The following is a 144,179-nucleotide window of genomic DNA, read 5'->3' as shown; positions in this document are numbered from 1 at the left end:
ATTACCCATAAAATCATAAAAACTATTTTTACAGAAAATCACAGAAGGTTTTATTTTTCATAAAAATAAAACAAACTCGTACAAGCCTTGCACGTGGCTCGATACCACTGTTGGGTTTTTCGGACCAATCGCGTCATGGAAACCCCGAATCACCCAAAGCCGTAGATCCGTGCAAGGAAAAATTTCAAAAACACAAATACGAGTTTTATACTACGATCTACAGTAGATCTACAAAGGAAAAACCATTTTACCTTCGATGCGTGCCCTTGCAAAATCCCGCTCGTCCAAGGTACTTGTCGGATCTCCAAAGTATCAAGGTAGATACTTCTCTAGTGATATCCACACGAACAAGGAGTGTCTCTCACACTCAAAGGATGGAGAAGAGAGCCCCAAGTGTGCTAGCACTTTCTAGAGCTCTCGGATAGGATTTAAATGGAGGGAAAAAGAAAGAAGAAAGGAAACTCTTACACTCAAGAAGTAGTCTCCTCTTTTGTGACCTTCACCCTTTCTTTCTTCTCTTGGAATACAACTCAACCACCTTCTCTCCCTTCATGGAACCCACGACCAAAAAGAGGAGAAAGCAAGAGAGAGCTAAGGAGGAAGAAGATGGAATGAATGAGAATGAATTGCATTCACTCTCCTTCATGTGTGTGTAACCCCCTTCCCCTTTAATGTGGCCATTAAAGAGGGGATTTATAACCTCCATGAGGTGTCACACACATGTGCAACCATGATGATGTGGAGCATCATCAATGGTCCACCTTATGCCAACTCACAAATGAGGTGGCAAAAGGTCAATTCAAAATTGACCTTTGATCTTCCTTCTCAAATCAAGTCAAACTTGACCAAATCTCTCTCATGGTTGATCTAATCTAACCATTTGATTCAAGCCAACTTAATATAATGAATCTAATTCATTTAATTAAATTGATTCAATGAGTCATAATCCAAATTAGACTCATTGAACACATGAATCAACTTGAGTCTAACTCAATTAGCCCAATTTGGATTACTCTTAATCCAATTTGGTTCATCATATGAACATAATCCAATTGGTTCATCATATGAACCTAATCTCCATCCACTTGTTCTTTGTATGTGACCCAATAGGTTCTTGTAACGTTGGCAATGTTTCTAAACTCCTTTAGAAACATAAGCAATGAGCGGCATCTAGCAATACATCATTGCTACCCAAGTTACAAGAATGTTGAGATCCAACATCACCTTGTGACTACTAATTGTGACTCCTCACAATATGTGACAAGTGTCCTTCTATCCTAGACATCTAGATTGATTAATGTGAGGCATAGACCGTGTCATCCTCTAATCAATCTAAATCTTGAACTCCAAGTAGACTCACTCGATCAAATGAGCTCAACATCTAATGTTGACTCATTTGGGCATGGCCATGCACTTCGTGGTCTCACTCTATCAAGAATAGCGATGTCGCTCCTGTCATATGGGAGGGATAGATCCCATCTACATCACTCACATCCATCTGCATAATTAGTTACATACCCAGTAATCGCCTTTATAGTCCACCCAGTTACGGGTGACGTTTGACGAAACTAAAGTACATAACTCCTTATGTAGGGATCCATGGTGACTTCAGGTCTAAGGACTAATAGTCATACTAATAGCCACATGAGAAAGTATATGACACTCATATAACGATTCATGATACTTTCTCATGGCGGGTCATTCAGTATACATTCTCCAATGTATACCCATGTGTCAGCATGATATCTCTATATCCATGACTTGTGAGATCAAGTCATCGAGCTGACCTACATGCTAGTCTTATTGCATTAACATTGTCCCTGAATGTTAATACTCGACTAGGAATGATTTAGAGTAGTGTTCCCTATATCATCTCACTATCGATTCAACTAATCGATTGATATAGGTATGAACCTTCTACTCAAGGACGCTATTATACTTAGTCTATTTGGCACTAATACAAATAAGTATAATAACCAAACAAATGCCTTTATTAAGAATATGATATACATGAGTCCATACAATCATCAAATGATTGGCTCTAGGGCTCTAACTAACACCATCGACCTAGGGGCAACTTAGGAGCCCATCCCTTTTACTAGGCCCGTTTCATAGACCATCGACCTAGGGGCGCTTATGGAGCCCACCCTTGGTACAAGCCATACAAAGTAAAATAGCATGTCATATCATAACATATTATGTTCTTGTCATATCATAACATTTCATGTTCTTGTCATATCATAAAGAGAGCTCTTGATCCCAACTTAAGGGAAGCATCTCTTTGTCATATCATGAAGAGTGCTCTTGATCCCATCTCAAGGGAAACATCTCTTAGTCTTTTCATCTTACATAAGCCTTTCATAACATATCATAATAGCATGAGGTGTACATAACATAAAGCATATCATAAGGAATCATAACATAATGTCATAAGTGCACATACATAAAGCATATTATAAGGAATCATAACATGATGTCATAAGTGCACATACATAAAGCATATCATAAGGAATCATAACATGATGTCATAAGTGCACATAACCTAAAGCATATCATAAAGAGTCATTATCATGCATGATTGGGGTTTTGATCTTCCTACAAACCCTAAATCATCCTTGGCCGAACCTTAAGGTGAGGTTCCAATTTTTTTATTACAACATGTAGCATGAAACTAACAACATGTAAGAAATCATATATCATAAGGAATCATAAATAAGCATGGTTAGGTTTCAAAACTTTGCTCTAAGTCTCAATTTCAACCTTGGCTGAAACCTAAATGTGAGGTATTCAAACTTTTAAATACAACATGAAGCATGAAACTTAAACTAACCATATATTCATACATCATAAGGAAGCATATACAAGCATGACTAGATTTCAAAACCTTGCCCTAGACCTTGTATCCCAACATGGCCGAAACATCAAGGTAGGGTTTCTCAACCTTTAATATCACATGGAGCATAAAACTCTTAACTAACAACATATAAGAGATCATGTATCATGAAGGAGCATAAACAAGCATGTTTTCATTTCAAAACTTTGCCCTAGACCTTGTCTCTTAACTTAGCCGAAACTTCAAGGTGGTATTTCTAGGTTTTTCATGCAACATAAGCCATGGATATTTAACCTAACATAGCATAAGAAAGCATACATCATGAGGAAGCATAAAACAAGTATAGTTAGGTCAACAACTTTCTCTAAGCCTTTAATTCAACCTTGGCCGAAACTTCAAGGTGGTATTTCTAGGTTTTCATGCAACATAAGCCATGGATATTTAACCTAACATAGCATAAGAAAGCATACATCATGAGGAAGCATAAAACAAGTATAGTTAGGTCTCAAATCTTGCCCTAGACCTTGTGTTCAACTTTGGCCGAAACCTAAAGAAAGGTTCTAGGTTTTGTTTATACATCATGTAGCATGAAAACTTATCTAGAAACATATAATAGATCATGTATCATGAAGGAGCATAAATAAGCATGTTTAGATTTCAAAATCTTACTCTACACCTTATATTTTCTCTTGGCCGAAACCTAAGGTAGAGTCCTAGGTTTTATTTATACAACATGTAGCATGAACACTCAACTAACAACATGTAATAAATCATGTGTCATGAAGGAGCATAAACAATCATGTTTAGGTTTCAACATTTTGATCTAAACCTTATATTCCATCTTGGCCGAAACTTCAAGGTGGTATTTCTAGGTTTTCATGCAACATAAGCCATGGATCATTAACCTAACATAGCATAAGAAAGCATACATCATGAGGAAGCATAAAACAAGTATAGTTAGGTCTCAAAATCTTGCCCTAGACCTTGTGTTTATCTTTGGCTGAAACCTAAAGAAAGGTTCTAGGTTTTGTTTATACATCATGTAGCATGAAAACTTATCTAATAACGTATAATAGATCATGTATCATGAAGGAGCATAAATAAGCATGTTTAGATTCAAAATCTTACTCTACACCTTATATTTTCTCTTGGCCGAAACCTCAAGAGTGGGGTTCTAGATTTTTTGTTACAACATGAAGCATAATTTGTAACTTGACAACCATAAGTGACCACAACTTCTTATCTTGGCCGAAACTTACAAGGAGATCCCTAAGTCTTTTTTTTTTTTCAAACAAAACTTAAAGCGTACGATAACTATTGTACTGCAGGTGAGAGGATACTTACATCTCTTGCTTAATTCTCTAAGAGAAGAAATCCTTGGTTGTGAAGCTTTTCCTAGAGGACAAACCTTCTTGCTTGGTTCGGCAATGGTGAGGAAGAAGAGAGTGGTTTCGGTGGAGAGAAGGAGGAAGGAGAAAGAGAGAGCAAAAATGAAGATTTTCATTCTTTTTCTCCTTTTATTCCAATTAAGAGAAAGAAGGAAAAATGATCTTTTCCTTCCCTCTTCTTTTACTCATCCTAAATGAAGGGAGAAAGTAAAAACTCTCTTTTCATTGTAAGAAGAGAAGGAAGCTTGAATTTCTCCTCCTTAGTGAAGTGAGCCTTCACTTTCCTTACCTTTAACCATAATTTCCCTCTTTTTATATCAGCACACCCCTGCTGGGTCTACTAGTTATGACATGGAACCACTTACCAAGAGGTCCAAGGTTTAATCCTTGGTCATGCCTCTTTTTGGTTCTTTTTCTTTTATATTTTTGAAAATCCACATAAGGCCCATACTATATCATGTATAAATCTATTTGAATTATTAAGGCCCATTTTAATCATGCATAAATCTATATTAACCATGCATAAATCTACATGAATTATTAGAGATCCTATGGGTGTTACAATTCTCGCCTTCTCATATTAATGCAAACTCGGTCGGGAGGACATTCTCAACCGAAATGTGACAATATTCTCGCCTCCTCATATGAAGGCAAACTCGCTCGGGAGGACATTCCCGATAGATATGTGACAATATTCTGGCCTTCTCATATTAATGCACACTCGCTCGGGAGGATATTCCTGATCGAAATGTGGCAATATTCTGACCTTCTCATATTAATGCAAACTCGCTCGGGAGGACATTCCCGACCGAAATGTGATAATATTCTCGCCTTCTCATATGAATGCAAACTCGCTTGGGAGGACATTCCCGACCGAAATGTAGCAATATTATGGCCTTCTCATATTAATTCAGATTCGCTCAGGAGTATATGCCCGACCAAGATATATCAATACTCTGGCCTCCTCGTATTAATTCAGACTCGCTCGGGAGGGCATTCCCGACCGAAATGTGATAATATTATGATCTTCTCATATTAATTTATATTCACTTGGAAGTACATTCCCGACCAAATACAGAGATTTAAAGTATTATTTCATATTTGTTCGGGAATATTTTCTTGATCGAAATATATTAATTTCAGATCCGCTCGGGAGCATATCCCCGACCGAGATATCATGCCCCCTTTGATTTTTACATATGAAGCTTGGCCAAAGTACAAAAGTGGATGGAATCCTTTATACCAACATGGTTCACTCTAAAAAGGTACAAAGTTCTCAAGAAACAAGTACTGATTTATACCAATATATTTTCAGGTAAAGACGATAAGGAAAAATGCTCATGTTTAATCACTTGTCCCGTTACATATCCCCTTATGGGGTTATGTTGTTTCATGACCACTTCGTTAGAGCACCTATTCTTTACCTCTTGTCTATTATGAGTAAAACAGGAACAGACTTAAGGAGGGAAAAGTGCCACAAAGCAAGGGTGGCTCTAATGATTAACAACCTTAAAGACTGGTAGGCGACCAAGTAAGTATCACCTCTCGGATGTTCGCCTGTCATACATACGTGCAAATAACTACCTTTCATATTCATTTCTGATACTATAATCATTACATGTCTGCTTTAAAAGTCTGTGAATAGATCTAACATGCTATGATTAACACATACCCGCTTTAGAGATTTGCAAGTGAATTCAACATGATCTGAAATATACACATATATGTACCAAGTCACAAGTCAGTAATATTTTTTGTGGCATAAGGCTCACCGAATGATGGAGAGCAAGCATCCATAGTTTGTCTTAGAACCAGTTCACCCACACAAGGCTCACTTGAAACTACTGATAACGTGTTTGGGTAGCTCCTTGTTAAGTCGCCAATGGTCTATGAATCGGGGTGGAGGTTCCTGAGGCAAGAACCCTCCTTCTCGCAATTGTGTCAAAACCCTATCGACTGAATGGGTCAAGGCCCCCACAATGTGACTGGTGAACTCATCCTTGAATTCAGGAGAAGTCAGTGTTGGGTTCTTCGAGCCGCGAAAACCGCTTTTTCGCGTCGCGGAAACCCCGAAGGACCCAAAGCCGTAGATCCGTGCAAAGATTCGTATAACAATTCGAAAAACTATTTCTTGTACGAGTTCAAAAAATTGATCTACTACTTAGATCTATGAGGAAAAAGTGTTTACCCTTGATGCGATGCCCTTCGCGTTCCCGCTCGTCCAAATGATGCCGAATCTCAAGACCGTCAAGCGTCGGTCCTCTAGAAGTATCCACACGGACACACTAGATGGAGATGACCAAAAACCAAGGTGTGCTAGCACCTATGTGGTTCGGCCAAGGGAGGAGAGGGAGAGGGAGAGCTTGAGAGGGAGAAGGAGGAAGATGCACACACGTGAATGAAAAATGAATTTTTTTCACCCAAAAACCAAGTGGCCGGCCACATTTCAAAATTCAGATTAATTGCATTAATTGCAATTAATATGAAACCATAAAATCACATTAATTGCATTAATTACAATTAATATGAAACCATTAAGAGAGTGGCTTTGTTACTTCCATGAGGTGGCACCCATGATGATGTGGAACATCATTATTGGTCCACCTAATGCCAACTCACCAATGAGGTGGCAAAAAGGTCAAGTCAAAATTGACCTTTGGTCTTCCTTCTCAAGTCAAGTCAAACTTGACTCCATCTCTACCATGGTGGATCTAATCCAACCATTTGATTCGAGCCAACTTAATATAATGAATCTAATTCATTAAATTAAATTGATTCAATGAGTCAAAATCTAAATTAGACTCATTTAACACATGAATCAACTTGAGTCGAACTCAAGTTAGCCCAATTAGGATTACTCTTAATCCAATTTGATTCATCAAATGAATCTAATCCTCTTGGTTCATCATATGAACCTAATCTCCACCTAATTGTCCTAAGTGTGTGACCCTATAGGTTCTTGTAACGTTGGCAATGCCCTAAACCCATTTAGGAGCATAAGTAATGAGCGGTATCTAGCAACACATCATTACTACCCAAGTTACAAGAATGTCGAGATCCGACATCACCTTGTGACTACCAATTGTGACTACTCACAAAATAATGACAAGTGTCCTTCTATCCTAGACATCTAGATTGATCAATATGAGGCATAGACCGTGTCATCCTCTAATCAATCTAAATCTTGAACTCCAAGTAGACTCACTCGATCAAATGAGCTCAACATCTAATGTTGACTCATTTGGGCATAACCATGCACTTAGTGGTCTCACTCTATCAAGAATACCGATGTCGCTCCCGTCATATGGGAGGATAGATTCCATATACATCACTCACATCCCTCTACATAATTCGTTATATACCCAGTAATCGCCTTTATAGTCCACCCAGTTACGGGTGACGTTTGACGAAACTAAAGTACATAACTCCTTATGTAGGGATCCATGGTGACTTCAGGTCTAAGGACTAATAGTCATACTAATAGCCACATGAGAAAGTATATGACACTCATATAATGATCCATGATACTTTCTCATGGCGGGTCATTCAGTATACATTCTCTAATGCATACCCATGTGTCAGCTTGATATCTCTATATCCATGACTTGTGAGATCAAGTCATCGAGCTGACCTACATGCTAGTCTTATTGTATTAACATTGTCCCTGAATGCTAATACTCGACTAGGAATGATTTAGAGTAGTGTTCCCTATATCATCTCACTATCGATTCAACTAATCGATTGATATAGGTATGAACCTTCTACTCAAGGACGCTATTATACTTAGTCTATTTGACACTAATATAAATAAGTATAATAACCAAACAAATGCCTTTATTAATATACAAGAATATGATATACATGAGTCCGTACAATCATCAAATGATTGGCTCTAGGGCTCTAACTAACAGTTAGGTACTCTCGACGACAGCTTTCCCATCTTTCCTCTTCACCCGCCTTATATGTCTGTAATTCTGACTCAAGGCGTTTCGCTTTCTCTTGGAAACTAGCCTTTTCAGTTTTGAGATGCTGTAACTTTTTAGTGAGAAAATCTACTTCTGAGTCTTGAGCTTTTAACTTCTCCTGTAACTGTAATAGCTCAAAGTTTTGAGAAGCCAATTCTTGAGCTAAATCCGGAGATCTAGGGATTGAAGTCTGAAATTGTTCTAGGATAGAAGATCTGAGGGTAGCATCTGAGATAGCTTTGTCATTCTTAGCTACTTCAACGCTTAACTGAGAGGATAAGCTCTGTATTTGTAGCTCCAAAGTCTTCTTCTCTTCTCCTTTAACACCTAACATTTGGCGATGATGCTGCAAATCCTTCTCCAAAAGGGTCATCTGATTGGCTTGAGAACTTATCTTCTCTTGGAGTTGGGTGACCTCATTGCTCGGAGTAGGGGAGGCTATTTTCAGGGCCCTTAATTGATCCTTCAACTCCTTATTCTCCCTCTCTAAGTCAGCAGCCAAGTTAACCATGTAGAAGCTTGAGGTAAAAAACTGAATGAATACAATAACATAATTAGAATCTATGGACATGAACTAGAGAGATATATCTGGAATACTTACGGCGAAGGCTTGTCGATTGTAAGCATCAGCCTGATCAAAAACATTTTTGCCTCTCAGAGAGTTCTGGCTTTGTACCCAAGATTCAACCATCGAATCCTTTAGCTGAATGAACATTTATATTTTGAAATGAAAATCACTCTGGTCAAATGTTGCATGTTAATGCAATTGTCCATTTAATTTATATTGTAGATAACATGGTGTATGGTGCCACACAGAAGATCATGTTACCAATTTCTTATAAATTATAAATAGTAGCTCACGACCGAGATGGATAGAGACAAACCATTGGAACGGTTGTAGTGTAATTTGGATTAGTTTGTCTTGACTATATAATTACACTAGTACACTATGTGTGTATTGAGCAGGACCATTTGAGGTTGCTCTTTTTATACTGACTGCATAAAAGAACAAAACCTCTGTTATTATGGATGTGCATACTCTTAATCCCGATATAATAACAAACACATATACTTAGTATTTATTTCTTTAATTTATCAAAGGGTGAGATTTATTCAGTTAAATCAATAGGCCAGATAAGTTGGAAAATAATATTATTTATATGGTGTGTTGTTGATTATAAAAGGAAACTGTGTCCTAGTAATCTAGGTTGATGATGTCCTCTTGAGGAGCTCATAAGGATTATCATGTAAAACTTGCAGGTGGACTTAGTCCGACATGATAATAAGGTTGAGTGATACTACTCTTGGAGCTAGATGTTAATTAAGTGAGTTGTCAGTAACTCATTTAATTAATGGACATACGATATCTTAAACACAGGGAGACTAACACACTCATGATAAGTAGGAACCCATATTGTAATATGGGATTGGTGCGGTAGTTCAATAATAACTCTTTAGTGGTATGAGTTATTATTGATGAACTTGAGTTGGGTGTTCGGGTTGAACACAGGAAGCTCAAGTCCATCAGGAGGCTAAAACCAATTCCTCCTCTCAGTCTCTGTTGTAGCCTCTATAAAGCCTCGCATTCACCCATTTTGGTTTTGCTTCCTACCCAAGAAAGGGGTTGGCCATATCCTTGCTTGGTGCCCAAGCAAGGGGTCGGCCAAGCCTTGCTTCCTACCCAAGAAAGGGGCCGGCCAAGCCTTACTTGGTGCCCAAGCAAGGGGTCGACCAAACCAAAAGAAAAGAAAAAAAAAAGGAGAGATTTTTTCTCAACAGAATTAGAGATTTTTCTAAAAAGAATTACGTTGATTCTTTCTTAGAAATTTTCTAAAAAGAATTATATTAATTCTTTCCTAAGAAATTTTTCTAAAAAGAATTATGCTAATTCTTTCCTAGAGATTTTTCTAAAAAGAATTATGTTAATTCTTTCTTAGAAATTTTCTAAAAATAATTATACTAATTCTTTCTTAAGAAATTTTTCTAAAAAGAATTATGTTAATTCTTTTCTAGAGATTTTTTCTAAACAAAAATCTATTACTTTTTCTCTTTTTCTATCTGGGGCAAAGGGTTATAAAAGGAGAGAAGGTTGTGTGATGAGGTGAATTTGTCACATCCGCTAATCAAATTGATAATTGTATATTTCACTGAACCCCTTAATTAAACCATAATGTTGTAGTAACGAGCCCAGGATCGATCCCGAGGAACCAACAGTATGATGTAATTTAGGATTATATTTTTATTCCTATTTTTGGGGTTTTCGATATAAAAATGGAATGGGGGGATTTAAGCTTGAATTTAAATCTAACAAATGAAATGCAAGCAAATAAGAAACTACACTACTGCTGAAATTAAAGCTAATTAAACTACAGAAAACTAAATTACTCACTAATACTTAACCCTAAGCTAAAGAAAGATTAATAACAACTTTAAAATCAATTGAAACTAAATTACTCCAAACATTTGAATTAAAACAATTAAGCTAAAAGAAAACTATGATTACTGAATCCAAATAAATCTACCAACAATAAAAAGAATGCATAAAAGAAACCCTAAACCATCTCAACACCAAACCAATTCTCTCGGCAACTTCTCCTTGCCGTCACACAAGGAAACAACAGAGAAAACTCCAACTGTAATCGGAAAAGACAATCTCAGTAACTACACTCAGCTCAACCTTTACCAGCACCATCGGAGACCACTCCAAACGAAGCTGATGAAGATCGGAGCTGCCCAACTCTGGAAATCTGCAAATCTGCGACTGCAACCTCAGATCTGAAATGGAGAAGATGATGGATGGAAGGTCGTCGGGAATGGTCCAGTAGCAGTGGAGGAACATCGCCAAAGCTCACTGATGGAAGCGGAACCACCGATTGGAGGAACACCTCACAATCGGCAGCGGCAGAAGCAGAGCTTTGTGGACACAATTCTCGCCGTAGGACCACCTTTGAACAAGCTCAGATGGTCGGAAGCTGGTCGCAAGCAACTGAGAACGTCGTCGCCGATGAATTCGCCGGAAAATAGATCGGGAAGAGGAGATGGTGGTCGGAATCCGAAGAAGATGCGCCGCGGGATGCAAACAGTGTGTGGAGGACTCGATAAAGAAGCTGGGTACTGTAGCTTCTCATTTAAATCAGATCTGGATCTGGAATGGAAGATTGAGATGATTCTGGGCTAAATCAACGGTGAAAATTCATCCAAAATCTGATCCGAAGGTACTGATGTTGATCTAGGGTCTGGATCTACTCTCCCGTAGGTCGGATCGATCAGATCATCACTGGATGGCCCAGATCCGCCTAGTCTTCGATAAACGGTCCAGATTAAGTCAGGCTGGATCAATAGCTAGATGAACTCAGATCTGCATCAAAACTTCTGGATCTTCATCAATGGCTCAGATCTACTCCCTATTAAGTTAGATCGGCCAGATCTTCAACGGATGGTCCAGATCTGTCCTATTCTTGATGAACGACCCATAATGCTCAATGCTTGATCTTCTTGTTTGAACTCCGATTTGAGCCCAATTTTGGTCCAAATAGATCCAAATTCAAGATCCTTTGATGCCTACAAAATAAGAATCAAATATTAGCATCAAATAATACCAAAAATAAGATAATTTGTAATTACGTCCAAAAATACGCACAATGCACAAAATGTAATATAACCATGATTTAAACTAGGAAACCAACATCAAAACCATGCATAAATGAATCATAATAATGCAGTAAAATCATGGTTATCAAATCTCCCACACTTAGTCTTGAACGCCCCGTGAAAGTAAAGAAAACTAAAAATCATCTCCATAGAAAATTCCCTAGCAATACTTAGAAGATAGTAAAAAGAATTTAACTAAGATCATCTTAAAGATCACAAACAATCATGAATACAATCCAAACAATAATCAGTAGGTATGGTAGTTTCAATCCAAATAAAAAATTAAGCAAGTTGCAATCTCACAAGGTATTTACCTAATCTAACTCTCACACTCAAACATGTGTATAAGTGGAGCTCACTCAATGTCACTCACAACATTTCACTACCATAAGCTTGCTTATTTTCTAATTCTCCACCACTATAAAACATAGCATACATGAATCAAAAGGATATTATCATGAAGAATTGAAATGGAAGCAAAAAGAACAATGGAAGTGAATGAAATTGGCAAAAGAAAAGTATTTAATGAAAAATTAAGGAGATTAGAGTATTGGGGGAATATACTTGATGAGTTGACCATTTTGATGTGAAAAGAGATGAATACCATTTGTTTTTATCAATTCAAAAGACCAAGCTAACCTCCCCTTCAATTTGATGGCAAACAAAGAATCTTGATACTCTTTTGATACACTCTTGTGATGTGCCAATTTCCAAATTTTTTCTTCTGTTTTCACTGGATTTTTCACTTCCACTCCATCACTTGAAAGCTCAAAAACAAACTCACATTAGCTAATGGAAAATAGCTCCCTCCCCCACACTTAAAATATTGGCCATCTCGGACAATAGAACATAACATATAACCAAAAACTTGATGCCTTCCTTGTCACTGTCTCTTCTTCATTCATTCTGCAGATTTTTTTTTTTACAATTCTGCTAGGCTCAGTTGCAAGCACTCCAATATGCACTGAAAAATGAACTCCAGATCTGTCCAATCTATAGGTTGCTGAATATTCCTGGATTCTGAAATTTCTACAGGTTTCTCACAATTATAGCAGAAAAATATCAAGACTGCACTCACAGGGCATTAAGGTGTAAGATTGGTAGACCTTATTCAGATTTAGCAGCATTCCCTGGCCCATAAAAATGTATCACAGCAGCCACATCAGTTCCAACACAAAGCATTGGATCCAGTCAAACATTTCCAACATCATATTCATCAAGACTGAATTCTGATTTCCGGAAGTCAACTTCTTTCCAGATTCTGGTTCTGCTGATTGTATACTTCTGCATTTGAATCTTTGTGCTCTGGTTTCTTCATACAAATCTTTGCACGTGATAATGTAGCTGGCCAAATCAGAATTTTCAACAATCTGCAGTTACTGTAAGCTTAAGAAACTGATTTAAGTTTCAAATTTAAAGCAATGACAAACTCTTCACAAATGCACCAAATTAGTAACTACCAACAGTCACAAAATTCCAGCTCCTTAAACCTCCTTACAACTGCAATTTCCCTGACTCCAAGCTTCACCATCAAGTCCATTAACAAAAGAATAGTCAAATATAATCCTTACTCATTCTTCAAACCAATCTGCTGTGAACAAATCTTTCAGCACCCAATAGGTACAATTTTTTTTAATTCTGTAACAATTCTAGCTTAGCACAAGTTCCCTGGACACCAACAGCAGTCCTCAAATGGTATGAAGAAACCAAATGCAACAATTCTAGTTGATGACGTGTCAATTTGAATCATGAAAAGAAGAGATTTTTAGTTACTGCTATTCAAAGATAGCATAAACTTTAAATTCACATTAGTTCTGATATCTGGATACAAGCTGCTGCAATTCTAGATACCTGAGTTACAGTTTTAGTTCCAGATTATATAAAGTTCCAAGAATTCAACATTTTCTAGTTTTCAGTTGGAATTATATTTGTAGCAATCCGGATTAAGGAGTCACTTCAAAACTCACAGAGAACATCATAAACTAGCAACATCTTCACATTAATATCAGATTTCAACACTTGAAGAAGTTGACAGATTACATATGTACAGCAGCAAACTCCATTTCTGCATTTCGTCTCTCCAGAGTTTAAAGAAGTTTTGGAAGGCAAGATCTGCTGCAGGTTTCCTTTTCTTTTCTGTTCCTATTCTTCTGGACTCAAGTAACCAGACCATTTGATTCAAAACCTCAATTCCAGCAGGAGCACCTGCAACAAAACGTGCAGATTAAATTCAGAAAATTAGCACTCTTGCACTACCTGCTGAAGTACAGAGAAGTTCTAGAATTTTCAGAATCTACTTATTCAGATTCAATCTTCATGAATTACCCAGATTTTCAACTATTGACACTTGATTACCATTTGTCAATGAGGAATAAAGGTCTTCATTTGCATCATTTACTGATCCTAGGGTTACAAGAAAATCTTGGCACACAATTGATACTCTAAATTCAGATTCTTCTCTGCAGTTTCCAACTTTGTTTCCAGCTCTTCAAATTTCCAGCATCTCTGTATTTAACAGTCCTTTCTTTTAGCCTTTAAATATGTTTCTTCATTTGTATTTTACACTTGTTCCTTGAAAAATGGTCTCATTTTGTATCTGCATTTCAAATTCCAGCAGCTCAGAACAGGGAATTCTGAAATAGTTTGCTGGGATCCAGTTTACTGCTGTTCAAAACCTAATTGGATCAGTCTCCATTTAACCATTATTTGGTACCAAATAGTTCTCTCAAGTTTCAATCACATCTTTTATTCTTCCGAAATTTGATTAACTTGATACGAATCCCAACTGCTTAAGCATTTCAGCATTTGTAACTTCAAAAATCAGTGCCAGTAAGCATTTCAGAATATCAAGTCCTTGCCAAGATTTAAACTCTGCATCTTGTTTCCATTCACAATGACCAGCAATATATTAGAAATTTAGTTCTCTTATGGACCTTATAGGAGAAGGTTTCAAAAACCTGATCACTTGAGTAGGTATAGGGCCCTTGAAGTTCTCGAACTCCTTTCAATGAAACAATTCAGAAACATTTATTTGAAATTCAGATTGGAAGTTGTCTTTGTGCAGAAATTCCATAGAAGTTGGCACAAAATAGTCTACGTTGATACTTCAATTTCAGGAATAAACTTTACTGTTCTGATTCAGCATTCAGCTTCAAAACTTCATGATACACCAAACAATTTCTGTTCCATACTCCATGTTCTCAACTTCACTAAAAACAATTTAGAAACATTTACAATATCAAGAACTGCAGTTTGAGTTCCACTCTTACTTTTCTTATATCAGATTTTAGGACTCTATTTATAGAATTCAAAAACTATGATAACTCCAGCTGCATTATGAAAATTACAGGTTAGCTAAGATTCTCATTGCTTCCTTATAAATAGAATCAACAAAATCTGTTTACAGAGTATTATTTCTTGTTTTCAGCAACTTCTGAAACTTTTGGACAACATTCCAGCATTGGCACATTAACACAAATCAAGAATTGGAATTGTAATATTCTTCAACTAAAATTTTTACTGAACTTATACTCGCAATAGATACTTGGCACACAACTTAATTATAATTGACATATCAATTTCAGTTTTGCCATTCCATCTTTGCAGTGTTAAAATGAATCTTGTTAGAAGCTGTTGACGCCAACGTTCCATTTGTTTCTTCACATTATGAAACTTCATCTAAGCTTCTCCTTTCCTAGACATTATTTCTGAAATCTTGATACTCCATTCATTCCAAACTGCAACTTCTCACTCAGAACTTTCTCTCAAATTCTGAATTCAGAATTTGCATTAACCACTTAAAGGGCCAATTGCTTCAACACTAATCAGCAGGTTGCAAGGAAAACTTCAGCACTTAGAATTCAAAATCAGAATTTCAGATTTGAAGCTTTACGTTTCAGAATTGGGTTTCAAAATGATTCATCTTAAATCAATGAAGAATCTGATTTCGGAAAGCAAGTGATGTTTGAAAAGAAAAGCATGACCTCCCTTGAAAAATAACAATTTAATTTGATATCTAAGTAGAAGAAATCTCAACAACCTTTTGACTATTGAAAATCTCTCACCAGCAACTCTGTCCAACAAAGACTAACAACTTCACAAATCAATTTCAGCATCAGTTTGTTGCTTCTTCTGTCAGCAATCAGATTAAATGAAATTTAATATCCAAAAAACTGCACAAAGAAATGAGCAACATTCCAGAAATAAACTTCTCCATGAAATAAAATTGCATCTCTGCATTCTGTGCATTTCAGATTAAAATCACTGATTTCAGGGACCAAATTCAGCCCTTGTTCAATTTGTACATATATAAACACCATTTGATAGTGAGTAAGCATGAACTTTACTTAGTCTTTTCATTGATAGCAAAATTGTATAAGGATCTTGGCACGCAATTGATACTTTAAGCAGGAATTCTAACTTGCTGAATTCAACTCTGATTTTGCAATTCTATTTAGTGGCAGTTCTCACTGCTGCAACTCACTGCATACTACATTTCTGCATGTCAAAATTCAATATCAATCCATTTTAGAATAAAGTTGAGATTGAAACATTTGATACTCTTCCTCTGCAGTAAATTATAAATCTGATTTGATTCTCTGTTTCATCATCAGCAGCTTCTAAAGTCTGTATTCCCATATAGAGTTTGTAGAGGTTGGAAGCAAGAATACCATTTGTTGCAGCATCTTCTTAAATTTCAGTCAAGCTTCCACTCATTTTAATGTTGCATTCTGAATTTTGATACACCATATGATACACAACACCCTCAGCTTCCTTGTTTCTGCACTTCTATGTTCATTCCATTTTTGCATTTCTGCACAATACATTGTCTAGAATACAGCCATTCCAATCTACACAGCTCTTTATTTCCATGTTCCGGAAATACACCATCAACTTGACTTTCATTCAAATCAGCTCCTAATTCAATTCATTGAGACTTGAACCAAGTCACAAAATTCCAGCAATGACTAATTTGCATACCGATTTTGATATACTGCAGGACAAAATTCAGCATTTCAGCATTTAAAACTAGCACAGTTCAGCAGAAATTCAAAGCTGGTTCATTCCTGTAATTCCAATTCAGCATTCAACTACCAAATTCAATTTTAGAACTCTTGTTCTCGGAAAAATCCAAAGAGCAGTTTCAGAAATTCACACTCTCGGAAATTAGTTCCAGCTTCTAGGAACTCTTTTTGTTTGCAAATCAGATTAGCACACCATAGTCTTGCCAAACAAACATTCCTTCCCCCACACTTAAACCTTTATCTTCATGGTTTGGATAGCTCTTGGAGGGAGAAGAACACCATTGGTTTTTGAAAAATCTACAACCTTCACTTAGTTTCTCACTGATTTGAGAATCACATAGAAAAATTGGCACACCATTGGCACATTGATTCCAATTCAATTTCTGGTTCCAGTAAATGAGTTTCTGTAACGCCCACCCTTCTTACCCAACCAAAGGTGGCGCTACGTTCTTATACTACTTACGTACATGCTTTAGTTATAACAGCGGAAGAATAAAACTTTAAAGAATTTAATTTATTAAGCATAATATCACATATTCTGATTTGTTCAAATGTGCATATGTTGATTCTATAACTAATCATATTAATTTGTCCGGATCGTTCTTTGCCGAGCCACCACCACACACATCACTATCTGCTCCTCCTGTTGCTCCTCTAGCTCATCCAGCTTCTTTATCTGCGGTACAAGGAAAGTAAGCTATGAGCACTCATGGCTCAGTAAGTTCCTTTCCTACTCACTAAAACCGAATTCATATCATTGCATATCAATATCATGCGAGGTATCATAAGCATACGACATACAAGGGTATCATATTCATATCATATTATCACGTGACATTATATCTAATCATCAGATAATTCAAGTACATATGTAGGCAATGCATCATGAATTTGAAAACTTATACTAATAAGTACTTGAAATTAATATCATCATTAAGGGGATCCCGGTTTGTACCACATACATAATACGCGCTCTTCATAGGTAGGTCCAAGGTAGCAAGTCTTGAACCCTATCATGCATACATACTAGGCCCGAGTCTTACTCCATCGACCTAGGGCATTCAGAGGCCCATTACTGACGAGGCCCGAGTCTTACTCCATCGACCCCGGGACGTTTACGGAGCCCACCCATGGTACAAACCCATACAAAAATAACTTATCATGCATAACTATCATATCATGTCCTTAACAATCTTTCATGCATTTCTTTTCATTATGTATAGCATTTCCTATGCTATCACATATCATGGCATATTACATAACATAATTTCATTTCTTCATTTTGTATAGCATTTCCTTATGCTATCACATATCATGGCATATTACATAACATTATGTATAGCATTTCCTATGCTATCACATATCATGGCATATAACATAATTTCATTTTCTCCTCATTATGTTTAGCATTTCCTATGCTATCACATATCATGGCATATTACATAACATTATGTATAGCATTTCCTATGCTATCACATATCATGGCATATAACATAATTTCATTTTCTCCTCATTATGTTTAGCATTTCCTATGCTATCACATATCATGGCATATTACATAACATTATGTATAGCATTTCCTATGCTATCACATATCATGGCATATAACATAATTTCATTTTCTCCTCATTATGTTTAGCATTTCCTATGCTATCACATATCATGGCATATTACATAACATTATGTATAGCATTTCATAGAAGGAACCTTGCACTTAGTTCGGTTAGACAATAATCTTACTCACCTCTTTAAAATATTTTTGGTTGAAATCCTAAGGTTAGATACTCCTCTGATCATACATCATATCAATATAAAATCATGGAAAGGAATCCTTCTACATAGCATAGAAAATCTTATCATGAAATGAGGTCTTGTTTAAATCATCCTAGATTTGAAAACCTTTTCTTTAGCCGAATTTTCTTAAATTCTTTCCTAGGTTTTCTAATCCTTATAAATTTACGGAGCCCACCCTTGGTACAAACCATACAAAGTAATTTATCATGCATAACTATCATATCATATCCTTAACAATCTTTCATGCATTTCATTTTTCATTCTTCTCATTATGTATAGCATTTCATATGCTATTACATATCATGGCATTCACATAATTTCATTCTTCTCATTATGTATAGCATTTCATATGCTATCACATATCATGGCATTTACATATATTTCATTCTTCTCATTATGTATAGCATTTCATATGCTATCACATATCATGGCATTACATAAATTTCACATAAAAATATATAAAAAGCCTTGTACCACAGGTGAGGGGAAGCTTACCTTCTTCGCTTAAGTTTCCTAGAATTGAGAACTTGCTTGGACCTTTCTTCTTGCTTGCTAGGTTCGGCACCAATGGAGGGAAAGGAGTGGCTAGGTCTTTTGGTGGAGAGGGGAGGAAGAAGAAGCTTCTCCCTCTTGTGTTGCTCGGCAACAACAAGGAAGAAAGAAGAGGGAGGGAGTGAGGAGGAAGAGGAGCTTCCTTCCTCTTGTGTTGCATGGCAACAAGAAGAAGAAGAGAGGGGGGTCTCGGCACAAGAGGGAGGAGGAGAGGGAGAGGAGTGGAGGATGAATTTGAAGTCACCCTCCATGCCTATTTATACTAAAATGAGGGGAGGAAATTTGACTTGATTCATCCTCCCCATTTATTCCTCTTCTTTATGATAGGAATATTCTAGAGATATGCCTTGTGAGTTCTCTCTTAATCTCTCTCTTTTCTCTCCTTTAATAAAATTTTCTATCTCTCCTCTTACAATATCCTCTCTTATCCCAATTGGTTAACACATGCATGCATCCACAAGAGAACCAAGGTTCAAAACTTGGTTATGCATATTTTTACTTCTTTTTCTTTTTAAGTAGAAAGAATCCTTTCTTATTCTTAACTACTTAATCCTTCCTCTCTTTACTAATAATTCTCCTATCCCCTTTGGTATCCTATACATGTTCCCTACAAGAGATCCAAGGTTCAATCTCTCTTCTAACATTTTATTTTCTTTTACACATAATAATTCATATATATTATGCATTATGCATAAATATTTCATACATGTACATATTATCTCTTATTTCTTTCTTTTGTCCACATTAATTCCATACATTTTAAATCATGTATAGATGATTATATTCTCAACTTTATTTTTCTTTCATAAAGTTTTAATCATCTAAATCCATCTTAATATAGAATATTTACATCTTCTTTTCATTCGTACTCTCATTACCCTCATTTTCTTATCTAGGCTTTCTAGGGGTGTTACAGTTTCAATTCCAGATTTTGTCCTCATTGCAATTCCTACTTAATAATAATGGTTCCATTTCAGCTTTCCTTGAACCTTCCATTGACTAGCAAAGGAAACTTGGCACACACTTGCACTGAAACTCATTTTCCAAGCATATTGTTGCTATAAAGTCCTACTTCTGCAAACTTCAGCATCTCTTCCTTTCTTCTTTACTATTTTTATAACTTTGTAAGAGATATAACTGCTCAACTTGATGCCAATTCTTCAACTCGTTGTAGCTTATGTCCGAAGTGGCACATCAAATTGCAACTTCCAGAAATTTAGCACACACCTCAGTAGCACAGTTGAGAAGCATTTAAAATCATCCCAAGATGTTGAGTGTATCACCATAGTATCAAGTTCAAAAATTCCAAACTATTGAAACTTCCTCTTTCCAAGAATAGACTCAAAGAACAATTAAGTTTAGCATTCAATGCAAAGAACCATCCAAACCTTCAACATCTTCAAATGTATACTAATTCTCCCCCACACTTAAACCTTTACCCATCTTGCAAAATCAAACTCATCAAGAATTCAACCAAAACTCTAAATACAATAGAGCATGCAAAGGTAATAAAAGGACAAAATGCAAGAGGAAAATGTTTAAAGAAAATTGTGAGGAAAGGAATTGGAAAGTATGAAGTGATCAATAGTTAGAATGCTAGATAAAAATTTTCGAGAAAATTGTGGGAAAGAAATTGGGAAGTATGTAGGGGAACAAAATTGACAAAATCCTCAATTTCCATGCACACAAATGCTATTGTGACTTTGAAAAGAAACTAAGCAAGTTCTAGAGCTTAATTTGCTATGAGTGCATGTCACACAAAAATAAAATAGTGTTTGGGCTTAAAGTGGTCCTCTCTAGGTTTTTTTATAATGCAATCAAGCTTGATTAATCAAAAAGGAATCCACCACCATTTAAACCAATATCATGTAAGTAAAGCATCCACTCATGTCACATGACCTAAAATTGATGATCAAATTTAAGAGACTTTTACCATCTTAAAAGTATTACTAAAACAATTCCATGGAGAATTTATTCAAAATGAAAATGCTATGATACCAAACTAAATGTAAAGTATGGAAGCAAATGTGGAAATAAAATGCAAAATGTAAAAACAAAGTGCAAATGCAAAGTATAGAACCAAAGAAACGTATAACGAATTTATTAACCAAGCATGAATTAAAATGCAAAAGAAAATAAAATTAGAACCAACTCCCCTTTAATTCTCAGTGGTTGAAGAAGATCTAACAAAAGAAGCCACCCCAGAAGTGGAGTAATGATGGTTCTACTCAAATTCTTCTTATTCCTCATTTTTCCTTTCAAAATTCTTTCTGGAGATCTAAGTCGGTTCAGTTTAAGCACCCACTCCGGAAGTTTATGTTCTCCTACAACATCAATCAAAGAAAACACCTCCCACATGCATGTGGGGTAAAAAGAAAATAGGAGAATATTAGTGTGGGTAAAATATATATCAAGAATTGCATCACAACTAATAAAATCAACAATTGGTACCTCAATAAAATTCTCTGAAAAATTACACAAAATACTCACCTTGTCATCTTGAGAGGTACCTGGAGTGGTGTTTGTTACCTCTTTCTCCTCAAATAAATGCTCAGACTCCAGTTCTGGCGAATGTTCAACTTCATGTAGTGATTCTTGGGTGCTTGGCTCCATAGCACAAGTCCCTACACTTACATCCTCCATTCTTGGTGATTCTTGAGGTAATGCTTCCAGTAAGCATTCCCCTACACATAAATTATCTTCAACATCAAAACCTGCATCTTCAACAACATCTAAAGCAACATCATCAGTAGTATCAGAAATTTTAACAACTACATCATCATCACAAATAATATTAGAAAATTGTTGTGAAGAAATAGAAGTAGTGTTAGGCCTGACAAGATCTCCACAATCCACCTCTTCACTGGCGTTTTGTTTTTGTAACTGATTAATGGATGATGCAATCTGATCTAATTGACTCTGAATGTTCTGTATTCTTGCAAATTGTTGCTCTTGATGCTCTCTCATTTGTTGCATAACTTCATTGCATTTCCACATTGATTCTTCAATTTGTTCTTGTGCATCCTCATACCTATTCCGCTGCTCCATAGGTAGGTAGGACTGATAGAACTGAGTCTGAGGCTGATAAAAATAATTCTCCATCCCATCTCCAAAATACTGATGAAATGGATCCATGGTCACATGAATTTCCTGTTCTTACACTGAAACACTAGCAAATAAAATCAGAAGACTCAGGAACAAATAAAATCAACACATGAATATATAATCATGAAAGCAATCAAAATAACATTCCTAAAATTACTAAACATTGCATATTTTCCCCGGCAATGACGCTAAAATTTGATGAGGTGAATCTGTCACATCCGCTAATCAAATTGATAATTGTATATTTCACTGAACCCCTTAATTAAACAATAATGTTGTAGTAACGAGCCCAGGATCGATCCCGAGGAACCAACAGTATGATGTAATTTAGGATTGTATTTTTATTCCTATTTTTGGGGTTTTCGATATAAAAATGGAATGGGGGGATTTAAGCTTGAATTTAAATCTAACAAATGAAATGCAAGCAAATAAGAAACTACACTACTGCTAAAATTAAAGCTAATTAAACTACAGAAAACTAAATTACTCACTAATACTTAACCCTAAGCTAAAGCAAGATTAATAACAACTTTAAAATCAATTGAAACTAAATTACTCCAAACATTTGAATTAAAACAATTAAGCTAAAAGAAAACTATGATTACTGAATCCAAATAAATCTACCAACAATAAAAAGAATGCATAAAAGAAACCCTAAACCATCTCAACACCAAACCAATTCTCTCGGCAACTTCTCCTTGCCGTCACACAAGGAAACAACGGAGAACACTCCAACTGTAATCGGAAAAGATAATCTCAGTAACTACACTCAGCTCAACCTTTACCAGCACCATCGGAGACCACTCCAAACGAAGCTGATGAAGATCGGAGCTGCCCATGTAATGCCCGAAAATTCTCAAAACTATTTTAGAATTATTCTATGATTTTTCTGGAATTTTTAGATATTTTTCCGGAATTTTTCGAGTATCGGAAGTAGCAAAAATAAATAGAACCGCAAAATAGCTTAGGCGGGAATCGAACCCGAGACCTATGGTTTAGGGATAATGTTAGTAACCGGTTGAACCCAGCAGGGCCATGCTGAAACAAAAGGGAATCAATTATATTTATAATTGGTTTGGCCGAATTAATTATTTAGTATAAATAGGAAAAACATAAGTTGGTTTGGGTTATTTTCTATTTGGTTCGGCAACTTCCTTCTCCTCACCCTAACTCACGCCGATTCCCTCTCCTCCTCCTCCTCTCGGCGCACCAAGCCAAGGCTCAAGGGATCATCTTCCGGCGACGACTCCAACACGAAAAAGATTCTTCTCCGCGAGAGGAACGCGAAGACGTGAGCGGATCGTCGAGAAGATCATCTCCACCGGAATTCTAGCGAATAGAATCGTAAGAAATTACGAATAGGAGGTAAGAAACCCCTCACCTGCAGTATAATAGCTTCCGATTGAGTTTTTATGCTTTAGTTAGGATGTATGCAGATTTTTTATCGATATCTAGGGTGTATTTAACTCTCTTCGCAGATTAGGGGTTTAGTTGAGCACCTCTAGATGGGCCGGGCATGTCTTCCCTCTTCAGATAGGAGGTTGATGTTGTCGGTTGCCTAGAGGCGGTCTCCCTAATAGAGAGGAGAGTTAGGGCACACTAAGTGTTCGATAAAATAGCTAGTTTAGTAAAAATGCACCATATGCATCTTTAACAGCTCAGTTAGATACGTTAGAAGTATCTATTCAGTATTCTCAGTTTATTACAGCTTATATGGATCAGATATCCAATGGGTGGGCTCCCACAGTCGCCTCTAGGTTTAGATAACCTAGCTCTAGGTTCAGATAACCTAGAAACAATAGAATAAGCAAGTATTAGCTATTTCAGTATTTTATTTTCAGTGGCACTGTACTGGATCAGATATCCATTGGGTTGGACTCCCACAGTCGTCCCTAGGTTTAGATAACTAGTTAACCCTACTAAATTCGGGACTTGCAAACCCGGGTCTAGTTAGGGATGCGCGCATAGCAAGTACAGTTGCCGGGCCCAAACAGCATGATTATGTATTTTCACTTATTATGAATTAGTTTTCAAAACTCAAAATTAGTTATGTTAGTTGAGTTTGAATTCAGTATCAGTTAGTTTCAGTTTAGCTCATTATATGTTCAACCCAGTTTTTATATGATTTGGGTATGATAGCTCTATGTTCAGTTCATGTTCACATGCTTTAGATGATAGTATGCCATGGCTAGTTTTGATTGCTATGTATTGTATAATAGTATGCCATGTTTTAGTTCAATCAGTACATATTTCAAACGACATGTTTTAAAAGCATATTGCATCGAATGCATGTTTTGTGAGGTAGATGGTTTCTTACTAAGCTTTAAGCTTACAGATACTATTTTTCCTTATACTGCAGATAAAGGTAAAGGAAAGATGGACTAGCAGAGGGAGCTGGAGGACAATGCAAAGGATGGTGTGTGTGGCAGGAACTGGAATAAAAGACCTTGGAGAGTTTAGCAAATTAGAAACTAGTTCTTCCTTAAGACATTTTCTTATACTTTGCTTTTTATGCATTTCTAGTAGTTAAAGGTTGTGAGTTGATGAACCTTGCTTTAGCTTAAGTTTAGAATTGTTACTACATGTTATTAGAATAGTTTATCATGCATTAGATAGTTGTTATGTGGTATTTTGGCATGCTAGAGTCTTGAAATCGAGTTTCACCGAAATCGAAACACCCCGATCGGTCGCCAGGACCGATCAGAGTCTCTGATCGGTTGGCGACCGATCGTGGATCTTCGCTTCGACGAGCGTACATCATTCGTTCCCTCCGATCGATCCGTGGATCGATCGGATCGCGCTCATCGATCGGTCGTGAGGCCGAAGATCAATCGTCATCGATCGGTCACCGATCGGTCGCCTCGATCGATCGAGCCACCGATCGGTCTCACCGGCCGATCAGATCACCAGATGGATCGGATGGTGGCCGATCCATCTCGTCTGAAGACGTGAAGCACGGAGGCTCAGCGGTCGGTCACCGACCGATCAGCGCGTTCTCTGGATCGGTCGGTAGACCGATCCAGATCTGAAAGCTATGGATCGGTCGGCACCGACCGATCCGAAGTCTCCTCCGTGCCGATGAGTGGATCGATCACTGGATCGATCCAACAGCCCAATTGATCCATGGACCAATTGGAATGCTTGATTACAGCTAGCAAGTCATCCGGGAGGCATAGATTGTCTTCCCTGGCATGTGTACAATTATTAGGTACATGTAGAGCGTTCAGTTTCAGCGTTCCCAGTAATTAGAATAGCAAAATTTTAATTAGCCCAGCTTTCCGCACAGCATAGTTTAACATTATTGTAGCGACCAGCCTTACAGCCCGTACCTAGAAGGTGGGTCGTTACAGCCCAACTCTGGAAATCTGCAAATCTGCGACTGCAACCTCAGATCTGAAATGGAGAAGATGATGGATGGAAGGTCGTCGGGAATGGTCCAGTAGCAGTGGAGGAACATCGCCAAAGCTCACTGATGGAAGCGGAACCACCGATTGGAGGAACACCTCACAATCGGTAGCGGCAGAAGCAGAGCTTTGCGGACACAATTCTCGCCGTAGGACCACCTTTGAACGAGCTCAGATGGCCGGAAGCTGGTCGCAAGCAACTGAGAACGTCGTCGCCGATGAATTCGCCGGAAAATAGATCGGGAAGAGGAGATGGTGGTCGGAATCCAAAGAAGATGCGCCGCGGGTTGCAAACAGTGTGTGGAGGACTCGACAAAGAAGCTGGGTACTGTAGCTTCTCATTTAAATCAGATCTGGATCTGGAATGGACGGTTGAGATGATTCTGGGCTAAATCAACGGTGAAAATTCATCCAAAATCTGATCCGATGGTACTGATGTTGATCTAAGGTCTGGATCTACTCTCCCGTAGGTCGGATCGATCAGATCATCACTGGATGGCCCAGATCCGCCTAGTCTTCGATAAACGGTCCAGATTAAGTCGGGCTGGATCAATAGCTAGATGAACTCAGATCTGCATCAAAACTTCTGGATCTTCATCAATGGCTCAGATCTGCTCCCCATTAAGTTGGATCGGCCAGATCTTCAATGGATGGTCCAGATCTGTCCTATTCTTGATGAACGACCCATAATGCTCAATGCTTGATCTTCTTGTTTGAACTCTGATTTGAGCCCAATTTTGGTCCAAATAGATCCAAATTTAAGATCTTTTGATGCCTACAAAATAAGAATCAAATATTAGCATCAAATAATATCAAAAATAATATAATTTGCAATTAGGTCCAAAAATACACACAATGCACAAAATGTAATGTAACCATGATTTAAACTAGGAAACCAACATCAAAACCATGCATAAATGAATCATAATAATGCAGTAAAATCATGGTTATCATTGTGCCACAAAAATAAACAATTCAATTAAGAATTGATAAGTTCCTCTCCTTTCCCTTAAGGTCGGCGCCCCATCCTTTTCTTCTTCCCTTTCTTTCCTCTAGGGCTAGCGCCCCACTTCTTTTCTTCTTCCCTTTTCTTCCCTCTAGGGCCAGCGCCCCATATTCTCTTGGTGGTCGGAGCTTGGAGGAAAAGAAAATGAAGAGACAAAGCACCTTAGTGGCCGGCGGTTTGGAGGAGGAGAAGAAGAAGGAGACACCCCATTTCTTTGCATCTTTTGGTGGTAGGCGGCTTGGAAACAAAAAGGGTTCGAGTGTTTTTGTCTTGGTAGATCATCTCCCACACGACATCCAAGAAGAGGAGAGGAATACGGCAAAAAATCAAGAGGTCTTTGTCTACGAAGAAAGGTACAACTAGTTATTTTTCCGCAGCACAACTAGTTTTGTTTTCTTTGTATGGATTCTGAAATACCAACACAAGAGGATAGCGATTTCATGTTTTCATTTTTGTGCTTCGATTTTGTATTTCGATCTTGTGCTTTGATTGAGATCTCTGTAGTTAAACCTAAGGTTACTGTGAGAAGTTTAAATATTCAATTTCTTTGAAAGACTTTGTCTAGGAAGTGGTGGATGATCTCATAACTAAGAAGGCCTAGTGCCTCGGCAATAACCTAGAAGCTAATCATTGAAATAAATATTTAATCCACTTCTGTAATATGGTTTAACTTCTGAAGAACACAAGGGTTGAACTTGGAGTAAAAATGTTAAGTTTCGTTTCCAATCTAAGTTTAACTTTGAAGAACGAACTTGGAGTAAAAATGTTAAGTGTTAGAACCCCAAGGTTGTTTTGGTGTGATCAACAAGTTAAGTTAGGTCCTGTGTGTTTCTAACCTTGTGTCTAAAGTGTGCAGGAGCTTAGGAGCACAGGTCGTCGAGTGGAAGACACATCTAGCATGAAGGACGACACGCGGTGCGTCCGAGGGACGAGCCGTTGTGGAAGAGTACACCGGCGGACGAGAAGGAAGTGTGCGGTGGTTCCAGGGATGAAAGCCGGAGCGGAAGACTGCTCGAGGAGCAAGAGACGCAGCTAGCGAGAAGGACGACACATGGTGCGTCTGAGGGACGAAGACTGCGGATGAGTACGCCGGTGGATGAGAAGGAAACACGCGGCAATTCTGAGGGACGAGAAGCCGGAGCGGAAGCCCACTCGAGAAGACCGAAAGTTGGGTTCGGGTGAGCCCTTTTCCGGATGTCCGAGATCACCCAAGTGAGCGGATCCGGAGTTAAAGACCCGGACCGAGGTGACCAGAGCTGGAGCAGAGGACCCGGACTGAATAAGTTAACCAGAGTTGACTTTTGGGTCAGGGGCGCTCGGAATGTACCAGGGCGCCCAGAATGTACCAGGGCGCCCGGAACATACCGGGGTGCCCGAAGTTGACTTTTTCACAGATCGAGTCAAAACTCGATCTGAACATTGGGGGATTAAATTTTATCCCCTCCAGGGCGCCTGGAACCCTCAAGGCGCCCCGACCAAGGCTATAAATATAGCTTTGGTCCAGAAGCTTTTCAACAACTCAGAGCAATTCATTTCTAATGCTTGTACGCTTCAGTTTTAGATTAGCTTATTTATTTTGCTCTTTCACTGCTATAATAGGCTTCTCCGCCCGAAGGAGATACTAGTGCGACATTCTTTGGATTAATAACCTCCTTAGTTGTAACCAAGTCAAATCCTGTGCCTCGTTTTTCTGATTTACTTTCTGCTTACTTTAATTTACAAGTGTTAGTTTAAGAGTTCGAGAAGGGTGTTTTTTGTTTTTGTTTTACAGGGCTATACAACCCCCCTTCTAGCTGGACACAACGGTCCTACAAGTGGTATCAGAGCCGAGGTGATTCAGGAGGACTAACTGTCGAACGAAATAACGAGATGGTCGGACCAAGCATCCACCCACCGAAATTCGAAAGGGATTTCGTCTCTTGGAAAAAGCTGATGCAGGTATTCTTTACCACTGATTTTGAATTAATGCTTACAATGGAATTTGATTTTACAGCACCGGAAGGTAAGGAGAAATCCAATTGGATGAAAAAGGAGCAGGCTGACTTCGTGGCGAACGACAAAGCAGAATACCATCTGCTAAGTGTTCTTCCGCCTCAAGAAGTCAACAGGATCGAGAACTACGACTCGGCAAAGGAACTTTGGGAGAAGTTCCTCGAGCTGCATGAAGGGACGCCCGAAGCCAAGCTCGCCAAAAAAGATCTACTTCGCAATCAGCTCACCAACATACGACTTGGGGAAGACGAGATAGTTGCGCACCTGCACTCAAGAATCAAGGAGATCATCACCAGACTCTCGAATCTCGGAGAAAAGGTAAGTAACCGAGATTTGCTAAGGTACGCTTTAAATTCCTTTCCTAGAAATACCAAATGGACATCATTAGTAGATGCATTTTACATTTCTAAAGATTTAGAAAAGATTTCATTAGAAGAATTCTTTTCTACATTTGAAGTGCATGAGTCAAGATGTGCAGGAATGAAGGAGCCCAAGAACAACGTCGTCCTCAAAGCATCGAGAGACGAACCTGAGTCGGAGTCTTCTCTCAACGATGAGGAAATGATAATGATGGTAAGGCAATTTAAGAAGTTATGCAATTCTAGAAAAACTAACCATCCACAGGGTAGAAAGAAAAGGGCGATCCGCTGCTACCACTGCGACGAAGAAGGGCACGTTAAGGACAACTGCCCCAAGCTAAAGAACAAGGACAAAGAGAAGGGTAAGAAGCCTATCCAAAAGCGAAAGGCCCTAAAGGCGACGTGGGACGATACGTCGTCGGAGTCGGAAGTCGAGGCATTCTCCGGACTTGCTCTAATGGCAAGTCATCAAGACGACGACTACGAGTCAAGCTCTTCCGAAATGAGCATCGAGAGCATCGATGAAGGGGGAGCCATGTTGGAAGAAAGCAACAGTTCAGGGGAGAAACGGACAACGGGATCGACAAGGTAAGTGAGGTACGATCACTTCCTCCTGATAAATTCTTTAAGTTTGTTAAACTATTAACAAAAGACTGTTGCAAATTAGAAAAGGAGATTAAAAACTTAAAAATAATTTTGGCTAAATCTTGTCCCTTAGAAGAATTAGACAAATGAAAATTAGAAAATGAGAAATTGAAATCAGAAAATAAAGATCTGAAAATTCAAGTAGATAATTTGAAGAACCATGCATGCTCATCTAATTTTAGAAAATTTAAAAATGTAAATTAGTATTATAGATATCACCAGGGACAAATTAGGAATATTTCAAGAAAATATTACCTAAAAAATATTTAGTTAATCTAGTAGGCTGGAACCTATATTGGGTTCCTAAATCTTGCTTAGTCTAAATCTTAAACGAAATTAATGCTTTCAGTGAGAAAATTAAACAATGAATTTCTCTATGAGGCTTTGTCTAAGGAAGTGGTTGTTGCTCCAATAACCAAGAAGGCCTAGTACCTTGCCACGACCTGGAAGCCAAAATATTGAAATAAATATTTAATTAACTTTCGGTCAAAGCATTAAAATTAGAATTAGTTAATGCTTTTAAATTTTTTCAAACATTTTTTTCAAAATATTTTTATACTTAGAAAAATCTTAAGTTAGGATTTTTTTTTCAAAAATAATTTTTTTGCAAAGACTTAAAATTATTTTCAAAAATATCTTTTTTAACTTAATTTTTTTTTCAAAAATATTTTTTTAACTTAGAAAATTTTTTTGAGTATTTTTCTCTTAGAAAAATTCTCCTTTATACTTAACAAAACAAAAATTTCAGAAGAGATTTTTTTTGCCTAAAAGCTATTCTGAAATTGAAAATTTCTACTTAAGTTTTTTTTTTTAAAAAAAAAACTGTCTAAGTTAGAATTTTTTCTTATAATTTCACTTAGAAAATTTTCTTAAAATTTTACTTAAATTTTTTTTTTCAAAGACTGTTTAATATTGCAAAATTTTTTTAAGGATCTCAAAATTTTCTAAATTTTTACCCTTAGATCTTTTTTTTAACCCCATTTTTTATGTGATCAAAGGGGGAGAAGGAAAAGTATATGTCTAGGGGGAGGTAAATCAAAATTTTTTACTTGTTTTATTTTTACACTTAATTACAAATTTAGTTAAGTTTATTTTATGTCTGTTTTTACCGTAGCTTAACTTGGGTTGCTCACACAAAAAAGGGGGAGATTATTGGAACCCCAAAGTTGTTTTGGTATGATCAGCAAGTTAAGTTAGGTCCTGTGTATTTCTAACCTTGTGTCTAAGTGTGCAGGAGCTTAGGAGCATAGGTAGTCGAGTGGAAGACGCAGCTAGCGATAAGGACAGCACGCGGTGCGTCCGAGGGAAGAGGCGATGCGGAAGAGTGCACCGGCGGACAAGAAGGAAGCATGCGGTGGTTTCGAGGGACGAAAGCCGGAGCGGAAGATTGCTCGAGGAGCAAGAGACGCAGCTAGCGAGAAGGATGACACGTGGTGCACCCGAGGGACGAAGACTACGGATGAGTACGCCGGCGGACGAGAAGGAAACATGCGGCAATTTCGAGGGACGATAAGCAGGAGTGGAAGCCCACTCGAGAAGACCAGAAGTTGGGTTCGGGCGAGCCCTTTTCCGGATGTCCGAGATCACCCAAGCGAGCGAATCCGAAGTTGAAGACCCGGACCGAGGCGACCAGAGCCGGAGCAGAGGACCCAAACCGAATAAGTCAACCAGAGTTGACTTTTGGGTCCGGGCGCTCAGACCCCTCCGGGGCACCCGGAATGTACCAGGGCACCCGAAACATACCAGGGCGCCCGGAGTTGACTTTTTCACAGATCGAGTCAAAACTCGATCTGAACGTTGGGGGATAAAATTTTATCTCCCCCAGGATGCCTGGAACCCTCAGGGTGCCCCGACCAAGGCTATAAATATAGCTTTGGTCCAGAAGCTTTTCAACAACTCAGAGCAATTCATTTCCAACGCTTATACGCTTCAGTTTTAGATTAGCTTCTTTATTTTACGCTTTCACTGTTGTAAGAGGCTTCTCCGCCCGAAGGAGATACTAGTGCGACATTCCTTGGATTAACAACCTCCTTGGTCGTAACCAAGTCAAATCCTATACCTCGTTTTTCTGATTTACTTTCTACTTACTTTAATTTACAAGTGTTAGTTTAAGAGTTCGAGAAGGGTGTTTATGTTTTTGTTTTACAGGGCTATTCATCCCCCCTTCTAGCCGGCCGCAATGGTCCTACATTAAGTTCCATTTCCAATCCAAGTTTAACTTCTGAAGAGCACATGGGTTGCTAGGAAACGTTCTATGCTTGTACAAATTTTTGTACAGGGAAACATAACGGTATTTCGAGTAGCACCCAACAGTTAACTCGTCGACGGTCTATGAATCGAGGAGGAGGTTCCTGAGGCAAGAACCCTCCTTCTCACAATTGTGTCAGAACCCCATCAACTGAATGGATCAAGGTCCCCACAATGTGACTGGCGAACTCATCCTTGAACTCAGGAGAAGTCAGGTACTCTCAACGTCGGCTTTCCCATCTTTTCTCTTCACCCGCCTTATATGTCTGTAATTCTAACTCAAGGCATTCCGCTTTCTTTTGGAAACTGGCCTTTTCAGTTTTGAGACGCTCTAACTCTTTATTGAGAAAATCTACTTCTGAGTCTTGAGCTTTTAACTTCTCTTGTAGCTGTAATAGCTCAAAATTATGAAAAGCCAATTCTTGAGCTAAATCCAGAGATCTAGGGATTGAAGTCTGAAATCGTTCTAGGATAGAAGATCTGAGGGTAGCATTTGAGATAGCTTTGTCTTTCTTAGCTACTTCAACGCTTAATTGAGAGGATAAGCTCTGTATTTGTAGCTCCAAAGTCTTCTTCTCTTCTCCTTTAACCCCTAACATTTGGCAATGATGCTGCAAATCCTTCTCCAAAAGGGCCATCTGATTGGCTTGAGAACTTAACTTCTCTTGGAGTTGGGTGACCTCATTGCTCGAGTAGGGGACGCTTCCTTCAGGGCCCTTAATTGATCCTTCAACTCCTTATTCTCCCTCTCTAAGTCAGCAGCCAAGTTGCCCATGTAGAAGCTTGAGGCGAAAAACTGAATGAATACAATAACATAATTAGAATCTGTGGATATGAACTAGAGTGATATATCTGGAATACTTACAATGGAGGCTTGTCAATTGTAAGCATCAGCCTGATCAAAAACGTTTTTTCCTCTCAGAGAGTTCTGGCCTTGTACCCAAGATTCGACCATGGAATCCTTTAGCTGATGCCAATAGAAGATGAAAAAGGGTCGTGCCTCAACGAAGAGGGAAGACCTTAGGCCAGCTTGAAAAGCACTCGAGGAGGGGCCGGAGCTGAAGGCCCTATAGAAGGAGCGGGTAGTGACCCTGGAAGGAAAGAAGAAGGCCTAATACTGGGAACAGTAAAGAGGCTTGGTACAGAGGTAAGAATATTGGGTGATGGAATAAGAGCAAGGAGCCGAGAGTGGGTTCAACATTAGCACTCTGCGAAGCAGAGTCCAAGGACCTTTTACAAGGGGTCCTTCTAGCCCTCACTATTGGAAGAGAAGGAGAGGAAACCTGGGAAGACGGGGAGGACACCGGCATGCCCGGAGTTATCCCAAAAGTAGGAACGACTGGGAGAATTGGAGGAATCAATAAACCTGGTCGCATCATGTTAAGAGTAATGTTGGGACGGATATGAATATAAGGCATAGGTTCCTTACCTCTCCCACGAGACATCTCAGAAGTAACAATGGGAATCTTCTCCAATTCAAAAATAGTGATCGAAGTCAAGCTATTCTTGGGAACAAATGTGCTCTCTCGTCGAGCAGTGAAGGGGCTCTCTTCCTCGGGAGATTCAAGCACCTCAACAGGGACCTCTTGAGGAGGAAGCAAGCCTAGAGACGAAGGGGTCGGGTTGAGATGACGACTCCTTAATAACTTTTATCCCAACCTAGCCAAAACTGGTTTAGTTAACCTTGTGTTCTTGTACATCAGAGTTGGGAGAATGACATCAACTGAAAAGGATAAAAACCATAAGATTTTAAGCGAAAACAAGTTATGGATAGCAAATGAACACGGCAGGGAATATGCAATTCACCAAAAGGAGCTTCCAATTTTGTGTCTGTAGAACTTATTCCGAAGATAAAAAAGCAAACCTTCAACAATTTATGCGAGTAAATAAAATTTAACCCCTTTCAATTTCGACATGGAAGCATAAAAGGTCAAGTTGGTAGTATCATCCCGGGGATTTGGGAGAGAGGGGAGAGTCCATTGTCAAGTGATAGGGTATGGAGGAGGAGAAGGAAGGCGCAAAAAGAAGAACTTTTATCTCCATTCTGCTTGTGTTGGGATTTTGTTGAATAAGATAGCCTTGGGACGACTTTAAAACTTAAAAAGGTTATCTTCTACTTGACGGAGAACAAAAAATTGGTGGAACAAACGGGGAGAAAGGAGAAAGTCAAGTAACTGAGAAATAACGACAAAGGCAGATAATATGGAGAAAGATTGAGGGATGAGTTGATTCAAGGGCACATTGAAATATTGACTTACAGCAACAAAAAAAGGGTGAAGAAGAAGCCGAAAGTCGGAAATCGCTTGTTCCCCAAAGACAGCAACACTCCCTGGAGGAGGGAGATGAGGGCAGTCCTCCGGAGTAGGAAGGACTAAATAGGAAGGAAACCCATAATCTAAGCCCATTGTATAAACTTCCGACTCACTGGCACTGGAAGAGTAATGAATGAACCACTCAAAGGAGGAAGAAGAAGAGGCCATTGTGGACAAAGGATTAGGGGAGGAAGGAGAACCTTAATGGAACAGAGAAGGAATAAATGCAACAAAGGAAGAAGACGACGGGATGAACCCCTTTGGTTCATCTCTAAAACCCTCGATTCTATTACCGAGAAGGGTAAACAGTAGAATGAGAAAAGGGTAAACAGACAGCAAGCCATTAGGCATCTAAGTAGAATATTGGGTATGCAAGAAGGGATATATATACCTGGATAATCGTGATGGCGACATTCCCGGGGTACAAGTTCGAATGGGAAAAATTGCAAGATCCCGAGGGGCGTGACGATCAATCTTTTGATATTCCTTTGTTTTATGATTTGATCTGGACAAGCTCCAGTCATTATTTTAAGATTAACCAAGCACATATAATATAAAATGAATAAGTATCGTGGGCAAGACAAGCCGGGCTAATAAGCTTGCCCTGTCACTAGGAGTCGATCGAGGAGTAAAAGATTAATCAAGCACATATAATGTAAAATGAATAAGTATCGTGGGCAAGACAGACTGGGCTAATAAGCTCGCTCTGTCACTAGGAGTCGATCGAGGAGTAAAAGATTAATCAAGCACATATAACGTAAAATGAATAAGTATTGTGGGCAAGACAAGCCGGGCTAATAAGCTCGCTCGATCACGAGGAGTCGATCGAGGAGTAAAAGATTAATCAAGCATATATGATGTAAAATAAATAAGTATCATGGGCAAGACATGCCAGGCTAATAAGCTCGCCCGGTCACTAGGAGCCGATCGAGGAGTAAAAGATTAATCAAGTACATATAACGTAAAATAAATAAGTATCATGGGCAAGACAGGGCGGGCTAATAAGCTCGCCCAGTCACTTGGAGCCGATCGAGGAGTAAAAGATTAATCAAGCATATATGACGTAAAATAAATAAGTATCGTGGGCAAGATAGGCTGGGATAATAAGCTCGCCCTGTCACTAGGAGTCGATCGAGGAGTAAAAGGTTCAAGGCCAGATTTTCATAAGTCAGAGTGACAATTTATATGAGAGGAAAAAACACATGTAAATAAGGCCAACAGGCTGTATTGAATTAAACGAACAATTATAAATAAATAATGACATATGGTTGGTAAAACAGCTTAACGGAAGGGAAAGATATATGTATGAGTTAAATGGTCCGGCCAGAAGAGAAGTTAGGAACAAGATCGATCGACCAGTAGGGACCGATTGGAAACCTAAGCCACACCCACCTAAACATAATTAGTTAGTTAGTTGACCTATGCAAAGGCAACCCATCAGTAAAGAAATACTTAAGAGGCATGAGTAATATTAGGGGGGAGTTCATAAAAAAACATTCCTAAAAAAGAGTTCAGAAGAAAGCTAAAGTTATAATATTTCCCCAATTATAATAATTGGGGGAAGAAGTTGGAAGGGCGATTCTTTACCATCCTCCTCATGTCGGGAAAGCTGGGGGGAGGATCTGCAACCAATAACTTCAACTCCTTTAGCTGCTCTACCCCTTCCTTTGTCACGAATTTGATGGAATTTATGAAAAAAAATTTGAAATTGGAACAACAAAATCAAGAGATTTGAGGTAGGACTTTTTGCGCTCTTCGAAGCGGGTGTCTTCGCTAGACTTATAGTCTGCTAATTCCTCCTAGGCATCCTTTAGAGCAGTCTCTTTGAGGTTCAAAGCAGATAGCTGATTGGTTAATTCCATAGCATGTGCATCTTTTAGTGACTGCAATTGGGAAGACAGTCGAGCAACTTCAGATGTTTGTTCTTCTAACTTGGAGGATAACTTAGCACCACGAGAATTGGTTGATTGTAGTTGAGACTGGAGACTTTCTGCGTCAGCTTTGTATTGCTGGGATTGCTAAGTCTCTGTCTTGAGTAATTGGATGGTCTCTTCCAATTGAGCAGATAAACCCTTTAGTTTCTTGTCCACCTGGTCAGGAGATAGTTCGGAGACCTATTTCTTTATCGCTGCATTTTCTTGGATTAAGGTATGCAACAAATGGGCTATACTCATGTTGTATATCCAGTGCTGTAAAACAAGGGGCATTAAGAGGGTAAATCAGAAAATGGGGTTGTAAATGAAAATAAAGATACCTTCGTCTCTTCCAGAGAAAATTTATCAGCCATTTTAGAGTAATCAATTCCTTCGAATACTCTGTGTACCTTCTCCCCAGCTGTGGTGAAAGACCCTCCCAAGAGTATGGGTAGGGTAGCGGTAAGGGAAGAAGTAGAAGACAAAGATGTTTGAAGCGAAGGGGGACAGTAAATAATGTATGGTAAGTTGTGAGGGGGTAAGGTCATCTGTTCAGGAAAGTTCATAAAAAAGGGAGGCGAAGAACTACCACTGGGAATAGTTGGGGTGGCAGACGAAGCAGGAACAAGAGAAGGATAAAGAGCTGAGAGAGGGAGATCAGGAGAAGGAGGAGCAGCATCCAAGGGGGGAAGGTCTTCAGAATGAGAAATGGATTTCTGTTTCAAGGAAGGAGTGACGCCTACATTTTTTCTTGGTAGGGGCTCATCAACGGGAGGAAGATTAGCAGAGGCTCCTTCTAGAGCTACATTTTGAGAGGCAGAAGCACCCTCTATGTCAAAAGGAATTGCTGATGAGGAGGTTTGACTCAATGCAGGCAGGAGCTCTTGCTCCTTAGTGACGATTAATTCCTCCACCAGGCACAACCGATCATCGATCACGGCTTCATACAGAGCGTCCACTACACAAAACAAAAAATATCTTAGTTAGTAAAAAAGGATTGGGACAGATGAATAAAGACTTACCAAGGGAGCCATGAAGCTCTATCTTGACAGGACTTAACCCAAAGAGATAGAGGAGGTCATCATGAATCTATTTGTGAACAAATAAGTGAAAACCTGATAGTTTCTTGGACTAGGTAGCAAAGGAAGGGTGTCTATGCAATTCTTTTACGTCAGGAAGAGCAGGTAGAAAATATTTCCAGGGAGAAGACCAAGGGACAGGCTCCGGAAGCTCCACAAAGAAGAAGTGGGATTTCCATCCTTTAATGGAAGAAGGTCCTCAAAAAATGTCATTTTAGGTCTTGATTGAAATAGAAAGACACCGAGATCTGATTTATTTGGGTATGAAAACATGAAGAAGTTTTGGGGGGTCGGAGGGATGTCGTGAATATGGAAAAGCATGTATAGACCACAAAGATAGCGAAAAGCATTGGGGGTGAATTGTTGTAGGGGAATGTCGAAATACTAGCTAATTTCTACCAAAAAGGAGGAATAGGGAAACACAAGCCCGCCACTAATTGGTCTTTGAAAAAGGTGATATGATTCTTAGGGGGAAGGTGAGGACGAGCATCAGAGTTAGGAATGGCAATGCGAGAAGTCTTGGGGATATGATATAAAGAACGAAGAGTAGGCCTATTAGATTTGTGAAAACAGAGCGGATTTGAACATACCAAGCCGAGAAGAACTCTTCAACCATAGAACAATACAAGAATACAAGAAAAACAACTTACTGAGGTTTGAAGAAGAGGGAACAACACGGAGAGACAGGAAAGGAAAGGAGGTCAGCGGAGAATGCGAAAAACCCAGACAGTTAAGGAAGAAGACGAAGAAGTAAAGGGTTTAGGTTCTTTGAAAATATTAAGTAAGGAGCATCGTCGGATGTAAAGAGCACCCAGGAGGGGAATCGTAAATCTCGCAAGGAAAAGACGCGATAGGACATTATCACAAGAGTGTGCGGCTTATTACGTTAGGAAAGAGAAATTAGCAAACACGTGTCAGGAAGCCGTAAGCAAGCATTTATAATAAACACAATAGGGCAAATCATGCTCATATCAGCGCCGCCATATCACACACTACTAATGTTCTCTTACCATTGAAGGACCAATCGGTGAGCAAAAGATGTTGAAAAGGTGTTTGGTTTCCTAGGTGTAATAAATATAAGGGATCAATATTAAATTATAACGTGAAAAAGAGTTAGGATATCTGAATAGTTCATAAGCCTGCCCCGTCTTGTAGATAGGACAGACCTCAAAGGTTTATTTAATCACATACAAGGGATCGCCCATTTTTTCTTTCTGGGTGTGACCAGACACATTACATCACATGTCTTTCTCAAACATCAAACCCTAACATTATTACAATTAATTTTACAAACATAGTTCTGGGGTTGCCATAAGTATATCAACCCCATTCAAACTGTTCCTGATCAAGTAGGCAGAAGAGAATATTTTGTCCGGTACTGTGGTAGAGAGAGAGAGATTTGTCATCCAACGGAATCTCACTTCCATTTATAGACGTCAGATTATGCTTTCGCGCCTAAATGGGAGCAGGAAGTAGAATGTCAGCTTGGGCAAGGAGGAGAATTTGGCCTTGTCCTCTGGCATTTGTGAGGTTCCCCCTCACAAATAAGTGACTGAAAGGTCCTCTCTGACCTAATTTGAGCAAACTCGACTGGTAGAAGATCCACCTTAGCTTTCTGTCGATCCAGAGCTCATTGCTGTCGGGATATTAGTAAACCATCCGCATGGGCTTTTCTGTTTAGAGTGGCTACCTATGAGGTATGCTGGAATCTTAGATTATCCAACTCCTCAGTTTTTTGCTGCAACTCCGAGTAAATTTTATTCCTTAGAGCCATTTCTGACTGAACCTATGATTGAGCTGAGAGCAGCTGCACCTCTAGTTCCAGTTGAGGGGAATGATGTGAATCTAGGGCTTGCACACCCTCCCTTAAAACTTTCTCCTTCTCTCGCAACACTTGATCCTAGAGGGAAGGGTCTGAGGCCATGAGTCTCAACAAATCTGTAGAGTAAAATGGAGCAAAGAGGAATGAGGATGGGTGTGGAAGGAAGCAAGAACACAGCTCTATTTAATTTGCCAAAAGGAGTCACGAGATCACTATAGGAGAAGTCACGGGATCACTATAAAAGGAGTCATGGGATCATTGTAAAAAAATGTCACAAGATCATTGTAAAAGTTATCGCAGAGTTACCACAGAAGGTATCAAGAGGTCAGAAATAGACTCAGGTCTAGTTAGTCGGCTACGTCTCCTTCAACTAGACTTAAAGGGGAGACTAGTGATATGGGTTATGATAAGCGGACCCTTTGCAGGAGAAGGAAAGGGGATAACAAGGACTGAGAAGGCTGAAAAGGGCGAGATGAGAGGTCGCCTGGAAAAGGTCTGACCAAGTAAGGGGGTCGCTACACGTATGACAAATAGAAATCGGTCGAACGTAATAAATCAGTCGAGCATATAAGTTCGGCAGGCAAAGGCCAATAGAGGGAGGGTCGATCGGGCAGAAGGCTTATATACGCCCGACTGATCAACTTCGACCGATAAGGCATGATCGGCCGAGCTCCATAGACCGGTCGCGCATAGTGGATCTGCGGAGCATATAAGATCGGCAGACGGAGCCTGACCGAATATATAAGACCGACTGAGTATGTATGATCAGTTGGGTATAAAGGATCGACCCAGTGTAAAGAAGGTTTAACCTTAGGTGGCCCGAGGCAGGGTAGGGTCATTTGAGCATATGAGTTTGGTAAGCAAAGACCGATCGAACACGAGTGCTCAGTCGGGCATAAATAACCGACCGAGCATAGAGAGTCGGTTGAGCGTAGAAGTTTTTAACCTTGTGCACAACAGACAAAGATCGATCGAACGCAATAGACCAACCAAGCATATGAGTTCGATAGGCAAAGACTGGCCAAGTGTAAGAGATCGATTGAACGTAGAAGTACTTGGCATTAAGCTGTCCTGAAGGCCTATACACGCCCGACTGGTTAAATCTCGGTCGATAAGACTGGTTAAATCTCGGTCGATAAGTTAGGATCGATCGTGCTCAATAGATCGGCCGAGCACAGAGGCATTTAGTAGCATACGACCGACTGAAGGAAGGACTACTAGGCAATAGTACTTTTATACGCCTGACTAGTTAATCTCGGTCGATAAGATGTAACCGGCTAGGCTCAACAGACCAGTCGAGTATGAAAAGTAGATCAAGAATAAAGGTCTTCAACCTTGCACAGTTTCTGGCATATTTATAATAGTAAAGTCCTGGTCAGGTATAAATAACCAATCGAGTAGAGAATACCGGCCGAGACTAGTACAAACATAAGATATTCCTCATATATACAGAATGAGCTTATGTGACTAACCAAGTGTATGTAACAGGTGAACCATGGAAATATGTGATCATATGACAGCTTAATTAATTTGGTGGTAAATAGCTTCTAGAAGCCTCCATAGGTATGCCAAACGATAAAGAAGGTACATCTAGGGCAAGAAAAAAATTCCTTAAACTATTATTGCAGTTTTGGCTTACGTCATCTCTTAACAAACTTTAATAAACCGAGGTCCACCTCATGACTGTAGAGGTTAGATGAGGTGAAATAAAAAGGAGATCCTCTCCACTGGCCAGGCACGCACACATACACATTACATCAGAATAAAACCCTAATTTTCATCTTCTTCCACACTACTTCTTCTTCTCGCCGGAGACTAACTTGAGCGTCAGAGGGCCTAGCCAGGGATTCCCACCCTAGTCTTAGGTCACTAACGCTTTGTTGGTTGGTCTCATTGTGCGCAGGAAGAGATCATCCATTGGATTGCTGAGTCTTCACCGATCCATGAGGGCACCTCACCGGAGTTCATTTTTGTGAGGTATTCTTCATAGATCCGCTTTGGTTTTCTCGGGTCTATCATTTTGCCTTCAGGCTCTCGTGAGGTTCATTGTGGATTGGTTTCAGGGTCATTATTCATCACCGCTCATCGTCGCCCAGCGCTTCATCTCGCAAGCTTTCAGACAGGATCAGACTTAATTGGATCTAATTATTGGATTAAGTCTAATTCAAACTAGACTCAAGGGGTCTATTCAAATTAATGAAATGTGATTCATTGAATTTTAAATTGCATGAGATTAAGTGAGTAAGACTCGATTGAATTAGACTTGAGTTAGACTCAAGTGAATTAGACTTGAGTCAGACTCAAGTGAGGATTAATGGAGATATTCATTGAATTTTGAAATTCAATGAATCATTTCATTAAATTTTTGAAATTGAATTTGAAATGAGGAGTTTCAAATGTGGTCCTTAATGGAGTGTCAATACTCATTAAGGTTCATTAATTGAATTAATACTCATTAAGTGTTTTCATTGGATGAAAATACTTAAGCATTTTTCTCTTCATTTTGGGTAGATCTTCATTCTCTCCTTCCTCTTCTCTCTTCTTGGGCGAAACACCTACTCTAGGTTGCTAGCACAACTTTAGGTGTTTTCCTTCTCCTACTTGTAAGTTTGTGAGACAAATGAAGGAAAGGCTTGTTCGTGTGGATGCCATAGAGGCATGAACGTGTGATCGTGCTGTGATCCAAGTTGTTTGCAGTCCGTGTGCACACACCAAAGGTATAACCTTTTTCATGCTCTTTTAGAAAAACTTAGTATATTCTTCTTTTCCCTTAGCATGGATCTCCTAGAGGAACTAGATGGTTTCCCTTGCGCATAAGCGTGTTTAGCAGTCTAGTTCCTTACAGTGGTGTAAGAGCCACTTGCGAAGGCATATACTAAGTTGTTAGAATTTTATATGTGATTTAAAAATGCATGATATTTTTACTATAATATGTAAATTATGAGTTTCGGCCAAAAATTAGTGTTTTGTTGAGAATGAAACATAGTTGGTATATGACCAGCAAGGTCTCGACCAAAGGTGTTGTGTTCAGAATGAAACATAGTTGGTCTTGAGGGTAGGAGGGTCTCGAGTCATGGGACCGCCGTGGCGTTGCAGATCATAATTTATTGTTGAAATCATAATAAATTTATGTCATAAGGATATTGTGAATATATATGACATGGTGCATGGTTATGTCCCTTGAACCCCTATGTGATTGTGTGTGATGTTGTAATTCATAATACGACCTATGTGACGTGCCTTCATCCTTTTATTATTGTTGTAATTTTAGACTACACTCGAATGTAACTTGAGTTTCTTTAGAATTTGTAATGTACAAAATAGAAATGAGTTAGTCCACTAGGCGACGGGTGAAAAAAAAGGAAGGACAACAACGCACGATGACCAAGAAATCATTTGGAGAAGCTGCTTTGACCTAAGTTGACTTATCGCTCTTCTCATTGACTTGAGAAGATCGTAGTTTATGGGGGCCATAACTATGTCACGTTTTAATTTATGCATATATGTGATGTGTGCTTTGATTGTATTTGATACATGCCTAGTTTAAATATAATTAGGTATTTTTAATATATGCCTACAAAGTTTAATACTCACTTCTAGCTCGATCAATTGTAGTTAGGTTTTGCCGAAGTAAAGTGACTCAATTTATCTTGTTAGAGTGCGACAGGACAATTGTGATGTCTGACTATTAAACTTGGGTGCGACTTAACTAAGTTATCTCATTTAGATTGATAGCTTAGAGGCATATCTCATAAGATGGAATTCAAATTGTACTAATCTTGGGAGATTAGCCAAAGCTAACTCAAGATGAGCTATAATATGAATTTCATAAGATGGGCAAATGAACAAATAGTATTATTGATCTAGCTATACGAGAGTTGCATTTGATGTAATTGATATATGATGCCTACCTATATTATACGAGTCTTGGGCAATAACCAAAGCTAACTCAAGATGAGGTATAATATGGATCTTGTCCCACATGAATGTTATTGTGATTGGATTTGGAGCTAGTAGTGTGGGTAAAACCACAACCATGACTCACTCCTACCAAGCTTTATAATTCTATGGGAGAATCATTTAATTAAAGGCCTAATTAAATGATCGATATATGATACTAAGTTCTGCATTATGTTGTTGTAGATTAGCAAATCGTTGAACACTCTCTCTCACGATCATCCTTGATAAGGACAAGCTCAATGGAGCTAACTTCCCGACTAGTATAGAAATTTGAGAATTGTTCTCAAGCAAAATGAAAATTGTGTCCTAGAGCAACTTAGAGCAACCCCTCCTACCAACTCGCCACTAGATGATAGGAAGCTTACAAAAACATCAAGATGATGCATTAGATGTATCATGTCTTATGCTCTTATGCTACCGCTACCGAGCTTCAGAAGCAACATGAGAACATGAATGCTTATGATATGGTTGAACACCTTAGACAACTATATCAAGGACAAGCAAGACATGAGAGATTTGAGATATCTAAAGTACTGTTTCAATGCAGAATGCAAGAAGAAAGTCCCGTAGGGCCATATGTACTCAAAATGATTGGGTATGTAGAAAACCTACAGCGATTGGGATTTCCACTAGGCCAAGATGTTGGTTGGTCTTAGGAAGATCGTACCGGTTCCATTGTACAAAAATTTTGTACAAGTGTCGAACCTTTCCTAAACAACCTATTCAGTTCTTTAGAAGTTAAATTAGGAATCGCAAACGGAACTTAAGATTATTTATTCTACATTTAACTTATCTGTTCTTAATGGTTTAGATTTGGATCGCAAGCGAAACTTAACACTATTGATCCAAATCAACCTATGTTATAAATTCAATTAAATATTAATTTTCAAAATTGGCTTCCAGGACTGCATGGCGAGGCACATGACCTTCTTAGGTATGGGAGCATCCATCACCGCCTAGACAAAGCCTTTTAAGGAAAGCTAATATTTAATTTCCTTATATAACTCTAGGTTTAACCAAAGGGAACAATTGAATCACAAATTTGAAAAATAAAAAAAAACACAAACTCGAATAACAAATTCGAAAAACTAGAATCTAATGTCTCTTGTGTTTGGAATTCATACAAAGAAAAATAACTAGCATGATGCGGAAAACAATTACTAGTTATACCTTTTCTTTGTATGCTAATAACCTCGAGATCTTCTGCCGTATTCCTCGCCTTGCCTTAGACGTCGTGTGGGCGACGATCCTCCAAGATGAACACCACCTAAAGCCTTCTTCCTCCTTCTCTAAAATCCAGCCACCACCACCACCAAGGAACCAAAGAGAGAAAGGGAAAAGGGAAGGGAGAGAGGGTCGCCCACAATAGAGAGCTCAACAAGAGAATAAGAATTGATAATACATGAGGCCTCCTCTCTCCTTCTTTTATATTACTTGCCCAAGACAAATAAGGAAAAACTTTTTATAAAAAATTAAAATCTTCCTCTTGTTTTTCCTTTTCCCATTTTATTTTTCCTTTTCTTTCCTCTTGATTGATTCAATCATCAATCATTGATTCAATTGATTGAATCATGGATGATTGGATGCTTTTAATGGCCGACCCCTTGCTTGGACACCAAGAAAGGGTGGCCGGCCACATCATCATCAAGAGAAATAATTTTTTATAAAATTTTATAAAAGAAGAAATCCTCTTATAAAATTTTACAAGCTCTCTTTCCTTATGTGGATGTTAAAAAAGGAAAGTTTTAAAAAATTAAAACCAAGTTTTAAAATTTAAAACTTCTCTTCCTTTTTTTCTAAAAACCATGAGGATGGTTAAAAAAATGAAAGTTTTAAAACTTTTAAACTTTCTTTTAAACCATGTGACCTAATTCAAATAAGGAAAGTTTTAAATTTTAAAATCTCTCTTTTAAAACTTGTAGATATCTACAAAGAGAAGATTTTAAAAATTTAAAACACCCCTCCTATTATGAATTATTGTGGCCGACCCCTCTTTGCTTGGACACCATGCAAAGGGCCAACCCCTTTGAGAAGGAATTGGCCGACCCCTATGGCTTGGTCACCAAGCCATGGGTCGGCCCCCTCTTGGACACCAAGAAGGGCCTTTCATGAGTGGACTTGAGGCATTAATAAGGCTATGACAGGGACCTAGAGAAGAAATTGGTTTTGGCCTCCTGACGAACTTGAGTATCTCGTGTTCGCCCTGAACACACAACTCAAGTTCATCAATAATAACTCATTCCACTAGAGAGTTATTATTGCACTACCGCACCAATCCCAAATTACATTATGGGCTCCTTCTTATCATGAGTGTGTTAGTCTCCCTGTGTTTAAGATATCGAATGTCCACTAATTAATTGAGTTACTGACAACTCATTTTAATTAATGTCTTAGTCCAAGAGTAGTATCATTCAACTTCATTGTCATGTTGGACTAAGTCCACCTATAGGGTTTAACATAACAATCCTTATGAGCTCTTCTTGGGGACATTCTCAACCTAGATGATTAGGACACAGTTTTCTTCTATAATCAACAACACACACTATAAGTAATATCATTTCCCAACTTATCGGGCCTATTGATTTATCGAGCTAAATCTCACCCTTTGATAAGTTAAAGAAATAAATACTAAATATATATGCTTGTTATTATATTAGGATTAAGAGCACACACTTCCATAATAACTAAGGTCTAGTTCTTTTATTAAGTCAGTATAAAAAGAACTTACCTAAAATGGTCCTACTCAATACACTTAGAGTGTACTAGTGTAATTTATTAGTCAAGATAAACTAATACCTAATTACACTACGACTATTCCAATGGTTTGTTCCTTTCCATCTTAGTCATGAGCAACTATTTATAATTTATAAAGAACTGATAACATGATCTTCTGTGTGTGACACCACACACCATGTTATGTACAATATAAATTAATTGAACAACTACACTTAACAAATAAATGTAGAAATTTGACCAATGTGATTCTTTTATTTCAAAAATAAATGTTTACAAAAGCTAGGCTTTTAGTATACACTCTAACACAAGAATTAGCCATTGATCTTATCTTACAGTCATTTCCCGATAGCTATAGTAAATTTGTCATGAACTACAATATGAATGAAATTGACAAACCACTACTTGAGATGTTGAGCATGTTGAGAACTGTTGAACTCAACCTTAAGAAGGCAAAGCTTAGTTCCATTTTGATGGTGTCTAAAGGCAAAGGCAAGTGGAAGTCTAAAGGTAAGGGTAAGACCCAAGCCAAAGGCAAGGTCAAGACTCATGCATTGAAACCCAAAGGTGGGGATGCTAAGGAACCTACTTCCACTATGGTGAGACCAGACACTGGAAGAGGAACTGCAAGGTATACCTAGAGGAACTGAAACAGAAGAGAAGTGAGACTTCTACCTCAGGTATATATGTTATAGAAGTCAATCTATCTATTTCTTCTTCATAGGATTAGATACTAGATGTGCATCTCATATTTGTACTAATGTACAGGGGTTGAGAAATAGTAGAGCGTTGGCAAAGGGCGAAGTGGACCTACGAGTAGGCAATGGTGCAAAAGTTGTTGCTGTCGCTGTAGAAACATATTCCTTATCTTTGCCCACTGAGCTTATTTTAGAACTAGAAGAGTGATGTTATGTGCCTTCTTTGACAAAGAACATTATCTATGTTTCTTGTTTGGACAAGAAAGGTTTTTCATTTGTAATAAAGGACAAATGTTGTTCTGTTTATTTCAATGATATGTTCTATTGTAGTGCACCTCTTATGAATGGTCTCTATGTTCTAGACTTTGAAAACCCAATCTATAACATAAATACCAAATGGTTCAAATCTAATGATTTGAACCAAACATATCTCTGGCATTGTCACTTGAGTCACATAAATGAGAGTCGCATATCCCAACTCCATAAGGATGAACATTTGGACTCATTTGATTTTGAATCATATGAGGCAAGTGAATCTTGGCTTTAAGGTAAGATTACAAAGACTCCATTTAGTGGACACGGCGAAAGGGCTAATGATCTATTAGGACTCCATACATCGATGTATGTGACCCCGAATAACAATAGCAACTAGAGGAGGGTATTATTATTATTACCTTCCTCTGATTTGATGATGTATGTCGATGAGACGAGAAGTCGAACTTTGAAAAGTTTAAAGAATTCAAGAATGAAGTACAAAACCAACTTGGTAAGAGTATTAAGATTGCTTTGATCGGGATGGGGGAATACCTTAGCCAAGAGTTTCATGACCATCTCGTTAAGTGTGGGATCATATCAACTCACTCCACCTTGGAATACCACAATGGAATGATATGTAATCAGAAAGGATGTACGTAATTGTATGATGAATGTCATACAAATTTTCCTACTTCCTTCGAACATGCTCTAGAGGCACTCACCGAGAGTTCCATCCAAGACATCATAAATACACCATATATATGATATGGACAAGAAAGAGTCCCAAAATATCTTTTATGAAGATTTGGGATTGAGCCCCATGTTCGACAACAAGTCTCGGATAAACTAGGACCCAAAGACAAGTACTATTTTGTTGGATATCCCAAGGAACAAAGGGATATTATTTCTATAATACAAGGCGGTTTTGTGAAGTGTCTTTCTAGAAAGGAATTTATTTCTAGAAAACTAGTGAGTGAAATCGATCTTGAAGAAATTCAAGATACACAAACTAGCATTGACACCTTGATGAAAATTGAGCAGTACCACAAGATGTTGTGGATCAAGATTTTGTTACACCACAAGTTATGGAACAACAACTCTGCTCAAGCACAAGTTACGAATGATAGGATCTGACTGTCAACCTAAGAGATATTCTTTTCTTGTCTGCAAATGGTGATGTAGTGCTAGTTGGTCTCAACGAGCTTGAGCTGTCAGATGCTGCCCAGATCGAGAAATGGCTAGAGGCCATGAGATCCAAAATTGGAATCCATGTATACTAACCAAGTATGAACTTTGGTTGATCCACCTTAAGGGTGTAAGTGGGTCTTTAAAGTGAAGACTGACATGGATGGACACATACCTATAAAGATAGATTGGTAGCTAAAGGTTTCAAGATTCATATTATATGATAAACCTTTTCACCGCTTAAGCCCATGTAAGCATATTTTACTTGCTTGCAGCTTACTATGATTATGAGATCTGGTAGATGGATGTCAAATCTACATTTGTTAACAGAAATCTACTTGAGGATGTATACATGACACAACTTGAGGGTTTTGTAGATGTAAAGTATGCTGGAAAGGTTTGTAAGCTGCAAAGATCCATATATGGATTAAAGCAAGCTTCTAGAAGCTGGAATATTCGATTTGATGATGTGATCAAAACATTTGGTTTAATTAAGAATGAAGATGAACCTTGTGTTTACAAGAAGGTTAGTGGGAGCACAGTCATCTTTCTCATATTGTATGTAGATGACGTACTTCTCATTGGAAATGATATCCCTACTCTTCAGTCAGTGAAGACTTGGCTTGGGAATTATTTTTCAATGAAAGACTTAGGTAAAGCAGTCTATATTTTAGGTCTTAAGTGTAACGCCCCACCCTTCTTACCCAACCAAAGGCGGCGCTACGTTCTTATACTACTTACGTACATGTTTTACTATAACAGCGGAAGAATAAAAACTTTAAAGAATTTAATTTATTAAGCATAATATCACATATTCTGATTTGTTCAAATATTGATTCTATAACTAATCATATTAATTTGTCCGAATCGTTCTTTGCCGAGCCACCACCACACACATCACTATCTGCTCCTCCTGCTGCTCCGTTGTTCCGAATATCCGTCCCCCATATCTGCGGTACAAGGAAAGTAAGCTATGAGCACTCATGGCTCAGTAAGTTCCTTTCCTACTCACTGAAACCGAAAATCATCGTATATCAATATCATGCGTAATGTCATAAGCATACAACATACAAGGGTATCATATTCATATCATATTATCACATGACATTATATCTAATCATCAGATAATTCAAGTACATATGTAGGCAATGCATCATGAATTTGAAAACTTATACTAATAAGTACTTAAAATTAATATCATCATTAGAGGATCCCGGTTTGTACCACATACATAATACGCGCGCTTCATAGGTAGGTCCAAGGTAGCAAGTCTTGAACCCTATCATGCATACATACTAGGCCCGAGTCTTACTCCATCGACCTAGGGCATTCAGAGGCCCATTACTGACGAGGCCCGAGTCTTACTCCATCGACCCCGGGGCGTTTACGGAGCCCACCCATGGTACAAACCCATACAAAAATAACTTATCATGCATAACTATCATATCATGTCCTTAACAATCTTTCATGCATTTCTTTTCATTATGTATAGCATTTCCTATGCTATCACATATCATGGCATATTACATAACATAATTTCATTTCTTCATTTTGTATAGCATTTCCTTATGCTATCACATATCATGGCATATTACATAACATTATGTATAGCATTTCCTATGCTATCACATATCATGGCATATAACATAATTTCATTTTCTCCTCATTATGTTTAGCATTTCCTATGCTATCACATATCATGGCATATTACATAACATTATGTATAGCATTTCCTATGCTATCACATATCATGGCATATAACATAATTTCATTTTCTCCTCATTATGTTTAGCATTTCCTATGCTATCACATATCATGGCATATTACATAACATTATGTATAGCATTTCCTATGCTATCACATATCATGGCATATAACATAATTTCATTTTCTCCTCATTATGTTTAGCATTTCCTATGCTATCACATATCATGGCATATTACATAACATTATGTATAGCATTTCATATGCTATCACATATCATGGCATATAACATAATTTCATTTTCTCCTCATTATGTTTAGCATTTCCTATGCTATCACATATCATGGCATATTATATAACATTATGTATAGCATTTCCTATGCTATCACATATCATGGCATATAACATAATTTCATTTTCTCCTCATTATGTTTAGCATTTCCTATTTTCCCTATGCTATCACATATCATGGCATATTACATAACATTATGTATAGCATTTCCTATGCTATCACATATCATGGCATATAACATAATTTCATTTTCTCCTCATTATGTTTAGCATTTCCTATGCTATCACATATCATGGCATATTACATAACATTATGTATAGCATTTCATAGAAGGAACCTTGCACTTAGTTCGGTTAGACAATAATCTTACTCACCTCTTTAAAATATTTTTTGGTTGAAATCCTAAGGTTAGATACTCCTCTGATCATACATCATATCAATATAAAATCATGGAAAGGAATCCTTCTACATAGCATAGAAAATCTTATCATGAAATGAGGTCTTGTTTAAATCATCCTAGATTTGAAAACCTTTTCTTTAGCCGAATTTTCTTAAATTCTTTCCTAGGTTTTCTAATCCTTATAAATCCGAAAATCACATAAAAGCCTTGTACCACAGGTGAGGGGAAGCTTACCTTCTTCGCTTAAGTTTCCTAGAGTTGAGAACTTGCTTGGACCTTTCTTCCTTGCTTGCTTTGCTCGGCACCAATGGAGGAGAGGAGTGGCTAGGTCTTTTGGTGGAGAGGAGGAGGGAGAAGAGACCTCTTCCTCTTGTGTTGCTCGGCAACAACAAGAAAGAAAAGAGGGAGAGTGAGGAGGAAGAAGAGGTTTCTTCCTCTTGTGTTGCTCGGCAACAAGAAGAAGAAAGGAGGAAGGGAGAGGGTTTTCGGCACCCAAGGGAGGAGAGGAGGAAAGTGAGTGAGGATGAAGTTGAAGTCACCCCTCCATGCCTATTTATACTAAAATGAGGGGAGGAAACTTGTCTTGATTCATCCTCCTTATTTACTTCTCTTCTTAATGTTAAGAATATTCTAGAGAAGATGCTTCTTGAGTTCTCCCTTAATTTCTCTCTTTTCTTTCCTTTAATTAAAATTCCTATCTCTCCTCTTACAATATCCTCTCCTATCCCACTTGGTTAACACATGCATGTATCCACAAGAGAACCAAGGATCAAAACTTGGTTATGTATATTTTTACTTCTTTTTACTCCCTTTCCCTTTTTAGTAAAAAGAATCCTTTCTTATTCTTAACTACTTAGTCCTCTCTCTCCTTATCAATAATTCTCCCATCCCCTTTGGTATCCTATACATGTTCCTTACAAGAGATCCAAGGTTCAATATCTCTTCTAACGTTTTATTTTCTTTTGTACATAATAATTCATATATTACCCTATTATGCATTATGCATAAATATTTCATACATGTATTCATATTTCTTCCTTTTGTCTACATTAATTCCATACATTATAAATCATGCATAGATGATTTATATTCTTAACTTTATTTTCTTTCATAATCATCTAAATCCTTCCCATCGTAACATTCAACGTAGACTATCTACACATTCTTTTCATTACATTCGTACTCTCATTGCCCTTACTTTATCTAGGCTTTCTAGGGGTGTTACATTAAGATCTATAGAGATAGATCTAAAAGATTGCTTGGCCTAAGCCATAGTACGTACATTGACAAGGTGCTTAAATGTTTTTCCATGGAGAATTCCAAGAAGGGATTCCTGCCTATGTCACATGGTGTGAGTCTTTCAAAGACTCAAGGTCTCTCTTCTAAGGAAGAAAGGGACCGCATTGATTAGATTCCTTATGTGTTTGCGATAGGGTCAATCATGTATGCCATGTTTTGTACTCGCCCAGATGTCTCGTATGCGTTAAGCATGACGAGCAGATACCAGTCAGATCCAGGTGAAGGTCACTAGACAACAGTCAAGAATATTCTTAAGTACTTGAGAAGGACTCAAGATTATTTCTTGATCTTTGGAGGCGATAAAGAGCTTGTTGTAAAGGGTTACACCGATGCTAGCTTCCAAACTGACTAGGATAATTATAGATTGTAGTCAGGGTATGTGTTTTGCTTAAATGGTGGTGTTGTGAGTTGGAAGAGTTCAAAGCAAGACTGTTACGCCCTAGGTAGTCCCTGTCCGAAGAAATTTCGGCAGCATCTCCCATGTACGGGTGACAATATGAATCCAGAATACATATATTTATACCTCGGCCACACACGGCCGGAACAATACAATACAAATAAGAAAACAATCAACGCAGTTATATTCAACATTTTCCCACAGATATAATATGAACAATCCACGCAGTTATATAAAGAAGGACGATATAGAATCCTTGAAGATATATGTAAACATCCTACTCCACTACAACGAAGAAAACAAAATCCACGAAGTAGTGAGAAAATCCACAGCGGAAAACAAAAGTAATAAACCCGAATGTTCAATGTCCACAATACAAACCCACAATATAAGTGTATAAGATGCAAAAGCAAAACACTATCCGACAAAGAAAATCCTCGCGATAATGGGGGCTAGCGACTGGAATCTCTCCTGACGGCCTCAACCTGAAAAATAGTAACAACGGGGTGAGTTCAAAGAACTCAGCAGGTAAACCAATAGACATGTACAACAATATATATCCACCAGTAATAACCTAAGGTACAGTCTCCTAAACCATAGGATCAATAGTACAGTGCTCTAACCATACAACCTACGGTATAGTCTCCTAACAGTTCAACAGATATGCAGAGCTGAAATAAACTGTAATAACCAACAATAGGCATAAAGCACAATCTATAGCAAGAATAATAAGAAAATGCATAACTGTAATAAACTGTACTCACCTGCGAGGCTTGGGCAAATGACTGTGGACATACACAGATAGAGCAAATAAGCATGTATCCTGTATGCATGTCAATCATATGCAGTCACCCAAGTGCATCATCCAATATGCAACAATCACAATAAATGCAATATGTGCATATGATGCAATATGACATGGTCACCCGGGCTAGTCGAGTCACCGCCTGATGGCGAGACCGGTAGGTAGGGGCAGTGACACCGGCACTTTGTCGTCACTACCCATGAGGTGATCGAATGGACGGGATGCCGTCGAGTACACCTATCCTCCTACCTCAAACATAGTGAGGGAGAACGCTCTCAACTCCCGATGCAATGGGCGGGAGGATCCTGTCTGCTACCACACTGAGCACACTACCCATGAGCGGACCAGCGGAGCACTACAGAGCTATTGCCATACACACCCTACTGTGCTGTGCCACTACCCATGTAGTGAAACACGTTGTGTGCAGGCCTATGTAGCCGGCCGACGAGATCAACAATAATGGAGTCGGCAATCGCCCAGCATGCAATCATGCAGGATGGTGCATGATGCTACAGTATGTCATACCTGAACACAACCTCCTCCATATATGTGTGTGCCCAAAAGGTAAACGCATATATATAACCATGATATAAATAGCATAAATCCAAAGACATCACATATAACAATGATGTAAGTATCATGAATCCAAGAGCATGTATCACACATGTAAAGCAACTAATCCAGTAGAGTAGAGCACTATAGATATGCATCTCTATGAACATATATATACATGGCAAGAGATAAAATATCCAATCCTGAAGTAAAGCAACTAGCAAATGAAGCATGTGATAGGTATCAACTAGCTAAGACCAAGAGAGAGAATAATCTACTATCTACCACTAGTAAGTATATATAAGCTACACATATCATAAGACATTATCAAAAGATAAGTCAGAGGGTACCCGCCTCAAATAGAAGGTACAGTCAATCCAAATCCGAAGTCGAGACGCCCGTCTCGAATCAGAGTCCTGTGTAAACAAATACATTTACTTTTATTTAGCTAGAATACAAACAAATAGCTAAATAAATCCTAAATAGAAATTTAGGGATAAACCCTAAACCATATCCCTCAACTTTTCTAACGGTTAATTAGGGTTAATTACCTTAACCCCAAACAACCCTTTAGATAGAAATCCAAAACCTAAATCCATATAACCTAATTAATCTACACAACCTAAATGATGATTAATTATCAATAGGTATCAAGATCATACCTAATCATCTAACAAATATCCAAATTCGAACATGATCTACAACACCTAATCCTTACCTAATATACAGCCTCTGCTAGAATAAAGTAAGCTGCTGGAAACCAACAGAGCTGGCTGGATGGATTGCTTCCGAAATCAAGAACACCTCACTGATCCAAGCCCTTGTTGTCGACACAGTGAGAGGTAGTCTCCTTGCTGGATCAGAGAACCCACAACAACCTCTGTTGGAGTTCTTCCCCAATTCAACCAAGACCTCAATCAGCAGCAACACAGAAGGGATCCAAGATCACTTTCACAGAACCTCCCCTCCCTAGATCGGATCAAGATGAGGAGATCACAATTCAACCAAGCATTCCAAATTCAAACAACCTAATTCATGAAACCAAATCTTACCTTCAATCGGTTGTCTCCAGAAGAAGTCGCCCAATTTGATCCAACCAGAGGAGACACAGATTGTTCTGTGAATAGCTCAAGAAGAAAGAGCGAAGGGTCAATCGACCGAAGACAATGCTGAAAGAAGAACCCTAATCTAGCTAGACCCTTGAATCAACAAGTGTCTAGTGATGAATCAAGAGGCAAATCGGAAAGAGGGGTTTTCGGTTAAGGCTAGCTTACCCACGCCGGTGATCGAGTGGCACCAATCCGGACTAGGGCACCTCTCCAAGCTTCGGTGGGAGATTGGTTGGGAGTCGACGTGAGATCTGATCCTTCACCGTGCCCTAGCCGCAACACCTTCGGCGATCGACCGCATGATCCACCGGAGCAGAGCCTCCTCAGCCAAAAACGACTTGAAGCCTACTGGTTTCCGTCGAGCTCCATGTGCTCCTCCGGTCTCGGCGCCGATTCGTCCATGAGAGGGGTAGCGAGAAGAAGAGGGAAAGAAGGAGATCGGCTTTGAGCAGAGGGAAGATCGGGGAAAGGAGAGGAAGAAGTTGGGATCGGCGATAGGTTTAGGAAAAGAATAAGAAAAAGAAAAGTATTTATATTTAAAACTTTTCCTCACTTAAACGGGTATCCCAACTAGGCTTAATCCGTACCTGAAATTAATCCCCTCAAAATTCGTCATACGAGCTCCGAAAAATTCCTAGAAAATTTCTAAAAATTCCGAAAAAATTCTATAAGGCTATTTTCCAAATAACCCTATTAATTAAATATTTCCGAGATCTCACATCCTCCCCTACTAATAAAAATTTGGTCCCCAAATTTCGCTATAACCAACAGCAAACACTGAAATATAACCAAACAGTATAAATGCTGAAAGAAACTTCAACCCACATACCTCAAGTTAAAAGATGAGGGTATCGAGCTCGGATCATATCCTCCAGCTCCCAAGTAGCCTCCTCGTCAGAATGATGCTGCCATCCGACTTTAACCAGTCGGACAGTCTTGTTCCGCAACTGACACTCTCTATGGTCCAGAATCCGCACCGGAACCTCCTCGTAAGTAACATCAGGCTGAATAGGAACTGATACATCTGACAGAACATGTGTTGGGTCGGATACGTATCTCCTCCGCATAGATACATGGAATACATCGTGAATGCCATCTAGAGATGGTGGTAGCGCCAGACGATAAGCTATTGCTCCAATCCTCTCCAAGATCTGGAATGGTCCAATATATCGGGGAGCTAGCTTACCTCGGAGACCAAATCTCTTCACCCCTTTCGTGGGTGAAACTCTAAGAAATACATGATCACCAATGGAGAAATCCAGGGGTCTCCGTCTCTGATCAGCATAACTCTTCTGACGGTCCTGAGCCTCTGACATCCTCCGTCTGATAGTGCGAACTAACTCTGCATCCTGCTGAGCTCTCTAAGGTCCTATCAACTGGGCCTCCCCAACCTCTTCCCAGAGGATGGGTGTCCGACAAGGCCTACCATACAACGCCTTAAACGGTGCAATCTGGATAGCCGAATGATAGTTGTTGTTGTAGGCGAACTCCACTAATGGCGTGGTCCTCCCAAGCGCCTCCGAAATCCATAACGCAAGACCTCGGTAAGTCCTCCAATGTCTCGAATAGTCCGCTCGCCCATCCATGCGGATGGAATGCCGTCATCAAACGGCTGTGCCCAAGGGCAGACTGCTGGACTAATCGGGACGTGAACCGTGGGTCTCTATCAGATATAATGCTCAACGGAACTCCATGCAATCTAATAATCTCTCGACAATATAACTCACTAATCGATCCGGAGAATCGGTCTTCGGATCGCTAAAAAGTCTGCAATTTGGTTAATCGGCAACGACACCCAATCGCATCATGGCCTCGTCGAGTCCTAGGCAATCCCACTACGAAATCCATAGTAATATGCTCCCACTTCCACTCTGGAATAGGGATCCTCTAAAGTAACCCAGCAGGTCTCTGGTGCTCAGCCTTCACCTGCTGACAGATAAGACATCTAGCAACAAACTCCGCGATGCCCTTCTTCATACCGTTCCACCAATAGGAACGCCTCAAATCTCGATACATACGGGTCTCGCCGTGGTGGATAGCAAATCTAGAGCGATGAGCCTCCTAAAGTAACTCCTCCATGACCGGGTGAGACTGAGGCACACATAATCTGCCTCGGAAATAAACAATACCCTCGTCATCTCGTGCAAAATCGGTACGGCTTTGTGGAAGCTATCGGCTACTAATGAATCAAATGCCGATCTCGCCTGAGCCTCTCGAATCCTCATCCTAATCGACGAACGAGCAACATGGTAACAAGAATACCTCGCCTCGTCCACCCTCGCCTCAAGGCCAATCTAATCCATCCAATCAAGTCCGTGACTGTAACTCGATGACAAGCTAAAGTCCCTCTGGACTTCCTGCTCAGTGCATCAACAACCATATTAGCTTTACCCGGATGGTAGCTAATAGTACAATCATAATCCTTCAGGAACTCCATCCATCTCCTCTGTCGAAGATTGAGTTCCTTCTGGGCGAAAATATATTTGAGACTCTTATGATCAGTAAGAATCTCAAAAGTAATACCATAAAGATGATGTCGCCAAATCTTCAAAGCAAAGATAATAGCAGCTAGCTCTAAATCATGTACTGGGTAGTTCTTCTCATGCTCCTTCAACTGACGAGAAGCATAGGAGACTACCCTACCGTGCTGCATCAAAACAGCGCCCAAGCCCTGAAGAGATGCGTCTGTGTTGTTGGTTGCTACTCGGAAAACCTATAGGTTCCACTGTACAAAAATTTTGTACAAAGGTCTGAACCTTTTTCCTAGCTACCATGTGTTCTTTTAAATTAAATTTTGGATCGCCTGCGGAACTTAACACGTTTGATCCAAAACTTAATCTATTTGTTCTTTTAGGTTTTGACTTGGATCTCCTGCGGAACTTAACACGTTCAACCCAAGTCTCCTTAAGTTAATAATTCCATTAAACATTAATTTCCATAATTGGTTCCCAGTACTGACGTGGCGAGGCACATGGCCTTCTTGGATATGGGAGCAACCACCACCGACTAGACAAAACCTTTTATAGAAATCTAATATTTAATTTCCTAAAATAACTTTAGGTTAACCAAAGAGAACAATCAAATCACAAGGAAAAGAAAAAACAAAAGAACACAACATCGAAAAACATATTCGAAATTCTAGAACGTAAGCCTCTTGTATTTGGTATTATTTCCATAAATAACTAGCATGATGCGGAAAGAAAAATTACTAGTTATACCTTGTAGAAAAATCTCTTGATCTTCTACCGTATTCCTCTTCTAACCTCGGACGTTGTGTGGGCAACGATCTTCCGAGATGAGAAACCACCAAGCACCTTCTTCACCTCCTAGCTAGGTTCGGCCAAAACAAGAAAGCTTCACCAAGGAAGAAGAAAATAACACCAACCAAGCTCTAAGAGATGCAAGCTTCCTCTCCTTCTTCTTCTTCTTCTCCAAGTAGTATCCGGCCTCCACAAGAACTCCAAGCAAAAGAAAGTTTCGGCCACCACAAAGAGGAAGAAGAGAAAAGATGATGGCCGGCCACAACACCAAGGAAAAGAGGGAGAGAAAATAATAGAGGTTGTATCACATGAAGGCACCCTCACCCCTTCTTTTATATTCCTTGGCCTAGGCAAATTAGGAAATTTAATTACAATAAAATTTCCTCAATTTCCTTGACATGATTTAATTGAGAAAAATAAAATAAAATTTCCCAAATAAACCTACATTGGCCGGCCACATCATTGGAGAACAAATTGGACAAGTTTCAATCAACAATTAAAACTTCCTAATTTGTTTTCGGAAATTTTAAAAAATAAAATTTCTCTTTAAAATCTCTTCATGGTTGATAAAGGAAATTTCTATAATTTTAATTTTATCAACATGTGAATAATTTTAAAGAGAAAATAAAATATCTCACCAATCTACAAATAAGGAAAGAGATCTAATCTCTTTCTTTAATCTTTTGTAGATCTTTTATAAGAGAGATATTTTAATTTAAATTCTCTTTAATAAATTATTTCTTCCACATAATAAAAATTAAAATTAAAATTCCTTTTTAATTTAATTTGGCCGGCCCCCACTAGCTTGGGTTCAAGCTAGGGCCGGCCACCCAAATTCATACCTAGGCCGGCCCTAGCTTGTTCCCAAGCTAGCTTGGCCGGCCCTTATTGGGTGGGTATAAAAGGTGGGTATAGGTGGGTATAAAACTCTACAAATAAGAGGCTACGATAGGGACCGAGAGGAGGAATTGGTTTTGGTCTCCCGATAAAATTAAGCATCCCGTGTTCGCCCTGAACACACAACTTAATTTTATCAATGATAATTCATTCCACTAGAGAACTATCATTGAACTACCGCACCAATCCCAAATTACATTTTTGGGCTCCTTCTTATTATGAGTGTGTTAGTCTCCCTGTGTTTAAGATATCGAATGTCCACTAATTAAGTGAGTTACTGATAACTCATTTAATTAATATCTAAGTCCAAGAGTAGTACCACTCAACCTTATTATCATGTCGGACTAAGTCCACCTGCAGGATTTAACATGACAATCTTTATGAGCTCCTCTTGAGGACATTATCAACCTAGTATCTCTAGGACACAGTTTCCTTCTATAATCAACAACACACACTATAAGTGATACTATTTCCCAACTTATCGGGTTTATTGATTCATCGAACTAAATCTCACCCATTGATAAATTAAAGAAATAAATATCAAACATATGTGCTTGTTATTATATTAGGATTAAGAGCACACACTTCCATAATAACTGAGGTCTTTGTTCCTTTATAAAGTCAGTATAAAAGAAACGACCTCTAATGGTCCTACTCAATACACTCTGAGTGTTCTAGTGTAATTATATAGTCAAGATAAACTAATACCTAATTACACTACGACCTTCTAATGGTTTGTTCCTTTCCATTTTAGTCGTGAGCTACTGTTTATAATTTATAAGGTACTGATAACATTATCTTCTGCATGTGACACCACATGCTATGTTATCTTCAATATAAATTAATTGAACAACTACAAACAAATGTAGATAATTTGACCAAATGTGATTCTTTATTCATAATGAATGTTTACAAAGCTTAGGCTTTCAGTATACACTCCAACAATCTCCCACTTATACTAATGACTAAGCTGCCATATCTTCTACCATACATCTGATTCCCATTCCCTCCACATGCCGATCGAAAGCTTTCGCCGGAAGGGCCTTAGTGAAAGGATCTGCCAGGTTATCCGCTGATGCAATCTTGGCGATGACAACTTCTCCTCGCTTCACGATATCTCGTATCAGGTGGTACTTGCACTCTATATGTTTACTTGCCTTATGAGCTCGTGGTTCCTTCGAGTTTGCAACTGCACCGCTATTATCACAATAAATTGTGATGATTTTGGGCAAACCAGGAATCACATCTAAGTCCATTAGAAAGTTCCTGAGCCATACTGCTTCTTTAGCTGCCTCAGAGGCTGCTACATACTCAGCTTCCATGGTTGAGTCCGATACGCATTTCTGCTTAACACTCCTCCATGAAATAGCTCCACCTCCTAAAGTAAACACATAGCCTGATGTAGACTTACTATTATCCCTATCTGATTGGAAATCTGAATCCGTGTAACCCACAGGGAGCAGATCGTCTGCTTGGTAAACTAGCATATAATCTCTAGTCCTTCTCAGGTACTTTAATATATGCTTTACCGTAGTCCAATGTCCTTGTCCAGGGTTACTCTGATATCTGCTGACCATGCCCACGACAAAACAGATATCAGGTCTCGTACATAGCATTGCATACATTAGGCTTCCTACAGCCGAAGCATAAGGAACTGCTTTCATGTCTTCTATCTCTTTCGACGTCTTTGGAGACATCTCTTTAGACAGAGCTACTCCATGTCTAAAAGGTAAGAAACCTTTCTTGGAATCCTGCATGCTAAAACGAGCAAGGATTGTATCTATATATGAAGCTTGGGACAGACACAACATTCTTTTCTTGCGATCCCTTATCACTTTGATCCCAAGAATGTGTGCACACTCTCCTAAGTCCTTCATATCAAATTGTTTGGACAACCATACCCTTACATCTGATAATACCTTGACATTGTTGCCAATTAACAAAATATCATCTACGTATAGTACAAGAAATACCACCATGTTTCCGTTACACTTCTTGTATATACAAGACTCATCCGGACACTGAAAAAATCCATATGACTGGATTACTTCATTAAACCGGATGTTCCAAGATCTTGAAGCTTGCTTCAGTCCATAAATGGACCGATTAAGCTTGCACACTAGATGCTCTTTGCCCTTTTCAATGAACTCTTCTGGTTGCTTCATATGGATGTTTTCTTCAAGACTTCCATTAAGGAAAGTTGTCTTGACATCCATTTGCCAAATCTCATAATCCATTTGAGCGGCAATGGATAAGAGTATCCGAATAGACTTAAGCATAGCTACCGGTGAAAAGGTCTCCTCATAATCGATTCCCTCTTTCTGAGTGTACCCCTTTGCAACAAGCCTTGCTTTGAAGGTTTCTACCTTCCCATCTGTCCCTCTTTTCCTTTTATAGATCCACTTGCATCCAATGGCTTTTACACCATCAGGTGGTTCTACAAGCTCCCAGACCTTATTAGAATACATAGATTCTATTTCAGAATTCATTACCTTTTGCCAAGATCCTGCTTCTATATTGGAGTGCTTCGTCATATGTTCAGGGATTAGGTTCATGTTTACCCGGGATCAAGTCCAAGACTCTCCCAAAAACATGAATCTTTCAGTCGACAACCCTCCCACTACGACGAGGCATTGTCCGTGGTTGTGTATCATGTGTGACACGTGTTGCGGTCTCTTGTGGTACTTCATCTTGTCCTGTTGGTAAGTAGACATGTCCTCTCTAAGTTCTTCTAAAACAACTTTGCTATTGGACTTGTGATCCATTATATAGTCTTCTTCTAAAAGCGGGCATTGGTGCTAACAATGACCTTCCGTCTTTATGACTATGAAATAAACCACCTTTCGTTCCTTTGGGATATCCTACAAACACGAACTTGATGGGATTCTAACTTATCAAGATCTCGTTTCAAGCACATGTGGACTACCCCAAATCCGAATATGTCTTAGATTGGGCTTTCGCCCATTCCACAATTCGAGTAGAAGAAACCGATTTAGAAGGTACTAAGTTCGAACGCGCTGCTTTTCGTTCAGAGCATATCCCCAAAACGAATTTGATAATTCAATAACTCATCATTGATCTAACCATCTCCATAAGAGTCCTATTCCTTCGTTCGCTACACCATGTTGGGGTGTTCTAGGTGCAGACAATTGGGATTGAATCCGGCTCCGATAAGTAATTCCTAAACTCTCCCAAGAGGTATTCGCCACCACGATCTGATCGTAGTGTCTTGATACTTTTACCTAGTCGTTTCTCCACATCAGCCTTGTATTCTTTGAACTTATCAAAGTACTCGGACTTGCGGCGCATTAGGTAAATGTATCCATATCTTGAATAATCGTCTATGAAAGAGACAAAATATTCAAAACCTCCTCTTGCCTGGACAGACATAGGACCACACAAATCAGAGTGAACCAACTCTAACACTTCTTTGGCTCTATACCCCTTGGCCTTGAACGGCCTCTTGGTCATTTTACCTTCCAAGCAAGATTCACAAGTTGGAAAATTTTCCAACTCAAATGAACTCAAAAGTCCATCGGCTATAAGCCTCTGAATCCTACTTAAGTTAATATGACCAAGCCTTAGATGCCAAAGATATGCTTGATTCATTTCCGAAGGTTCTTTTCTCTTATTAGAGTTAGAAGATGAGTTATAAATTTCCATGTTTTGCTTTGTGGAAGAAATTGGATTTAAAGTATACAAATTGCCAACTAATGTACCAGAACAGATAATCACTTTATTTCTTTTAATAACTACATCGTTACTGAAAGAAACTGAATATCCATCTAAAAACAGTTTAGAAACTGAAATTAAATTCTTTCTAAAACTGGGTACATAAAGACAATTTCTTAAAATCAAATTTCTATTTCTACTAAAAGTTAAGTAGACGTCTCCCACTGCAACAGCTGCCACCTTAGTAGCATTGCCCATGTAGACGGTAATCTCCCCTTCAGATAGTCGTCGGGTTTCCTGGAACCCCTGCAAGGAATTGCAGACATGATCAGTGGCTCCCGTATCTACACACCAGGTGCTGGTAGATAACACCGCTAAACATGTTTCAACAACTAGAGCATGAGATATACCTTTATTTTGGTTCCTACGAGGACAGTCCGCCTTCCAATGTCCTGCCTGCTTGCAGATGAAGCACTTGCCCTTCGGCTTCTTCACTCCAGCTTTAAATCCCGTACTCTGAGATTTATTCACTTTCTTTGCTGAACCAGCTTGTTTCTTCTTCTTCTTTCCTCTCAGTTTAGAAGTAGAACCATTTTCAACATAGTGAATTTGAGAATTGTGATGAAATAATCCTTCTGCTGCTTGAAGTTATGTCAGTAGTTCCGCTAATGAATAAATCCTCTTATTCATATTATAGTTCAGGCGGAACTGCTCAAAACTTCTAGGTAGCGTTTGGAGGATCATATCGATCTGGGCTTCCCCATCAATTTCTCCTCCAAGGATCTGTATCTCGTTCAGATAAGCCATCATCTTTAGGATATGATCCCTCACAGGAGTACCCTCTTGCATGGTGGCTGTCATTATTTTTCTCATGGCTTCTTGCCTAGAAGCCCTATCCTGATGACCAAAGAGTTCCTTGAGATTGTTCATAATATCATAAACTGTTGGTAAATCTTGATGCTGATGTTGCAATACATTTGACATTGAAGCCAAAATGTAACACCATCTCATCTACTTTTACCCATTTCCTATGAAATTCAATCTCCTCTTGGGTAGATTCACGAGTGGGTGCTTCAGGACAAGGCTCAGTCAAATTTATAGCTTTCAACTGAAGAACAATGTCCGTTTCTTTTCCAATCTATGTAATTAGGTCCAGTAAGTCTATTCTGTTGAAGTATGGACAAGGGGTTGAAAGTCATCCTAAGAATCACAAATAACTTTTGGTCAATACTCTAAATTTAGAATAATATTGATTCCTCAAACAATACTATTTTAAATTAACCAACACCTCATAACACCGTGAATTTTGTATGCCACGTTAGTGTGGACGTATACAAATTCAACATTTGTAAAGGAGGGTTTTAACCCATTAATTTTATTATCTTGTCAACCTAACTTTTGACAAATAAAATTAATAGTTGGTATATTTGGTCACACAATAATAGCGGTGACTCCGATGGGGAGAATACTATTAGATGTGTCTAAGTGTATACCATTACTTGACACTAAGTCCATTAATAAGATTATGCCCTTCGTTGGGGAAGATCACACGCTCTTAATTAACTTCCTATAGTCATCCAAAAAGGAAGTCTGCTCTAAGTGATCCGCATGAAACAAGCTCATCCGTTATGGAGGAAGGCACTCGAGCCAACGCGCAAGCTTGTTTGCATCACTTACAAACCAATGGAGACCATGGGATTTATTTAAAAATCCCTCTCCCACTTAGTTATTTATAAATGAGGAATTTTAACTATGCTAGTCTACTTTACTTGTAAACTAACATGCACACACAGCATAATATAAAAGCAATAGAGAAACTAATTTTCAACTATTATGACTTTTATCTCTAGTTGTCCTCCGTGTGTTGTCATCCCAAGCTGCTGCCATATTTGGCCACCGCCACCGGGTTTAGCTGTCGCATCCATCTTGCTCCTTGTTCCGCTGCGCCTCTGGTCCTTAGAAGGTTCCACGCTTTGCAAGATTCGATCCGCGACATAAATAGAATTTTACAATTTTGATCCTATATTCCATAAAAGGAATGTACATGTATCTAAATCAAAAATAAAATCCTAATAAAACTAAATACAGCTCCTGCTGTATTTTAATACAATCATGCACACACATATAAATGCCCTTGACATGTCCAAGGGTCCAATCACACACATAATAACTAAAAGCCATAATAGTTGGATCCTGCATCCACAAAGTTAGCACATCCTACTATTAACCTGCCTAAATTATGTATGACATGTGCATAATTAAACTAAATACCAAATACACAGAAGCAAGCTCTGATACCAATTGTTGGTTGTTACTCGGAAAACCTATAGGTTCCACTGTACAAAAATTTTGTACAAAGGTCTGAACCTTTTTCCTAGCTACCATGTGTTCTTTTAAATTAAATTTTGGATCGCCTGCGGAACTTAACACGTTTGATCCAAAACTTAATCTATTTGTTCTTTTAGGTTTTGACTTGGATCTCCTGCGGAACTTAACACGTTCAACCCAAGTCTCCTTAACTTATTAATTCCATTAAACATTAATTTCCATAATTGGTTCCCAGTACTGACATGGCGAGGCACATGGCCTTCTTGGATATGGGAGCAACCACCACTGACTAGACAAAACCTTTTATAGAAATCTAATATTTAATTTCCTAAAATAACTTTAGGTTAACCAAAGAGAACAATCAAATCACAAGGAAAAGAAAAAACAAAAGAACACAACATCGAAAAACATATTCGAAATTCTAGAACGTAAGCATCTTGTATTTGGTATTATTTCCATAAATAACTAGCATGATGCGGAAAGAAAAATTACTAGTTATACCTTGTAGAAAAACCTCTTGATCTTCTACCGTATTCCTCTTCTAACCTCGGACGTTGTGTGGGCAACGATCTTCCGAGATGAGAAACCACCAAGCACCTTCTTCACCTCCTAGCTAGGTTTGGCCAAAACAAGAAAGCTTCACCAAGGAAGAAGAAAATAACACCAACCAAGCTCTAAGAGATGCAAGCTTCCTCTCCTCCTTCTTCTTCTTCTCCAAGTAGTATCCGGCCTCCACAAGAACTCCAAGCAAAAGAAAGTTTCGGCCACCACAAAGAGGAAGAAGAGAAAAGATGATGGCCGGCCACAACACCAAGGAAAAGAGGGAGAGAAAATAATAGAGGTTGTATCACATGAAGGCACCCTCACCCATTCTTTTATATTCCTTGGCCTAGGCAAATTAGGAAATTTAATTACAATAAAATTTCCTCAATTTCCTTGACATGATTTAATTGAGAAAAATAAAATAAAATTTCCCAAATAAACCTACATTGGCCGGCCACATCATTGGAGAACAAATTGGACAAGTTTCAATCAACAATTAAAACTTCCTAATTTGTTTTCGGAAATTTTAAAAAATAAAATTTCTCTTTAAAAATCTCTTCATGGTTGATAAAAGGAAATTTCTATAATTTTAATTTTATCAACATGTGAATAATTTTAAAGAGAAAATAAAATATCTCACCAATCTACAAATAAGGAAAGAGATCTAATCTCTTTCTTTAATCTTTTGTAGATCTTTTATAAGAGAGATATTTTAATTTAAATTCTCTTTAATAAATTATTTCTTCCACATAATAAAAATTAAAATTAAAATTCCTTTTTAATTTAATTTGTTCGGCCCCCACTAGCTTGGGTTCCGACCACCCAATCTTATACCTAGGCCGGCCCTAGCTTGTTCCCAAGCTAGCTTGGCCGGCCCCTATTGGGTGGGTATAGAAGGTGGGTATAGGTGGGTATAGAACTCTACAAATAAGAGGCTACGATAGGGACCGAGAGGAGGAATTGGTTTTGGTCTCCCGATAAAATTAAGCATCCCGTGTTCGCCCCAAACACACAACTTAATTTTATCAATGATAATTCATTCCACTAGAGAACTATCATTGAACTACCGCACCAATCCCAAATTACATTTTTGGGCTCCTTCTTATTATGAGTGTGTTAGTCTCCCTGTGTTTAAGATATCGAATGTCCACTAATTAAGTGAGTTACTGACAACTCATTTAATTAATATCTAAGTCCAAGAGTAGTACCACTCAACCTTATTATCATGTCGGACTAAGTCCACCTGCAGGGTTTAACATGACAATCTTTATGAGCTCCTCTTGAGGACATTATCAACCTAGTATCTCTAGGACACAGTTTCCTTCTATAATCAATAACACACACTATAAGTGATACCATTTCCCAACTTATCGGGTTTATTGATTCATCGAACTAAATCTCACCCATTGATAAATTAAAGAAATAAATATCAAACATATGTGATTGTTATTATATTAGGATTAAGAGCACACACTTCCATAATAACTGAGGTCTTTGTTCCTTTATAAAGTCAGTATAAAAGAAATGACCTCTAATGGTCCTACTCAATACACTCTGAGTGTACTAGTGTAATTATATAGTCAAGATAAACTAATACCTAATTACACTACGACCTTCTAATGGTTTGTTCCTTTCCATTTTAGTCGTGAGCTACTGTTTATAATTTATAAGGTACTGATAACATTATCTTCTGCATGTGACACCACATGCTATGTTATCTTCAATATAAATTAATTGAACAACTACAAACAAATGTAGATAATTTGACCAAATGTGATTCTTTATTCATAATGAATGTTTACAAAGCTTAGGCTTTCAGTATACACTCCAACATGTGTAAAGTACAAATCCATCATCACCAGAAGGTAAAACCAAGACTGGTGCTGATACTAATCTCCGCTTCAGCTCCTGGAAGCTGGTCTTACAAGCCTCTGACCACGTGAACTTTACGCCTTTCCTAGTCAGACATGACAGCGGCATAGCAATATTGGAGAAACCCTCAACAAATCGTCTATAATATCCAGCCAATCCCAAGAAACTACGGACCTCCTGGACTGACTTCGGCTGCTCCCAGCTAGTGATAGCCTCGATCTTCTGAGGATCTACTGAAATACCTCTGCTAGAAACCACATGTCCTAGAAAACCAACTGAGGGAAGCCAAAATGCACACTTGCTGAACTTTGCATACAGATGATGTCGTCGAAGAGTCTCCAAGACTATGCGAAGGTGCTGCACATGTTCCTCCTCGGAACGCGAATAGATCAATATGTCATCGATAAATACAATAACGAACTGATCTAGATACTCCAGAAAGATACGGTTCATCAAATCCATAAATACTGCGGGAGCATTGGTAAGCCCAAATGACATTACCAAAAACTCGTAATGTCCGTATCTGGTGCGGAAAGCTGTCTTCTGAATATCAGAATCTTTGACTCTCAGCTGATGATATCCAGATCGCAGATCAATCTTAGAATACACTGATGTATCTCTGAGCTGATCAAATAAATCCTCGATTCGTGGCAAAGGGTACTTATTTCTGATAGTCACTGCATTCAGCTGCCTGTAATCGATGCACAACCTCAGAGTACCATCCTTCTTCTTGACGAATAGTACAGGAGAACACTAGGCGGAATACCCTGGAATTCTCCATAATAACTCCAGAGTGATCCTTCCCTTCCATCTCTTATGCAGATGCTACGAGGAGTGGTTCTCTGTTGACGATCCGAGATCAAACTCCACTTGCCTTCGAGGAGGCAAACCTGGAAGCTCGTCTGGAAATACGTCTGGATACTCTCGGACCACTGGAACGTCTGAGAGCTGAGGGCTACTGCTGTCGTCAATATTAATCAAAGATAATAGAAATCCCTGACATCCATGTGATAGCAGTTTCTGCGCCTGTATCGTAGAAATGGTCGATATCCCATCGTCTCTGATGCCAGTGAAATCCCAAGAGGGTTGGTTCGGAGGTCGAAAAGTGACAACCCTCTTCTGGCAATCAACTGTGGCATGATATGCTGATAGCCAATCCATGCCAAGGATAATATCGAATTCGACCATTTCCAATACCAACAAATCTACAGTGAGTATAACGTCACCAAAGTCTAACGGGCAACCTCTGACCTCCTGGGTGACATCCAAAGTATCACCGGATGGTAAGGAGACGGTCAGTCGCCGCGGTCTATGAGAAGGTAGTCTACCAATCTCTCTCATAAATGCACAAGATATAAAAGAATGTGAACTACCTGTATTAATTAGCATATCAGCAAAAAATGCATAAAGTAAAACCGTACCGCGGAAAACGGATCCGTCGGCCCGCTGTGCATCCTCTCGGGTGACCGCGTGAACTCGTCCAGTATCTGACGGTGGTAGAGGCGGTAGCACGCCCAAGGCTGTCGTAGTCGAGTCTGAGCTTGCGCAGTGATCTTGGATCTTGAGTCGGAGTTAGGGCTATAGGGGGCGTATGTCAACCGTGGGGGATGTATCGAAGCGAGCCGTGACGGTGAGTCGAGATCGAGGTCGAACACGACTCCATCAGACACCGGAATGCTCCCGCGTGCATGCCATATCAGTTGTCGCGGGAGCTGTCCTCTGACGGTGTGAAGATTGGGCTTCGCCCGCCTCAGTCCGAGTGACGAAAACTGTCCTCCGGGACATAGATCCCAGAGGACGTGAGCCTTGTGAACAATCTCGGCTCAAGTGCCTAGGCGGTTTGCAATAATAGTAACCGACTATCCCAAGGCACGCAGAGGTGATGTGATCTCGGGATCCGCGTATGGTGCAAAGAGTCACCGTCCGCTTCCGGCCGGGCCGGGCGGGGCGCGCCGATCGCGACCACGCGACGCGGTCGGATGACCCAGTACCGACTGTCTGAATGATCGTGCGCGCTGTCCCGTGAGTCTGCTGCGTTGGATGCATCGATCCGTCGACCGCTTCCTCTTCTTATCGACATTTACTCTCGATGAGTAGTCTCAATCATGATAGCTCTATCCGTCTCTTGTATGATGAAGTACAAAACCAGACATCTTCAGAAGATACCCGTCCGGCCTTTGACAAATCAAGCATCAAGCATCGAGATACAACTCCTCGAATTAACTCCAGTGCGATTAAATTCGCATTATAATCCATCATCGGCGGTTATTCAGCCGAAGACAAAGAAAATCTGCAAGAGCCATCCGATATGCTCGGGGAAAATATTGACACTCGAATGCCTCCCAAATCTCGTCCGGGTAATATGTTTGGTCGTCTATGATAGAGAGTTGTGTGTCCCACCGGATCTCGCCCCATCTCGCGGTGGTAGCGCTAGCTAGGCCTTCTCCCACTGAGCGCCATGTAAAGAATGTCCGCTCCATAGTCTCAATCCAGGACTGAGCTATGCTCGGATCAGTCTCTCCATCGGCTCTTCACGCTAAAGCTAGGATCCGTGCTCGTGTCGCAACTATATCGGTAGGAATCATCTGGAACTAGGTAGAACCACGGCTGATCCTATGGGTGGTACCGAGGATAGGTCGGAAGAGGTACCACCTGGGTAACCTAGGGTGGGTATCGCGTGGAATTCCGAGTAGGCATAAGTAGGGTGATGGAGGTACGTGGGAGGTACTGATAAGGAGTAACCGGATCATGGCCGGGTCTTGCGGTATGCAAGAACAGAGGCGTGGGTATCTGGGGTGCCAAGCGTAGTAGGTGGCGCTAGAGGGGTTGCTTGCAGGGTATCTGGGTCACTCTGGGGAGGTGAATATGCGACGGTGGTACCACTGGGTGGTACGAGGTAGGTACCTCAAGTCGGAGCTATCGGGGTCCGATAAGCACCCGCACCACAATGACACGAGGAGTCTCCCCACGGACGAGCTCAGCCCTAGCAGACCTCTCTGAAGACTCTGTCTCAGGAGAATCTATCGGCCTCTTACGTGGTCGCCCACGTCTCGGTACCGGAACACGTGTAGGTGTCATATCTGTAAACAAAAGGTTACCCAGATATCACTACAGGTATAAAAACTATAAAGTTACCTAATTTACCTATTTGCCGTCTGGAGATATCCGGTCGCTGCTTAGCCCCCAAATAGAACCAATAAAACCTCGTCAAAATACCTCGGAATTCCGAAACGATAAAATCGACGGAAATCCGTACAATCCGAAAATATCCAGATAAACTCGTAAACTCCAAAACGCGAGAAACAAGTATCAGAAATCCGCTCTGATACCAAAAATATTGTCACGCCCCAGGTAGTCCCTGTCCGAAGAAATTTCGACAGCATCTCCCCTGTACGGGTGACAATATGAATCCAGAATACATATATCTATACCTCGGCCACACACGGCCGGAACAATACAATACAAATAAGAAAACAATCCACGCAGTTATATTCAACATTTTCCCACAGATATAATATGAACAATCCACGTAGTTATATAAAGAAGGACGATATAGAATCCTCGAAGATATATGTAAACATCCTACTCCACTACAACGAAGAAAACAAAATCCACGAAGTAGTGAGAAAATCCGCAGCGGAAAACAAAAGTAGTAAACCCGAATGTTCAATGTCCACAATACAAACCCACAATATAAGTGTATAAGATGCAAAAGCAAAACACTATCCGACAAAGAAAATCCTCGCGATAATGGGGGCTAGCGACTGGAATCTCTCCTGACGGCCTCAACCTGAAAAATAGTAACAACGGGGTGAGTTCAAAGAACTCAGCAGGTAAACCAATAGACATGTACAGCAATATATATCCACCAGTAATAACCTAAGGTACAGTCTCCTAAACCATAGGATCAATAATACAATGCTCTAACCATACAACCTACGGTATAGTATCCTAACAGTTCAACAGATATGCAGAGCTGAAATAAACTGTAATAACCAACAATAGGCATAAAGCACAATCTATAGCAAGAATAATAAGAAAATACATAACTGTAATAAACTGTACTCACCTGCGAGACTTGGGTAAAAGACTGTGGACATACACAGACAAAGATAGTCAGAGCAAATAAGCATGTATCCTGTATGCATGTCAATCATATGCAGTCACCCAAGTGCATCATCCAATATGCAACAATCACAATAAATGCAATATGTGCATATGATGCAATATGACATGGTCACCCCTGACGCTAGTCAGCCGTCTCACATGCGATGGCGAGACCGAGTAGGTAGGGCTGTGACACCGTGCACTCTGTCGTCACTACCCCTGATGAGTGATCGAATGGACGGGATGCTGTCAGAGTACACCTATCCTCCTACCTCAAACATAGTGAGGGAGCGTAATGCTCTCAACTCCCGGTACACAATGACGGGGAGGGATCCCTGTCTGCTACCACGCTGCAGTCACACTACCCATGAGCGGACCAGCGGAGCACTACAGAGCTACTGCCATACACACCCTACTATGTTGTGCCACTACACATGTAGTGAAACACGTTGTGTGCAGGCATATGTAGCCGGCCGATGAGCTCAACAATAATGGAGTCGTCAATCGCCCAGCATGCAATCATGCAGGATGGTGCATGATGCTACAGTATGTCATACCTGAACACAGCCTCCTCCATATATGTGTGTGCCCAAAAGGTAAACGCATATATATAACCGTGATATAAACAGCATAAATCCAAAGACATCACATATAACAATGATGTAAGTATCATGAATCCAAGAGCATGTATCACACATGTAATGCAACTAATCCAGTAGAGTAGAGCACTATAGATATGCATCTCTATGAACATATATACACATGGCAAGAGATAAAATATCCAATCCTGAAGTAAAGCAACTAGCAGATGAAGCATGTGATAGGTATCAACTAGCTAAGACCAAGAGAGAGAATAATCTACTATCTACCACTAGTAAGTATATATAAGCTACACATATCATAAGACATTCAAAAAAGATAAGTCAGAGGGTACCCGCTTCAAATAGAAGGTACAGTCAATCCAAATCCGAAGTTGAGACGCCCGTCTCGAATCAGAGTCCTGTGTAAACAAATACATTTACTTTTATTTAGCTAGAATACAAACAAATAGCTAAATAAATCCTAAATAGAAATTTAGGGATAAACCCTAAACCATATCCCTCAACTTTTCTAACAGTTAATTAGGGTTAATTACCTTAATTACCCCAGACAACCCTTTAGATAGAAATCCAAAACCTAAATCCATATAACCTAATTAATCTACACAACCTAAATGATGATTAATTATCAATAGGTATCAAGATCATACCTAATTATCTAACAAATATCCAAATTCGAACATGATCTACAACACCTAATCCTTACCTAATATACAGCCTCTGCTGGAATAAAGTAAGCTGCTGGAAACCAACAGAGCTGGCTGGATGGATTGCTTCCGAAATCAAGAACACCTCACTGATCCAAGCCCTTGTTGTTGACACAGTGAGAGGTAGTCTCCTTGCTGGATCAGAGAACCCATAGCAACCTCTGCTGGAGTTCTTCCCCAATTCAACCAAGACCTCAATCAGCAGCAACACAGAAGGGATCCAAGATCACCTTCACAGAACCTCCCCTCCCTAGATCGGATCAAGATGAGGAGATCACAATTCAACCAAGCATTCCAAATTCAAACAACCTAATTCCAGAAACCAAATCTTACCTTCAATCGATTGGCTCCAGAAGAAGTCGCCCAATTTGATCCAACCAGAGGAGACACAGATTGTTCTGTGAATAGCTCAAGAAGAAAGAGCGAAGGGTCAATCGACCGAAGACAATGCTGAAAGAAGAACCCTAATCTAGCTAGACCCTTGAATCAACAAGTGTCCAGTGATGAATCAAGAGGCAAATCGGGAAGTGGGGTTTTCGGTTAAGGCTAGCTTACCCACGCCGACGATCGAGTGGCACCAATCCGGACTAGGGCACCTCTCCAAGCTTCGGTGGGAGATTGGTTGGGAGTCAACGTGAGATCTGATCCTTCACCGTGCCCTAGCCGCAACACCTGCGGCGATCGGCCGCATGATCCACCGGAGCAGAGCCTCATCAGCCAAAAACGACTTGAAGCCTACTGGTTTCCGTCGAGCTCCATGTGCTCCTCCGGTCTCGGCGCCGATTCGTCCATGAGAGGGGTAGCGAGAAGAAGAGGGAAAGAAGTGTTGGGTTTTTCGAGCCGCGAAAATCGTTTTTCGCGTCGCGGAAACCCCGAAAGCCCCAGCCACCGGATCTCGTGCAAAGAAAACCATACGAAAAATTGAGTACGTGTTTAAAACTCCGATCTACAGTAGATCTATAATAGAAAACTTTTATACCTTCGATGCGTGCCCTTTTCGTAATCCCGCAAGTCCAAGGTATGCCGGATCTCGAAGTTGTCAACGTAGACAACTCTCTAATGATATTCACACGAACAAGAAGTGGTCTCTAACACTCAAAGATGGAGAAGAGAGTACCCCAAGTGTGCTAGCACTTTCTAGGGCTCTCGGGTAGGATTTAAAAGAGAGAAAAAGAGAAAACAACAAGGAATCTCATACACTCACTAGTAGTATCCTCCTTTGTGACCTTCACTTTCCCTTATTCTCTTGGATGACAACTCACACACCTTCTCCCTCCATGAAACCTCACGGCAACAGCAAGAGAAGGAGAGGAAGAAGCTAGGAAGAAGATGAAGTAATTACCACACATCAATACACCAAATGAAAAACCCCTCCTCATTAGTGTGTGGCCGGCCACACAATGTAACCCCCTCATTTAATGTGGCCGACCACATTAAGTGGTATAAGATGTGTAACCTCCATGAGGTGGCACACCATTATGAGGTGGAGGTGATGTGGCAAGGTTTATCATGCCATGTAGGATGAGTCAACCTTCATGATGTGCCAATACATCAAGTTAAACTTGATGTTTCAACTTCCACTTGGTCAAGTCAAAATTGACCAATTTTTCTTCCTTGTTGAGTTAAATCCAACCTTTGATTCAAAACAATTTCAATCTAATGGATCTCAATTCATTAATATAAATTGACTCAATGAATCAAATTTAAATTAGACTTATTCAACAATTGAATCTAATTGAGTCTAACTCAATAAGTCTAATTTGAATCCAATCTTTGGTGCATCATATGAACCTAATCCAATTGGTTCATCATATGAACCTAATCTCCATCCACTTGTCCTTTGTGTGTGACCCAATAGGTTCTTGTAACATTGGCAATGTTTCTAAACTCCTTTAGAAACATAAGCAATGAGCGGCATCTAGCAATACATCATTGCTACCCAAGTTACAAGAATGTTGAGATCCAACATCACCTTGTGACTACTAATTGTGACTCCTCACAATATATGACAAGTGGCCTTCTATCCTAGACATCTAGATTGATCAATGTGAGGCATAGACCGTGTCATCCTCTAATCAATCTAAATCTTGAACTCCAAGTAGACTCACTCGATCAAATGAGCTCAACATCTCATGTTGACTCATTTGGGCATGGCCATGCACTTCGTGGTCTAACTCTATCAAGAATATCGATGTCGCTCCCGTCATATGGGAGGGATAGATCCCATCTACATCACTCACATCCCTCTGCATACCCAAGTAATCGCCTTTATAGTCCACCCAGTTACGGGTGACGTTTGACGAAACCAAAGTACATAACTCCTTATGTAGGGATCTATGGTGACTTCAGGTCTAAGGACTAGTAATCTTACTAATAGCCACATGAGAAAGTATATGACACTCATATAACGATCCATGATACTTTCAGTATACATTCTCCAATGCATACCCATGTGTCAACTTGATATCTTCATATCCATGACTTGTGAGATCAAGTCATCGAGTTGACCTACATGCTAGTCTTATTGCATTAACATCGTCCCTGAATGTTAATACTCGACTAGGAATGATTAAGAGTAGTGTTCCCTATATCATCTCATTATCGATTCAACCAATTGATTGATATAGGTAAGAACCTTCTACTCAAGGACGTTATTATACTTAGTTTATTTGGCACCAATACAAGTAAGTATAATAACCAAACAAATGCCTTTATTAATATAAAAATATGATACAATAAGTCCATAATACAATCATCAAATGATTTGCTCTAGGGCTCTATCTAATAATCTCCCACTAGCACTAGTGCCAATCAGTGTAGGCTCTAAGCCCAAATGACCTAGTGTGACCATCATGCTTCCTCTGTGCCAAAGCCTTGGTCAAGGGATCTGCGATGTTAGCCTCTGTAGGTACTCTGCAAATCTTCACATCTCCTCTCTCGATGATCTCTCGAATGAGGTTCCTTCGCCTGTGCTATAGCTCCATTGTTGTCACAATAGAGCTCAATGGGGTCAAGAATGTTAGGAACCACCCCAAGTTCAGTGATGAACTTGCGGATCCAAACGCCTCCTGCTTCAAACTCTTCCAGCTGACAGCACCACCATTAATGCAAAATACAAACCCTGACTGCGATCTATAGTCATCCTGGTCGGTTTGGAAGCTAGCATCACTGTAACCCTTTACAGCTAGCTCATCATCGCCTCCATATATCAAGAATTATTCCTTAGTCCTTTTTAAGTACTTAAGAATATTCTTGACCGCTATCCAGTGACTTTCACCTGGATCTGACTGGTATCTGCTCGTCATGCTCGAGTACATAGCATGGCATACATGATTGATCCTATGGCTGAGGCATAAGGGATCTGATCCATGCGGTCTCTCTCCTCTCTAGAAGAGGGACCTTGAGTCTTCGAAAGACTCACGCCATGTGACATCGGCAGAAATCCCTTCTTGGATTTCTGCATGGCAAACCGAAGTAGTACTCTGACTTAGGCCAAGCAATCTCTATAGATCTGTATCCCTAGAATGCGGGATGCCTCACCTAAGTCCTTCATTGAGAAGCAACTCCCTAGTCATGTCTTGACAGACTGAAGCATAGGGATGTCCTTCCCAATGAGTAGTATGTCATCCACATACAATATGAGGAAGATAACTATGCCCCCTACAACCTTCTTGTAGACACAAGGTTCATCTTCGTTCTTGATGAAACCAAACTGTTTGATCGTATCATCGAATCGAAGATTCCAGCTTTGAGAAGCTTGCTTTAGTCCATAAATGGACCTATGCAGCTTGCATACTCTGCTATTATGCTGTGGATCTACAAACCCCTCAGGTTGTGTCATGTACACATCCTCGAGTAGGTTTCCATTCAGAAATGCGGTTTTGACATCCATCTGCCATATCTCATAGTCATGGTAGGCTGCAATAGCAAGCATGATCCGAATGGACTTAAACATCGCTACTGGAGAAAAGGTTTCATCATAGTCAATACCATGAATCTACTTGAAACCTTTAGCTACCAAACGACACTTATAGATAAGTCCATCCATGTCAGTCTTTCTCTTAAAGACCCACTTACACCCAATGGGTTTTACCCCTTCAGGTGGATCAACCAAAGTCCATACTTGGTTGGTGTACATGGATTCCATTTCGGATCTCATGGCCACTAGCCATTTCTCGGAATTTGATCTCATCACAGCTTCCTGATAGGTGGTAGGCTCATCCTCTATGAGCATAACGTCATCATGGTCAGATAAGAGAAATGAGTATCTCTCAGGCTGACGACGTACCCTATCTACTTGAACTGGTTGTTGTTCCTCAACTCTTTGTGGAACAACATCATCCACAACACTTTGTGGTTCCAGTTCAATTTCCATCGAGGTATCAGTGCTATTGTTCGCATCTTGAACTTCTTCAAGATCGAACGTGCTCCCACTAGTCTTTCTAGAAACAAAGTCCCTTTCTAGAAAGACCCCAGTCTTTGCCACAACTACTTTGTGCTGACTAGGAATGTAGAAGTAATATCCCTTAGTTTCCTTGGGATATCCAATAAAGTAGCACTTGTCGGATTTGGGTCCTAACTTGTCTGAGACTTGACGTCTAACGTAAGCCTCACAACCCCAAATCCTCATGAAAGACACCTGGGCATCTCTCCCAGTCCATATCCTATATGGTGTCTTTATCACAGCTTGATGGAACTCGGTTGAGTATAAAAGCTGTCGTGTCTAGAGCATAACCCCAAAGGTATGTTGGAAGATCTGTGTGACTCATCATCGATCGCACCATATCTAATAGGGTACGATTCCTCCTTTCAGATACACCATTCCACTGTGGTGTTCCAGGAGGAGTGAGTTGGGATAGGATCCCACACTCTGCTAGATATTCACGGAACTCATGGCTAAGGTATTCTCCACCTCGATCGGATCGAAGTATCTTAATACTCTTGCCAAGCTGGTTCTGTACTTCATTCTTGAATTCTTTAAACTTTTCAAAGGATTCAGACTTATGTGTCATCAAGTACACATAACCGTATCTACTGAATTCATCAGTAAATGTGATGAAGTACCTATAACCGCCTCTAGCAGCGACATTGAAAGGGCCACATACATCACTATGTATGAGTCCTAACAAATCAGTCGCTCTTTCGCTGTGCCCACTAAAGGGAGTCTTGGTCATCTTGCCTCGTAGGCATGACTCGCATATCTCATATGATTCTAAATCAAATGAGTCCAGCAAACCATCCTTATGGAGCTGGGATAAGCGCTTGTCATTTATATGACCTAAGCGACAGTGCCAGAGGTAGGTTTGGTTCATGTCATTTGACTTGAACCACTTGGTATTAATGTTATAGATAGGGCTCTCAAGGTCTAGAATATAGAGTCCATTTATTAGAGGTGCACTACAATAGAACATATCGTTTAAATAGACAGAACAACATTTGTTATTTATTATAAACGAAAATCCTTTCTTGTCCAAACAAGAAACTGAAATTATGTTCTTAGTCAAGGCAGACACATAACAACAATCATCTAATTCTAGTACAAGCCCAGAGGGAAGAGATAGATGATAAGTTCCTACAGCAATAGCAGCAACTCGTGCTCCATTGCCTAATCGTAGGTCTATCTCACCCTTCTCAGCGCTTGTACATTAGTACAAATGTGCGAAGCACATCCGGTATCTAATACCCACGATGAAGAAATAGAGAGGTTGACTTCTATAACATGTATACCTGAAGTAGAAATCTTATTTCTCTTCTTCTTAAGATCTTCCAGGTATTCTTTGGAGTTCCTCTTCCAGTGCCTTGCTTGTCCTTGATATAGGTGACAAAGATGTTCAACCATATCGTAAGCACCCATCAACTCATGTTGCTTCTGAAGATTAGAATTCATGGTCGCGAGCATAAGAGAGGACACATCTAATGCGTCATCTTGATGCTTCTTGTAAGCATCTCGGTCTGCTTGCGTGGCAGTGGCAGGAGCTGCTCCAGAACGTACAGTTTACGTTCTTGGGTGAGAACTATTCTCAGGTTCCTGTACCAGTCCAGGAAATTTGCTCCGTTGAGCTTGTCCTTCTTAAGGACATATCGCAGGGAGAAGATGTTCGTGTTTGACGTCATGGCAATTCTACAACAGAAATAAATGCAGAAATAAGTATCATATTCTTAATCATTTAATTAGGCCTTTAACTAAATGATGCTCCCACTGAATTCCATAATTCATGTGGGACAAGATCCACATCTTACTAACCCTTGAGTTAGCTTTGGCTAATACGCCCAAGACTTAGTATGATCGGTAGGTAACGATTACCAATTACATCTCTATGCAACTCTTGTTTATAGGTTCAATATCCGCATTTATATTAAAACTCGAGTTAGCTTTGGCTAATACGCCCGAGAGTTAATATATATGTGATTTTGACCTATCTTTCCAACCGTTGGAAGAATGCCTATAGTTATACTCGATCCAACCGAGTTAACTAGGAATACTCAATCTAATTGAGTTGTACTCACCCATGCGTTGATAGGCGGGACCAAGATTGTCCCTCCGTACCCTACCAAGATAGTATGTGTTGCTCTGCTTTGGCAGATTCAACAACAACATGCGATCGAGGTAGTGGTAGGTATCACGGCATGGTAGGCATTACGAGTTGACGTGATTTAGATCTAATCTAAACGATGATGCGTATCATATACTCGATAGATCTAATCTAATCGAAGGGTGCATCATGTGCACGACTTAGATCTAATCTAATCGTAAGGCACTAATTAATTACTTAATTAACTAGCATGCATCACATACACACAAAACAATTAATTAAATAATTAATCAAATAATTTTGTGATTATGTCATGGCCCTACTACGATCTTCTCAAGCCAATGAGAAGATCGGATGGTCAACCTAAGGTCAACAACTTCTCAAGCTCCTTCCTTTGACCACCTCGTGTTGCTCGCGCCCTCCTCGTAACTCCGTCTCGAGTGGATCTTCCACAGCTCCAATTTTGTACATTACAATTTTGAAACTCGAGTTACATTCGAGTCTAAATCTAATTTACAACAAGAATAAAAGGAAAGCCACGACGCGCAGGTCGCGAAAAATAAAAATACAACACGCACATCACATCACGACACACAGGCCGTATTATGAATTACAACACGAATAATCCAATCAAATTGGGTCTTTGGGCCATGACTATCACAAAAATAATATATAATTCAAAATTATATATTTCTATAATTTTCTGTAATTTTTTCTATAATTTTTATAATTTTTACGAGTACAATTTCCCGACGGTTCCGTTTTACGGTTTTCAGGCGCGCAGCGCCCCTACCCGCGATCTAACCATCGCGAGGGTTCCGTTGCGATCTAACAACGCCTTATCCCGCTGTCCCAAAAAGTTTTTGGGGCGAAACTTGGCCGTTTTGGAAAATTCTTCTCGGTAGTCTACGAGAAAAATACCCATAAAAACTATAAAATCCTAAATTTACAGAATATTACAGAACTGAAAAGTTTTCATAAAACACAAAATAAACTCGTACTCGTCTTTGCACGTGGCTCGATACCACTGTTGGGTTTTTCGGGCCGCGAAAGCCCCAGCCACCGGATCTCGTGCAAAGAAAACCATACAAAAAATCGAGTACGTGTTTAAAACTCCGATCTACAGTAGATCTATAAAAGAAAACTTTTATACCTTCGATGCGTGCCCTTTTCGTAATCCCGCAAGTCCAAGGTATGCCGGATCTCGAAGTTGTCAACGTAGACAACTCTCTAATGATTTCCACACGCCAAGTGTGCTAGCACTTTCTAGGGCACTCGGGTAGGATTTAAAAGAGAGAAAAAGAGAAAACAACAAGGAATCTCATACACTCACTAGTAGTATCCTCCTTTGTGACCTTCACTTTCCCTTATTCTCTTGGATTACAACTCACACACCTTCTCCCTCCATGAAACCTCACGGCAACAGCAAGAGAAAGAGAGGAAGAAGCTAGGAAGAAGATGAAGTAATTACCACACATCAATACACCAAATGAAAACCCCTCCTCATTAGTGTGTGGCCGGCCACACAATGTAACCCCCTCATTTAATGTGGTCGGCCACATTAAGTGGTATAAGATGTGTAACCTCCATGAGGTGGCACACCATTATGAGGTGGAGGTGATGTGGCAAGGTTTGTCATGCCATGTAGGATGAGTCAACTTTCATGATGTGGCAATACATCAAGTCAAACTTGATGTTTCAACTTCCACTTGGTCAAGTCAAAATTGACCAATTTTTCTTCCTTGTTGAGTTAAATCCAACCTTTGATTCAAGTCAATTTCAATCTAATGAATCTCAATTCATTAATATAAATTGACTCAATGAATCAAATTTAAATTAGACTTATTCAACAATTGAATCTAATTGAGTCTAACTCAATAAGTCTAATTTGAATCCAATCTTTGGTGCATCATATGAACCTAATCCAATTGGTTCATCATATGAACCTAATCTCCATCCACTTGTCCTTTGTGTGTGATCCAATAGGTTCTTGTAACATTGGCAATGTTTCTAAACTCCTTTAGAAACATAAGCAATGAGCGGCATCTAGAAATACATCATTGCTACCCAAGTTACAAGAATGTTGAGATCCAACATCACCTTGTGACTACTAATTGTGACTCCTCACAATATATGACAAGTGTCCTTCTATCCTAGACATCTAGATTGATCAATGTGAGGCATAGACCGTGTCATCCTCTAATCAATCTAAATCTTGAACTCCAAGTAGACTCACTCGATCAAATGAGCTCAACATCTCATGTTGACTCATTTGGGCATGGCCATGCACTTCGTGGTCTAACTCTATCAAGAATACCGATGTCGCTCCCGTCATATGGGAGGGATAGATCCCATTTACATCACTCACATCCCTCTGCATAATTCGTTATATACCCAGTAATCGCCTTTATAGTCCACCCAATTACGGGTGACGTTTGACGAAACCAAAGTACATAACTCCTTATGTAGGGATCTATGGTGACTTCAGGTCTAAGGACTAGTAGTCATACTAATAGCCACATGAGAAAGTATATGACACTCATATAACGATCCATGATACTTTCTCATGGCGGGTCATTCAGTATACATTCTCCAATGCATACCCATGTGTCAACTTGATATCTTCATATCCATGACTTGTGAGATCAAGTCATCGAGTTGACCTACATGCTAGTCTTATTGCATTAACATTGTCCCTGAATGTTAATACTCGACTAGGAATGATTAAGAGTAGTGTTCCCTATATCATCTCACTATCGATTCAACCAATCGATTGATATAGGTAAGAACCTTCTACTCAAGGACGTTATTATACTTAGTTTATTTGGCACCAATACAAGTAAGTATAATAACCAAACAAATGCCTTTATTAATATAAAAATATGATACAATAAGTCCATAATACAATCATCAAATGATTGGCTCTAGGGTTCTAGCTAACAAGAAGGAGATCGGCTTTGAGCAGAGGGAAGATCGGGGAAAGGAGAGGAAGAAGTTGGGATCGGCGATAGGTTTAGGAAAAGAATAAGAAAAAGAACAGTATTTATATTTAAAACTTTTCCTCACTTAAACGGGTATCCCAACTAGGCTTAATCCGTACCAGAAATTAATCCCCTCAAAATCCGTCATACGAGCTCCGAAAAATTTCTAGAAAATTTCTAAAAATTCTGGAAAAATTCTATAAGGCTATTTTCCAAATAACCCTATTAATTAAATATTTCCGAGATCTCACAATGACACAGTCACTGATTCTACAACAAAAGTTGAGTACATTGCTGCTTCAGCTATAGCAAAGGAGGTTGTTTGGATCAGGAAGTTCATTACAGAGCTTGGTGTTGTTCCTAGTATAGCAAACCCAATAGACCTTTATTGTGATAACAATGGGGCTATTGCACAAGCTAAGGAACCTCGCTCTCATAAGAGATCCAAACACATACTACGATGATTCCATCTCATTCGAGAGATCATCGATAGAGGAGATGTGAGGATATGTAGAGTACCGACCGATGCTAACATTGCGGACCCTTTGACCAAGGCTTAGGCATAGAGAAAGCATAATGGTCATATTAGGTCAATGGGTATCTGATATCTCAGTGATTGACACTAGTGCTAGTGGAAGATTGTTAGTATTAGCCCTAGTACTAATTATGAGATGATTGTAAATGGCTCAATTTTGTATCATATTTCATTATTAATAAAAGGTAATATTGGTTATTATATTTGTTTCAATTCAGTGACGATTTAATAAATATAATAATGTCCTTGGGTAGTAGGTTCTTATCTATAACATATCAATTGGTTGAATTGATAGTGAGACATTGTAGATATACATAAAACACTACTCTTAACTATTCCTAGTCAAGTATTAATATACAAGGACAATATTAATGCATTGAAACTAGCATGTAGGTCAACGGATGACTTAATCTCACAAGTCATGGATATGAGATATCACGTTGACACATGGGTATATATTAGAGAATATATACAGAATGACCCACCATGAGAATGTTTCATGGATCGCTATATGAGTGTCATAAACATTCTCATGTGACTATTGGTATGAATAGTCCTTAGACCTTAAGTCACTGTGATTCCCTACATAATGAGTTGTGTATTTTGGTATCGACAAACGTCAATCACTGGGTATGCAATAAGTTATGCGGAGGGATGTGAGTGATGTAGATGGGATCTATCCCTTTCATATGATGGAAGCGATATCTATGGGCCCCTTGATTAGTAGGACACAAGGAAGCATGGTCATGCTCAAATAAGTCAATATGATATATTTGTTGGTTAGTCCTAGGAAAATCGTACCGGTTCCATTGTACAAAAATTTTGTACAAGTGTCAAACCTTTCCTTAAATAACCTATTGTGTTCTTTAGAAGTTAAATTAGGAATCGCAGACGAAACTTAACATCATTGATTCCAAATTTAACTTATCTATTCTTAATGGTTTAGATTTGAATCGCAAGCGGAACTTAACACTATTGATTCAAATCCACCTATGTTATTAATTCCATTAAATATTAATTTCCAAAATTGGTTTCCAGGACTGCATGGCGAGGTACATGGTCTTCTTGGATATGGGAGCAACCACCACCGCCTAGACAAAGCCTTTTAAGGAAAGCTAATATTTAATTTCCTTAAATAACTCTAGGTTAACCAAAAAGAACAATCGAATCACAAATTCGAAAATAAAGAAAACACAAACTCGAAAAACTAATTCAAAATACTAGATCTAATGCTTCTTGTGTTTGGAATTCTTACAAAAAGAAATAACTAGCATGATGCGGAAAACAATTGCTAATTATACCTTCTCTTTGTATGCTAATGACCTCGAGATCTTCTGCCGTATTCCTCGCCTCGCCTTGGACGTCGTGTGGGAGACGATCTTCCAAGATGAACACCACCCAAAAGCTTTCTGAAAGAGAGAGAAGGGGACGACCACACCAAGATCTCCAAGCAAGAGAATAAGAATTATGTTCCATGAGGCCTCCTCGCCCCTTCTTTTATATTACTTGCCCAAGGCCAATAAGGGAAGAATTTTTACAAAAATTAAAATCTTCCTCTTGTTTTTCCTTTTCCCTTTTTATTTTCCTTTTCTTTCCTCTTGATTGAATCAATCACCAAATCATTGGATGATAATTTTAATTTTATTTCTATTTTGGCCGGCCACCTTGCTTGGGCACCAAGCAAGGGTGGACGACCCCCTTAAGAGGAAAGAAATATATTTTTTTATAAAATTTTACAAGAATAAATCCTCTTATAAAATTTTACAAATTCTCTTCTAATTTCCTAAAGTAGGAGTTAAAAAAGGAAAATTTTAAAAATTAAAAACATGTTTTAAAATTTAATACATAAACTCTAATACTTAAGCCTGGAGGTTTAGAGTTCGAATAAGGCAAAAATCCATTGGCATGGGTGGAAAGTCCTAGTGAGTAACAGCACGGCCAAAGGGTTGTCGGTCGACGACATTAGAGGTCGCCAAATGGGCCGACGACATAAGGGCCGCCAGTGGGCCGTCGCAAGGGCCGCCCAAGAGGCCAAAGGGCCAGGTTATTACAATAAAAAGACGCTTTTTAGTGTAACGACCCGCGCTCTTGACTGTCAATCGGCCCCGACGACCCTCGGCGTGCCGACGGCTGTCGCACACTGATGGTTTGCCTCCCCAGATTTTCGCCACGCTTACTAGAGTTTATGAATCGCAACCAAGTGAGGCTCTCTTGGCTGCAGTCATAAACTCTAATACTTAAGCCTGGAGGTTTAGAGTTTGAATCCTGGGGGAGGCAAAAATCCACTGCCAGGGGTGGAAAGTCCTAGTGAGTAACGACATGACCAAAGGGTCGTCGGTCGACGACATTAGAGGTCGCCAAATGGGCCGACGACATAAGGGCCTCCAGTTGGGCCGCCATAAGGGTCGCCCAAGAGGCCAAAGGGCCGGGTCGTTATAATCTACTGATACAATCTTAGCGACGACAACTTCTCCTCGCTTGACAATATCTCATATCAGGCGGTACTTGCGCTCTATATGTTTACTCGCCTTATGTGATATGAACCCCACCAATAAATGTGATGGAACCCGAAACAAAGGTGGATAGAACCCCAAGAACTAAATGACAAGAGTGTGAGCCTTGACTCGTAACCAAGAATTGGCACGAACCAACCCTACGAAGGAAAGAAACGCCACACCTAGGGGTGATAAGTTTCGATGGGTTGAACGCCATGAGAGTAGACTCAATAAGTTTAGAAAGTTCTTTCAAGAACTAAGAGAGCACACAATCTCACCAAAAAAACTAAGTTGCTTCATACTAAGATGTCCCTCCCTTATATAATGGGAGTGAACAAGGAAAAATACAAGATAAGTACATGCACAATTAGAGTCCCAATGTTGCATGCCTCATGCAAGCTATCTAGAAACCCTAAACAAAATAAATGCATGCATAATTAGAGTCCCAAGTTGCATGCTTCATTAAACAATCTAAAATACTTAAGTCTTCATGCATGAACGAATTCCCATGCTTTGCATGCTTATTAGCATTCTTCCGTTAAGCGCGACCAGTCATGGATGATTATGCCCGATTACGTGGATTAGGCCACGACTAGCAGTTGCGATTATCTTGGTTTCTCCTTGCTCATAGTCCTCCCAATGTTTTTTGATTAGCCCATTTAGTGCTTCCTTGAAACGCTTTACCCGTAGTCTTGTAATTGGGCCTTCCGGAAGTGATAACTAATCTCTCCTATCTTTAGCCCTTATGCATACATCATTCTCCCCTTCTTGAAAAGGATTTGTCCTCAAATCATCACCTATATCAAACGGAGATAAGTCAGCAACATTAAAAGTAGAATGTATGCCATACTCACCTAGTAGAAGTTTGTAGGCATTATCATTGATGCGCTCTAATACTTGAAATGGGTCATCCCCTCGAGGTAGAAGTTTAGAATGACGTTTGTCCAGAAATCGCTCCTTTCGGAGTGCAACCAAACCCATTCTCCTAGTTCAAACACAATTTTCTTGCGCCCCTTATTAGCTTGTTGCATGTATTGCTGAGTTCTTTTCTCAATATTCAGTCGTGCTTGTTCATGAATCTTCTTTACGAATTCGTCCTTCTGCTTACCATCTAAGTTTATATGCTCACTTAGAGCTAAAGGAATCAAATCTAATGGTGACAAGGGATTGAAACCATAAACAATTTCAAATGGAGAAAATTTAGTCGCAGAATGTATGCTCCTACTATTGTAAGCAAATTCAACATGAGGTAGACAATCTTCCCATATTCTCAAATTCTTGTTAATGACCGCACGAAGTAAAAAGGACAAGGTTCAATTGACCACTTCAGTTTGCCCATCAGTTTGGGGGTGACAAGTAGTAGAGAACAACAATTTAGTTCCTAATTTCCCCCACAATGTCTTCCAAAAATAACTCAAAAATTTTGCATCTCTATCAGAGACAATGGTCCTAGGCATGTCATGCAACCTAATAACCTCTTTAAAGAACAATTCAGCTATATGCGATGCATCATAGGTTTTATGACATGGAATGAAATGCGCCATTTTAGAGAATCTGTCTACCACAATAAAAATTGAATCTCTCCCTCTCTTGGTCCGAGGTAATCCCAAAACAAAGTCCATTGAAATATCAGTCCTAGGTTCACTAGGAATAGGCAAAGGAGTATACAAGCCATGGGGTTTCAATTTAGATTTAGCTTGTTTGCAAGTGATACACTTATCACAAATTCTTTCCACGTCGCGTTTCATATGAGGTCAAAAGAAATGATCCTGTAAAACCCCTAAAGTCTTAGTAACGCCAAAATGACCCATCAATCCACCACCATGGGCTTCCCTAGTGAATAATTCACATAACGAACACATAGGCACACACAATCTATTTTCACGAAATAAAAACCCATCATGCCTATAGAACTTACCAAATGCAACCTTATCGCATGCTTTGAACACCTCAGAAAAATCAATATTGTTAGTATATAAATCCTTGATATATTCAAATCTAAGTAACTTCGTATCTAAAGTGGACAGTAAAGCATACCTTCGAGATAGTGCATTAGCAACTACGTTCTCCTTTCCTTGCTTGTATTTGATCACATAAGAAAATGTCTCAATGAATTCTACCCATTTAGCATGACGTCGGTTCAACTTATGTTGGCTCTTCAAATGCTTTAGAGATTGATGATCTGTGTGAATCACGAATTCTTTTGGCCATAGGTAATGTTGCCATGTCTCCAATTCTCTCACCAATGCATACATTTCCTTGTCATACGTGGGATAGTTGAGAGTGGCTCCACTCAACTTCTCACTGAAATAAGCAATGGGTCTCATTTCCTGCATAAGCACAGCACCTATACCAACACCAGAAGCATCACATTCGATTTCAAAGGTTTTAGAAAAATCTGGTAGGATTAGTAAAGGAGCAGAACTTAGCTTTTCTTTCAAAGTGTTGAAGGCCCTCTCTTGCTCCTCTCCCCACTTGAATGACTCATTTTTCTTGATGACTTTAGTAAGAGGAGCTGCAATATTGCTAAAATCATGAACAAACCGTCGATAGAAGCTGGCCAAACCATGGAAACTCCTCACTTGGCTAATTGTTGTCGGTGTTGGCCACTCTTGGATTGCTTTCACCTTTTCCTCATCCATCTCAACGCCTTTAGTACTAACAACAAAAGCAAGAAACACGACTTTCTCCGTACAAAAGGTGCATTTATCGAGGTTAGCAAAAAGCTTTTCTTCTTTTAGCACACTCAAAACTAGCCTTAAATGTGTAACATGCTCTTCTAAGCTTCTACTAAAAATCAAAATATCATCAAAATATACAACTACAAATTTCCCTAAGAAAGCACGCAAAACATGGTTCATCAAATGCATAAAAGTGCTAGGAGCATTAGTTAAGTCAAAAAGCATTACTAACCATTCATATAAGCCATGCTTAGTTTTAAAACTAGTTTTCCATTCATCACCTGTTGGATCGAGAAGCGCTAGAGGGGGGGGGTGAATAGCGCTCGTGGCTATTTCGTTCGATTATCGAAATCGTAAAACACTCGAGTAAAAAACGCAGCGGAAATGAAAGAAACACAAGCAGATGAACACAGTGGATTTACTTCGTTCGGAGCCTGTGATCCTTGATCGCTTTCGGTGGGCAACAACTATAAGTTCGTTAAGAGTATTACAAACTAATTACAATTCAAAGCTGTAAAAGGATTATACCGACAACAAAAGATTAAATCAAGCTCCGGGTCTCTGGATTGAGTTGTTAGCAGCTTGTCGCAAGGAGATTGCTTAGATGATTGTTGTTTTGCACCTCAACCTCCTTTTATATGCGGTTCGGGCGCTGGATCCCCGGGCACTGTGGCCAACCAAGGATGATCCACGTGGGAAGTCGGCAGGATAAAGTTTGGTCGGCGCCCGGGCCGGATCCATCTCGAGACTTTCCAAGCTCCTCACCGCAAACAAAGGTTAGTCCGAGCAAAATACCCTGTAAGACAGTGTTAGAATCGATAAAACATAATGAGTAATATTTGACGTATTCGGATGTCCGAGTCTGAATTCGGAATTCCATACTGTTCCCTCTGCGGGGAACGCGTCCTCACCTACTCCACTCGGAGATTTACTCGATCCTCCGAGATCGACTTTTCGATGCTTCTTTCTGGGACATCCTTCCCCTGCTAGTCCGGTCTTTCACCGGTTCGCGACACGGGACTTTTCACCTAGGGTTACCACCCCTAGGACTTTTGCCTCGACATGCCAAGACTTTCCGCATAGGGTTACCACCCCCTATGACCTAGGGTTACCGCCCCCTAGGGTTTTCCCTTTGCCTAACTGCAGCTAGGACTTTCCTGAAATCCTCAAGTAGACTTGTTAGACACAAAAACATTCTTAACTTAGAATTCTTTGCCGTTATCAAAATACGAGTTCGATCGTCGGATGCTTCCCGAATTCGAAGTTAAGCAAACAAGCGAATAGATTGTCATTTTAAACACAGGCAAAATTTGCTAAGTATAGATGAACAAGGTAACTAAAGTAAATTTTGCCCTATATACTCCCCCTTAACTTTGGCTCCCCCTTAATTTTTGCTCCCCCTTAATTTGAAAAATTTTTTATGTTTGCTTTTCTTTTGCTACTCTCCCCCTTTGCCATAATTAAAAAATGGGCAATGTGTAAAGATTTGTGCATGATTAAAGTTAGCAATATTCAACAGAGTTTGGAAGTTCAAGGTCAATTGGAATTTAAGTTTTTAGAACAAGATTATTCTTTTAAGTTCAGTTGGTCCTTAAGTCCAAGCACAAGTCATGTTTATATATTAGGTATCAGAGCCATAGAAAAACAAAAAAAAAAATAGTATCCTTTGCCAACTGTCTAACCTTTAGCTACTCGCTGATTGTCTATAGGACAATAGCTTTTACCAGGTTAGTCAAGTTAAGTTATTTAGATCCAGATAGACTTGACTAGAGCTGGAGAACTTTAACTTGATTAATGTTTATTGCATATTTAACGCCCAGACTCATATTGATGCACAGATATAAGCATTCTTGAGTCCAGGCTCTACCCTATGCATCTCACACCATTCTATGTTTTTTAATCACAATCAAGGTAGACCTAGGTGTTTTGTGAGATGCTCTGGCTTAATTCTAGGGGAACATGATATCTAGGGGAAATCCTAAACTAAACCCAACTTTTGAAAGTCTAGTAAAATTGGAGTTTTGAAAAATGTTTTGCTTAGAAGTTAACAACAAAATAGTAGTAAGGTATCTATTCTACCCAACACATTCCTATTTGCCTTCTAAGTCCACTGAACTCAAGTTCAGGTAAGGGTTTAGTAAAAATGTCAGCTAGGTTTGATTTGGACTCAACGTGGTTGAGTGCAATTTCACCTTTAGCTACATGATCCCTTACAAAGTGGTGTTTTACCTCTATGTGTTTGGTCCTAGAGTGGTGTATGGGATTTTTGGTCAGATTAATTGAACTGATATTATCAATAAAGATTTTAGTATTTTTATAGTCTAGTTGATAGTCTTTTAGTGTATGCATCATCCATAACAATTGAGATGCACATTCTCCTAGAGCTATGTATTCAGCTTCTGTAGTGGATAGAGCAACACAATGTTGCTTTCTGCTTGACCAACTTACTATGCACCTACCACTTGTACTTTTTCTGTCTAGCTTGCACCGGCATAGTCTGAATCAGAATAGCCATAAAGGTCAAAAGTGCAAGTTCTTGGATACCAAAGTCCTACATTTAGAGTTCCTTTAATATACCTCAGTATTCTTTTAACATATGTTAGGTGTGACTCTTTTGCACAGGATTGGTATCTTGCACACATACCCGACTTGCAGTTAGATAAAGTAAACTCCCTATAGCACACCTATAGTATTTTGGGTCTACAGATTTTCCTTCAGGGTCGGAGTCAATGTTTATGTTGGTTGCCATTGGAGTATTTATAATTTTTGAGTTTTCCATGCTAAATTTTTTGATTAACTCCTTAGCATACTTAGTTTGATAAATGTAGATTCCATCTTTGGTTTGTTTTATTTATAAGCCCAAGAAAAAGTTGAGTTCCCCAACCATGCTAATTTCAAATTCATTTTCCATTAACTTAATAAATTCTTTTAGAAATTTTGAGTTAGTTGAGCCAAAAATTATGTCATCAACATAGATTTGGGCTATAAAGATGTCTTTTCCTATAGTTTTCACGAACAAAGTAGGATCGATTTGTCCTTGGTTAAATTCTTTGGATATTAAGTAATTAGATAATCTTTCATACCATGCTCTAGGAGCTTGTTTTAGTCCATATAGTGCCTTTTTTAATTTAAAAACGTGATTGGGATAGTTTATGTCTTCAAACCCTGGAGGTTGGCTTACGTAGACTTCTTCCTTGATAAAACCATTTAAAAAGGCTGACTTAACGTCCATTTGGTACAATTTGAATCCTTTATTGGCTGCATAAGCTAATAACATCCTAATGGACTCGAGTCTAGCTACTGGAGCATAGGTTTCATCATAATCTAGGCCTTCAACTTGACAAAACCCTTTTGCTACTAATCTTGCCTTGTTTCTTACTATATCACCGTGATCATCTAACTTATTCCTAAAAACCCATTTAGTATCTATTATTGATTTATCTATGGGTTTAGGTACAAGGTCCCAGACTTGGTTTCTCTCAAATTGGGCTAATTCTTCCTGCATTGCAATGATCCAGTCTGGATCAGGCAGGGCTTCTTCTATAGTTTTAGGTTCAATTTTAGAAATTAGAGCAATCTGACTGAGGTTTCTATAGGATGATCTAGTTCTGACTCCTAGGTTTGGGTCACCCAAAATTTGGTCAGGTGGGTGAGAGGTGCTTGTTCTAGTTGGTCTTATTTGGGAGTCAGAAACTGGTTCTTCAGACTCATTAAGATTAGTTTGGATTTCATCATCATCTACATCTCTTGGATTAGTGTTAATATTTGCATTTATATTAGGTAAGTTGTTTTCTTCATCAAATATTACATTAGTTGTTTCTTCAACTTTCAATGTATTTTGATTATATACTCTAAAGGCTCTACTGGTAGAGGAGTATCCTAAGAAGATTCCTTGGTTAGATTTGGGTGTAAATTTTCCTAAGTAATCTTTAGTATTTAAAATGTGAACTTTACAACCAAATACTTTTAAATAATTTAGATTTGGAATTTTATGATAGTAGAGTTCATACGGGGTTTTGTTGTGATATTTGTTTATCAAAATTCTGTTTTGAATATAATTTACCGTATTTATTGCTTCAGCCCAAAATTGGTGACTTAACTCATATTCGTTTAACATTGTCCTAGCGGCCTCTTGTAGTGTCCTATTTTTACGTTCTACTAGTCCATTTTGTTGAGGGGTTCTAGGACATGAGAATTCATGTTGGTATCCATTTATTTTACAAAATTGGGTGAACTTATGATTTTCAAATTCCCCTCCGTGATCACTTCTTATTCTTTTAATTTTAGTATCTTTTTCATTTTCCGTTAAGTTGCAAAAATTACTAAATATTTCATAGGTTTCATCTTTTGTTTTTAGAAATTTTACCCAAGTGTACCTGGAGTAGTCATCAATTATTACTAAGCAATATTGGTTCTTGTTTAGTGATTTGGCTCCATGTGAATCAAATAGATCAAGGTGAAGGAGCTCAAGTATGGTGTTGGATCTCTCTAAGTTAGTTGACTTATGGGTTGACTTGGTTTGTTTTCCTTTTTGACATGCATCACAGATTGAGTTTTCAATAAATTTTAATTTGGGCAAACCTCTAACTAGACCATTTTGACTTATTCTTGAAATAAGTCTTGTGTGTGTGTGACCCAGCCTTCTGTGCCACAGTTGGGTTTCCTCTTGTTGTGTCAGAAGACACTTTATAGAGGATATTGATAAATTTATCGTGTAGATGTTATTTTTCCTAAGACCCTTAAGTTTAATTTCTGGATTTTCAATATTTTTAACTAGACATCCGGATTTATCGAAATTAACTATATATCCGCTGTCACACAATTGACTTATACTTAGTAAATTAAAGTTAAAATTGTCAACCAATAAAACATTTCGAATAACGAAATCGGAACTAAGTTCAATATTACCTTTTCCGATTACTTTAAGTTTACCGTTGTTGCCGAATGCAACTGATCCTAGACTCTTGTACTTGAGTTTGGTAAACTTCAACTTGTCTCCAGTCATATGTCTGGAGCATCCACTATCCAACATCCATTGATCCAATTCCTACACATGAAGTAGTTGAATTGGTTTCTTTTTAATGGATTTAAAGATAGCGTGATTGAAGCAGACACTATGTTTATTGTCTCCTTAAATTTTCTATTCTATTGTATTCAGGATAACAATAATTTTGAAATTTAAGTTTAAGATAATAATTTTGAAATTTAAAATAATTTTGAAATTGATTTTTGAAAAGATTTTGAAAAGATTTTTAAATAATTTTGAAATTGATTTTTGAAAAGATTTTGAAAAGATTTTTAAAAAATTTTGAAATTGATTTTTGAAAAGTTTTTAAAATAATTTTGAAAAGATTTTTAAATAATTTTGAAATTGATTTTTGAAAAGATTTTGAAAAGATTTATAAAAAATTTTGAAATTGATTTTTGTAAAGATTTTGAAAAGATTTTTAAATAATTTTGAAATTGATTTTTGAAAAGATTTTGAAAAGATTTTTTAAAAATTTTGAAATTGATTTTTGTAAAGATTTTGAAAAGATTTTTAAATAATTTTGAAATTGATTTTTGAAAAGATTTTGAAAAGATTTTTAAAATTAATTAGTCATCTCACCCGATCTAATTTCTCAATCAGGGAATCCTATAGTTTTTGTGAGATGAATTAAGGTTCAATTTAAGGGTTTTGTTTAGTCTTGTGTTAGATTCAGGTTTAGCTTTGGATTCAACAAGTAAGTATTCTTTGGATAAACTTCTGGGCTATGGTGAGTCACAAGGAGCTCATTAAAGTAACCATGCCTTCGAGGTCTTCCAAATAGTCCTACCCATTGAACTTAATACTAAAACTTGGTCTAACTAGTTAGGATCCATTTAAGGGTAGCTTCGGTCAGTTCCACTTGGCCAAATGCACCAAGTCGAAGCCATATCTTCCTAGACATGCGATGCTCAAGTTTCCCTAACGTACTATCATCCAAAAACTTCACCAGTACTGTGGTTCAAGTTAAACTTATCCCTTTTTAATCTAACCTTAAATACCCTGCCAGGTAATCCATTCTTGTTTTACCCATTCCGGGTAAATTAGGTTCAGTTACCCTGTCGGGTAGTTCAGTTGGAGGTGCCAGCTAGTTTGGACCCTCCTTCTATTTTTCATTTATAATTTTGATTTGTTTAATTTTGAATTTTGAATTTAGAATTTGATTTTAATTTAATTTCGAATTTTGAATTTTAATTCTTGATTTTTAATTTAATTTCGAATTTTAAATTTTAATTTTTAATTTAATTTCGAATTTTGAATTTGATTTTAGATTTTTAATTTAATTTCGAATTTTAAATTGATTTTAGATTTTTAATCTAATTTCGAATTTTAAATTTTAATTTTTAATTTAATTTTGAATTTTGAATTTGATTTTAGATTTTTAATTTAATTTCGAATTTTAATTGTTTTCATTTTAGCTTTCCCTGGATCACGGCCTCAATATGGTCTGTCGAGGAAATATATTTGATTTATCAATTTGGACTTGGGGACCCATGCTTGGACTGATTTACTACTTTGTTTGTTTATTAAGGATAAATACGATTTATATTTCTTTTTATTTTTATATCCTAGCCCAGTCTTATTGTAGACGGCTCTTTGTGTCCCAAGAATTAGATCCAAATTCTTGGAACCCAGAGAGAACTTTTCTAAGGTAATTTTTAAATCATTTAACTGATTTTTCAGATTTGAATTTTCTTTCTCAAGTTGTTTTACTTGAGTTGAATCTTCAGTTAAAGATTTTGAGTTAGTTGCTCCTTTAAGAATGGTTACTTCTTTTAAAAGTGACTTAATTTTCAAATTTGACTTGGCTAATTTGCGAAGTAAATAATTGACTAAATTATTAAGCCTAGGAATACTTACAGCGGAGTCTGGCCCTTCGGAAACGGATGCGGATCCGTGGCTTTGCTCGGAGTCGGCTTCTGACTCGCTTTCAGGTTCGATGATCTGGTCCCGGGCCATCAATGCGAGTAAACTCGTTTGGTCGAGTTCGTCGTCTTCGTCCTCCGAAGAAGATTCATCCCAGGTTGCCTTTAGGGCCTTCTTTCTTCTTTGCTTTTTGGCCTCCTTTTGGTTGGGACAGTTGGCCTTGATATGCCCTTTCTGGTTGCACCCGTAACATGTGACTTCGAACTTCACCTTTGAGTTTTGTTGGGCCTCCCAGATTCACAAGTTTGTTGGTCAGTTCATCTTCTGAATCTTCTGAGTCAGGTTCATCTTCTGATTCCGATTCAATTTTTCGCCGTCCTCTTGATTCCCGTGTCCGATTCGTTCCTGCAACCAAAGCAATTCCTTTCTCGGATGGCTGTGCATTAGTTTGTTCATGGAGTTCGAATTCGCTAAATAATTCGTCTAATTTCAAGGAGGACAAATCCTTAGAGACTTTATAGGCATCTACCATTGATGCCCATAGTGTACTCCTAGGGAATGAGTTAAGGGCATACCTTATTATATCTCTGTTTTCTACCTTCTGTCAGATTCCATGTAGAGAATTCAGAATATCTTGAATTCGGGCGTGCAAAGAACTTGCCGTCTCGCCTTCCTGCATTTTCAAATTATATAGTTTATTTAGTAACAAATCACGTTTACTCACCTTGGTTTCTGAGGTGCCATCGTGTAGTTCGATCAGTTTCTCCCATAGTTCCTTTGCGGAGGAGAATGGACCGACTCTGTTGAGCTCTTCTTTGGTAAGGCCGCACTGGATTGTGCAGGTGGCTCCCAGTTTTCACAGGATGTAGGCTTGCCATCTGTACCAGTTGGTAGTTGCAATCCTGTTTTCACGATCATCCAGGTGTCGAACTGGATCTTTAGATAAATTTCCATTCGCCCCTTCCAATATCCGAAGTCTTCTCCAGAAAATAATGGGGGACGAACGATGCTAAATCCTTCTTGTTGGGCCATTTAGATCTAAAAAAACAGAAACAACAAGATCTATTCCAAGACTAAGTCTTAGATTAGTAGTGCGGGAGGAAGGAAAAAATAACAGGCTCAAGTGGTATTGACCAGCTTTGAGAAAAAAAAAATCGATTCGTAAAAAGAGATTAGAATATAGCTATGAGGCTAAATTCTAATCGACTCCGAACAAAACCACGAAAAACTTGTCTTGAATAGTGGTTGCACTGATTCAAGACTACCCCGCTCTGATACCAATTGTTGGATCGAGAAGCGCTAGAGGGGGGGGGGGGTGAATAACGCTCGTGGCTATTTCGTTCGATTATCGAAATCGTAAAACACTCGAGTAAAAAACACAGCGGAAATGAAAGAAACACAAGCAGATGAACACAGTGGATTTACTTCGTTCGGAGCCTGTGACGACTCCTACTCGAAGGCCCGCGATCCTTGATCGCTTTCGGTGGGCAACAACTATAAGTTCGTTAAGAGTATTACAAACTAATTACAATTCAAAGCTGTAAAAAGATTATACCGACAACAAAAAGATTAAATCCGAAGCTCCGGGTTGTCGGGGTGTCGTTGCAGCACTTCTGGATTGAGTCGTTAGCAGCTTGTCGCAAGGAGATTGCTTAGATGATTGTTGTTTTTGAAGCTGCACCTCAACCCTCCTTTTATATGCGGTTCCGGGCGCCTGGAGTGTGACGTGGCCAACCAACCGGGATGCTCCACGTGGCGAAGTCGCGGCAGGGATAAAGTTTGGTCCCCGGCGCCCGGACCTCCTGCAAACAAAGGTTAGTCTGAGCAAAATACCCTGTAAGACAGTGTTAGAATCTGATAAAACATAATGAGTAATATTTGACAGTATTCGGACTGTCCGAGTCTGACTTTGGAATTCCAACCGGAAACCCTAGGTCGACCCGACGCCTACTGTTCCCTCTGCGGGGAACGCGTCCTCACCTACTCCACTCTGGGACATCCGCTTCCTAGTCCATCTTTCACCCGTTCGTGACACCAGGACTTTTCACCTAGGGTTACCACCCCCTAGGACTTTTGCCTGAAGCCCTCGACCTGCCAAGACTTTCCGCATAGGGTTACCACCCCCTATGACCTAGGGTTACCGCCCCCTAGGGTTTTCCCTTTGCCTAACTGCAGCTAGGACTTTCCTGAAATCCTCAAGTAGACTTGTTAGACACAAAAACATTCTTAACTTAGAATTCTTTGCCGTTATCAAAACACGAGTTCGATCGTCGGATGCTTCCCGCACCAACATCACCTTCCTTCATCCTAATCTGATGATATCCACTCCTAATATCAATTTTTGTGAACACACAAGAACCATGCAATTCATCAAGTATATCATCAATCCTAGGAATTGGATGGCGATACTTTACCGTGATGTTGTTGATGGCTCGACAATCCACACACATCCTCCATGTTTCGTCCTTCTTGGGAACTAGTAACACAGGCACGGCGCAAGGACTCATGCTTTCTCGAACATACCCCTTTTCTAATAATTCATTAACTTGCCTCTGAAGTTCCTTTGCTTCCTCCGGATTACTTCTATAGGCAAGTCGATTCGGAATGGAGGCACCAGGTATGAAGTCAATTTAGTGCTCAATTCCTCTAATGGGAGGTAAACCATGCGGAACCTCTTCAGGAAAGACCTCCTCGAATTCCTGTAAGAGAGAAACAATAACACTAGGCAAAGAATTGTTAAGGTCGTTAGTGCGCAAGAGTGTCTCCTTATACAAAAGGATAAGGGGCAGCTGATTTGAAAACAAAGCTCACTTAATCTCACTTTTTTTTGCATAAAAAATATTTTTCTTTCTCTCTCCTTTTTTTCCTTGCCCACTCCTTTTGTCTCTTTCCTCTCATCTTCTTTCCTCTCATTTTTCTTTCCCTCTACTTCTTTTTTCTCAAAATTTTTTCTCTCAATTTCTTTTTCTTTCTTCTTTTCATTTGCTTTTTGTAGTCTCAACTGGTCCTCCATAACTTGTCTTGGAGTCAACGGTACAAGAATAATATGTTGCCCTTTCAAAGTAAAACTATACTTATTTGTGAGGCCATCATGTGTTACCTTTCGATCGAATTGCCAAGGTCTTGTCAACAATAGATGGCATGCATGCATGGGAACCACGTCACACAACAGCTCATCTTCATATTTGCCAATGGAGATTGCTACCAAGACTTGTTTTGTTACCTTGATTTCTCCGCAATCGTTTAGCCACTGGAGTCGATAAGGTCGCGGATGTTTCCGAGTTGGTAGTGACAATTTCTCCACCAAATCAGTACTTGCCACATTGGTGCAACTCCCCCCATCAATAATAACACTACAAACCTTGTTATTGACAAAGCAACAGGTATGCAACAAGTTTTCCCTTTGATTACCTTCTTCCTCCTTAGCTTGTAAATTGAGAACTCGTTGAGCCACCAATAAGTCTCCGATAACAGCATGTTGTTCATCATCATTGTCCTCTTTTTATGGCACTTCTTCAACTATTTCATCCTCATCTTCCGACTAAAGTTCACCTTGGGCGTTTATTACCATCACCCTTTTGTTCACACATTGACTAGCTATATGACCACGCCCTTGACATTTAAAACACTTGATATCACGAGTTTTGGAGGAAATGGGCTCGCGATTACCTTGAGTAGTAGATGGTGTAGGTTTGGGCTTCTTGAAGGGTTCAAACTTTGGCTTATTTTGAGGTTGTTCCTCCTTTCTTGGAGCTGTTCGCCATGTGCCATGAGTAGTCATTGGTTGTCCCCTCCTAGCCAATCCTCTCCTCTTGAGTTGTTCTTCCACTTTTTGTGCTTGGTGGACCATGTCTGACAGCTTAACAGTAATTTCTGGGTTTAAACCATGTAAAAACCTGGCCATGGTGGCTTCCCGATCTTCATCGATATTAGCTCGGATCATGGACAACTCCATCTCCTTGAAATATTCATCCACACTTTTGGAGCCTTGAGATAACCTTTGAAGCCGCTGATATAAGCTTCTATAATAATGGCTGGGTACAAACCTCCTTCTCATGAGCACTTTCATCTCCTCCCAAGTGGACACAGGTTGCTCTCTATTCCTTCACCGAGTCATCCCCACTTGATCCCACCAAACAATAGCATAATCAGTGAATTCAATGGCAGCTAACTTCACCTTTTTAAACTCTGAGAATTCATGACAGTCAAACACCATTTCCATCTTAGTTTCCCATTCCAAGTAAGCTTCTGGGTCATTTCTTCCTTGGAAGGTTGGAATTTTCATCTTAATCCCTCCTAAATAATTATTTCTTCTAGTTCCGTTTCTATCTCCTCGATGTTCAATCCTGCCCCGATTGTAGTTTTGCTCATCAAAGTCTTCCACAATAACCTCTTCATCTTCTTCGACATCAATCCATTGGGCATGTCTTCATTGTGGTCTAGTAATACGGTCTTGTTGATGTCTTCTTGGTGTCCCATCCTCCACCCGATCCAACCTCTCATGGATAGATTCTAATTCCGCCCTCATCATCCGCTGCATTTCCCCCATCAATGCTTGTAATTGCAGGTTCGGAAGTGGCCTAGCCCCCTCATTTGCTCCATCCTCCTGGTTATTGGACATGGCTACAAAATGAAAGAAAACCTCACAAGCACTCAACTCACGTTTGGGTGGTAGCTCTCAATTGATAATATCTCTCAGTTCTTGATCAAACTCTAGAACAAATCAGAATATCACGTAGTAATTCAAAAGATACCACCGAAACTTATGATGACAGAATTTTAAGAGAAAATGAAAGAGTAGAAGTTTGAGAATAAGGAAAACAAGAAAAGAATTGTTGAAGACAATTTACTTCGATTCACACAAGCAGTTTTTATTTTTTACGCTTTCTTCTTCTTCTTCTTCTTTTTGTCTTTTTGTTGCGCTTTTTTTTTCCACGATTTTTTTTTTACTTTTGGCTGAACAACAAGTAAAGATAGATTTGCACTTGCCTTTGAACCGAAGCTCTAATACCAGATGATACGAACCCCACCAATAAATGTGATGGAACCCGAAACAAAGGTGGATAGAACCCCAAGAACTAAACGAAAAGAGTGTGAGCCTTGACCCGTAACCAAGAATTGGCACGAACCAAGCCTACGAAGGAAAGAAACGCCACACCTAGGGGTGATAAGTTTCTATGGGTTGAACGCCACGAGAGTAGACTCAATAAGTTCAGCAAGTTCTTTCAAGAACTAAGAGAGCACACAATCTCACCAAAAAAACTAAGTTGCTTCATACTAAGATGTCCCTCCCTTATATAATGGGAGTGAACAAGGAAAAATACAAGATAAGTACATGCACAATTAGAGTCCCAATGTTGCATGCCTCATGCAAGCTATCTAGAAGTCCAAAACAAAATAAATGCATGCACAATTAGAGACACAAGTTGCATGCTTCATTAAACAATCTAAAATACTTAAGTCTTCATGCATGAACGAATTCCCATGCTTTGTATGCTTATTGGTGTTCTTCCGTTAAGCGCGGCCAGTCATGGATGGTTATGCCCGATTACATGGATTAGGCCACGACTAGCAGTTGCGATTATCTTGGTTTCTCCTTGCTCATAGTCCTCTCAATGTTTTTTGATTAGCCCATTTAGTGCTTCCTTGAAACACTTTTCACGTAGTCTTGTAATTGGGCCTTCCGGAAGTGATAACTGATCTCTCCTATCTTCAGCCCTTGGGCATACATCATTATGGGCTCGTGGTTCCTTCGAGTTTTCAACTGCACCGCTATTATCACAATAAATTGTGATGATTTTGGGCAAACCAGGAATCACATCTAAGCCCATTAGAAAGTTCCTGAGCCATACAGCTTCTTTGGCTGCCTCAGAGGCTGCCACATACTCAGCTTCCATGGTTGAGTCCGAGATTCATTTCTGCTTAACACTCCTCCATGCAATGGCTTCACATCCTAGAGTAAACACATAGCCTGACGTAGACTTACTATTGTCCCTATCTGATTGGAAGTCTGAATTCTTGTAACCCACAGGGAGCAAATCGTCCAAGGAGCAAATCCCTATCTGACGTAGACTAGCATATAATCTCTAGTCCTTCTCAGGTACTTTAATATATGCTTTACAACAGTCCAATGCCCTTGTCCAGGGTTACTCTGATATCTGCTAACCATGCCCACGGCAAAACAGATATCATTGCATACATAAGGCTTCCTACAGCCGAAGCATAAGGAACTGCCTTCATATCCTCTATCTCCTTGATGTCTTCGGAGACATCTCTTTAGATAAGGCTACTCTATGCCTAAAAGGTAAGAAACCTTTCTTGGAGTTCTGCATACTAAAACGAGCAAGGATCGTATCTATATATGAAGTTTGAGATAGGCACAACATTCTTTTCTTGCAATCCCTTATGACTTTGATCCCAAGAATGTGTGCACATTCTCCTAAGTCCTTCATATCAAATTGTTTGGACAACCATACCCTTACGTCTGATAATACCTTAACATTGTTGCCAATTAACAAAATATCATCTACGTATAGTACAAGAAATACCACCACATTTCCGTTACACTTCTTGTATATACAAGACTCATCCAGATACTGAATAAATCCATATGACTGGATTACTTCGTTAAACCGGATGTTCCAAGATCTTGAAGCTTGCTTCAATCCATAAGGACCGATTGATCTTGCACACTAGATGTTCTTTGCCCTTTTCACTGAACCCTTCTGGTTGCTTCATATGGATGTTTTCTTCAAGACTTCCATTAAGGAAAGTTGTCTTGACATCCATTTGCCAAATCTCATAATTCATATGAACGACAATGGATAAGAGTATTCAGATAGACTTAAGCATGGTTACCGAAGAAAAGGTCTCTTCATAATCGATTCCCTCTTTCTAAGTGTACCCTTTCGCAACAAGCCTTACTTTTAAGGTTTCTACATTCTCGTCTGTCCCTCTTTTCCTTTTGTAGATCCACTTGCATCCAACGGCTTTTACACCATCAGGTGGTTCTACAAGCTCCCAGACCTTATTAGAATACATAGATTATATTTCTGAATTCATTGTCTTTTGCCAAGATACTGCATCTATATCTTGGAGTGCTTCGTCATATGTCTGGGGATCAGGTTCATGTTTGTCTGGGATCAAGTCTGAAGACTCTCCCAAAAACATGAATCTCTCAGGTTGCCTTACAACCCTCCCACTACGACGAGACACTGTCGGTGGTTGTGTATCATGTGTGACACGTATTGCAGTCTCTTGTGGTACTTCATCTTGTACTGTTGGTACTAAAGTAGACGTGTCCTCTCTAAGTTCTTCTAGAATAATTTTGCTACTGTGCTTGTGGTCCATTATATAGTCTTCTTCTAAAAACTGGGCATTGGTGCTAATAATGACCTTCTGGTCTTTAGGACTATAAAATAAACCACCTTTCGTTCCTCTGGGATAACCCATAAACACACGCACTTCTGTACGAGATTCTAACTTATCAGCATCCAGATTTAGCACATGTGCTGGACTACCCCAAATTTGAATATGTCTTAGACTGGGTTTTCACCAATTCCACAATTCTATGGGAGCAAAGGATACTGATTTAGAAGGTACTAAGTTCAGAATGTGCGCTGCCGTTTCCAAAGCGTATCCCCAAAACGAATTTGGTAATTCTGAATAACTCATCATCGATCTAACCATCTCCATAAGAGTCCTATTCCTTCATTCTGCCACACCATTCTGTTGGGGTGTACCAGGTCCGGACAACTGGAATTGAATCCCGGCCTCTGATAAGTAATTTCTAAACTCTCCTAAGAGGGATTCTCCACCACGATCAGACCGTAGTGTCTTGATACTTTTACCAAGATGTTTCTCCACATCAGCCTTGTACTCTTTGAATTTATCAAAGCACTCAGACTTGCGGCGCATCGGGTAAATGTATCCGTATCTTGAATAGTCGTCTATAAAAGAGACAAAATATTGAAAACCACCTCTTGCCTCGATAGACATAGGACCACATAGATCAGAATGAAATAGTTCTAACGCTTCTTTGGCTCTATACCCCTTGGCCTTAAAAGGTCTCTTGGTCATCTTACCTTCCAAGCAAGATTCACAGGTTGAAAAATTTTCTAACTCCAATGGACCCAAGAGTCCATCAGCTATGAGTCTTTGAATATGACCAAGCCTTAGATGCCAAAGATACGTTTGGTTCATCTTCGAAGGTTCCTTTCTCTTATTGGAATTAGAAGATGTGTTATTAATTTCCATATTTTGCTTTGTGGGAGAAATTAGATTTAAAGTATATAAATTGCCAACCAATGCACCAAAATAGATAATCACCTTATTCTCTTTATAACCACATTGTTACTAAAGGAAACAGAATATCCATCCAAATATAGTTTAGAAACTGAAATTAAATTCTTTCTAAAACTGGGTACATAAAGACAATTTCTTAAAACCAAACATTTATTCCTAAAAGGTAAGTAGACGTCTCCCACTACAACAGCCGCCACTTTAGTAGCATTGCCCATGTATACGGTTATCTCTCCTTCAAATAGTCATCGAGTTTCCTGGAACCCCTGCAAAGAATTACAGATATGATCAGTGGCTCCTGCATTTACACACCAGGTGTTGGTAGATAACACCGCTAAACATGTTTCAACTACTAGACCATGAGATATACCTTTATTGTTTTGATTCCTACGAGGACAGTCCGTCTTCCAATGTCTTGTCTGCTTGCAGATGAAGCACTTGTCCTTCGGCTTCTTCATTCCAGCTTTTTGTCCTGTACCCTGAGGTTTATTCACCTTCTTTGCTGAAAAGACTTATTTCTTCTTCTTCTTTCCTTTCGACTTAGAAGTAGAACCATTTTCAACATAGTGAATCTGAGAACTATGACGAAATATACCTTCTGCTGCCTGTAGTTCTGTCAGAAGTTCCGCCAACGTATACTCCCTTTTGTTCATGTTATAGTTCAGGTAGAATTGCTCAAAACTTCTGGGTAGCGTTTGGAGAATTATATTAACTTGGGTTTTCCCATCGATTTCTCCTCAAAGGACTTGTATTTCGTTCAGATAAGCCATCATTTTGAGGATATGATCCCTTACGAGTGTCCCCTCAGACATGGTGGTTGTCATTAACTTTCTCATTGCCTCTTACCTAGCAGTTCGACTCTGGTGCCCAAAGAGTTCTTTGAGATTGTTCATTATATCATAAACTGTTAGTAAATCTTGATGTTGATGTTGCAATACATTTGACATTGAAGCCAAAATGTAACACCGCGCCATCTCATATGCTTTTACCCATTTCTTATGATACTCAATCTCCTCTGGGGTAGAGTTGCCGTTAGGTGTATCTGGGCATACCTCTGATAGTACAAACTTATAGCTTTCAGCAGTTAAGACAATGTCCAGGTTCCTTTTCCAATCTATATAATTGGGACCAGTAAGTTTATTTTCTTTCAGTATAATGGCCAGCGAGTTGAAAGTCATCCTAAGAATCACAAAAATAAACTTTGGTCAAGACTCTAAATTTAGAATAATATTGATTTCTCAAGCAATACTATTTTAAATTAGCCAACACCTCAAATCACCATGAATTTTGCATGCCACGATAGTGTAGACGTATACAAAATCAAACATTTGTAAGAGGAGGTTTTATTCATTAATTTTATTCTTGTCAACCTAACTTTATGACAAATAAAATTAATAGTTGGTTTTCCTTCGGTCACACAAATAATAGTAGTGACTCCGATGGGGAGGATACTATTAGACGTGTCTAAGTGTATACAATTACTTAACACTTAGTCCATTAATAAGATTGTGCCCCTTCCGATGGGGAAGATCACACGCTCTTAATTAATTTCCTATAGTTATCTAAAATGGAAGTTTGATCTGGTGATCCATAAACAAACTCATTCGATATGGAGGAAGGCACTTAGAGCCAACGTGCAAGTTTTTTTTTGCATCACTTACAAACCAGTAATGGAGACCATGGAATTTATTAAAATTCCTCTCCCACTTAGTTATTAAAAATGAGGATTTTAACCTATGCTAGCATACATCACATGCATATAAACATCACAGTAAATAAAAGCAATAAATTTGGAAATTAATTTTCCAACTATTATGACATTTTCCATCACTGTCTTCAGTATGCTCCAACCCTAGCTGCTGCCATCTTTAACCACCGCCATCGGGTCGAGTTGTCGCATCTATCTTGCTTCTTATTCTGTTGCGCCTCTGGTCCTCCAATAGCACCACGCCTCGCAAAGATACGATCCGCGACAAATATGGAATTTTACATATATCGATCCTATATTCCATAAAGGAATGTACATGTATTCTAGATCGAACAAAAAAATAAAATTCTAAAAATAATACAGCTCATGCTGTATTTGATACATACAATCATGCACACAAAATAATGCCCTTGACATGTCCAAGGGTCTAATCACACACAATATCTAAATGCCATAATAGTTGGAGTCTTCAACCATAAAGTTAGCACATCCTACTATTATCCTGCCTAAATTATGTATGACATGTGTATAATTAATTTGAAAATCAAAACACACAGAGGCAAACCCTAGCTCTAATACCAATTGTTGGTTAGTCCTAGGAAAATCGTACCGGTTCCACTGTACAAAAATTTTGTACAAGTGTCGAACCTTTCCTTAAATAACCTATTGTGTTCTTTAGAAGTTAAATTAGGAATCGCAGACGAAACGTAACATCATTGATTCTAAATTTAACTTATCTATTCTTAATGGTTTAGATTTGAATCGCAAGTGGAACTTAACACTATTGATTCAAATCCACCTATGTTATTAATTCCATTAAATATTAATTTCCAAAATTGGCTTCCAGGACTGCATGGCAAGACACATGGCCTTCTTGGATATGGGAGCAACCACCACCGCCTAGACAAAGCCTTTTAAGGAAAGCTAATATTTAATTTCCTTAAATAACTCTAGGTTAACCAAAAAGAACAATCGAATCACAAATTCGAAAATAAAGAAAACACAAACTCGAAAAACTAATTCAAAATACTAGATCTAATGCCTCTTGTGTTTGGAATTTTTATAAAAAGAAATAACTAGCATGATGCGGAAAATAATTGCTAATTATATCTTCTCTTTGTATGCTAATGACCTCGAGATCTTCTGCCGTATTCCTCACCTCGCCTTGTACGTCGTGTGGGCGACGATCTTCCAAGATGAACACTACCCAAAAGCTTTCTTCCTCTTCCTCTAAAATCCGGCCACCACCACCACCAAGGAAAAGAGAGCAAGGGAAAGGAGAGAGAGAAGGGGTCGACCACACCAAGATCTCAAAGCAAGAGAATAAGAATTGTGTTCCATGAGGCCTCCTCACCCCTTCTTTTATATTACTTGCCCAAGGCAAATAAGGGAAGAATTTTTACAAAAATTAAAATCTTCCTCTTGTTTTTCCTTTTCCCTTTTTATTTTCCTTTTCTTTCCTCTTGATTGAATCAATCACCAAATCATTGGATGATGATTTTAATTTTATTTCTATTTGGCCGGCCACCTTGCTTGGGTACCAAGCAAGGGTGGCCGACCCCCTTAAGAGGAAAGAAATATATTTTTTATAAAATTTTACAAGCTCTCTTCTAATTTCCTAAAGTACGAGTTAAAAAAGGAAAATTTTAAAAATTAAAACACATGTTTTAAAATTTAATACTTCTCTTATAAAATTTCTTTTTTTAATATGGTGATAGAAAATTTAAATTTTAAAACTTCTCTTTTTTTTTTTTCTAAAACCATGAAGATGGTTAAAAAAGGAAAGTTTTAAAACTTTTAAACTTTCTTTTAAAACATGTGGCCTAATTCAAATAAGGAAAGTTTTTAAATTTAAAATCTCTCTTTTAAAACTTGTAGTTTTCTACAAAGAGAAGATTTTAAAAATTCAAAACACCCCTCCTTGTTTAAATTATTGTGGTCGGCCCTTTAAGAGGAGATGTGGTCGGACCCCCTTCTTGGACACCAAGATGGGCCTTTCTTTGGATGAACTTGAGGCTTTAATGAGGCTACGACAGGGACCTAGAGGAGAAATTGGTTTTGGCCTTCCGATGAGCTTGAGTATCCCGTGTTCGCCTCGAACACACAACTCAAGTTCATCGATAATAACTCATTCCACTAGAGAGTTAGTATCGCACTACCGCACCAATCCCAATGGGCTCCTTCTTATCAAGAGTGTGTTAGTCTCCCTGTGTTTAAGATAACGAATGCCCACTAATTAAGTAAGTTACTGACAACTCAATTAATATCTAGCTCCAAGAGTAGTACCACTCAACTTCATTGTCATGTCGGACTAAGTCCACCTGCAGGGTTTAACATGACAATCCTTATGAGCTCCTCTTGGGGACATTCTCAACCTAGATAACTAGGACACAGATTCCTTCTATAATTAACAACACACACTATAAGTAATATCATTTCCCAACTTATCGGGCATATTGATTTATCGAGCTAAACCTCACCCTTTGATAAGTCAAAGAAATAAATATTAAATATATGTGCTTGTTATTATATTAGGATTAAGAGCACACACTTCCATAATAACTAAGGTCTAGTTCTTTTATTAAAGTCAGTACAAAAGAACTTACCTAAAATCATCATACTCAATACACTTAGAGTGTACCAGTGTAATTTATTAATCAATATAAACTAATACTTAATTATACTACGACTATTTCGATGGTTTGTTCCTTTCCATCTTAGTCGTGAGCAACTGTTTATAATTTATAAAGAACCGACAACATGATCTTCTGTGTGTGACACCACTCACCATGTTGTTTACTATATAAATTAATTGAATAATTACATTTAACAAATAAATGTAGATATTGACCAATGTGATTCTTTTATTTAAAAAGTAAATGTTTACAAAAGCTAGGCTTTTAGTATACATTCTAACAATATTGAGCTTATTTGATTGAGTGTATCTACTTAGAGATCAAGAAACACAAAGGTTGATAAGAGGATGACACGGTCTATGCCTTATTGATCAATCTAGATATCAAGGATAGAGGGACCAAGTTATACAAGATAATAGCCACAGACAGGTTAGGTCAGATCTCGACTTTCTCGTCACTTGGGTAGCAATGATGCATTGCTAGATGTCACTCATTGCTTTTGTATCTAAATATTGATTTGGGTACATTGCCAACGTTACGAGAACCTATTGGGACACACACAAAGAACAAGTAGATTTAGAGATGGGTTCATATGATGAGTCATTGGATTAACTCTAATCTGAATTGGACTTATTGAGTTAGACTCAATTGGATCTAATTATTGGATTAAGTCTAATTCAAACTAGATTTAAGGAATCAATTCAAATTAATGAAATGTGATTCATTGAATGTGAAATTATATGAGATTAATTGAGTAAGACTCGATTGAATTAGACTTGAGTAAGACTCAAGTGAATTGGACTTGAGTTAAACTCAAGTGAGGATTTATGAAGATATTCATTGAATTTCGAAATTCAATGAATCATTTTATTCAATTTTTGAAATTGAATTTGAAATGAGGAGTTTCAAGTGTGGTCCTTAATGAAGTGTAAATACTCATTAAGGCTCATTAATTGAATTAATGCTCATTAAGTGTTTTCATTGGATGAAAATACTTAAGCATTTTTCTCTTCATTTTGGATAGATCTTCATTCTCTCCCTCTTCTCTCTTCTTGGCCGAAACACCTACTCTAGGTTGCTAGGACAACCTTAGGTGTTTTCCTTCTCCTACTTGTGAGTTTGTGAGACAAATGAAGGCAAGGCTTGTTCATGTAGATACCATAAAGGCACGAACGTATGATCGTATTGTGATTCAAGCTGTCTGGAGTCCATGTGCACACACCAAAGGTATAACCTTTTTCATGCGCTTTTAGAAAAACTTAGTATATTTTTTTTTTTCCATTCGCATGGATCTCCTGGAGGAACTAGATGGTTTCCGCTGCGCATAAACGTGTTTAGCACTCTAGTTCCTTACATCATCGTTGTTACGTACTTTTTGAGCTCGAATATTTTGTCTAGGCTGAATTAACTCGTGGTTGTTTTCCTATTGGCAAGTATAACAAGCTGAAGGATTGAAAGATTGGACCATGTGAGATACTGTAGAAGATCAACAATAATACCTACAAATTGCACCTTCTTAATTATTTGAATACTTCTAATATCTTTAATGTGAAATACTTAACTCCTTACTCTGTGGACACTAATGAAGCTACTACGAACTCAAGGACGAGTTCTTTTCAACCTGGGGCGACTAATGCAGGATCGATATTGGTGGGCTCAATCTTTTGGAGGGAATAACTTTTGACTTAGAACTTAGAATCAAGCTGATGTAGGATTAACATTGGAAGACCCAATCTTTCAGATGACATAATTTTTGACTCAGGACTCGGAATCAACGTCTGTCAGCGCCCACACGTGCAAAATTAAAAAATTTACATTTGTTATGAGGGAATTTGTAACCACCAATTTTTGGGCCCAAATTTTACTTTTTAGATTCTTTTAAGAGTATTTTTACTACTTTTAGTAATTTTCATTTTTATGGTATTTAGGATAAATTTTAATATTTCTAATATTAGAGTTAGGAATTTTGTATATCAGGTTATATATTATTAATTTCTATCTATTATGAAATTTTATTTTCTGATAAAATTTCTTTTATTTATTTATAAAATTAGAATTGAGGTTAAAATTTAATATTTCTTATGAAGAAAGGGCTTTATTCTTAATAAATTTTTTTAATGCTCTTTTCTTGTATTCTCTTCCATTCTCATTTTTTATCTATTCGTAAAATAATTATTATTATGTCCGGTGTCAAATATTCATTTACGCTACCCATCGTTTTAAGTAGTTCAGATATAAAGAAAAAAAATTGAAACACAAAGTGGTACCTTGCTTCTGAGAGGCAGCAGTCTTTTTATTCCTCTACGGCAACCAAGCAAGTATATGATGCAAAGTTAAAAGAAACCCACCTCCTTACTCCAATTTTCCAAGAGAATTATATACTTTCAAATCTTTAATCTTCCTTCATCCACAATCAATTCCTTGATTTCTCCTTAAACTCTTACTGCACTTTGAGCTACTCAGCCACAACAAAACAACAAGTTGCCTCAAAATGCAAAAATGCTTCGCCAAGTTGCGCCAGAAGATCTCTGGCCGTTTTCATCTTTTTGGCGATCACGGTGTTTCAGAGCCCGCCACTAGAGGAACGCTCGTCATTTACAGGACTTCCCGTCGATCGAGCCTGAGAAAATGCATCAGCATCAGGCTTTATAGCGTCACTCATCTTGATCCGAGTAAGTAGGCTGTGTCTCTAAATTCAGAAATTCAGTTTGATTTGGTTCTTTGCCTGTGATATCTACCATAGACACGGGCTTTGGCAAGCTGAGCGGGGAGGCAAGCCTACAAAACTGGAAGAAGACGAAGCATGGAGAAAACGACACGATCACTTCCGAGGTCGTGATGTACCTGGAGGAAGGCTTTGGGACTCCAGGAGCCATCGAAGTCAAACATTTGGGGCAGCACCAGGAGTTCTTCCTCCAATCTCTCACGTTAGACTTGCCGCATAACCACTCTGTCCACTTCGAGTGCAATTCATGGGTGTACCCGATGTCGAAGTCCAACGTTGATCGTGTGTTTTTCTCTAACACCGTGAGCTAGCTCAAGTTCTTTCTCTCTATATCATCATCTTCTTCTTCTTCTTTCTAATATCTAAGGTGATTTCGATTAATTTACAGAGCTACTTACCGAGCCAAACGCCAGCAGCACTGCAGAGTCTCCGAGAAGAAGAGCTGAGGAACCTGAGAGGAAATGGAAGAGGGAAGAGGGAGAAATGGGAGCGGATTTATGACTACGATCGGTACAACGATCTGGGAGAAATTGATAGAGGGCAGAGCCATGCAAGGCCCATATTAGGAGGATCCAACGCTTACCCTTATCCTCGCAGATGTAGAACAGGGCGACCACTAAGCAATAAAGGTTTACCAATTACCATCCCCAGTGAATACATATGCATATTCAATGTTAGTACTGAAGCCTCATTAATTTCTCGAACTGTTCTTTGTGATGAAACTAAGATCGGATGACTGAGAGTCGCAGCGAGATCATCAATTTGGACTTCTACGTTCCGCCGGACGACCGGTTTAGCCCCACAAAGCTGTCGGAGTTCATATCAAACTCGATACGAGCAGTGGTGCACTTCGTCGTGCCGGAAGTGAAGTCGGTGTTCGAGGGAGCCGTAAAGAACTTCGAGTCGTTTGAGCAGATGTCCAAGGACCTTTACACTGCACATAGGAAACCGGTGGCCGAGACCATGGTTATGGGCAGGCTCAAGGCGCTTGTGCCGAAAGAACTGCACGATGAAATAGGTCGAGTGATGAAAGAAAACCCCTTCAAGTTCCCAATTCCACAAGTCATCGCCGGTGAGAATTAACTACCATCGATACGATTATTTCGCTCATTATTTGGTTTATGATTTTCTGTTTGTTTGTTTCTTTGTGTTTTGTAGCGGATAAAAATGCATGGAGGAGTGACGAGGAATTCGCTAGGGAAATGCTTGCCGGACTGAACCCTGCAGTCATCAGATGCTTAGAGGTTGAAATTAATTAGGTTTTTCTTTTATTTATTTTCAGTGCACCGTCCTCATCATTACGCCAGCATATTACTATGCCGTCGAAACAATTGCTCTAATTTACTCTATCTGTACAATCTAATCAGACTTATTAATCATCTTTCACATCATATCGATCCAATTATTGCTTTACTTTATTCTCACGGATTAATAAATTTTGAGAATAATTTTCAACTATACAAAATGCTTCACTGAATGTTTGATCTTCCTGTAAAAAGATCAATACGTTAAAATAAATATCCCTCATAATTTAATCCTTTTAAAAGTATAAGATTACCCTGAAAAAATAATAACTTAACCTTTTTATTTCAATTATTAATTTAAATTGTGGAATGTCTACCAATCACATAAGATGCCCTCTCCGTTTCATCTAAATCTTAGGTGCGATGGCTCCATAGATTTTTTTCCCATTTTCTTTTATTTTTAATAATAAATAGACAATTATCATTTTTATTGTTTTATCAAATAAATTTAGAATACAATTTATACCAACTCACCATTTGAATTTTAATTCTCTTAATTATTTTATTGAATGCTTTATCATTACATTTTCCACACTATATTTGCCCAATTATTACTGTGCTTTATCAAAATACCTATCAATAACATCAAAAGCCCGCTGCGTGGCTTCTTAGTTGCGATGGTCAGAGACGAATTCAAGAATGAGAGGTAGGCTGAATGTGAAAGAGATGAACTTTAGTAATAGACTAAGTAAAAAATTTGTATAAATAATTATACTTCTATAATTTACTATTAAGCAGGACTTGACCAGATTAGAGTGTAGGACAATCTTTATATGGATCCGTCCATAAGATTGGCTCAATAGGTTTTTCATTTTTTTTTCATTTGTTAATAATAAATTGATAGACTATCTTCCCTTTTAATTTCTCTATGAATAATTTGAAACATAATTTATACACGTTCAAAAGTTGGCATTCAAAATATTCATATTTAATGAGTTTCGAACTTTGATTATCTTAGTTATTCGGTTGAGGTGTTATTGTATCACACCTGCGGAGACACGATTTTATTCATTTGTTGATGCTCCCATCCAGTAATTCTTCACATATGGTGATCCTCAGAATCAACAGCATAGTAGATAAACCCTGATGCCGTCTTCATTGCTTGCAAGTCGTGGACATTTGACCTTATAATAAATGCAGACTTTTCCAATCGCGGGAAGAGGAGGGAGAAGCTCGATTACTGCTACCCAAGTCGAAAAGAATCTCGAAGGCCTGAGCATTACAGAAGTATGTACAATTATTTTTTCGTTTTAAAAAAAATGATGATCAATTTAATTAGAATTTTTTGGGCGGCAGGCAGTGACAACAGGCAGGATGTTCATGCTGGATCATCACGAGTATCTGATGCCCTACCTGAGGCGCATCAACGAGCAAGGCGTGTGCATATACGCTTCTCGCACTCTCTTTCTCCTCCGACATGACCATACTCTCAAGCCCGTCGCCATCGAACTGACCTTACCGGGGGGAGGCGCTGGCAGCGAGGAGATCAACAGAGTGTTCTTGCCGGCAAGCAAGGGTACAGAGGCCGCCCTGTGGCAACTAGCGAAGACCCACGTCGCCGTCAACGACTCCGGCCACCATCAACTTATCAGTCACTGGCTGCATACGCATGCCGCCGTTGAGCCCTTCATCATAGCTGCCAGAAGGCAGCTTAGCTCCATGCACCCGATCTATAAATTGTTAGATCCTCATTTCAAAGACACCATGCACATCAATTCCCTCGCTCGGAGCATACTCTTGAACGCCGGCGGCATACTGGAGAGGACCATGTACCTTGGCAAGTACGCCATGGAGATCTCCTCCGCCATCTACAAGTCCTGGAGATTCCGCGACCAAGCTCTGCCTGCAGACCTTTTGAAAAGGAACATGGCGGTGGAAGACGACAGCGTTCAGTCCGGCGTCCGACTGCGCTTCGATGACTATCCATACGCGGCAGACGGCCTCGACGTTTGGGCGGCGATCGACACATGGGTCACCGACTACTGCGCCTACTTCTATCGCTCTGATGCCTCCGTTGTCTCTGACGTTGAGCTCCAGGCGTGGTGGAGCGAGGTGCGCGAGGTCGGCCACGGCGACAAACGCGACGACGCGGAATGCTGGTTCCCTCTCGACTCCGTTGCCAACCTCGCCCGGGCCATCACCACGCTCATCTGGATCGCCTCCGCGCTCCACGCCGCCGTCAACTTCGGCCAGTACGGATACGCTGGATACCCGCCCAACCGCCCCACGCGGTGCTACAAGTTCATCCCCTACGAGGGAACGCCGGAGTTCGCCGAGTTCCTGCGCGACCCGGACAAGTACTTCCTGCAGATGATTCCGGACCGTTTCACGACGACGCTAGGAATAGCGCTCATCGAGGTGCTCTCCGGTCACACAGCCGACGAGGTTTACCTGGGCCAGCGGAAGGAGGGGTGGACGAATGACCGCGAGGTGCTTCGGATGTTTGAGCGGTTCGGGGAGAGCCTCCGGCAGGTAGAGAAGAGGATCGAGGAGCGGAACGGTAAACGGCGGTTGAAGAACCGGTTTGGACCGGCTCGAGTGCCCTACACGCTGTTGTTTACCGATACTTCAAATTTGGGGGTCGCGAAGGGCATAACTGGAAGAGGAATTCCAAACAGTGTGTCCATATAAATTAATTCTATTGTACGTTTACTATAAATTGAAGTTGATACTTAATAGGTGGTAATTTTCTTATTTTTTAAAAAAGAAAAAAAAGTATAATTAATAGAGTTTTCTTAGTTGCTACTGAATGCCCCTGATACTAAGCTCACTCTGCTGCGAGAAATGTTTACTGTTATAATCATAGAGTTTTGATGCCAAGGCTATATATATATTTTATTACTGAAATGATATTAGTTTTTCTACAATTATTGGACCTTTTGAGATGGGCTGGTATTTGCTGGAATTTATACTAGTTTAGTGAAATTGGTGAATTGTTGGCATGAAACTACAGTCGAGAAATTGATACTATATAATATCAATCTTGCTCCGGTTATTAGGTCATGCTCAAGTGGTAATATTCTAGCCACTACTAACTACTATAAAATAAATACAAGAAATTTAGACTAGATGACTGATCTTGTCCGAAAGTTAAATCAGACGGATCGTAGGGTGAGATGGATAGAATGTTAACCGAGTCGTGACGTTCCGGAGGGAGGGTATGCTGAGATGACTTCTGTATTGACCAAGTTTTCAAAAGTCTCTTGGTCAACGCTACCTGCAGTCAGCGATTGGGTCCCCGGGTCCCCCGGTCCTTGGTACCTCGAGGCTCGAGGCGGATCCAACAAACATATAAGTAACAGACTAATAATATAATCATGAAATAAATAAGGGGTGAGTTCGGAGAACGTACTCTGGCCCAGGGGCGCCCTCGGATGGGACGCTGCTCGAATGGTCGGGACATGGAAGAGTGGATGACTGTGTTGGACGAGGAGCTAGATCTGACGACACGGAGCCGGACGCGACACGGAACCGAAAGACAAACTATAGGTCGGGATAAAACACCGACATGCAGGCCGGGAGGTACTAACGGCACACAGGCCGGAATACAAATATCAGCACGCAGGCCGGGATAAAAATATCATACAAGTAATGGCAGAATATAACGACAACACGGGCTTGAAGACCTGATCCACATCAGAATCATACGACAGTAGCATATCAGACACCAGATCGAGATTGGGTGTGCATGATAGTGTATATCGAATGTCCGCTCAATTTCGGATGCACACCCACGAGGTGGATTAGGAATTGACCACCATGATGAAGGTCGACCGCAAGCAACCGTAGGCAGATGACATCGAAGACAGTGATGAACGGAGGAGACGCCCTCCACCTCGGCGGGAGAGGGTGACTCATGCTATGAAGTGTTGTAGGCGACAATGGGAGAGGAGAAGGGTGGCTCGGAGGCAGCTCTGGCGAGGAGAGGAGAAGTAGAAGAGCGACGTTGCAAGGAAGAGGAGAAGAGGAGCAGTGGCGAGCACTGATGGCAGCGTCGCGAGGTCTGTCCGGCGGCAGAGTCGCGAGGAGGAGGAAGAGGAAGGGGCCGGTCTCTCCGGCGGTGGCGTTGCGAGGAGGAGGAAGAAGATGGGGCTGTCGCCGTCGCTGTGGCTGGCGTTGCGAGGAGGAGGAAGAAGAGGGAGGGGCTATCGCAGGCGTTGCGAGGAGGAGGAAGAAGAGGGAGGCGGCGAACCCGCCCAGTGGTGGATGTTGGGAACTAGCGCGCTAAACATGCGAAAGCGCAGCGGAAAAATACTAGATCCTCTTATCTAGCGGATCCATGCGAAGGGAAGAAAACAATTTTCATGACAAATAATCTATGATAAGCTACATGATAGAATTATACCTTTGTTGCGTGCCCTTCGCAATCCCGACAACAATCTTTTCTTTGGATCCAGATCTCAGCGCGTTCAAGTGTCCGCGCCTCTATGGTATCCACACGAACATATCCTTCGTTCGTCCCATGAACGAAGCCTTCGGAGAAGAACCATCTTTTTGTGCTAGCAAGAAGTATGGTTCGGCCATGGAAGAAAATTCGGCCATGGAAGGAGGAGGAAGAAGGAGGAGGAAGATCAAGAGACACCCATCTCATCTAATGAAAAATCTCAGCAAAAATTTATTTATATTCATCCAATGAATATGAAGGGTTTTTTGTCTCTTTGTATTCCTCTTAATGGGTTGGATTATTATATTGGATTAACCATTAATCCAATAATAAGTCTAACCATTGAGTGTAATCCATCAATCCAATTTGTTTAATTCGAATTGAACTCAATTCAATGAGTGTGTTCATTTGATTCTAACTCAATTAGTAACCAAAAGGCCTAATCATCTCATGATTGACTCTTAGGGCTAATTACTAACAATCTCCCATTAGCACTAGTGCCAATCACCACTAAGATGACACCAACACTTTGGATTTACCCATTATTCTTAATATCCTTAGTATTTTAATCAAACTAAAATACCCATCTCCGAACTAATATGTTCTTTGTGTGTGACCCTATAGGCTCTCGTAACATTGACAATGTATCCAAATCAACATTTACGATACATAAACAAAGAGTGACATCTAGCAATGCATCATTGCTACCCAAGTGACAAGAAAGTCTAGATCCGACTTAACCTGTCTGTGGCTATTATCTTGTATGACTCAGTCCCTCTATCCTTGATATCTAGATTGATTAATAAGGCATAGACCGTATCATCCCCTTATCAATTTTTGTATTTCTTGATCTCCAAGTAGACACACTATACAAATAAGCTCAATATCTCTTATTGACTTATCTGAGTATGACCATACATTCCTGTGTCCTACTAATCAAGGGGCCTATAGATATCGCTTCTGTTATATGGAAGGGATAAATCTCATCTATATCACTCACATTCCTCCGCATAATTTATTGCATACCCAGTGATCGACTTTATAGTCCACCTTGTTACGGGTGACGTTTGACGATACCAAAGTACACAACTCTTTATGTAGGGAACCATAGTTGTAAGGGTTCGGTGGCCGGCTAGAAGGGGGGTTGGATAGCTAGGTCGCCCCCAATTTTGATTATTCTCTACAAGGTTAGTTACGCAAGCGGAATACGAAAACTAAAACAATGAAAATAAACAAGTAAGAGCAAACGCTAACACAAATCCTTTACGTGGTTCGAAAATTGCTTGCTCCTACTCCACGGCGTGTCATTGAGGTGGACGAACCCTTGATCCTTCGGTGAATCAATCCCCGGCAATCTCCGGCTAGCTCTTACTCCTTCTCGGTGGAGCAAACCTCTCACAAGGCTCTCTTCCTCTTACAAGATGAACTTAGGTTTAGGAGAAAGAGAATATGACTTGGAAGCTTTGGACAAGAACTAGAAGTTATTCAATAAGCATGAGTAGCCTCCTTCAAGCCCCAAAGCTTTCTATAAATAAGAAGAGAGAGTTGATCATCATATCAACTCATCTCAGCACCAGTCGACTGGTAAAACCATCAATCGACTGGTGTTACCGTTGGAGGTAGCCAACAGCTACTTCGCAGCACCAACAGTATGCTAACGGAAATTTAACAGCTGATTGCTAAAACATACAGTCGACTGATCCACACTGACCGAATGAACAGAGCCATTCTGTTCACACCCAGTCGACTGCGCGGTTGACTGCACCAGTCGACTGCTACAGTACTACTACAATAACGCTACAGTACTGCTACAGTACTACTACAGTAAAACCCTAAACCTAGAATTTTACTCCGAGTACAATTTCTCATGTACTCGTACCCTACCCTTACGACTCATTTGACGCTTCCTTTGTAGCTTTTACCTCTTGCCTTCAAGCCTACTTTCTTTGGCTCTCATCCCTCGGATGCATTCAAGCCTGCGGCTCGTCCCTAATGTCATCCTTCGCGTATGCCTCGAAGTCGCTTCCCTCGACCCTTGTCCTCGTTGCCTTGTCCATGGTCCCTCGGATGCTTTATCCTTCACCGGACCCGAAGCCATCAACCTAAGTCGCATGTGTATCCTACAAACCTGCACAACTCAAATACACATATCAAATACAAGGGTGAACCTAACTTAAACTCTTTGACACACACATCAAAACTATGATCGTACCGATCAAACCTAGGTCGATTGCACCAACAATCTCCCCCTTTTTGATGTGTGGCAATATGTTTAAGTTAAGCATAAATATCAACATGAAAATTAGAAGCAATATGTAAACATGAAGCATAATACCCAAGCTCCCCCTTAACATATGCTCTCAACCATAATTTTCAAGTTTTGTACATAGTTGCACATAGTTAGGTTTCTAACTTAAACCTTCGCATTTTTCCCCCTTTGACACCATCAAAAATTGTACCAAACATGTACACATACTATGGTATCAATGTGGACTTAAAAATACCCAAAACCAGCTCTTAAAGGTGTTGGAAAATAGCTACCAGTCAACTGTTATCTGTCATAGTCGATTAGCACAAACCAATCCGATTTTTAGCATTTTAAAGCCAACTTCAGAAATGCATAGAAAATTCTAGAAAATTTAAAAAATTATGAAATTTTGAACACACATTTCTTATAATGTTCTTTACCAATTAAAAATATGTTTTCATGAAAATCCATCATATTTTTGAAGTTTTGATAAAAACTCAAACACTTTGAAAATCACTCAAGGTGGTATCAATTTGAAACCTTGTTTTGCAATCATATATTTCAAAATAGCTAAACCGTAGTAAAAAAACATAAAAATATTTTCAAAACATTTAAAATGTCCAACTATGATATATGGGCAAGATGTCCATTAATTAAACATTTGCTTTTCCCATAGTTGGCCTATGATCACTAAAACTTGATTCATTTCATAACTCATCAAGATGCCATAAGCATAAGTGAATTATTTGTATCATCCTATCATCTCACATTTAAGGTTAGAAAATAATACAAATCATTGTGAGATGAAGATAACTTCTACTTAGCCCTCTTGATCATGAATTTCTATCAAGGCTAAGTGCTCCCCCTTAAGGTCTCAAGTCAACCATTTTTCAAGGATTTGAACTATGATTTTAATGGTTGACTAACCTAAAATCCTCTAACCCTTGAGGATTGATTTTGACACCTAATAGAAATTCTTTCTAATTGGGTTAACCAAATATTCCTTGGGGATCCATTTTCTATCTATAGTCTTGGTTTTTGATTGACCCCTAGCAAGTAGACAATGGTAGGTCTTTTCATTGTTGGGTTCCTTGTATCCTAATCCATTTTTCTTAAAACTTGCCCTTTGGCTCCCAATAATCATATTTAGGATTTTAGAGCCAATTTCAAATTTTCTAAGGGTATTGGTAAGGTATTCTACCTTTGCCCTTAAAGCCTTATTTTCTTCTTCTAAACATGAATCATTTGAATTTGTAGAAGAAGCATGCATATCATTATCCTTAATAGTCATGGATTCTAATTTTTTCTTAAGCATGCAAATATCATTTTTCAAGGATTTGTTCTTTCTTTTTGCCTTAAACAAATCATCATTTGTGCTTGAAATAATTTTAATTAAAATATGGGGAGGAAGATTATACCTCACTTACCGAGAAGTCCGAATCCGAAGTTTGACCTCATCCTTCACTTGAGCTCCCTTCTTCATCTTCACCTGAGCTCCTTCCTTCTTCTTGTTCGGATGAAGTGGAGGCTACATCATCAATTCCCATTAGAGCAAAATTGACTACATGGTGCTCTTCTTCCTCCGATGATGATGATGGATCATCCCATGTTGCTTTTAGGTTTTGAGCCTTCTTCCCTTTTTCTTTTGTCTTCTTCTCCTCCTTCTTCTTCCCTTCCTTCTTCTTCAAGAGAGGACAATCATCTCTTATGTGTCCTTCTCCTTGACAATTATAGCAAATGATCTTCCTTGTCCTACTTTTGCTTCTAGAACTTTTCCTAGCACGAGATTTGTTAGAAGAAAAAGATTTAAATGCCTTTCTCATCTTCCTTACCATATATGCCTCTTGATCGCTATCTATTGAGGCACTTGATTCTTCGGAGTCGGAAGATGGTGGTGATGAAGATTTCTTCTTCTTTTCCTTTCCCTTGTTTGCCACAAGGGCTACTCCTCTTGATCTATGAGCTTCTCCATCTAATCCTTCAACTCTTGTCTCGTGAAGCTCCATTATTGAGAAAAGTTCGTCTAGAGAGGATTTCTCTAGGTCCTTTGATATGTAGTATGAATCTACAATGGAGCTCCAAGTTGTGGTTCTTGGGAAAGCATTTAGGGCTTTCATCATCATGTCTCGATTTGAAAGTGTCTCACCTACACTAGTTAGTCCATTAATAATTTTCTTAATTCTAGAATGTAAAATTGATACCTTTTCTCCTTTCTCAAGCTTGATATTGTTGAGTTGAGTTTGAAGGAGGTCTCTTCTTGCCAATTTCGCTTCCGATGTCCCTTCATGAAGCTCCACTAGCTTTTCCCATAATTACTTGGCGCTTGAGTAGCTTCCAACCCTTGTTATTTCTTGTTGGGGAAGAACATTGTGTAGATGATGTATGGCTTTAGAATTCGTTAAATGTTCTTCCCTTTGCTTCTTGCTCCACCTTGTTTTCTCAAGTATCTTATTATCTTGATCCCTAGGCACTTCAAAACCATTTTCCATGATTAGCATTATGTCAAAATTGTTTTGAAAAATACCTCCATTCTCTTCTTCCACCAAGAGAAGTCTCCATCAAATTTGGGTGGATAAATGTTTGAGCCAACCATTTTGATGAAGTGCTCTTCTCGGCGATTAGTCCGTTGAAGGGTGTCCTCGCTCTGATACCACTTGTAAGGGTTCGGTGGCCGGCTAGAAAGGGGGTTGGATAGCTAGGTTACCCCCAATTTCGATTCTTCTCTACAAGGTTAGTTACGCAAGAAGAATACGAAAACTATAAATGAAAATAAACAAGTAAGAGCAAACGCTAACACAAATCCTTTACGTGATTCGGAGATTGCTTGCTCCTACTCCACGGCGTGTTCATGAGGTGGACGAACCCTTGATCCTTCGGTGGATCAATCCCCGACAATCTCCGGCTAGCTCTTACTCCTTCTCGGTGGAGCAAACCTCTCACAAGGCTCTCTTCCTCTTACAAGATGAACTTAGGTTTAGGAGGAAGAGAATATGGCTTGGAAGCTTTGGACAAGGACTAGGAGTTATTCAATAAGCATGAGTAGCCTTCTTCAAGCCCCAAAGCTTCCTATAAATAAGAGGAGAGAGTTGATCATCATATCAACTGCACCAGTCGACTGGCAAAACCATCAGTCGACTGGTGTTACCATTGGAGGTAGCCAATGACTACTTCGCATCACCAACAGTATGCCAACGGTCATTTACCAGTCGACTGCTAAAACATGCAGTCGACTGATCTACACTGACCGAATGAACAGAACCATTCTGTTCGCACCTAGTCGACTGTGCGGTCAACTGCACCAGTTGACTACTAAAACATGCAGTCGACTGCTACAGTACTACTACAGTAACGCTATAGTAACGCTACAGTAAACCCCTAAACCTAGGATTTCACTCCGAGTACAATTTCTCATGCACTCGTACCCTCACCCTTACGACTCATTTGACGCTTCCTTTGCAGCTTTAACCTCTTGCCTTCAAGCCTACTTCCTTTGGCTCTCGTCCCTCGGATGCATTCAAGCTCGCGGCTCGTCCCCAATGTCATCCTTCGCGTATGCCTCGAAGTCGCTTCCCTCGACCCTTATCCTCGCTGCCTTATCCACAGTCCCTCGGATGCTTCATCCTTCACCGGACCTGAAGCCATCAACCTAAGTCGCATGTGTATCCTACAAACCTGCATAACTCAAATACACATATCAAATACAAGGGTGAACCTAACTTAAACTCTTTGACACGCACATCAAAACTATGATCATCCCGATCAAAATCTAGGTCGATTGCACCAACAGTAGTGACTTCAGGTCTAAGGACTATTCATACCAATAGTCACATGAGAATGTTTATGACACTCATATAACGATCCATGAAATATCTCATAGCGGGTCAATTCAGTATATATTCTCTAATATATATCCATGTGTCAACCTGATATCTCATATCCATGACTTGTGAGATCAAATCATCCGTTGACCTACATGCTAGTGTCAACGTATTAATATTTCCTTGTATGTTAATGCTCGACTAGGAATAATTAAGAGTAGTGTTTTCTACAATATCTCATTATCAATTCAACCAATTGATTATTGTAGATAAGAACCTACCACCCAAGGACATTATTATATTTATTCATTCGGCACTGAACTGAAGTAAATATAATAACTATAACCTTTGCCTTCTAATGGAATAAAGAAATATGATACAAAATATCCTAAGTCAATCAACTCTTAATTGCCTCTTAGGGCTTACACTAACAATCTCCTTATATCACTAGCGCCAATCACTAAAATATCTCATATCCATTGACCTAGTGTGACCATCATGCTTTCTTGGTGCCAAAGCCTTGGTCAAAGGATCTGTAATATTAGCATTGTTTGGTTATCTACATATCCTCATATCTCATATATCAAGGATCCCTCTAATGAGATGAAATTGTTGTAGTATCCAATACCCAAGACCACCATATAAGTACAATACATGCCCTAACTGCGATCTAGAAACGTCCTTGTCAATTTTGGAAGCTTGCACCACTGTAACCCATTACAGCAACAACTCTTCATCGCCTCTAAAGATCAAGAAATAATTTTGAGTCCTTCTCAAGTATTTAAGAATATTCTTGACTACTATCCAGTGACCTTCACCTGGATCTGACTTGCATCTGCTCATTATGCTTAATGCATACGAGACATCTGGGTGAGTACAAAGCATGGCCAAACTTTTAAGCACCTTGTCAATATATGTACTCTGGCTTAGAACAAGCCATCTCCTGGATCTATCTCTATAGATCTTGATGCCCAAAATATAGGCTGCTTCACCTAAGTTCTTCATTGAGAAACAATTCCCAAGCCAAGTCTTCACTAACTGAAGAGTAGGGATATCATTTCTAATGAGATGTATGTCATCTACATACAATATGAGTAAAATGACTGTGCTCCCACTAACCTTCTTGTAGATACAAAGTTCATCTTCATTCTTAATGAAACCAAATATTTTGATTGCATTATCGAATCGAAGATTCCAGCTTCTAGAAGCTTGCTCAATCATAAATGGATCTTTGCAACTTACAAACCTTTCCAACATGCTCTGGATCTACAAAACCCTCATGTTGTGTCATGTACACATCCTCGAGTAGATTTCCGTTAAGAAATGTGATTTTGATATCCATCTGCCAGATCTCATAATCATAGTAAGCTGCAATAGCAAGCATGATCCGAATGGACTTGAGCATCGCAACTGGTGAAAATATTTCATCATAGTCTATACCATGAATCTGTTTGAATCTTTTAGCCACCAATCTACCTTTGTAGGTATGCATATGACCATCCATGTCAGTCTTTACCTTGAAGACCCACTTACACCCAATGGGTTTGATCCCTTCAGGTGGATCAACCAAAGTCCATACTTGGTTAGTGTACATGGATTCCATCTCAGATCTCATGGCCTCTAGCCATTTTAAAAAATCTAGGCCCTGTACAACTTCTTGAGAAGATGTAGGCTCATTGAGACCAATAAGCTCTACATCACCGTGGTCAGACAAGAGAAAAGAATATCTCTCAGGTTGACGATGAATCCTATCAGATCTTCCTAGAGCATGTGCTACTTGAACAGATTGTTGTTCCACAACCTCTTGTGGTGCAACAAAACCCTGATCCACAACATCTTGTGGTACCTGTTCAATTTCCATCACAGTGTCAGTGCTAGTATCTTGAACTTCTTCAAGATCGACTTCACTCCCACTAGTTTTTCTAGAAATAAATTCCCTTTCTAGAAACACACCAGTTTTGGCAACAAACACCTTGCCATGTGTGGGATTATAGAAGTAATATCCCTTTGTTTTCTTGAGATATCCTATAAAATAGCACTTGTCTAATTTGGGTCCTAGTTTATCTGAGACTAGTCATCGAACGTAAGCCTCACAATCCCAAATCTTCATGAAAGACATCTTGGGACTCTTCCCTATCTATATCACATATGGTGTCTTTATGACAGCCTTAGATGGAACTCAGTTAAGTGTGAAAGCAGCTATCTCTAGAGCATGTCCCCAGAAGAAAATAGGAAGATCTGTATGACTCATCATTGATCGTACCACATCTAATAAAGTATGATTCCTCCTTTCTGATACACCATTCCATAGTGGTGTTCTAGGTGGAGTGAGTTGAGATATGATCCCACACTCAACGAGATGGTCATGAAACTCTTGACTAAGGTATTTCCCACCTCGATTTGATCGAAGCATCTTAATACTCTTACCAAGTTAATTTTATACTTCATTCTTGAATTCTTTAAACTTTTCAAAGGATTCTGACTTGTGTCTCATCAGAAACACATAACCATATTCACTGAAATTATCAGTAAAAGTAATGAAGTAATGAAGTAATGTTAGCCTCCTCTAGCAAAAGGGTCACATACATCAGTATGTATGAGTCGTAAAAGATCATTAGCCCTTTCGTGGTGCCCACTGAATGGAGTCTTTGTCATCTTGCCTCGAAGACAAAATTTGCATTCCTCATATGATTCAAAATCAAATGAGTCCAAAATCCATCCTTGTGGAGTTGGGATATGCAACTCTCATTTTGTGAACTAAGCGAGAATGCTAGAGATATGTTTGATTCAAATTATTAGACTTGAACCATTTGGTATTTATGTTATAGATTGGGTTGCCAAAGTCTAGAACATAGAGTACATTCACAGGATGTGCACTACAATAGAACATTTCATTGAAATAAACGGAACAACATTTGTCCTTTATTACAAATGAAAAAACTTTTCTTATCCAAACAAGAAACAGAGATAATGTTCTTGGTCAAGGTAGTAGGCACATAGCAACACTCTTTAAGTTCTAAAACAAGCCCAGTGGGTAAAATTAAGGAATATGTTCCTACAGCGACAACAACAACTCTTGCACCATCGTCTACTCATAGGTGTATTTTGTCCTTTATCAATGTTCTACTATTTCTCTTGTTGGTTGCTACTCGGAAAACCTAGAGGTTCCACTATACAAAAATTTTGTACAAAGGTATGAACCTTTTCCTAGCTACCATGTGTTCTTTTAAATTAAATTTTGGATCGCCTGTGGAACTTAACACGTTTGATCCAAAACTTAATCTATTCGTTCTTTTAGGTTTTGACTTGGGTCTCCTACGGAACTTAACACGTTCGAACCAAATCACCTTAAGTTATTAATTCCATTAAATATTAATTTCCATAATTGGTTCCCAGTACTGACGTGGCGAGGCATACGACATTCTTGGATATGGGAGCAACCACCACCGACTAGACAAAACCTTTTATGGAAAGCTAATATTTAATTTCCTAAAATAACTTTAGGTTAACGGAAAAGAACAATCAAATCACAAGGAAAAATAAAACAAAAGAACACAACTTCGAAAAACATATTCAAAATACTAGAATGTAAGCCTCTTATATATGGTATTATTTCCATAAATAACTAGTATGATGCGGAAAGGAAAAATTACTAGTTATACCTTCTAGAAAGACCTCTTGATCTTCTACCGTATTCCTCTTCTAACCTCGGACGTTGTGTGGGCAACGATCTTCCGAGATGAGAAACCACCAACCACCTTCTTCTCCTCCTAGCTAGGTTCGGCCAACAATAAGGAAGCTTCACCAAGGAAGAAGATCAAAACACCAACCAAGCTCCAAGAGATGCTAGCTTTCTCTCCTTCTTCTTCTTCTTCTTCTCCAAGTAGTATCCGGCCTCCACAAAAACTCCAAGCAATAGGGATGTTTCGGCCACCACAAGAGGAAGAGAGGGAGAGGATGATGATGGCTGGCCACAACAAGGAACAAAAGAGGGAGAGAAATAATAGAGGTTGTCACTAATGAAGGCACCCTCACCCCTTCTTTTATATTCCTTGGCCTAGGCAAATTAGGAAATTTAATTACAATAAAATTTTCTTAATTTCCTTGACATGATTTAATTGAGAAAAATAAAATAAAATTTCCCCAATTAAACTATAATGGCCGGCCACCACATGGAGAAATAAATTAGACAAGTTTTAATCAACAAATTAAAACTTCCTAATTTGTTTCCGGAAATTTTAAAATTAAAATTTCTCTTCAAAAATCTATTCATGGTTGAGAAAAAAAAATTTCCATAATTTTAATTTTACAACATGTGAATAATTTTTAAAGAGAAAATAAAATATCTCACCAATTTACAAATAAGGAAAGAGATCTAATCTCTTTCTTTAATCTTTTGTAGATCTTTTACAAGAGAGATATTTTAATTTTAATTCTCTTTAATAAATTATATCTTCCACATAATAAAAATTAAAATTATTTTTTTTTTAATTTAATTTGGCCGGCCACTCTAGCTGGCCACCCCAATTTATGCTTAGGCCGGCCTTAGCTTGGTTCCCAAGCTAGCTTGGCCGACCCCTATTAGGTGGGTATAGAAAGTGGGTATAGGTGGGTATAATACTCTATAAATAAGAGGCTACGATAGGGACCGAGAGGAGGAATTGGTTTTGGTCTCCCGATAAAATTAAGCATCCTGTGTTCGCCCCGAACACACAACTTAATTTTATCAATAATAATTCATTCCACTAGAGAACTATTATTGAACTACCGCACCAATCCCAAATTACATTTTTGGGCTCCTTCTTATTATGAGTGTGTTAGTCTCCCTGTGTTTAAGATATCGAATGCCCACTAATTAAGTGAGTTACTGACAACTCATTTAATTAATATCTTAGTCCAAGAGTAGTACCACTCAACCTTATTATCATGTCGGACTAACTCCACCTGCAGGGTTTAACATGACAATCCTTATGAGCTCCTCTTGAGGACATTATCAACCTAGTATCTCTAGGACACAGTTTCATTCTATAATCAACAACACACACTATAAGTGATACCATTTCCCAACTTATCGGGCTTATTGATTCATCGAACTAAATCTCACCCATTGATAAATTAAAGAAATAAATATCAAATATATGTGCTTATTATTATATTAGGATTAAGAGCACACACTTCCATAATAACCGAGGTCTTTGTTTCTTTATAAAGTCAGTATAAAAGAAACGACCTCAAATGGTCCTACTCAATACACTCTGAGTGTACTAGTGTAATTATACAGTCAAGATAAACTGATACCTAATTACACTACGACCTTCTAATGGTTTGTTCCTTTCCATTTTGGTCGCGAGCTACTGTTTATAATTTATAAGGTACTGATAATATCATCTTCTGTATGTGGCACCACATACTATATTATCTACAATATAAATTAATTGAACAACTACAACTAAATGTAGACAATTTGACCAAATGTGATTCTTTATTCATAATGAATGTTTACAAAGCTTAGGCTTTCAGTATACACTCCAACATCTCTGCCACTACACATTAGTACAAATGTGAGATGCACACCCGATATCTAATACCCGTGAAGAACAAATAGATAGATTGACTTCTATAACATATATACCTGAGGCAGAATTCTCACTTCTCTTCCTTTTCCGTTCCTCTAGGTATAACTTACAGTTCCTCTTTCATTGTCCGGTCTCACCACAATGGAAGCAGATTCCTTCCTTAGCAACCCCACCTTTGGGTTTCAGTGCATGAGTCTTGCCCTTTCCTTTAGCTTGGGTCTTACCCTTACCTTTAGGCTTCCACTTGCCTTTTCCCTTAGACACCATCAAAATGGTACTAGGCTTTGCCTTCTTGAAGTTGAGTTCAACAGTTCTCAACATGCTCAACATCTTAGGCAGCGGTTTATCAATTTCATTCATGCTGCAGTTCATGACATATTGACTATAGCTATTGGGCAATGATTGCAAGATAAGATCAGTGGTCAATTCTTGGCCTAGTGGGAATCCCAACCTTTGTAGATTCTCCACATTCCTGATCATTTTGATCACATATGCCCTACGGGACTTTCGTCTTGCATTTTACATTGAAACAGTGCTTTAGAGATCTCAAATCTCTCATGTCTTGCTTGTCCTTGATATAACTTTCTAAGGTGTTCAACCATATCATAAGCATCCATGTTCTAATGTTGCTTCTGAAGCTCAGAGTTCATGGCGGCGAGCATAAGGCATGATACATCTAATGCATCATTTTGATGCTTGTAAGCATCCCTATCAGCTCTAGTGGCAGCAACAGGGGGCACTTCAGGAATAGGCTGCTCTAGGACATACAGTTTTCTTTCGCTCTTGAGAACTATTCTTATGTTTCTATACCAATCTAGAAATTAGCTCCATTAAGCTTATTCTTATCAAGGACAGATCGCAGAGATAGTGTCTTCTACTTACTAGACAACATGGTGGTCTACAACAATAAAATACAGAGAAGTATCATCCTCAGATCATTTAATTATGCCTTTAATTAAATGATTCTCCCACTGCATTCTAAACCTTGATAGAAGCAAGTCACTACTAGTTCTATATCCATAAGCAAAGACATTCTAGTGGGACAAGATCCACATTATACCTCATCTTGAGTTAGCTTTGGCTAATCGCCCAAGACTTGTATAAATAGGTAGGCAACGTGTACCAATTGGACAAAATCCATCTTATATTTTTCTTGAGTTAGCTTTGGCTAATCACCCAAGATTTGTATAACTTGGGTAGACAACGTTCACCAATTACATCCTATGTAACTCTTGTATCCATAGGTGAACAACACTGTTTATTCATTTTCCCGTCTTATGAAATCCATATTATAATTCATCTTAAGTTAGCTTTGACTAATCACCCAAGACTAGTATAATATGATTTACATCTTATTGGATATGCCTTTAAGTTCTAAATCCAATTGAGGTAAGTTAATTAAGTCATACCCAAAGGTCGGTAGTCGAACATCACAATTGTCCTGTCACACTCTACCAAGATAAAATGAGCCACTTTGCTTTGGCAAACCTGACTACAGATGATCGAGGTAGTAATGAATACCAAACTCTGGTAGGCATATGTAAATGACCTAATTACGATAGCTACACATACATCACATACATCATGGCATATCATGGCATATATCAACATATACACAAGTTTAAATGTGACATGGTTATGGCCCCCATAAACTACGATCTTCACACGCCAATGAGAAGAGCGATAAGTCAACCTAGGTCTAAGCCGCTTCTCCAAGCACTTCCTTGGTTGTCGTGCATTGTTGTCCTTCCTTCCTTTTCACCCGTCTTCTAGAAGACTAACTCTTTCTAATTTTGTACATTACAAAACCTAAAGAAACTCGAGTTGCATTCGAGTGTAATCTAATTACAACAAGAATAAAGGGGATGAAGGCACGACACGCAGGCCTTATTATAAATTACAACATTACACACATCCAATCACATTGGGGTTAAAGGGCCATAACCAAGCACTAATGTCATATCTATTCATAATATTTTATGACATAAAATTTACTATGATTTCAGCAAACAAATTATGAGCCGCAACGCCACGGCGGTCCCGAGACCTTGCTGGTCACACACTAACTATGCTTTGATCCCAACAAAACACCCATTTCGATCAAGGCTTAGGATTTGGCCGAGACACAAAGTCTGGCCAAGACTCATAGTCTGGCCGAGATTCACTCTCTTGGCCAAAACCTTGTTTGGCCGAGACTCATAAACCCTTTTGCAAATCACAGTAAATCCTATCAAGTAATTTCTATATCATATATAAAAATTTTAACTCAGCATAACCCTTCGCAAGTGGCTCTGATACCACTGTTAGGATCTAGCGCGCTAAACATGCGAAAGCGCAGCAAAAAAAAAAAAACTAGATCCTCTTATCTAGCGCATCTATACGAAGGGAAGAAAACAATTTTCATGACAAATAATCTATGCTAAGCTACATGATAGGATAATGTTAGTTAGAGCCCTAGAGCCAATCATTTGATGATTGTATGGACTCATGTATATCATATCATGTATATATATTAAGGCATTTGGTTTTTGGTTATTATGCTTATTTGTATTAGTGCCAGATAAAATAAGTATAGTAACGTCCTAGAGTAGAAGGTTCTTACCTATATCAATCGATTGGTTGAATCGATAGTGAGATGATATAGGGAACACTACTCTAAATCATTCCTAGTCGAGTATTAACATTCAGGGACAATGTTAATACAATAAGACTAGCATGTAGGTCAGCTCGATGACTTGATCTCACAAGTCATGGATATAGAGATATCAAGCTGACACATGGGTATGCATTAGAGAATGTATACTGAATGACCCGCCATGAGAAAATATCATGGATCGTTATATGAGTGTCATATACTTTCTCATGTGGCTATTAGTATGACTATTAGTTCTTTGACCTGAAGTCACCATGGATCCCTACATAAGGAGTTATGTACTTTGGTTTCGTATAACGTCACCCGTAACTGGGTGGACTATAAAGGCGATTACTGGGTATATAACGAATTATGTAGAGGGATGTGAGTGATGTAGATGGGATCTATCCCTCCCATATGACGGGAGCGACATCGGTATTCTTGATAGAGTGAGACCACTAAGTGCATGGCCATGCCCAAATGAGTCAACATGAGATGTTGAGCTCATTTGATCGAGTGAGTCTACTTGGAGTTCAAAATTTAGATTGATTAGAGGATGACACGGTCTATGCCTCATATTGATCAATCTAGATGTCTAGGATAGAAGGACAATGTCACATATTTTGTGAGGAGTCACAATTGGTAGTCACAAGGTGATGTCGGATCTCGACATTCTTGTAACTTGGGTAGTAATGATGTGTTGCTAGATACCGCTCATTACTTATGCTCCTAAATGGGTTTAGGGCATTGCCAACGTTACAAGAACCTATAGGGTCACACACTAAGGACAATTAGATGGAGATTTGGTTCATATGATGAACCAAGAGGATTAGATTCATTTGGTGAATCATATTGGATTAAGAGTAATCCAAATTGGGCTAATTGAGTTGGACTCAAGTTGATTCATGTATTCAATGAGTCTAATTTAGATTATGACTCATTAAATCAACTTAATTTAATGAATTAGATTCATTATATTAAGTTGGCTTGAATCATATGGTTGGATTAGATCAACCATGAGAGAGATTTGATCAAGTTTGACTTGATTTGAGAGGAAGAGAAAAAGTCATGTTTGACTTGACTTTTTGCCACATCACTAGTGAGTTGGCAAGATGTGGACCAATAGGATTGCTCCACATCATCAATGTGTGCCACCTCATGGAGGTTACAAGCCTCTATAGCATTTAATGTGGCCGGCTCACATTAAATGAGGAGGTTACACTTGTTGCCATGTCATTTAGTGAGGTGGCAAGATGTGGACCAATAGTGTTGATCCACATCATCCTAGAGTGCCACCTCATGGGGGTTACAACTCTTAATGGTCTCCACATTAATTGGAATTAATGTGGGGGTTACACCTCCTAGAGTGGCCGACCACTTGATGGCTAAGGGGTTGTTTGAATTTCCTCTCATTGATTTGATTCACTCTTCTTCTCCCTTGGGTGCTATCTCTTCTCCTTCTCCCATTCCTTGGCCGAACACTCCATTGGTGCTAGCACACCTTATGTTTTGGTCATCTCCTTCTAATTGTGTCCGTGTGGATACATATAGAGGTTGTCTACTTTGACAACTAGAGATCCGGCGACATCTTGGACAAGCGGGAACGCGAAGGGCTTCGCTACAAGGGTAATGATCTTAACTTTAGTGTAGATCTAAAGTTTTTACAAACTCGTACAAGAAAAGGTTTTTCGATAATTTTGTTTACGAATCTTTGCACGAGATCCATGGCTTTGGGTGACTCGGGGTTTCCGCGACGCGAAAAAGCGGTTTTCGCGGCTCGAAGAACCCAACATTACCTTGCTAAGAAACTTGAAAATAAAAAGTATTTCTGTGTGTATTAGTAGTAGTATGATTATTTTAAGGACACTTGTGTTATTAGATTTTTACATTAGTTTTCTTTAAACGGCTTCGCTTTTGCCCCAAATCCGCTTTGGGACAGCGGGTCGGGTGCCATTAGATTGCAAAGGAGCAACTCACGATGGTTAGATCGTGGGTAGGGCATTGCCCCTAACCCCGCAAGGAATTTGCTCAGCGATTGCACCGAAATCGCTAAAACAAACCCGCCGGGAAGATTTTCCGAAACGGCAATGTCTCTACCCAAATCGTTTTGGGACAGCAGGTTTAGGCGCTGTTGGATCACAAAGGAACCCTTGCGATGGTTAGATCGCGGGTAGGGGCGCTGCCCCTCTGGGATTGCGCCCGAAACCGCTAAACGGGACCGCCGGGAAATTTTACTCATAAAAATTGTAAAAATTATTTTAAAATTACAGAAAAATTATGAAAAAATATATAATTTTGAATTATATATTAATTTGTGATAGTCATGGCCCAAAATACCCAATAAGATTGGATTTGTGTTGTAATTCATAATAAGGCCTACGTTATTCACGGCCTGCGCGTCGTGCCTTTCTCTTATTCTGGTTGTAAATTAGATTTAGACTCGAATGTAACTCTAGTTTCAAATTGTAATGTACAAATTGGAGCGGTGGAGGGTCCACACTAGACGGAGTTCCAAGGCGGGCACGAGCAACAAAAGGTGGTCAAAGGGAGGAGCTTGGAGAAGCTGTTGACCCTAGATTGACCATTCGATCTTCTCATTGGCTTGAGAAGATCGTAGTAGGGCCATGACTAAATCACAAATAGATTAATTAATTAATTGTTATGTATCTGATGCATGTTTAATAATTAATTAATTAATTAGTGCCTTAACGATTATATTAGATCTAAGTTGTGCACATGATGCACCCTTGCGATTAGATTAGATCTAAGTCGTGCACAAGATGCATCCTTCTCGATTAGATTAGATCTAGATCGAACCAACTCTAAATGCCTAACCGTGCCGTGATACCTATCACTACCTCGATCACATGTATTGTTGAATCTGCCAAAGCAGAGCAATACATATTATCTTGGTAGGGTACGGAGGGACAATCTTGGTCCCGCCTATCAACGCATGGGTGAATACAAACTCAATTAGATTGAGTATTCCTAGTTACTCGGTTGGATCGAGTCAACTATAGACATTCTTCCAATAGTTGGAAAGGTAGGACAAAATCACGTTTATATTAACTCTCGGGCGTATTAGCCAAAGCTAACTCGAGTTTTAATATAAATACGGATATTGATTCTATAAACAAGAGTTGCATAGAGATGTAATTGGTAATCGTTACCTACCGATCATACTGAGCCTTGGGCGTATTAGCCAAAGCTAACTCAAGGGTTAGTATGATGTAGATCTTGTCCCACAAGAATTATAGTATTCAGTGGGAGCATCATTTAGTTAAAGGCCTAATTAAATGATTTTAAAAAGAATATGATTTTCAGCAAATTTTCTGTTGTAGATAACCATGACGTCGAATACGAACTTTTTCTCCCTGCGTTCTTTCCTTAAGAAGGACAAGCTCAACGAAGCAAATTTCCTGGACTGGTACAGGAACCTGAGAATAGTTCTCACCCTCCTCCTGCCACTGCCACGCGAGCTGACCGGGATGCTTACAAGAAGCATCAAGATGACGCATTAGATGTGTCCTATCTTATGCTCGTGACCATGAACTCTGAGCTTCAGAAGCAACATGAGTTGATGGGTGTTTACGACATGGTTGCACATCTTCGTCAACTATATCAAGGACAAGCAGGGCACTGGAAGAGGAACTTCACAGGATACCTGGAAGATCTTAAGAAGAAGAGAAATAAGATTTCTACTTCAGGTATAAATGTTATAGAAGTCAACCTCTCTATTTCTTCGTCGTGGGTATTAGATACCGGATGTGCTTCGCACATTTGTACTAATGTACAAGCACTGAGAAATAGCAGAGCATTGACAAAGGGTGAGATAGACCTACGAGTAGGCAATGGAGCACGGGTTGCTGCTGTTGCTGTAGGGACTTATTTTCTATCTCTGCCCTCTGGGCTTATACTAGAGTTAGACGATTGTTGTTATGTGCCTGCATTGACTAAGAACATTATATCAGTTTCTTGTTTGGACAAGAAAGGATTCTCGTTTATAATAAAGAACAAATGTTGTTCTGTCTATTTAAACGATATATTCTATTGTAGTGCACCTCTGATGAACGGACTTTATATTCTAGACCTTGAGAGCCCTATCTATAACATTAGTACCAAGAGGTTCAAATCGAACGATATGAACCACACCTATCTCTGGCATTGTCGCTTAGGTCATATAAATGACAAGCGCTTATCCCAGCTCCATAAGGATGGTTTGCTGGACTCATCTGATTTTGAATCATATGAGATATGCGAGTCATGCCTACGAGGCAAGATGACCAAGACTCCCTTTAGTGGGTACAGTGAGAGAGCAACTGATTTGTTAGGACTCATACATAGTGATGTATGTGACCCTTTCAATGTTGCTGCTAGAGGTGGTTATAGATACTTCATCACATTTACTGATGACTTCAGTAGATATGGTTATGTGTACTTGATGACACATAAGTCTGAATCCTTTGAAAAGTTCAAAGAATTCAAGAATGAAGTACAGAACCAGCTTGGCAAGAGTATTAAAATACTTCTATCAGATCGAGGTGGTGAATACTTAAGCCATGAGTTTCGTGTGGGATTCTATCCCAACTCACTCCTCCTGGAACACCACAGTTGAATGGTGTGTCTGAAAGGAGGAATCGTACCTTATTAGATATGGTACGGTCTATGATGAGTCACACAGATCTTCCGACATACCTCTGGGGTTATGCTCTAGACACGGCAGCTTTCATTCTCAACCGAGTTCCATCCAAGGCCGTGATAAAGACACCATATAGGATATGGACTGGGAGATGCCTGGTGTCTTTCATGAGGATTTGGGGTTGTGAGGCTTACGTAGACGCCAAGTCTCGGATAAATTAGGACCCAAACCGACAAGTGCTATTTCATCGGATATCCCAAGGAAACTAAGGATATTACTTCTACAGCACAAGGTAGTTGTGGCAAAGACTGGGGTCTTTCTAGAAAGGGACTTTGTTTCTAGAAAGACTAGTGGGAGCGCGTTCGATCTTGAAGAAGTTCAAGATGCGAACAATAGCACTGATGCCTTGATGGAAGTTGAACTGGAACCACAAAGTGTTATGGATGATGTTGTTCCACAAAGAGTTGAGGAACAACAACCAGTTCAAGTAGACATACCTCTTCGCAGGTCTGATAGGGTACGTCGTCAGCCTGAGAGATACTCATTTCTCTTGTCTGACCATGATGACATTGTGCTCATAGAGGATGAGCCTACCACCTATCAGGAAGCTGCGATGAGACCAGATTCCGAGAAATGGCTAGAAGCCATGAGATCCGAGATGGAATCCATGTACACCAACCAAGTATGGACTTTAGTTGATCCACCTGAAGGGGTAAAACCCATTGGGTGCAAGTGGGTCTTTAAGAGAAAGACTGACATGGATGGACTTATCTATAAGGGTCGCTTGGTAGCTAAAGGTTTCAAGCAGATTCATGGTATTGACTATGATGAAACCTTTTCTCCAGTAGCGATGTTTAAGTCCATTCGGATCATGTTTGCTATTGCAGCTTACCACGATTACGAGATCTGGCAGATGGACGTCAAAACCACGTTTCTGAATGGAAACCTACTCGAGGATGTGTACATGACACAACCTGAGGGTTTTGTAGATCCAAAGCATGCTAGCAGAGTATGCAAGCTGCATAGGTCCATTTATGGACTAAAGCAAGCTTCTCGGGGCTGGAATCTTCGATTCAATGATGCAATCAAACAGTTTGGTTTCATCAAGAACGAAGATAAACCTTGTGTCTACAAGAAGGTTGTAGAGAACAGAGTTGTCTTCCTCATATTGTATGTGGATGACATACTGCTCATTGGGAAGGACATCCCTATGCTTCAGTCTGTCAAGACTTGGCTAGGGAGTTGCTTCTCAATGAAGGACTTAGGTGAGGCATCCCGCATTCTAGGGATATAGATCTATAGAGATAGATCTAAGAGATTGCTTGGCCTAAGTCAGAGTACATACATTGACAAGGTACTCCGACGGTTTGCCATGCAGAACTCCAAGAAGGGATTTCTGCCGATGTCACATAGCGTGAGTCTTTCGAAGACTCAAGGTCCCTCTTCTAGAGAGGAGAGAGACCGCATGGATCAGATCCCTTATGCCTCAGCCATAGGATCGATCATGTACGCCATGCTATGTACTCGTCCTGATGTCTCGTATGCTTTGAGCATGATGAGCAGTTACAGTCAGATCCAGGTGAAAGTCACTTGATAGCGGTCAAGAATATTCGTAAGTACTTAAGAAGGACTAAAGAATATTTCTTGATATATGGAGGCAATGATGAGCTAACCGTAAGGGTTACTGTTGATGCACCCGCCTGCCGATCGGATGATTATCGATCGCGATCGTGGTTCGTGTTTTGCTTAAATGGTGGTGCCAGTGAGTGGAAGAGTTCAAGGACGGGACACGAGTGATTCTACAACAGAGACCGAGTATATTGCTGCATTAGAGGCAGCAAAGGAGGCAGTTTGGATCCGCAAGTTCATCACTGAACTTGGGGTGGTTCCTAATATCGCTGACCCAGTTGAGCTCTATTGTGACAACAATGGAGCTATAGCACAGGCGAAGGAACCTCGCTCACACCAGCGGACCAAGCACATACTACGGCGCTTCCATCTCATTCGAGAGATTATCGATAGAGGAGATGTGAAGATTTGCAGAGTACCTACAGAGGCTAACATCGCAGATCCCTTGACCAAGGCTTTGGCACAGAGGAAGCATGATGGTCACACTAGATCATTAGGCCTTAGAGCCTATACTGATTGGCACTAGTGCTAGTGAGAGATTGTTAGTTAGAGCCCTAGAGCCAATCATTTGATGATTGTATGGACTCATGTATATCATATTCATGTATATATATTAAGGCATTTGGTTTTTGGTTATTATGCTTATTTGTATTAGTGCTAGATAAAATAAGTATAGTAACGTCCTAGAGTAGAAGGTTCTTACCTATATCAATCGATTGGTTGAATCGATAGTGAGATGATATAGGGAACACTACTCTAAATCATTCCTAGTCGAGTATTAACATTCAGGGACAATGTTAATACAATAAGACTAGCATGTAGGTCAGCTCGATGACTTGATCTCACAAGTCATGGATATAGAGATATCAAGCTGACACATGGGTATGCATTAGAGAATGTATATTGAATGACCCGCCATGAGAAAGTATCATGGATCGTTATATGAGTGTCATATACTTTCTCATGTGGCTATTAGTATGACTATTAGTCCTTTGACCTGAAGTCACCATGGATCCCTACATAAAGAGTTATGTACTTTGGTTTCGTCAAACGTCACCCATAACTGGGTGGACTATAAAGGCGATTACTGGGTATATAACGAATTATGTAGAGGGATGTGAGTGATGTAGATGGGATCTATCCCTCCCATATGATGGGAGCGACATCGGTATTCTTGATAGAGTGAGACCATTAAGTGCATGACCATGCCCAAATGAGTCAACATGAGATGTTGAGCTCATTTGATCGAGTGAGTCTACTTGGAGTTCAAGATTTAGATTGATTAGAGGATGACACGGTCTATGCCTCATATCGATCTATCTAGATGTCTAGGATAGAAGGACAATGTCACATATTTTGTGAGGAGTCATAATTGGTAGTCACAAGGTGATGTCGGATCTCGACATTCTTGTAACTTGGGTAGTAATGATGTGTTGCTAGATACCGCTTATTACTTATGCTCCTATGGTTTAGGGCATTGCCAACGTTACAAGAACCTATAGGGTCACACACTAAGGACAATTAGATGGAGATTTGGTTCATATGATGAACCAAGAGGATTAGATTCATTTGATGAATCATATTGGATTAAGAGTAATCCAAATTGGGCTAATTGAGTTGGACTCAAGTTGATTCATGTATTCAATGAGTCTAATTTAGATTATGACTCATTAAATCAACTTAATTTAATGAATTAGATTCATTATATTAAGTTGGCTTGAATCATATGGTTGGATTAGATCAACCATGAGAGAGATTTGATCAAGTTTGACTTGATTTGAAAGGAAGAGAAAAAGTCATGTTTGACTTGACTTTTTACCACATCACTAGTGAGTTGGCAAGATGTGGACCAATAGGATTGCTCCACATCATCAATGTGTGCCACCTCATGGAGGTTACAAGCCTCCATAGCATTTAATGTGGCCGACCCACATTAAATGAGGAGGTTACACTTGTTGCCATGTCATTTAGTGAGGTGGCAAGATGTGGACCAATAGTGTTGATCCACATCATCCTAGAGTGCCACCTCATGGGGGTTACAACTCTTAATGGTCTCCACATTAATTGGAATTAATGTGGGGGTTACACCTCCTAGAGTGGCCGGCCACTTGATGGCTAAGGGGTTGTTTGAATTTCCTCTCATTGATTTGATTCACTCTTCTTCTCCCTTGGGTGCTCTCTCTTCTCCTTCTCCCATTCCTTGGCCGAACACTCCATTGGTGCTAGCACACCTTGTGTTTTGGTCATCTCCTTCTAATTGTGTCCGTGTGGATACATATAGAGGTTGTCTACTTTGACAACTAGAGATCCGGCGACATCTTGGACAAGCGGGAACGCGAAGGGCTTTGCTACAAGGATAATGATCTTAACTTTAGTGTAGATCTAAAGTTTTTACAAACTCGTACAAGAAAAGGTTTTTCGATAATTTTGTTTACGAATCTTTGCACGAGATCCATGGCTTTGGGTGACTCGGGGTTTCCGCGACGCGAAAAAGCGGTTTTCGCGGCCCGACGAACCCAACAGATTATACCTTTGTTGCGTGCCCTTCGCAATCCCAACAGCAACCTTTTCTTTGGATCCAAATCTCAGCGCGTTCAAGTGTCCGCGCCTCTATGGTATCCACACGAACATATCCTTCTTTCGTCCCACGAACGAAGCCTTCGGAGAAGAACCATCTTCTTGTGCTAGCAAGAAGTATGGTTCGACCATGGAAGAAAATTCAGCCATGGAAGGAGGAGGAAGAAGGAGGAGGAAGAAGGAGGAGGAAGATCAAGAGACACCCATCTCATCTAATGAAAAATCTCACCAAAAACCTATTTATATTCATCCAATGAATATGAAGGGTTTTTTGTCTCTTTGTATTCCTCTTAATGGGTTGGATTATTATATTGGATTAATCATTAATCCAATAACCCAATAAGTCTAACCCATTGAGTGTTGTAACCCATCAATCCAATTTGTCTAATTCGGATTAAACTCAATCCAATGAGTGGGTTCATTTGAATCTAACTCAATTAGTAACCAAAAGGCCTAATCATCTCATGATTGGCTCTTAGGGCTAATTACTAACAGTGGAGTCATGAGAAGAAGTGGGAGAGGAGAAGAGAGGAGGAAGAAGATGACCACCTTGGCTCCTGTTGGCGGCGGTGAAGCCAAAAACCACGAAGGAGACCAAAAAAACCTCCCCTTGCTATAGTGTTCTTTCCCCCTTAAAGCCCTACCTTGTCACTTTCCCAAATTGCCCCTCCCTTTTCCCTTAATTCCTCCCCTACCCTAAACCATCTCCACATCACAAGCTAACCCTTCAAGTCTAGTCGAAGGAGGCGCGAGTCCGACTGACTAGACCCAGCCAAACGAAAAGCAAAATCCATCTTGAATGCAGAGTCAGATCGCTGGGCTTGTCCTATAGTGTCGGACGAGTAGCTACAAACGACGAGCGCCCAGCAGAGCGACGAAAATAATAAGTGCCGACTGAGCGACAAGAGCAATACCGAGCGAGTGTCGAAAGAGCGATCTGGCGAATGTCGAGCGATATCGAGCAGACGATTGAAAGATGTTGAGTAAAATGATCGAGCGACAATAAATCAATTCCGAGCGACCGAAAAGTTATCGACCGAGCGATAGTAAATCACGACCGGGCAATAGAGAGAATGATGGACGAGCAGAGCCGTGAGCGCGACCGAGAAAAATACTAACAAAGCGTCCATGAATCGTGACCGAGCAATAGAGACAATGATGGACGAGTAGAGCCGTGAGCGCGACCAAGAAAAATACTTATCGAGCACCAATAAATCATGACCAAGCAATAAATAGAATGATGGATGAGCAGAGTCATGAGCGCGACCAAGAAAAATACTGACGAGCACCAATAAATCATGACCAAGCAATAAATAGAATGATGGATGAGCAGAGTCATGAGCGCGACCAAGAAAAATACTGACGAGCACCAATAAATCACGACCGAGTAATAGAGAGAATGATGGACGAATAGAGCCGTGAGCGCGACCGAGAAAAACTGTCTACCGAGTGATAGTAATTCGCGACCGGGCAATTGAGAATTATCGACCAGGAAGCAGAATGAGAACGGGCGAGCGATGTCGAGTGCGTGACAGAGAAAATACTGACCAGGAAACAAAGATAATGCTGATCGAGCAGAATGAGAACTGGCGAGCGATGTCGAGCGCGTGACCGAGAAATTATCGATCAGGAAACAAAATGAGAACGGGTGAGTGATGTCGAGCGTACGACCGAGAAAATACCGACCAGGCGACAATAAGCAAGATCGGGCGACTAAAAAATGTCGACCAGGTAAAGAGACAATCGTCGAGCTAAATCAAGAGGTCGATGATGAATGGTCGCAAAACTCATGAGCAGAGCGAAAGCGGATCTCGTGAACGACGCGAGCATGGAGCCAATGAGATCGAAGGCAAACGGGATCAAAGCCCTTGAGCTGAGCAGGCACGGAGTTCGTGAATCGAACAGCGAGTGAGATGAGTGTCGACCGAGCAACAACGGTGAGTGAAAATGCGAATTGAGAGTGCAGGGCAGAGCGGCAAGTGTGATGAGTGCCGAGCAGAGCGGCGAGTGAGGAGTGAGTGTCGACTGAGCAACAACGGTGAGTGAAAACCTGAACTGAGAGTGTCGAGTAGAGCGATAAGTGAAGCAAGTGTGATGAGAGCCGGTCAGAGCGACAAGTGGGCATTGAGTGACGACCGAGAGGCCGTTGGGCGTGAGAGCATGTTCACTTATAACTCGCACTGAGGTGAGAGTCTGGGACCCGACCTGCCGATCGTTGGGCGTGAGAGCATGTTCACTTATAACTCGCACTGAGGTGAGAGTCTGGAGGCGTGAGAGCATACTCACTTATAACTCGCACTGAGCCGAGAGCCTGGGACCCGACCTACCGGTCGTTGGGCGTGAGAGCATGCTCACTTATAACTCACACTGAGGTGAGAGTCTGGAAGCATGAGAGCATGCTCACTTATAAGTCACACTGGGGTGAGAGTCTGGGACCCGACCTGCCGGTTGTTGAGCGTGAGAACATGCTCACTTATAACTCGCACTGAGGCGAGAGTCTGGAACCCGGCCGAGAGGTGTTCTAAAGGCCTGACCAGGAAATGATCTGAAAGCCTGGTCAGGGAATGCTTTGGAGGCCTGACCACGAAATGCTCTGGAGGCCTGACCAGGAAAAGTTCTAAAAGCCTGACCAGGGAATGCTTTGGAGGCCTGACCAAGAAATGCTCTGGAGGCCTGACCAGGAAAGTTCTGAAAGCCTGACCAGGGAATGCTTTGGAGGCCTGACTAAGAAATGCTCTGGAGGCCTGACCAGGAAAATTTCTAGAGGTCTGACCAAGAATTAATCTAGAGGTCTGACCTAGACTTGATTTGGAGGTCTGACCCAGACTTGATCTGGAGGTCTGACCAAGACTTGATCTAGAGACCTGACCAGGAATTAGTCTAGAAGTTCGACCGAGAGATCATTAGCGATACTCCGATCCGAGACCGGTGGTGATACTCTGGTCCGAGACCAGTGGCGATAACTCGACCCCGACCAGGGGAGGATAAGCCTTTAAATCCATAGAAGCGGAGCCCATAGCAATATGAGAGGACAGAGCCTTTATCATACCTGATGGTGAAGTGATGTCAACTGGCTGGCTCGAATCCTAAATGCTCGTACAGCTAGTAAGAGAAATAGTGTCGATCCCTTGACTCCCAAATGTTCACGGAGTCAGGGAGATGTTAGCTAGAGCCCTAGAGCCAATCATTTAATGATTGTATTTTGGACTTATTGTATCATATTCTATATAAATAAAGACATTTGGATTTTGGTTATTATACTTACTTGTATTGGTGCCAAATAAACTAAGTATAATAATGTCCTTGAGTAGACGGATCTCACCTATATCAATCGGTTAGTTGAACCGATAGTGAGATGATATAGGGAACACTACTCTTAATCATTCCTAGTCGAGTATTAACATTCAGGGACAATGTTAATGCAATAAGACTAGCATGTAGGTCAACTCGATGACTTGATCTCACAAGTCATGGATATAGAGATATCAAGTTGACACATGGGTATACATTAGAGAATGTATACTGAATGACCCGCCATGAGAAAGTATCATGGATCGTTATATGAGTGTCATATACTTTCTCATGTGGCTATTAGTATGACTACTAGTCCTTAGACCTGAAGTCACCATAGATCGCTACATAAGGAGTTATGTACTTTGGTTTCGTCAAACGTCACCCGTAACTGGGTGGACTATAAAGGCGATTACTGGGTATATAACAAATTATGCAGAGGGATGTGAGTGATGTAGATGAGATCTATCCCTCCTATATGATGGGAGAGACATCGGTATTCTTGATAGAGTGAGACCACGAAGTGCATGACCATACCCAAATGAGTCAATATAGGATATTGAGCTCATTTGATTTAGTGAGTCTACTTGGAGTTCAAGATTTAGATTGGTCAGAGGATGACACGGTCTATACCTCACATTGATCAATCTAGATGTCTAGGATAGAAGACCACTTGTCATATTTTGTGAGGAGTCACAATTAGTAGTCACAAGGTGATGTCGGATCTCGATATTCTTGTAACTTGGGTAGTAATGATGTGTTGCTAGATACCGCTCATTACTTATGCTCCTAAATGGGTTTAGGGCATTGCCAACGTTACAAGAACCTATAGGGTCACACACTAAGGACAATTAGATGTAGATTAGGTTCATATGATGAATCAAGAGGATTAAATTCATTTGATGAATCTAATTGGATTAAAAGTAATCCTAATTGGGCTAACTTGAGTTGGACTCAAGTTGATTCATGTGTTCAATGAGTCTAATTTAGATTATGACTCATTGAATCAATTTAATTTAATGAATTAGATTCATTATATATTAAATTGGCTTGAATGAAATGGCTAGATTAATCAACCATGGAAGAGATTTGGTCAAGTTTGACTTGACTTGAGAGGAAGATTAAAAGTCTAGTTTGACTTGACTTTATGCCACCTCATTGGTGAGTTGGCATTGATGTGGACTAATGATGTTACTCCACATCATCATGGTTGCCACCTCATGGGAGTTACTAGTGAGTGCCACCTCATGGAGGTTACATTCTCTCCATGATGACAACTTAATGCATTAATGAGGGGAGTTACACATGAGAAAGGTGGTCGGCCACATTTTGAATGGGGTGTGAATTGATTTTCATTATTATTCATTCAAGTGTGGAATTTTGCATCTTCTTCCTCTCAAGCTCTCCCTCTCCTCCTTCCTTGGCCGAACCACATAGGTGCTAGCACACCTTGGTTTTTGGTCACCTCCACCTAGTGTGTTCGTGTGGATACGTGTAGAGAGTTGTCTACATTGACAACTTCAAGATCCGGCGTACCGAGGATGAGCGGGATACGTAAAAGGGCACGCAACAAGGGTAAAGATCATCATCATGTAGATCTAGAAGTTTTTGTAACTCGTACTCGTATGTTTTCGAATTTTTCTTCGCACGAGATCCGTTGGCTAGGTTGATTCGGGGTTTCCGCGACGCGAAAAAGCGGTTTTCGAGGCCTGAAAAACCCAACAGTGGTATCAGAGCCACGTGCGAAGCTTGTACGAGTTTAATTTGATTTTTATGAAAAATTAAAGCTTCTGTACATTTCTGTAAATTTATGGTTTTTATGGTTTTAAGAGTAATATTTCTCGTAGAAGCGAAGCACAAGTGTTTATACACTTGTAGGCTTCGACTACCGAGAAGTTTTTTCCGAAACGGCATCGTTTCGACCCAAATCTTTTTGGGACAGCGGGATAAGGTGCTCTTGGATCGCTTAGGAGCAACTCGCGATGGTTAGATCACGGGTAGGGGTACTGCCCCTAACCCCGCAAGGGGATTTGCTCCGCGATTGCGCTCGAAATCGCTAATCGGGACCGCCGGGAAAAATTTACTCATAAAATCTGTAAAATTATGAAAAATTACAGAAAAATTACAGA

General features: G+C 39.5%; 1 protein-coding gene and 1 pseudogene across 1 annotated transcript; one reads left to right on the top strand and one right to left on the bottom strand.

Annotated features, from left to right (window-relative positions):
* Nucleotides 1-36,076: 36,076 nt before the first annotated feature.
* LOC122019283 lies at nucleotides 36,077-98,777 on the bottom strand (annotated as a pseudogene).
* Nucleotides 98,778-109,638: 10,861 nt separating this feature from the next.
* LOC122018473 (probable linoleate 9S-lipoxygenase 5) lies at nucleotides 109,639-114,034 on the top strand. Its single transcript, XM_042575797.1, has 7 exons — nucleotides 109,639-109,899; nucleotides 109,971-110,254; nucleotides 110,341-110,581; nucleotides 110,680-111,024; nucleotides 111,111-111,196; nucleotides 112,397-112,483; nucleotides 112,553-114,034. The coding sequence occupies exons 1-7, from the start codon at nucleotides 109,719-109,721 to the stop codon at nucleotides 113,885-113,887; spliced, it is 2,559 nt and encodes an 852-aa protein (XP_042431731.1). The 5' UTR covers nucleotides 109,639-109,718; the 3' UTR covers nucleotides 113,888-114,034.
* The last annotated feature ends 30,145 nt before the right edge of the window (nucleotides 114,035-144,179 follow it).

The sequence above is a fragment of the Zingiber officinale genome, chromosome 9A (genome assembly GCF_018446385.1).
Source record: "Zingiber officinale cultivar Zhangliang chromosome 9A, Zo_v1.1, whole genome shotgun sequence".
NCBI lineage: Eukaryota > Viridiplantae > Streptophyta > Magnoliopsida > Zingiberales > Zingiberaceae > Zingiber > Zingiber officinale.
Note: the sequence above shows the minus strand (reverse complement) of the source record. Positions and strands in the feature narration are given on the sequence as shown.

Excerpts from the sequence above, each read along its gene's own strand:
- LOC122018473 (XM_042575797.1), top strand. The coding sequence starts at position 109,719 with ATGCAAAAATGCTTCGCCAAGTTGCGCCAGAAGATCTCTGGCCGTTTT. Across the intron at positions 109,900-109,970 it reads CGTCACTCATCTTGATCCGA|ACACGGGCTTTGGCAAGCTG; the intron begins GTAAGTAGGCTG and ends TATCTACCATAG. Across the intron at positions 111,025-111,110 it reads AATTCCACAAGTCATCGCCG|CGGATAAAAATGCATGGAGG; the intron begins GTGAGAATTAAC and ends TGTGTTTTGTAG.